Below are 137,154 nucleotides of genomic sequence, written 5' to 3'. Positions count from 1 at the left end.
ATAAAAGGGAGGTGGCCCTTCTTCTCCTCTGACCCCGTAGATTTACTCCCCCCGGTGTGCCGCTTCTCCCCTTGCACCCGCTACATGAAATCCCCAGAACTCACATATCCCGAACCCCAAAAAAACACATTTACACATAACATGGCTAACCATTTACACTACCCGTGCACACCCATCCAGTCGGCGCGTATAACACCCGCAAGGCATGCTGGTCCCAACTCATGGCTGGCCTCCGCTGCCACAGTATATTTTTAAATCCTGCTTTGCATTCTCTGCCAAGTTTCTGATTGCGGCTTGTGCCCGCATTTTAAAAATAACAAATATATCATTTTCTGTTGCTGTGTTGCTTTTCTGTTTAATTTAGTAGCAACAATTAAAAATGTATATATAATTGAATATCCTCATTTACATAAATCTCATACATACTATTCAAGTTTCACTGTGAACATTTTTTGCTCACATGCATGATACATTTTCTTTGTGCATGTGCAGGTCCATTTGCTTGACTGAAAACTAATGTGGTTTCCCTGGTAAACGCGCCACCATGATAGAAATTCTACCCTGATATTGGGCCCCTGGCTTTTAAAGGTGGACAGATTAGAACATTTTGCCAATACACACCTTCTCTGAAATTTGAGAATTAAGACAATGATCTTTCCACTTTCTGATATGCGGCATGTGCGTTTGACCATCAAAGCGTGGTTTGTTTGACTAGTGTGAGTCCCACGAACTGTGCCTGTGCTTCCCTGCTTGGAAGTGTATGCCAGAGCACAGTTCAGTTGGACTCGGGCTCAGTTCACATGTAGTGTGAGCGCTAACCTTGCTGGAGCACAGAACACGACCCGTGACATCATGTTTTTGTGATGCTCCAAAACCAACATGGTAGGGAAAGGGTCCTTTTTGGTCTACGGCAGAGGTGCAATGTTTGTTGGAAATTTGGGCAGACGAGAGCATACAAGAACAGCTGGACATAAAAACTCTTGATATATATAGCAAAATCCGGAATTATCATCATCGTGGACACCAGTCGCTCCGGATAAGGCCATCTGATAAACACCATAAATGCAAAGCTAAATGTAAGTCCAGAGTGACTTACAATCAGTATTTACAGGGACAGTTTCCCCCTGGAGACACTCAGGGTTAAGTGTCTTGCTCAGGGACAAAATGGTAGTAAGTGGGATTTGAACCTCGGTATTCTGGTTCATAGGCTATTGTCTTGTTTTTAGGCTCCTACCATACCTAACCTTTCCATATGATTTGTTGTTTGGAAAAAGTGTTTTGCGTGACTGTCACTGTGAAAATAAATGTGTCCTCTGCATTTAACCCATCAACCTTGTTGAGCAGTGGGCAGCCATGAAAGGCACCCAGGGAGGCAACCTTCTGATAATGAGTCTGTTTCCTTACCCACTTGGCTACCACTGCCCCTGTAAGGAATAACGAAAAACATATTATGATCCACTGGCTTTTGTCTGGATAAGATGTCAATTATCTACAGTGGTGGACGAAGTACACAAAACATGTACTTGAATTAGAGTTACCCAGGGTAAAATTTTACTCTGGTAAGGACTTTTAACCCTGGGTAACTCTAATTCAAGTACATGTTTTAGAGTAAAAGTACAAAAGTATTTGTCTTCAAATGTAATTAAGTATCAAAAGCAAAAGTACAGTGATTTATATTGGCTCTAATGGATACTTTAATTTACCAGTTAAAACAATTCACTTGTCATTATTAAGAACTGATGCAGTGTACATGTACAATTAACAGTTACAATGTACTTTTTAATATACTGTATTCACAATATAATTGTTTTAGGTGATCATTATATTGTATAACTGCTGGGAGCATATAATATAAGCAAAGTTTATTAGATGATATAGATCACCTCAATCATTTCAACCTAAAACCTGTTAATTCTGCACACATAAAACATGTGCCTTGTTGAAACTCTAGAATCTGTGCATTTCACAGACATCAAATATAGACATAGACGCACAGGAACAGCGGATGTGATGAAGTTCATGTAACCAGAACCAGTAGTATTGCAGGGAAGCACTGTAATTCGATTGGTGCATTTACAGACTTTTAGTTTTGATCTAAAAGGTCAAAGGTTAGATTTAAAAAAAAGGAATGACTGCCTTTGGAAAAAGTAGTGGAGTAAAATGTAAATTATTCAACATTTAAATATATTGTTAAGTTAAAGTAAAAAATCTCCACAAATATAAATACTTTAGTAAAGAACAGATAAGCAAAAAACTCCGAATTACATTTACTTCATTACTGTCCATCACTCGTGATCACTCATTCGCTGACAAAAAGTATTTCTCAAGACCCTCTTTTTTTTCCAGGGTGTCTCCGTACATTGCTTCAGTCAGCTTTCCCTCTATCTTTCCCAGAAGGTTCTCCTCTGTCTACAATTTATGAAAATTGGGTCTTTGGTCACCTTGCCGATTGCTCAGTTTAGGTGGCCGGCCAGATCTAGGATGAGTCCTGGTGTCTTTTAAATTCTTCTACTTATGGATGATGGAGGCCCCTGTGCTCATTGGGACCTTCAAAGCAGCAGAATATTTTCTCTAACCTTCCCCAGATTTTTCCCCAGACAATCCTGTCTCTAAAGTCTATAGTTAAAGTTGAAGTTGAGCTTTATTGTCATTTCAGCTATATACGTTTTAGACAATACACAGTGAAACATATTTTTTCCCCTCTGAATCTGGTACTACATGTAACAAAGATTATACAATTAGACAAAGTTTTTATACTGACATAAAGTGCACATATGCGACAAACTGGGCTATATAAAGTGCAAACAGGGGACACAGGCAGTGCAAGAATAACATTTAACAAAAAAGCATATGGACAACAATAAGGCAGACAGCATTAAACAGGTTAAATGAATAATAAATGTGTAAAATGTGTGAAATGAATAATAAATGTAAAAAATATTGCTGTGCAAAAAAGAACAGTGCATTAATAGATAGTATTACAGATAGATAAAATTACAATATACCAGAGGTAGTGCGAGTGTGTGTGTGTGTGTGTGTGTGTGTATGAGTGTGTCAGTCCAGAGGAGTGAGTCCCTGAGTGGTCAGGTGTCTGATGGCTTGTGGGATGAAGGCGTTGCAGAGTCTAGCAGTGAGGGCCAAATGCTTCACTACCTTTTGATGATAGGCAGGTGTAGGGGTGTATAGAGTCCTTCACAATGATTGAGGGTTTTCTGATGCAGCGTGTGTGGTAAATGTCCGTTATGGAGGGAAGAGAGACTCCGATGATCTTCTCAGCTGTCCTCATTATTTGCATTATCTGCTATATCTGCTTGTGGTCCGATACGGTGCAGTTCCCAAACCAGACAGTAATACAGCTGGTCAGAATGCTCTCAACGGTCCCTTTATAGAAAGTGGTGAGGATGGGTGGTGGGAGATGGGCTTTCCTCAGCCTCCACAGGAAGTAGAGACACTGCTGGACTTTCTTGGCTGTTGAGCTGGTGTTGAGGTTCCAGGAGAGGTTCTCCTCTAGATGAACACTCAGGAACTTAGTCTCCACACAAGAACCATCAATGTTCAGCGGAGAGTGGTACCCCCGTTGTCTTCTGAAGACCTTACACCAGTCTGTCAGTCATTGCACCTTCTCTCTGTACGCTGGCTCATCGTTGTTGCTGATGAGACCCACCACGGTCGTGTCATCGCCGAACTTGATGATGTGGTTGGAGATGCGCATCGATGCACAGTCGTGGATCAGCAGAGTGAACAGCATTGGACTGATCACAAAGCCCTGATGAGCTCCAGTGCTCAGTGTGATGTGGCGCTGGAGATGCTGTTCCTGATCCAGACAGACTGAGGTCTGTGCGAGGGAGTGGTAGCCTAGCAGTTAAGGAAGTATCCCCGTAATCAGGAGGTTGCCGGTTTGAATCCTGAGCTGCCAAGGTGGCGCTGATTTGCCACTGAGCAAAGCAACGTCCCCACACACTGCTCCCCGGGCGCCTGTCATGGCTGCTCACTGTTCACCAAGGGTGACTGTTAAAAGCAGAGGACACATTTCGTTGTGTCACCGTGTGCTCTGCTGCAGTGTATCGCTAATAGCTCCATACAGCACGCAGAGCACCTCATTCGCATTAGCACTGGGTGGAATGTACACTCCAATAATAAGGAATAAGGTGGATTCCCACGGTAAATAAAAAGGTATGCATCTCACAGTCCCCACCAGCAATAAACAGTAGCTAGACACTAGCACAGAGTTCTGGCACCATTCCGTGTAGATGTAATGAAACGCGGCAAGCCCATCCATTTGGATGGTGGCGTCCGGAATTTTGTCGCTGAGCCACGCCTCAGTCTCTATATTCCCGCTGCGTAGTCCGCTGTAGTTTGATGCGGTTCAGTTTATTCAAATTCTTTCATTTTGATAAAGAATTACCTTAAGTATATATAGCCAATACAGTAGTAATAAATCTAAAGAAATGGATTATGCTGAAGCTGTTTTGGGTTACCTCAAACCATATCTAATTGATGCATTCACAGAGGTGATAAAGGAAAAACCACAGGACCCCATGGCATTTCTGATTCAATGCCTTAAGATGTATGCAGACAGAGACGAACGTAATGGTAATGAGCGGGGATTCAGTAGCAAAGACGATATATGAAGAGCGATTACTGCAAACTTGGGGAAAAAACCAGGAGAACTTCTGTTTTCAAGGTTCCACTTGAAGATTTTATGAAGGTGAAGGCGTTTCTATCGAGACTCTTTTTGGAACCTTCTCTGAACCATGAGATCATCAAAGAAAAATGTCCTGAGGACCTACCAGAACATAAAGAGGATTGAAGGCAAAATATGTCTGAGGTTCCCCCTCAGACATATTCTTCACCTGTATAAAAGATGTCGGAGTTCCACATAAAGATATGAAAACTGATGATTTCATGGAGAGTAAGGCAGATATATAAGAACTACGCATACATTTCATTCTGTAAAAAATAAAAAAAATAAAAAAATAAAAAAAAGAGTAATTGTATATATGGCAAACAAAGGGGTTGAATAACACCTCTTGGACCCACTCATGAGGCGTAGTGCAATGAATACTACTTTTTTATTACCGAGAACTTACTTGAGCAACCAGTTGCAACTTTCAATTCTTTCCTCCCGTGGATGATAAATTTCTTCACAAAGCTGTGAGGTCACTGTGCTACCTGTGCCTAATAAGTTCTTGAAAGGTGCTTTTAATAAAGATTTCACTGAAGTTGTCACGTCCGCAAGCTGACGGGGGAATGAAGCAGGACATTCTGGGAAATAAGATTTATTAATAAATCTTATTTCCCAGAATGTCCCGCCTATGCGCTTTTATATATCTATATATATAGCTTTGCAATCCAGTATCTGCCAAAGCATATTTATATATATGTATATAGAAACAAGTTTGATATTAACCTAAAACATGGATTTTACTAAGTATCTTGAAAATATGATGAAACCCTTTGATCATATAATAATTGCTGCAATTATTGAGGTGGTGAATAAAAGACCACAGTACCCCCTAAGATATATGGCTGAATGCCTTAATAACATATATACATAAAAGCACAATGATGTTAAGGAGGTGAAGGTAGAACTCCTATCATGTCCTGAAAACCTACCAGAACACATAGACAGAACAGCAATGAAGGTAAATGAAGATATATAAGAACTCTTACTTTCAAACTCACCTCAGAACCATCAGGTCATATAAGAGAAAAGTCCTGAAAAACTAATAAAACACAGAGGCTAAATGTCGGCAGATCCTCTTAAAGATATACCTACAAATTAAACACAGTCCCTGCAACAGTGTTCCTACAGAAGGGGTGTGGATGTCCCTGCCCCAAAAGAAGACTCACAACCTAGCAACTCCCTAACCAGACAAAGGCAGATAGTTCCAGAAGTCGCAGCTGTCCCCAAAGAAACTTCGCAACCCAGCAACTCCCGAACCAAACCAAAACGCAAAGTTGCAGAAGTCGCAGCTGTCCCCAAAGAAACTTCGCAACCCATCCACTCCCGAACCAAACCAAAACGCAAAGTTTCAGCTGTCCCCATGGAAACTTTGCAATCCAGCCTCTGTCAAACCAGACCAAAACTCAAAGTTCCAGAAGTCGCAGCTGTCCCCATGGAAACTTTGCAATCCAGTCTCTGTCAAACCAGACCAAAACTCAAAGTTCCAGAAGTCGCAGCTGTCCCCATGGAAACTTCGCAATCCAGCCTCTGTCAAACCACACCAAGACACATATTTCCAAACCTTGTCAAAAGACTTGAGGAAACATCGCAGCCTAGCAACACATTAACCAACCCAAGAAACACAATTAGATTTACTCTCAGTACTACTGGTGACCCTCCTGAGGGATTTTATTTGACCCTGTATAACCTTGACAAGATTGACATGGCCAAGAAGGAGATAGTACGTTTAAGGCCTTGTGGATGTCCCCGAAGAAACATTAAAACCTTGCAAGTGGAAAAAAAGACCAAGGCACATAGTTCAAAGTCTCGCAAACTGCTCTGATCACACTTTCTTTCTCTTTGTCTGTGGAATTAGATTTGTGCCAAAATCTTGAAACCAAACTTTCCTAATATAAGAAAAATACGACGTTGAAAAACATTTTGCTTACATCTCGCTCTTTTACATTTTCGCTTGTGAGACTTTCAGTTACGCTGCTCGTTTCTACACTGTTAACGCTGCCTGAGATACGGTTGGACTTTTGGCAAAATTCTCTTGCGTGGGCGGGGCTTGTACTCATTGGCTAGCAGGTATATGAGTGACAGTTCTGTTCCCCGGAACCCAATCACTGCAAGATACGTGGGCTTCAAGAACACGCCAAGCAGCATCGGGAAACAGGTGGGAGCTCATGGACCATGAATGAAACACGATGTCTGAGCGAGGAGCAGGTGCCAGGACTTCCTGTTCATCTCCTGTCCTAACCAATCCTCGCTCTTCCTCGCAGTCACCTGACTCGCTCACCTGACAACATGACAATCAGTGTATTTAATTAATACTTACAATTGGTTGATCGTGTGCACCAATCTAATTCCATGTATAATTGCAAATGGCTGTTACTGCTGTGCACGCGCATCTTGCAGTGATAGGGTTTAGAGTTGTGATGGGAGGTTTGGCTCTTTTCAGAGTGCCTCATATTTTAGCCTTGCTTGGCAAATATGAATTATCAACACAGAACGCAGTCATATTTGACAAGTAAGGCTAAAATACGGTGCTATGGAGAGGTGCCATAAGGGCGGAACTTCCCATCACTAGTTCCAGGGAACGGACCTGTCACTCAAATTGATATTAGGGAAAGTTTTGTTTAAAAATTTTGACACAAATCTGTCCCCTTTATCACCACAGCGTCACAAATGCGCTTAGGTTTGTGCTCAGAACAAGTTATTAAGCAGAGAAAAGCCGGTGAAATCAGAGAAAACCCACATTGAAGAAAATTCCTGATAATTCTGTCTGCAGAAAGAACTTACGTGTTTAGAATTTCTTGTATCTTAATGGTTAAGATACAAGAAATTTAAGAGTTTGACACCCTAAATGAATAAGCAGTTTAAAAAATCTGAAGGAGCTTCTGGGCTCATATAGTGGGGCTGGTGCACCTGATTAATGGGTCCTGATCACTCCCAGCTGAAGCTTATTAGGCACGAGCGATAAGGACCCGTTGAAAGAGTGTACAATATGGATGCATTGTTACTTCAGACAAATTAAGTCACAGGTAAACTGTGGTAAACATTAGGTAAACTGCATAAATGTGATTGACTGGCCAGAGAGTTTGCATGAAAACAGATTTGATAGGCAAAAATGTTTCATTATTTAATTTTAATATTCATTATCCTACTGAAGTTTAACATTTCTCTTGTTAAGTACAGAAATTTTTTATAAGTTGCTGTTTTTTCTTGTTACGTACAGAGATTATTTATAAGTGTTGCTGAATCTACATTAAAAGCAAATGGCAGCACAGTTATTAAAAAAGAGGAAGAAGATCAGGTAAAAAGGGCTGTTTGGTGTTGGTGACACGACTGTTATCGGATTGACTTGTTAAGACACGTACAATATGTGTAGACGACAAGAGGAAGACTTGTCCCTAATGCCGACGCAACCGGTGCACCTTAGTACAAGCAGCAACACTGCAGAAGTTCAAAGCGCAGAGCCACCGGACAATGAAAATGAGGTTCAGGATGAAGAGCCTCTGACACAGACACAAAAAGTGGGGTTCAGTTCAAGCAGCAACGAGGCCCAAGATGAAGCGCTAGCATCACTACTCTCCCAGTGTGATGTTTTGCATGAAGGTGATCACAGAGCAAAAGAAGAGGCGTTCCACTTACTCCCTCGCTATAAGATAACGTATGGTGAAAACCCTGAATTCTTGTGCCGTTTGGCTCGGTCCTACATAGACATGCATGACATCACAGAGGTGCCAGACAAAAAGAAGTCCTATGCCATGGATGGCTACTATGAAGCTAAGGCCGTCCTGGTGAAGAAGAGCCTTAGCGCTGAATGTCACAAGCAATTTGCCATTCTCGCCAGTCTCAGCATTAGATATTGTGGGAGTCTTGGCAAAATCCAACGCAACTACGTCCTAAAGCAGCATTTAGACAGATTCTTTGCCCTGGGTGGTGAAGATCCTGTCTGTTCCTACTTGCTGGGGTGTTGGTGGTACAATAGGGCCAGATCTCCTGGATGGATATCAAGGATACGGCTTCCATTTTTCCCCGTTATCCACATTCGTCCTCAATACACAAAGCACTGGACAAATTTCTTCAGGCAGATAAGCTCAGGTATACATTTCCAAGTGTTACGTAGAGATAGGATTGCTTGCAGAGGCCCGTGCATGGGGGAGAAAGGCCTGCGACCTACTCAAACCTATTCAGAATGAACTGCAAGCTTCAATTGTTAATTGAAAGGGCTTAAAACATATCTGGTGGAGGGTTCACCAGCACAAATATTAATGTACAGTACAGGCCAAAAAAGTTTGGACACACGTTCTCACTCAATATATTTTCTTTATTTAATTTACATTGGTAGATTCTCACTGAAGGCATCAAAACTATGAATGAACACATGTGGAGTTATGTACTTAAAAAAAGTGGAGACCTGGCCTCCACAGTCATCGGACCTGAACCCAAACAAGATGGTTTGAGGTGAGCTGGACCGCAGAGTGAAGGCAAAGGGGCCTACAAGTGCTAAACACCTCTGGGAACTCCTTCAAGATGGTTGGAAAACCATTTCAGGTGACGACCTCTTGAAGCTCCTCGAGAGAATGCCAAGAGTGTGCAAAGCAGTAATCAGAGCAAAGAAACTAGAATATAAAACACGTTTTCAGTTATTTCAAATTTTTGTTAAGTACAGAACTCCACGTGTGTTCATTCATAGTTTTGATGCCTTCAGTGAGAATTAAGAAAACACACTGAAAGCGCTTGTTTTAATTTCATTTTTTTTTTTTATGAAACAGTTCTCAGTATTTTAGTTTTAAACATATAAAAACTAAGTTTGCTTTTGTAGGTTTCGATAAACGCTTGTTGCTTTGCTGTCTGACTGTAAATACCCTCATGCTAAAGGTCTCACTGGGACAGCAGAGACGCGAGACCTTCATTCTGAGCCATTCCAATTGTACAGCTGCTCTGCACCTTGAACCTTTGCATTGATGCTGTTTGTACTAAGCGGCATATTTTGAGTCTTTGGCAGGTGCTCTTCATTTTGGTGTCTGCACACAGGTTGTGTCAGCATCACTTCCATTGCTCGATTTGTACTAAGGGACGCTGGTTGTGTCGGTTTTTCCTCTGTTTGTCCACTCATATCCCTGTATATGTTGTAACCAGCCAATCCGGAAACAGCTGTGAAACAAACACCAATCAGCATTTTCTGCTTGATGTGTGTGATAGTCTTCATCATCATATTCCTTATCTCTGTTGCCATTTATCGATTGATCTTTAAAGTAGATTCAACAATTTCTTATATAAATATAATCTCTTCTTAACAAGCAAAAAAGTTCTTCTGTATGATGATTAATAATATTAAAAAAGAACCTTTTTTGCCTATGAAATCTGTTTCCACGCTAACTCTCTGGCCAGTCATATTTACTCAGTTTACCTCACACAAAGCCAGCCAATCAGTCCGGTTTATTCTTATAAATGCTGGCTGTGTTTTCAGGAAATAGTAATGAGAGACTGTCTGACAGGGGCAGAAAGAAAAAAAGTTGGAATTCTTAACAGCTTAAACTGTATAAGCTTTAGGTATTTTGTTCTGTCAGTGTTACTCAACATAGTATGCTAATTTAAGAAAGTATCTTTACTTTACTTTATTTAGCAGACGCTTTTATCCAAAGCGACTTACAAGAGGAAGACACCAGCAATTCTCGTTCGATTTCTATAGAATATTGAGTTTACAAACTAAGAGCCCTGATAAGGCTCAGCTTGTAAGCGAAGAGCATGCTCAGAGATTGTTAAGTGCTAGACGAAGAAAAATTATAATGTATTTATACATTTTTGTATTGTTTTGTGCAATGTTTACGCATGTGCGTGTGTAAGTGTTAGATTTGTCTGTAATATTTTTTGAATAAGAGGGTTTTCACCTGCTTCTTAAAAGTGGTGGTAGTCTCGGCTAGTCGAACGGAGGAGGGCAGGTTGTTCCACCAGCCAGGGACAACAACGGAGAACAGAGATGATTGGAATCGGAGACCCCGTGAAGAAGGAATTTTTAGTCTCATTTCATTTGCTGATCTGAGAGAGCGTGCAGGAGTGTAGCTAGCTAGTATTGTATATAGTATTGCGAGCAGCTACCGGGAGCCAGTGGAGAGAGGTAAGAAGAGGTGTAACATGGGTGTATTTTGGCAGATTGAAGATGAGACGGGCTGCCATATTTTGGATCATCTGGAGTGGTTTTATGGTGACCGCAGATGCTCCGGCCAGGAGAGAGTTACAATAGTCGAGTTTGGAGATGACCATTGCCTGGACGAGGATCTGCGTAGACTGTTGCGAGAGAAAAGGCGAGTGAACCTGCAGGATCTGGAGATCGCAGCAACGTGATGGTTCAAACTCAGTTTGTCATCTATCCAAACTCCAAGGCTTTTTGCAGATGCCGTGGGTGTTAACAGTAGCAAGCCAATTTGAATTGAAAGGTTTTGAAAGGGGAATTGTTGCCCGGAAAGATCAGAATCTCGGTTTTGGATAGGTTGAGTTGGAGGTGTCGCTCAGACATCCATGCCGATATGTCTGAGAGACAGGCTGAAATTTTTGTTGCTATAGTAGCATCTTCTGGTGGGAATGACAGATAGAGCTGGGTGTCATCAGTGATCGGAGAAGCCATGTGATTGGATGATGTGACCAAGTGAGCGAGTGTATATTGAGAATAGAAGGGGGCCAAGGACAGAGCCTTGTGTAAGTATCTGGATATTGTGAAAGAATGGCCAAAGTGCGGCACATTAATTTTGGTGTTGTTTGGAGCATGTTTAAAAATTAGTATGTTAAAACTAGCATGCTAACATCAAAAAAGCTAACAGGGTGTGGCCAAGATGCGTCACTGTAAATTGGAGCATGTTAGCATGCTAATTTTAGCATGCTAACATTAAAAATGCTAATAGGGCGTGGCCAAGATGCGTCATGTTAAATTTGGTTTGGACAATGTCGAAAAACTTTGCATGTTAGCTCAAGGCCCCATTTTATAAATGCTACCAATGCTAAAATTAGCATTCAATACATTTCAATGGGAAATTACCCTGTTTGAGCGTTAATAGCTCGGCCACGCCCAGTCCGATCGCTTATAAAAGTAATAGCAAACCTCATACAATAAAGTACTAATTTTTATATAGAGCATGGCGGTGTGCGTGATTCGGTACATTAAGTGCCTAAAAAAGGCTGAAATAAATAATAAATAATTTTTTTGTTACCAATTGACACTTTTTGGTTTTTCCAAAATTGTGCATGATCCATAAATCAAACAGAGACAAACCATATGTCAAAACGTCGGTCTTGACGAGATCTACGAGACAACATTAAACTTTTTTGTATGTCAAACCATCTGGACACAAAGTAAAAAAAAAAATCCAATTTTGGACTAGGATAATAAACGCGTTCCGAAAACGCTTTTTGGCCAAGCCATATGTCAAACCGTGCGGAACGAAAAGCCGCACGACCTGACATGAAAGTCGTGTGTGTGCTGTGAACCGTATCATCGCAAATTCTAAGAAACCAACGTTTTTCACACTTTTAATGGTTTGGTCATGATTTGTGGCCGTCCTGTAGTCCCCAGCGAAGCAACCAATATGTCATTTTGTGCGGAGAGGTCAGCCCTTTGTGCATTTCACGGTCTTAGCGTGGCAGCCACAAATGCAAGACATGGCCTTTTTTGCCTTTTTCCCTATTTCCTATGTTTTCCTGACAACTGTTGGTGGTAGCAACACATCCAATATGTCAGATTGTGTGTCTCTCGACTCCTGTGTCTTCGGCCTCGCCTCGATTTTCGGGTCACTATCTTCAGCGGTTAGCCTCAGGGAGCCAAAAACGTGTTCCCAGCACAATAGTAAATGGTCTGTCATCATGACAGACCCAAATAAAAATATGACGGTTTTAATCTTGTACAAGATGGAACAACCCCGTGGGGGAAAGGATTGTGGATTGTTCACTGACTGCTTACATCAAATATCACATAAGAAAGTTGAACAGTAATATAAAGATCATGGGCTCATGGCATGTGTTTGCCACAAGTTCTGCTGTTTTCGACCACTAACCAGGGGTTTTCACATCAGGTTTATATTGGTGTCTAAATTGCTGATAGTTATGATCAAATCTTTGGAACTATGTGTCTTGGGGTTTTTTGATAGTCGCTGAGTTGCAAGGTTTTTTTGGGGGGAACTACATTGCATCTGGAAAGTATTCATGGTGCATTATTTTTTTACATTTTGTTATGTAACAGTCTAGAATTCTCAGAATTCTACACACAACAAACACTTTATAATGACAAAGTGAAACATTTTACTTCAGGTTCTAGAAAATGTATTAAATGTATAACTAATCACAGCCTTTGCTCAAGACTTTGTTGATGCACCTTTGGCAGCAATTACAGCCTCAAATATTTTTGAATATGATGCCACAAGCTTGGCACACCGATCATTGGCCAGTTTCACCAATTCCTCTTTGCAGTACCTCTCAAGCTCCATTATTTTCTCTCCAGAAATGTTCAAACGAATTCAAGTCTGGGCTCTGGATGGGCCACTCAAGGACATTTACAGAGTTGTCCTGAAACCACTCATTTCATATCTTGGCTGTGTGTTTAGGGTTGTTGTCCTGAAAGATGAACAATCGCCCCAGTCTGAGTTCAAGGGCGCTCAGGAGCAGGTTTTCATCCAGGATGTCTCTGTATTAGGCTTGTCATGATACTTAAATTTCAAACTTGGTACCAATACTAACGATGGTACTCAATTTTATTTTCTATACTACAGAGGGAGAATAAACAAACACATGAACTTTTAAAATATTTTTTTAATAAACAAAGAAAATGTTTAGACTATTAAAAATATCAGAACACCACCTGCAAATGAGTGAATAAATATATTGATAAATAGATAACAATTAAATAAATTAATAACTAAATAAATGAAGGAAAGAAATGTAGAGAAGTTAGGCCCAACCCAACCCCGACAAATACAACTGTTTTAAAAGCCCAGCTTTCTATTCACACGCTACATGTGCTATACTCTGTTTCACCTTCTCTTGCGATAATTAAAACCAATCATTTGACGACAGTGGTCACGAATTGCCAATCAGATTAACATTTTATTAAAAAGAATTTAAACTCAATAAAACACATTTGCACTTGTGTGCAAAGGCGAAATAGATTTGTTAATGATGATAATACCTCATATCGTTCACTTAGAACAACACTACATATTTGTCTTTCCCTCCTCTGGTGCACCCTCAGGACAAGTCTCTTTCATGACCTTAAGGTCCTGAGGTGGATCGGCCTTTACCGTCATCAGTTCCGGTGGAACTGCTGATGAATTTGCCGCTACCTCCTCAAGGTGTTCACATAGACATGATGGTGGGGGTTCGGATATTTCCGCCTTCACCTTTTCCTTCTGCTGTTTTTCCATGTCTGCATACACGTTAAGGCATTTAGCGATATATTCAATGGGGTCCTCTGGACGTTTCTCCACCACCTCTACAAGAGCAGCAGTAAGATAACGTCCAAGGTGTTTCTTAGCATATTCAGCATCCATTTCCTAGATTAACTTCTTTTGTATTTTGATATATAAATACTTTAGCTAAATCTTACTAAATGCACCTTTTCAAGAACAATGTGGGTTCTTTATTACGGGTAGCACCATGACCTCATACCTCCAGGGTCATGGGCTCATGGCATGTGTTTCCCACAAGCTGCTGTTTTCGACCACTAACCAGGGGCCTGCACACTAGGTTTGCAATTGTGACTAAATTGCTGATAGTTGTGATCAAAGCTTTGGAACTACGAGTCTTGGTTTTACAAATTCTCTGCTGCAGTGGAAAATGGGCTGGCCTTGGATTTTCGAGCCAACGAACAGTCCTCTTGTCCAGTTGTCTTGCGGGGTCTGCCTGACCTGGGCTTGTCAAAAATGTCTCTTCAAATCTTTTTTCTGTTTCTGAGTGTTTGAGCAGACATGCTCATTTGTGGCCTGCTGGAGGTCATTTTGCAGGGCCCTGGCAGTGCTCCTCCTGTTCCTCCTTGCTCAAAGGCGAAGGTAGCGGTCCTGCTGCTGGGTTGTTGCCCTCCTGCAATCAGTAGGGCTCCTCCATGTCTCCTGATGTACTGGCCTTAAATGGTTTTAGAATATTACATAAGTACTTCGTTTACAGTGCTTAGACCTAGATATTAAGCCTTTCTAGTGAGGAAACGTTAGCATTTGGCTATCCTTATTAGCGCCAACTGCTTTGACCAAAACGAAAGTGAGAAGCGGTGTACATATATCTGAAGTTCGTATGTGCACTTCCAGTAAGGAGTGCAGATTTCTAACAACTTTAAGCAAAAGGCGTAACTTCCAGGCCCTTTCATTCTTATTGGTTAATTTTTACCAGTGGTGACAGGCAAGTAAAAGTCAAATAGTCTCACTCATTTCGGATTTAAAAGATTAACTTAGCAACATGCATCTTAACCTTCATCTGTTCACTTATTTTGAACATTAAAATGATTTCATGGAAAGCACATCTGGTGAGAGTCGTGCTGGTCATTTTGTAGTTCAGGTACCTGAGGGGGGTCAGTAAGATGTGTTTAATGTGCTCTGCAGTATTTTAGCCCTCTTGCACAATCAGCATTTTAGAAAAACTTCACCATATTACTGTACAGGTCAACATTTGGGAAGCAGCACTAGGGCATCCACAGAAGATTAAACAGAACACAACCTCAACCTTCATATATATTACACTTAGGGTGGTAGTAGCCTAGTGGTAACACACTCGCCTATGAACCAGAAGACCCAGGTTCAAATCCCACTTACTACCATTGTGTCCCTGAGCAAGACACTTAACCCTGAGTGTCTCCAGGGGGGGACTGTCCCTGTAACTACTGATTGTAAGTCGCTCTGAATAAATGCTCTAAATGTAAATGTAAATTTAGGAATCTTATTTCAGGAGGCAGTCATGTAACCTTACCAACTTATCGCTGTAGGGTTTTTTTAATTAATAATACTCTTAAGTAATTCAATTTATTCATTTTAAGGCTCAAATCAGACACATTTGAGAAAATAATGAAAAATTAAGAACACTTTAACAAGAGTTGTCCAGATCTACACGTGCATCTACCGTGCAGATTCAGCCTTTTTCATTGTCCTTTTCTTCCTAAAAAAGCAGAACAGAGAGCATTTCTTTCTGGAGTTATTTGACTGAAGCTTGTAATACATCTTGTAAAACAATGATTGAAAAAGAGCCGACTATCAGACTTTTATTTGTTCTCAATACACACAGCACTTTTAATTTAATCATTAAAAAACACGGGTAATCACGAAATATTGATTTCTTAAAAAAAAAGGCATGTCAAAAGAAATAACCAAATGTAACTCTGTTATCCTACAACAATCCTTAAGATATGTTTAATGTAACTATATTCAAATTTTCTTGCATATCTATAATCAATTGTGCTTCTGAAATTAAATTTAATTGTTGTTACTTTTTATAATGAATTTAAGTGTTTTTTAATGTTTCATAGACCCTTTCTGAACAATTTCATAATTACCTTTAGATAGATAGATAGATAGATAGATAGATAGATAGATAGATAGATAGATACCTTTAGAAGCAATCACAACGTTTCCACAGTACTGTAGTTACGTATTGTCTGATGTCAGCTTACGCAGTGTTTCTCAAACTATGGGCCGTGGATCAGTGCGGAACCTTCCCTCCCTCCCACACACACACGGTCGTGCAAACATGTCCTCTCTTTCACGGGCTCAAATCTGGTCATCTTAATAAAAAGACTGTACAGGTTATCATGCAGGAAATAGGAGCACAGCTTCGATGCATTTTTAACTGAACTATGTCAACTGTGTGGTGTTTAAACCATCAAGTCTAAACAACTTCTGTAGTCATAAAAAATGTGGAGAAAATGAAGCATCCCCACGTCCCTTTCCTTTCATACATTACACGCCCACCTCCACTCTGGTTACCCACCCTCTCTGAACACTCTGGGAAGTCCAAGCTTCATGAAACCACACAGATGAGTATGGATGAGTATGTTTTCAACTGAGAGTACGGCAAGTGAACTAAATCTCCGTTGTGTCCAGTGTAAACGTCACACATTTTACTCTGCAAGCATATGCCATTTAAAAAAAAAAGGCCCACGAACACGATTTTCTTTAAAATGGGATTTCGGTTTCCAAAAAACCTGCGTCCACACGGGAGCGTTATCTGAAATGTCGTCGTCCAAACAAAGACGTAGGGATCCCCCCCGAACGCAGGTTTAATCCCCCTCCACACCTGTAGGTGGTGCTGTAACCCCCACTCTCGCATCTTGTTTCGCATCTAGTTCTCTTCTGCTATGTATTAAACTGCCAGAACACATCTCCAGCCTTGTCTTTTCAGTGGGGGCGGTTCGAATCCCGATCCGCCAAGGCACTGCTCCCCGGGCGCCTGTCAATGGCTGCCCACTGCTCAATAAGGGTGATGGGTTAAATGCAGAGGACACATTTTGATGTGTCACCGTGTGCTGTGCTGCAGTGACAATCACTTCACTTTCATCTGAGAAGATTTGTTGTAGTTGCTTTATGAGTCTCTGTTCCCTTGCAGCACAACCATGAATGTGTTATCCACCATTGTTGTATGAATGACGTGTTCAGGGTTATAGGTCAGGTTGGAGGTAGAGTTAAGAAGTCTGGGACGCGTGGAAGAGCCAATGCATAAATAAAGCCACTTATTTTCGGAATGGTTTTGCAGACGTCTTGTGCGGGCACCACGTCCATTTACGACATTTAGCAGATGACCTTATCCAGAGCAACTTACAATCAGGTCCTTTTGCAACTGTTTTCACATGTTCCTGTAACGAGCACTTACATTTTACTGCATTCATCCAGAGTGACAATCAGTAGTTACAGGGACAGTCTCCCCCCGCCCCGGAGCAACTTAGGGTTAAGTGTCTTGCTCAGGGACACAATGGTAGTAAGTGGCGTTTGAACCTGGGTCTTCTGGTTCATAGGCGAGTGTGTTGCCCACTAGGCTACTACCACCCACTTAAGCAGATGTACAGTTTGTTGGGGATTAAGAGTATAAGGACCCCTTTCCCTACCACCCGCAAACCGATGGGCTGATGGAGCAATATAACCGGACTCTGAAAGGCATGCTGTGAAGGTTTGTTGCAGGTTTAAGGTAAAAAAACAGGGCAGGAAAGCAAAACCCGGTTGCGGACTTCCTGTCTCGTCACCCCAGTGACGAGTCTTCAAACGGGGGAGGAAATGTAAAAAGTGTGGGAACTTCTTAACTGTATGGTGCATGCTATAAATGTGTTATGTGCCGGTGTTTGTCTGCTGTGTTTGTTAATGTTTACGTGTTCCCTGTATGATTTGGTTATGAACTGTGAATATGTATGTGTATATATTTATACACTGAGGTCTAGATTCGACCTGATTAATGACCACCTACTCTCCCCCTCGCCATATTGAGTTCACCCAATTAGGAGATAATTGTGGGGTGTATTTAATGGGACAGAGTAGTAAGTCAGGGACCTTTGTGTGTCAAGGTCAGGTTGGTGTTTCAGTGACTGGGTAGCATTAGTGCAGCAGCTTGCTGTGAAGCTGTATCTTTTGTACATATGTATATATATATATTGAAGCCTATGATGGCAGTTTTTGTTTTTCTTCAGTATTTTGTGTGAGTTTCTGAGCACTTTCCACACTGTAAATAAACCTGCACCTTTTTTGTCACTACAGCTAGTGTTTACTTGACCTCTTTGGTGGAAGCCTCACAGCTACTTTTTGTGCATCGCGTGCAATCAGGGAAGTTAAAAAAATTCACAAATAAATGTAAGGGTATTCAGAAATATCGACAGTGGTTTGGGAATAAATGTAACTACACTGACATTTGTACATCATGTAAAGATTGTAGTCGAGAAATGCATTTGTGAATGGTGTTACATTTATTTGTAAGTCATAAATTATATTTGTGAATCTTGTTACATTTGTTGCTGAATCAAGAAATATATTTGTGAATGGTGTGTTATCTATTTGTGAATTTTGAAACTAAACAATTTCCATACTGTATGTCCCTGCAACACAGTCTAGTGTGTTAATGCCATGTTGAAACATCTAGCTAGTTAGCAACTCTTGGAGATTAAGGGTGAACTAAAAGGTTTCCACAAAATGCTGAATAACGTCTGCATGGTAGGTTTCCTTGCCTCACATTATCATTTGTCCCCATATCACTAGAACAAAAGAATGGTCTCAGTGGTGAAAGTGAAGTGATTGTGAAGCCATGAAGGGCGCCCGGGGAGCAGTGTATGGGGTCGGTACCTTGATCAGTGGTACCTTGGCGACGTGGGATTCAAACCATTCAATCAATTTACATACATGCTAGGCCAACCACTGCCCCACTGGTTGAGCAGAGAGGAGGTAGAATAGTAGAATCACCTCTTATGACCGTTGACCAGGATGTTGATTCTCCTCAGAGTCATCAAGTTCTTCAGCACTGTCCCCATGTGCTGCATCGGCCTGTGAAGTGTTGTCTGAATGATAGGTCACCTGATCCTGGGCTGAATGTGGAGCAGGAGACTCTGCTTTGATGTCTGCTGTTGGCATGATGGGTTCTTCTGGACCAGATTCACTAATTTCCTGCTTCTCCTGGTGATTCAAGATTCAAGAGATTCAAGCACCATGTCTGACAGAATTACAGATGTTGCGTTTAAGAAGTGTTGTCTGAATGATAGGTCACCTGATCCTGGGCTGAATGTGGAGCAGGAGACTCTGCTTTGATGTCTGCTGTTAGTATGATGGGTTCTTCTGGACCAGATTCACTAATTTTGTGCTTCTCCTGGTGATTCAAGATTCAAGAGATTCAAGCACCATGTCTGACAGAATTACAGATGTTGCGTTTAAGAAGTGTTGTCTGAATGATAGGTCACCTGATCCTGGGTTGAATGTGGAGCAGGAGACTCTGCTTTGATGTCTGCTGTTGGCATGATGGGTTCTTCTGGACCAGATTCACTAATTTTGTGCTTCTCCTGGTGATTCAAGATTCAAGAGATTCAAGCACCATGTCTGACAGAATTACAGATGTTGCGTTTAAGAAGTGTTGTCTGAATGATAGGTCACCTGATCCTGGGTTGAATGTGGAGCAGGAGACTCTGCTTTGATGTCTGCTGTTGGCATGATGGGTTCTTCTGGATCAGATTCACTGATTTCCTGCTTCTCCTGGTGATTCAAGATTCAAGAGATTCAAGCACCATGTCTGACAGAATTACAGATGTTGCGTTTAAGAAGTGTTGTCTGAATGATAGGTCACCTGATCCTGGGCTGAATGTGGAGCAGGAGACTCTGCTTTGATGTCTGCTGTTGGCATGATGGGTTCTTCTGGATCCGATTCACTGATTTCCTGCTCCTCCTGGTGATTCAAGATTCAAGCACCATGTCTGACAGAATTACAGATGTTGCGTTTAAGAAGTGTTGTCTGAATGATAGGTCACCTGATCCTGGGCTGAATGTGGAGCAGGAGACTCTGCTTTGATGTCTGCTGTTGGCATGATGGGTTCTTCTGGATCAGATTCACTGATTTCCTGCTTCTCCTGGTGATTCAAGATTCAAGCACCATGTCTGACAGAATTACAGATGTTGCGTTTAAGAAGTGTTGTCTGAATGATATGTCACCTGATCCTGGGGTGTACGTGGAGCAGGAGACTCTGCTTTGATGTCTGCTGTTGGCATGATGGGTTCTTCTGGACCAGATTCACTAATTTCCTGCTTTTCCTGGTGATTTCAAGATTCAAGAGATTCAAGCACCATGTCTGACAGAATTACAGATGTTGCGTTTAAGAAGTGTTGTCTGAATGATATGTCACCTGAACATGGGGTGTACGTGGAGCAGGAGACTCTGCTTTGATGTCTGCTGTTGGCATGATGGGTTCTTCTGGACCATATTCACTTATTTCCTGCTCCTCCTGGTGATTCAAGATTCAAGCACTATGTCTGACAGAATTACAGATGTTGCGTTTAAGAAGTGTTGTCTGAATGATAGGTCACCTGATCCTGTTAAACCTGGTTCTTCCTGTTAAAAAGCCCTAATCTGTCCTTGTCTGTGTGTAAACTGATCTTTCCAGGAGAGTTAAGTCACCTGCAGAGTTAGTGGTCAACCACATGACTGCTGATTACATAGAGATGTTACCATCTTATCTGTCTTTATCGGAGTTCCAGGAATCTCCTCTTTTTCTGGCTCAGATTCCAGCAGTCCTTCCTTGAAGGAGCTCTCTCCTGCTGTGGTTGGTTCTTGTATGATCTGGTGATATTTGCAAATAACATAGGCATGATATACATGAAATATGATACTGATAACATCTAGTCTGGAGTGGAGTCATCTCATATTCACTTGTCTCTTCACCCTCAAAGTTCATCACTATGCTTCACTTTCCCATTTGCCCAAACCTGATCTGATTTGGAGATGAAAAAAAAGTGTGTTTCTCTACACGCACACAATTTTTTTTCTTCCCCAGAACTCCCTCCAAACAGCGAAAAACTAATTTCGTTGCCTCTATTGCCATACTTAACCTCCAAACGTTTTTTTAAGAGATTGAACACCTTAGGCTTTGTAATTAATAGTAAATCAACCAAAGCAAATGATAATCACCTGGTGCTCTGCTGTGTCTTGTTCATCTGCAAGCCTCTTGGTGATATCTGAATCCTTGTTATCGTTGCAGACCTCCTGAGGGCCATTGTGTCCTTCGAAAGGTTCCCTGAGAACTTCAGCTGGTACCTCGGTGGTCATCAGAACACAACATGGACGGAGGGAGATTTAACTTTGCCGAACTTCACCCATTGAGCCCTATTTTCAAAGCACTTTAAAAGAAATGCCGCTTGGGGGCACACAATAGTCCAAAACTGGTTATTCTTAACATGTGAAGAGAATGAAATTGTTCAATAATAAATAAACCCTAAACTGTATTCTGTATGGTTTCATGAAGGTACCTCCTCCACCGCTGTGAGGTCTGAGGGGATGTCTTTCTCTGACTGATGTTGGGTGATTACTGGTGCAGGGGTAGGTTCCTGCTCCTCTGGGCCCTTAATAACATTTCAAAAGAAATATTTTTCTAAACGGCACTCAAAAGTCAAGACATGCATCATTCCAGCTGTACTATTTAGCAGGATATTAAGAATCCATATGTAGTAACTCATGTAAACATAATTTATTCCTGTGAGTTTTATTGAACATTTCCAGTTATCATATGCTGCTGGTGCAATGACAGTTTCCATTGACACTAGGGTTGCCAACCATCCCGAGTGGTCCTGGACATCCCGAAATATGGGTGATTGTGATTTGTCCCTTCCGGGGCAGCTCCAGTCCTGTATTCCAACCACAGCCTCGTCTGCCAATAATAGACTACTGTAGGCATGGCCGAAACTCATGCAAACATTGCTATGAATTATAGACTGATTCAGGGGTGTCATGTGCTGCGGGATCACTTTATATAGATCTCTTATCATGGCCCGGCGAAGTGAAGCGCTGATAACACAAAAATACAGATCCCATAATGCAGTGCTTCAGTTGCATTACCGAACACTAAATTTACACCGCAGCTTAACCTGTACTAAGGTTGTGCTATACCACTGCCTGCCCTTTCGATCCGATACCAAGTAAAGTGTATGTCCGGAGGTTTGGACAACTGCTCTGCACGTGCACCTGCAAGGAAGCGCCCCTCACTTGGGATTGAGAAAGTTGGCAACCCAAATTGACACATCAACATGTTGCTAAAATAATGAAACATTCACAGTTGACCTGTACACGGGCCTGTAACTCTTTCATCGTGGTCTCTTCCTCCTTCAGGTGCTCCTGTCGTATGGCCTCTTGCTTTGCCATTTCTTGTTCTTTCTTAAGTAGCTTCACATATATTTCCTTCTGTAACATAACAACATCGTTTTTGCCCTATAAAACTGTACTGCGCAGATTAAATGCATATATCACCTACTGAAAAAATTAAGTGCCCAAATGAGTAAAACTGACTTTCCCAACGTAATCCTGGTTTTCTTTGTATTTGTAGAGCCACCGCGCCAGAAAGTCGATGGGGTCTGCGGGTCTTCTTTCCACAACCTCCGCAAGTCCTTCAGCCAGGCATCGCCCCAGGTGTTTTTGGACATAGTCCGCGTCCATCTTCCAAATAGTAATGATGACAATAAGAAACGTGCATCCGCTCAAAGCAGGTAGCCGGCTGGTATCCAAGCCTGGTATCCAAGGCAACCGTAAACAGTCCTGGTATCCGTCCACTAGCAACTATGCTAGTGCACTGAAGCTGTGTAGCAAACCACCACTACATAGATCGAGCGACCACGGAACGGGAGCAGAAAGCAGCAAGTCCACACATTTTGGACGCTTGCATGTTGCAACGGACTGGATACGCGTAGTGCGAGAACATTCCCCAAACAAATTGCTACGAGTTTCTGAATGGCGGTTCTGGAGCCAGAATCGGGCCATATGCATTTGTATGCGTAATTAAAACGAGTCAAGTGATTTTTTTTTACAAAGATATAATGATTTTCAAATACAAAACCCGTGATGCAAAATGTCGAAAGTGCGAACAGGAGACCAATCGCACTTGCAAACACCAATTCAAACCTGCGCATAAAAATAATTTTGGCACTAATGTGACCAATTTGACTAGCGCCTGGCAGGAAAACAGTGGCTCGCATATCCACCAATCAGATTAATTCTCCTTCTAGCCAATCACAAAGCCGCGACCAAGGTAACGACCAATCCTGGCGAGGAAGAATAGGAAGGCGACAGAGCTGAGTTGTGGTTGTGTGAGTTGTGTTTCGAATCCCACATCGTGGGTTTGAATCCCACATCGCCAAAAAAAAAAAAGATCTCATGGGCCAGTTCTGACTGATCGCAATCTTGCCATAATGTTGTGCCCTGGCGCGCTCGCCGTCTTCAGTGCCAGGAGGAGCCATGTGATTGGCTAGAAGGTGAATTCATCTGATTGGTGGATGTTTCTCTCAGGCGCTAGTCAAATTCGTAGGATGGATTCCTGTTCGCGGCTTCAAGTTTCTCGCTATTTGAAAATATTTATCTGTATTAAAAATCCATACAAATATAGATCACTTGACGCACATAAATCTGTTAGGTTTGTACATAAAGACATTTAGATTTCTGGCCACATATACGTAGTAAGTGCGCAACCACATTTCTTAATTTCTCAACCACATTTCCTTATTTAAAGTGAAGTGATTGTCTCATGGGATACACAGCAGCACAGCACACGGTGCATACAGTGAAATTTGTCCTCTGCATTTAACCCATCACCCTGAGTGAGCACCTTGACAGATCCGGATTCGAAACGGCAACCTTCTGATTACGGGCCCGCTTCCTTAACCGCTAGGCCACCACTGCCTTGAATTGTCCATTCCACATTAAATGGTGCTCAGCGGGCTGCAATATCCGTAATGCGGAGGGGATCGTTTAGCGAAGGCTTTCATGCAAAAATCTGTTGTCTTTCCATCCGGAACTCATTAAAAATTGTAAGAATCAAGAAACATTGCCAGAAATAACAAACTATTAAAATCTGTATATGGTAATGATCTACAGGGTTTAAATGGTTTAAATGGTTTGGGTCACTGAAAACTCACTTGTTTAGGGTAGAACAGGATGTGCAGGCCCAACACTTCCCACCGGCGTGCCGCGAAGCTAGTCATGTTCAGAGGTGGTGATAGAATACATCATTGCTTTCTGATATTCAAAATTTCTTGCAGACTGACTATTTTTTCATATTAAAACCACTGGATAATTCTGGATATAGTTTTTTTTTTACTCTTTTCTTTATTAAGATTTTGTAAAAAAAAAAAAAAAGTATGTCAAGCCGACTGTACGTCCCTACGCTGCTGGCGGACCAGGTGTTGTGTGGCGTGTTGTTTGCAAGTGGGTCTCAAACCGAACACCATATTTTCCTTCTGTATACAGCTTTCCTCACAGTATCGCAATAAGATGACACAGTTTAACTAAGTAGCTATGGACACTCTGTAATCAACGTCTTCTCCATCTTGTTTCGAAGCCTTTTGGATCCAATCCTACCTGTAACACCTGCCAATGAATAAGCCTTACGCTCATGGAGGAGTCAGCGCTGAGCTTTTCCGCCCTAAGAAAGTTGTCCAGAGCTTCATGCTTTGTGGATGTATCGCAGGATGGCAACTCATCAGCCCATAATACAACCCCACACACCGCCCCCCATTATTGCAGTGATTGGTAGCCTGAAGTAGTGCAGCTTTCTGCGTCATTTTAAGCCTCTGCTCCCCTCTTTATTTGTACACCCTTCATGTTAGCTTATTATTCGCCATCTCTGTTTATTTGGGAACTTGGGAAAGGGAATAAGGCATTGAATTTTCCGATTTTATAATAATTGCACAACAAGAATACATGGTCAATTATATATACATTTTGTTTAATGTGAAAACCCAATAAAAATACATGTGGGAAAAAAAGCTTCAGATACATTTAGTTTATACATATACATTAATATTTGTGCTGGTGAACCCTCCACCAGATATGTTTTAGGCCCTTTCAATTAACAATTGAAGCTTGCAGTTCATTATGAATAGGTATGAGTAGGTCGCATGCCTTTCTCCCCCATGCACGGGCCTCTGCAAGCAATCCTATCTCTTCGTAACACTTGGAAATGTATACCTTTAAGCTAATGGAGGAGCCAGCGCTGAGCTTATCTGCTAGAAGAAATTTGTCCAGTGCTTCGTGTATTGAGGACGAATGTGGATAACGGGGAAAAAGGGAAGCCGTATCCTTGATCTCCATCCAGGTTAGTCTGGCCATATTGTAGCACCAACACCCCAGCAAGTAGGAACAGACAGGATCTTCACCACCCAGGGCGAAGAATCTGTCTAAATGCTGCTTTAGGACATAGTTGCTTTTGATTTTGCCAAGACTCCCACCATATTTAATGCTGAGACTGGCGAGAATGGCAAATTGCTTGTGACATTCAGCGTTGAGGTTCTTCCTCATCAGTACGTTCTTAGCTTCATCGTAGCCATCCGTGGCATAGGACTTCTTTTTGTCTGGCTCCTCTGTGATGCCATGGATGTCTATGTAAGCCCGAGCCAAACGCCACAAGAATTCAGGGTTTTCATCGTACGTTGTCTTATAGCGAGGGAGTAAGTGGAACGCCTCTTCTTTTGCTCTCTGATCACCTTCATGCAAAACATCACACTGGGAGAGTAGTGATGCTAGCGCTTCATCTTGGGCCTCATTGCTGCTTGAACTGAACTGCACTTTTTGTGTCTGTGCCAGAGGCTCTTCATCCTGAACCTCATTTCCATTGTCCAGCTGCTCTGCACCTTGAACTTCTGCAGTGTTGCTGCTTGTACTAAGGTGCGCCGGTTGTGTCGGAATCGCAAAAAATTCTTTATGCCGTGTACACATTTTCTTGTACATGTAATAACAAGCCAATCCTGTAACAGCACAGGCACCAACACCAATCAGCACTTTGTACCCGATTTTGTCTGTTATAGTCGTCTTCATGTTATTCAGTATTCTTTAAAGTAGATTTGGCAACTTCAGTGTTTCTTATAAATACCTTCTCTACTTCTTTAAGAAGCAAAAAAGTTCTTCAGTATGATCTTGAATATTAATAATAAAGAGTGAATAATTGTTTCCTTTCAAATCTGTTTCCATGACAACTGTCTGGCCAGTCAGTCATATTTATGCAGTTTACATCACCTCAGTAATCAGAGACTGGCTCCAGGTGACAGGGGTAGAGAGAAAAAAACTGAATTGAACCGGCAACCATCTGATTACAGGGCCGCTTCCTTAACCGCTAGGCCATCACTGTCCCCAAAGTAGCCTGAACCGACTGATATTGTGATAAATTTGTGCTAAAGTTACACTATATGAGTATGATAAGTATGATTAAACTGACTAAGGCTGGGTGATATGGCACAATATACTTTTCTATAAAGAATTTTTTTCTTTTTTTAATCACAATTTTTTCCTGATATTGCCAGACTGGAAAGAAAGACAAGAGATAATAAACTGTTTTTTAACATAAAAACATGACTATCGCTATCCTCCTCAGCTCCGATTTCAGCCATGTATTACTTGATGATCACAGTAACGTTTTTCATGTGTAAAATAATACGTAAGTAATGTTGACAAGCTGTTGAAGCGTATTGTACAGGTGGCGCGGATTTGCATCTAAACACAGAAGACACCAGTCAGGGTGATAACGATTATCAAAGAATGTCACAGCTTTAACAAACTGAATAAATGCAAATTAATCTCACTGAATTGTGCAGCATTGCAATAAGTTTTAGGTGACGAGCTGGTTTTAAAAATAGTGGTTCCAGCATTAAACAACCTAGTGAGTCAAGCAGTGAATTAATCACAATAAATGTTTTATTTAGGGCCGTGTATAAAATGTGTAAAAACCACACCCAGTCTATGTCAAATGGGCAGTTCAGACCGGCGTTCAAAAATAGACCACACGTGACGCCTGGGCCAGGCGTGGTCTGTTTTTGCAGACGCCTGGTCCAGAGCAGATATTTCCTGACGTCATGAGTGGTCTATTGAACCAGGCGTCAGACTGGTCTATTTTAGCACGTGTGAAAAAACACGTTAACTTAAGGCCTAACTGCATCAGGCAACAGCTGTTGGAAACGCCGCTCAAAATAGTGCTTTTTCGAAAAACGCGTGTTTTTAGCTCATGTTAAAATGCAGCTGAGTTATGGCAATTGTAAATTGTGGCCTTCCATAACATGAGGGCATGTTCAGCTTAAAAACAATCATGGATTCAAGTGCCTGCCACTGAAGGAGTTGCTCAGTACCATGTTCTTCCAACAAGGATGACAGCTTAGCCACTATTGTCAGGATTGCCTGCAGCTGGGCTCCACACCTGACTCCAATCCTGACGCCCCATAAATGCCGGAAGTTTCCGCCCCTTCTAGGTCTCCGGCATTTTCGTGAACTTCATTTGGTAACAGTGTATGTGATTTGAGTTCTGGCAATCGCCACTCGCCTGCGGGCAAGTTTACGTTCTTGATTATAGTTAAATTGTTTTCGGCCACCGCGCCACTGTTTATTTGTGTTTATTGTTTGTGTAGTAATAAAAACCCCTTCACAGAATGTCAGACCTCTGCGCTTCCTTCCCCCGTAAGTCCGTAGGCGTGACAGAATGCCGGAGACCTCCCCAAAAGCGCAGAGGTAAAAAACAGAGAAGAAACGCCGCGAAGGACGCAGCCCGGCGCGGCGAACGCGGACGCCAGGGGAGAGACGCGACACCCGTTCTGGTGGAGCGTTTTCTCCCCGAGAAGCCGTGGTACGCGGCGCCGCGTGATGACGTCACCCCCGGGAAACTCCGCGAAACCCGGAAGCGACAACGTCGGCGGGTGAGTGGGCGGAGCGAGGACGTTGGCGTCGGCAGCAGCGAGGAAGTGACGTGGGCAGCGAGCGCAGAAGATGCGACCCCCACGATCTTCGGCATGTCGAGCCAAGAACTCTGCGCTCTGCTGGCAAGGCTCCCCGTGGACTGGGACGACACGGACGACGACGAGAGCACGGGAGACGAGAGTTGGGCTCCGCCCATCGCACCAGTCTGCGATCGTCGCAAGGTCCGTGGGGACCCACGTCACTTCCAGGGGGGTGAGAAGCGGCAACAACGGCGGCGTTCCTCCAGCGAGGAGGTGGGCAGCCTCCAGCCCGAATGGCCAGAGTACTGCCCATGGGAGCTTATCGCGCCATGGGTCCAGGATGTCCGCAGGGTGGACGACCCTCGGAGTCACCAGTGGGAGGACACGGATGACGAAAGCGATGATGACGTGGATTTTCGGTGGGCGGTCGTTGCCGGGATGGCTCCGCCCAGCGTGCGCGTCCGAGATCATCGCGGCGTCCGTGATGACCCACGTGACTTCCGGGGGTACGAGGTTGACACGGACGACGACCAGGATGACGCCGTTTGGGCAGTCGGTGCCGGGATGGCTCCGCCCATCGCGCCCATCCAGGATCGTCACGAGGTCCGTGGAGACCCACGTCCCTCCCAGCAGTGTGAGGAAAGCTGGTGGAAGAGGGCGACGGGAGGTCGCCAGCCAGCAACTGCGCTGCCGGGACTAACTCGCAGGGAATCCTCCATTCCTGCTCCAGTCGCCGACCCGCCTTCACTCTGCCCGGACGTTCCCCAGCGAAATGGCAGCGCAGCACCAGCGCCCACACCTGCTGGAGAAGACGTCCACCCCCCTCCACACCACACACCTACCACCATCTCCACCCACGAGCCCAGCCCCGTGTGGGACAGCCCAATTGTCCCGGGACCCTTCAGTGGGGCAGCAGACACTGATAAGACCACCACCATCCTCGCGTGTCTGCTTGGGTCAGCATGGGGCTGGAGCGCAGCCTTCTGGCAGCAGGGAGAGACAGACAGGAGTTTTCGGGACTTCCAGCAGAGACTGAGGGCGGAGTTTGATCGGCTAGAGCCTGAGCCAGGGATCGAACTCTGCCCCTCCACCACATCCAGCGCCAGTCAGGATCCGGGGCAAGAAGACCCAGCACTGGTGGGCGACGAGAAGGTCGCTCCTCCCGAGATCCTGGCTGTGCCCACTGAGGAGGTCCCGGAGAGCCCAGAGAGGGAGCCAGACGACCCTCTCTTCTGTCTGTCTCTGTCTGTGTGTGTGTGTGTGCGTGGTATATGTGTCCGTATGTCGCCCCCACTTCCCCTCTTTGTGTCCACCAGATGGTGACCGGGGCCGCCACGCCTGACCACGCCGGGGAGCCAGGCCGAGGGACCGGGGCCGCCATGCTGGACCACGCCGGGGAGCCAGGTCGAGGGACCGGGTCCTCCAAGGGGAAGATACAGCAGGGCAGGAGCCCTGAGGTTGCCGCCGTCCGCCCCGCCGCCTCCACTGATTGTACTGCTGGGGCTCCGAGGACGTAGCCCTTGGAGGGGGGGCTCTGTCAGGATTGCCTGCAGCTGGGCTGACGCCCCATAAATGCTGGAAGTTTCCGCCCCTTCTAGGTCTCCGGCATTTTCGTGAACTTCATTTGGTAACAGTGTATGTGATTTGAGTTCTGGCAATCGCCACACGCCTGCGGGCAAGTTTACGTTCTTGATTATAGTTAAATTGTTTTCGGCCACCGCGTCACTGTTTATTTGTGTTTATTGTTTGTGTAGTAATAAAAACCCCTTCACAGAATGTCAGACCTCTGCGCTTCCTTCCCCCGTAAGTCCGTAGGCGTGACAACTATTCGCCTACATCTTAGCCACTATTCTCGCTGAATCCACCTGGTTCAGAGGGCATCAGCATTTAACACTATAATCCCTTCCACACTCACCACCAAGCTGGAGCACCTGGGACTCAGCTCATCTCTCTGTCAGTGGATCTCCAACTTCCTAACTGGGAGACCACAGGCAGTAGGGATGGGCGGACATGTCTCGGCCTCCATCACTCTCAGCACTGGAGCCCCCCAGGGCTGTACAGCCACTACTAACTCCACCACCACCACCATCAAGTTTGCTGACGACACCGTCGTGGTGGGCCTGATCTCTGAAAGCGATGAGACGGCCTAGCTGGAGGAGGTTGGAAATCTGGAGAACTGGTGCCAGAGAAACAATCTCCACCTGAACGTCAGCAAGACAAAAGAGTTAATAGTGGACTTCAGTACCAAGCAGGAGAGGAGAGGAACTACTGTCATCAACAGTACTGATGAACTACTGTCATCAACAGGAGCCCAGTGGAGAGAGTGGACAGCTTCCAATACCTCGGATGGGTATCCAAGCCTCTGACACAGATAGGAACAGTGCAGTTTAGTACAAGCAGCAACACTTGGGAAACCTGGGAAGCCCTCAACCCTACGGTGTGGACATGAAGAGAGCAGGCCTCCATGTCTCTAGCAACACAGTCTTACGGGACATGTAGCAGCCACAATCCTACCTGTAACACCTGCCAATGAATAAGCCTTACACTCATGGAGGAGTCAGCGCTGAGCTTTTTCGCCCTAAGAAAGTTATCCAGAGCTTCATGCTTTGTGGATGTATCGCAGGATGGCAACTCATCAGCCCATAATACAACCCCATTGGTAGCCTGAAGTAGTGCAGCTTTCTGCATCATTTTAAGCCTCTGCTCCCCTCTTTATTTGTAGACCCTTCATGTTAGGTTATTATTCGCCATCTCTGTTTATTTGGGAATTTGGGAAAGGGAATAAGACATTGAATTTTCCGATTTTATAATAATTGCACAACAAGAATACATGGTCAATTATATATACATTTTGTTTAATGTGAAAACCCAATAAAAATACATGTGGGAAAAAAAGCTTCAGATACATTTAGTTTATACATATACATAAATATTTGTGCTGGTGAACCCTCCACCAGATATGTTTTAAGCCCTTTCAATTAACAATTGAAGCTTGCAGTTCATTATGAATAGGTATGAGTAGGTCGCAGGCCTTTCTCCCCCATGCACGGGCCTCTGCAAGCAATCCTATCTCTTCGTAACACTTGGAAATGTATACCTTTAAGCTCATGGAGGAGCCAGTGCTGAGCTTATCTGCCAAAAGAAATTTGTCCAGTGCTTCGTGTATTGAGGACGAATGTGGATAACGGGGAAAAAGGGAAGCCGTATCCGTGATCTCCATCCAGGTTTGTCTGGCCATATTGTAGCACCAACACCCCAGCAAGTAGGAACAGACAGGATCTTCACCACCCAGGGCGAAGAATCTGTCTAAATGCTGCTTTAGGACGTAGTTGCTTTTGATTTTGCCAAGACTCCCACCATATTTAATGCTGAGACTGGCGAGAATGGCAAATTGCTTGTGACATTCAGCGCTGAGGTTCTTCCTCATCAGTACGGTCTTAGCTTCATCGTAGCCATCTGTGGCATAGGACTTCTTTCTGTCTAGCTCCTCTGTGATGTCATGTATGTCTATGTAAGCCCGAGCCAAACGCCACAAGAATTCAGGGTTTTCATCGTACGTTGTCTTATAGCGAGGGAGTAAGTGGAACGCCTCTTCTTTTGCTCTCTGATCACCTTCATGCAAAACATCACACTGGGAGAGTAGTGATGCTAGCGCTTCATCTTGGGCCTCGTTGCTGCTTGAACTGAACTGCACTTTTTGTGTCTGTGCCAGAGGCTCTTCATCCTGAATCTCATTTCCATTGTCCAGCTGCTCTGCACCTTGAACTTCTGCAGTGTTGCTGCTTGTACTAAGGTGTGCCGGTTGTGTCGTAATCGCAGAAAATTCTTTATGCCGTGTACACATTTTCTTGTACATGTAATAACAAGCCAATTCGGTGACAGCACAGGCACCAACACCAATCAGCACTTTGTACCCGATTGTGTCTATTATAGTCGTCTTCATGTTATTCAGTATTCTGTATATTTGCCAACTTCAGTGTTTCTTATAAATACCTTCTCTACTTCTTTAAGAAGCAAAAAAGTTCTTCAGTATGATCTTGAATATTAATAATAAAGAGTGAAATATTCTTTCCTTTCAAATCTGTTTCCATGACAACTGTCTGGCCAGTCTGTCATATTCATGCAGTTTACTTCACCTCAGGAGAGGAACTACTGTCATCAACAGGAGCCCAGTGGAGAGAGTGGACAGCTTCCGATACCTCGGATGGGTATCCAAGCCTCTGACACAGATAGGAACAGTGCAGTTTAGTACAAGCAGCAACACTTGGGAAACCTGGGAAGCCCTCAACCCTACGGTGTGGACATGAAGAGAGCAGGCCTCCATGTCTCTAGCAACACAGTCTTACGGGACATGTAGCAGCCACAATCCTACCTGTAACACCTGCCAATGAATAAGCCTTAAATTCATGGAGGAGTCAGCGCTGAGCTTTTTCGCCCTAAGAAAGTTATCCAGAGCTTCATGCTTTGTGGATGTATCGCAGGATGGCAACTCATCAGCCCATAATACAACCCCACACACCGCCCCCCATTATTGCAGTGATTGGTAGCCTGAAGTAGTGCAGCTTTCTGCATCATTTTAAGCCTCTGCTCCCCTCTTTATTTGTAGACCCTTCATGTTAGCTTATTATTCGCCATCTCTGTTTATTTGGGAACTTGGGAAAGGGAATAAGGCATTGAATTTTCCGATTTTATAATAATTGCACAACAAGAATACATGGTCAATTATATATACATTTTGTTTAATGTGAAAACCCAATAAAAATACATGTGGGAAAAAAAGCTTCAGATACATTTAGTTTATACATATACATTAATATTTGTGCTGGTGAACCCTCCACCAGATATGTTTTAGGCCCTTTCAATTAACAATTGAAGCTTGCTATTTATTCTGAATAGGTTTGAGTAGGTCGCATGCCTTTCTCCCCCATGCACGGGCCTCTGCAAGCAATCCTATCTCTTCGTAACACTTGGAAATGTATAACTTTAAGCTCATGGAGGAGCCAGTGCTGAGCTTATCTGCCTGAAGAAATTTGTCCAGTGCTTCGTGTATTGAGGACGAATGTGGATAACGGGGGAAAAAGGGAAGCCGTATCCGTGATCTCCATCCAGGTTAGTCTGGCCATATTGTAGCACCAGCACCCAAGCAAGTAGGAACAGACAGGATCTTCACCACCCAGGGCGAAGAATCTGTCTAAATGCTGCTTTAGGACGTAGTTGCTTTTGATTTTGCCAAGACTCCCACCATATTTAATGCTGAGACTGGCGAGAATGGCAAATTGCTTGTGACATTCAGCGCTGAGGTTCTTCCTCATCAGTACGGTCTTAGCTTCATCGTAGCCATCTGTGGCATAGGACTTCTTTCTGTCTAGCTCCTCTGTGATGTCATGTATGTCTATGTAAGCCCGAGCCAAACGCCACAAGAATTCAGGGTTTTCATCGTACGTTGTCTTATAGCGAGGGAGTAAGTGGAACGCCTCTTCTTTTGCTCTCTGATCACCTTCATGCAAAACATCACATTGGGAGAGTAGTGATGCTAGCGCTTCATCTTGGGCCTCGTTGCTGCTTGAACTGAACTGCACTTTTTGTGTCTGTGCCAGAGGCTCTTCATCCTGAACCTCGTTTCCATTGTCCAGCTGCTCTGCACCTTGAACTTCTGCAGTGTTGCTGCTTGTACTAAGGTGCGCCGGTTGTGTCGTAATCGCAGAAAATTCTTTATGCCGTGTACACATTTTCTTGTACATGTAATAACAAGCCAATTCGGTGACAGCACAGGCACCAACACCAATCAGCACTTTGTACCCGATTGTGTCTATTATAGTCGTCTTCATGTTATTCAGTATTCTGTAGATTTGGCAACTTCAGTGTTTCTTATAAATACCTTCTCTACTTCTTTAAGAAGCAAAAAAGTTCTTCAGTATGATCTTGAATATTAATAATAAAGAGTGAAATATTCTTTCCTTTCAAATCTGTTTCCATGACAACTGTCTGGCCAGTCTGTCATATTCATGCAGTTTACTTCACCTCAGGAGAGGAACTACTGTCATCAACAGGAGCCCAGTGGAGAGAGTGGACAGCTTCCGATACCTCGGATGGGTATCCAAGCCTCTGACACAGATAGGAACAGTGCAGTTTAGTACAAGCAGCAACACTTGGGAAACCTGGGAAGCCCTCAACCCTACGGTGTGGACATGAAGAGAGCAGGCCTCCATGTCTCTAGCAACACAGTCTTACGGGACATGTAGCAGCCACAATCCTACCTGTAACACCTGCCAATGAATAAGCCTTAAATTCATGGAGGAGTCAGCGCTGAGCTTTTTCGCCCTAAGAAAGTTATCCAGAGCTTCATGCTTTGTGGATGTATCGCAGGATGGCAACTCATCAGCCCATAATACAACCCCACACACCGCCCCCCCATTATTGCAGTGATTGGTAGCCTGAAGTAGTGCAGCTTTCTGCATCATTTTAAGCCTCTGCTCCCCTCTTTATTTGTAGACCCTTCATGTTAGCTTATTATTCGCCATCTCTGTTTATTTGGGAACTTGGGAAAGGGAATAAGGCATTGAATTTTCCGATTTTATAATAATTGCACAACAAGAATACATGGTCAATTATATATACATTTTGTTTAATGTGAAAACCCAATAAAAATACATGTGGGAAAAAAAGCTTCAGATACATTTAGTTTATACATATACATTAATATTTGTGCTGGTGAACCCTCCACCAGATATGTTTTAGGCCCTTTCAATTAACAATTGAAGCTTGCTATTTATTCTGAATAGGTTTGAGTAGGTCGCATGCCTTTCTCCCCCATGCACGGGCCTCTGCAAGCAATCCTATCTCTTCGTAACACTTGGAAATGTATAACTTTAAGCTCATGGAGGAGCCAGTGCTGAGCTTATCTGCCTGAAGAAATTTGTCCAGTGCTTCGTGTATTGAGGACGAATGTGGATAACGGGGAAAAAGGGAAGCCGTATCCGTGATCTCCATCCAGGTTAGTCTGGCCATATTGTAGCACCAGCACCCAAGCAAGTAGGAACAGACAGGATCTTCACCACCCAGGGCGAAGAATCTGTCTAAATGCTGCTTTAGGACGTAGTTGCTTTTGATTTTGCCAAGACTCCCACCATATTTAATGCTGAGACTGGCGAGAATGGCAAATTGCTTGTGACATTCAGCGCTGAGGTTCTTCCTCATCAGTACGGTCTTAGCTTCATCGTAGCCATCTGTGGCATAGGACTTCTTTCTGTCTAGCTCCTCTGTGATGTCATGTATGTCTATGTAAGCCCGAGCCAAACGCCACAAGAATTCAGGGTTTTCATCGTACGTTGTCTTATAGCGAGGGAGTAAGTGGAACGCCTCTTCTTTTGCTCTCTGATCACCTTCATGCAAAACATCACATTGGGAGAGTAGTGATGCTAGCGCTTCATCTTGGGCCTCGTTGCTGCTTGAACTGAACTGCACTTTTTGTGTCTGTGCCAGAGGCTCTTCATCCTGAACCTCGTTTCCATTGTCCAGCTGCTCTGCACCTTGAACTTCTGCAGTGTTGCTGCTTGTACTAAGGTGCGCCGGTTGTGTCGTAATCGCAGAAAATTCTTTATGCCGTGTACACATTTTCTTGTACATGTAATAACAAGCCAATTCGGTGACAGCACAGGCACCAACACCAATCAGCACTTTGTACCCGATTGTGTCTATTATAGTCGTCTTCATGTTATTCAGTATTCTGTAGATTTGGCAACTTCAGTGTTTCTTATAAATACCTTCTCTACTTCTTTAAGAAGCAAAAAAGTTCTTCAGTATGATCTTGAATATTAATAATAAAGAGTGAAATATTCTTTCCTTTCAAATCTGTTTCCATGACAACTGTCTGGCCAGTCTGTCATATTCATGCAGTTTACTTCACCTCAGGAGAGGAACTACTGTCATCAACAGGAGCCCAGTGGAGAGAGTGGACAGCTTCCGATACCTCGGATGGGTATCCAAGCCTCTGACACAGATAGGAACAGTGCAGTTTAGTACAAGCAGCAACACTTGGGAAACCTGGGAAGCCCTCAACCCTACGGTGTGGACATGAAGAGAGCAGGCCTCCATGTCTCTAGCAACACAGTCTTACGGGACATGTAGCAGCCACAATCCTACCTGTAACACCTGCCAATGAATAAGCCTTAAATTCATGGAGGAGTCAGCGCTGAGCTTTTTCGCCCTAAGAAAGTTATCCAGAGCTTCATGCTTTGTGGATGTATCGCAGGATGGCAACTCATCAGCCCATAATACAACCCCACACACCGCCCCCCATTATTGCAATGATTGGTAGCCTGAAGTAGTGCAGCTTTCTGCATCATTTTAAGCCTCTGCTCCCCTCTTTATTTGTAGACCCTTCATGTTAGCTTATTATTCGCCATCTCTGTTTATTTGGGAACTTGGGAAAGGGAATAAGGCATTGAATTTTCCGATTTTATAATAATTGCACAACAAGAATACATGGTCAATTATATATACATTTTGTTTAATGTGAAAACCCAATAAACATACATGTGGAAAAAAAAAGCTTCAGATACATTTAGTTTATACATATACAATAATATTTGTGCTGGTGAACCCTCCACCAGATATGTTTTAAGCCCTTTCAATTAACAATTGAAGCTTGCTATTTATTCTGAATAGGTTTGAGTAGGTCGCATGCCTTTCTCCCCCATGCACGGGCCTCTGCAAGCAATCCTATCTCTTCGTAACACTTGGAAATGTATAACTTTAAGCTCATGGAGGAGCCAGTGCTGAGCTTATCTGCCTGAAGAAATTTGTCCAGTGCTTCGTGTATTGAGGACGAATGTGGATAACGGGGAAAAAGGGAAGCCGTATCCGTGATCTCCATCCAGGTTAGTCTGGCCATATTGTAGCACCAGCACCCCAGCAAGTAGGAACAGACAGGATCTTCACCACCCAGGGCGAAGAATCTGTCTAAATGCTGCTTTAGGACGTAGTTGCTTTTGATTTTGCCAAGACTCCCACCATATTTAATGCTGAGACTGGCGAGAATGGCAAATTGCTTGTGACATTCAGCGCTGAGGTTCTTCCTCATCAGTACGGTCTTAGCTTCATCGTAGCCATCTGTGGCATAGGACTTCTTTCTGTCTAGCTCCTCTGTGATGTCATGTATGTCTATGTAAGCCCGAGCCAAACGCCACAAGAATTCAGGGTTTTCATCGTACGTTGTCTTATAGCGAGGGAGTAAGTGGAACGCCTCTTCTTTTGCTCTCTGATCACCTTCATGCAAAACATCACATTGGGAGAGTAGTGATGCTAGCGCTTCATCTTGGGCCTCGTTGCTGCTTGAACTGAACTGCACTTTTTGTGTCTGTGCCAGAGGCTCTTCATCCTGAACCTCGTTTCCATTGTCCAGCTGCTCTGCACCTTGAACTTCTGCAGTGTTGCTGCTTGTACTAAGGTGCGCCGGTTGTGTCGTAATCGCAGAAAATTCTTTATGCCGTGTACACATTTTCTTGTACATGTAATAACAAGCCAATTCGGTGACAGCACAGGCACCAACACCAATCAGCACTTTGTACCCGATTGTGTCTATTATAGTCGTCTTCATGTTATTCAGTATTCTGTAGATTTGGCAACTTCAGTGTTTCTTATAAATACCTTCTCTACTTCTTTAAGAAGCAAAAAAGTTCTTCAGTATGATCTTGAATATTAATAATAAAGAGTGAAATATTCTTACCTTTCAAATCTGTTTCCATGACAACTGTCTGGCCAGTCTGTCATATTCATGCAGTTTACTTCACCTCAGGAGAGGAACTACTGTCATCAACAGGAGCCCAGTGGAGAGAGTGGACAGCTTCCGATACCTCGGATGGGTATCCAAGCCTCTGACACAGATAGGAACAGTGCAGTTTAGTACAAGCAGCAACACTTGGGAAACCTGGGAAGCCCTCAACCCTACGGTGTGGACATGAAGAGAGCAGGCCTCCATGTCTCTAGCAACACAGTCTTACGGGACATGTAGCAGCCACAATCCTACCTGTAACACCTGCCAATGAATAAGCCTTAAATTCATGGAGGAGTCAGCGCTGAGCTTTTTCGCCCTAAGAAAGTTATCCAGAGCTTCATGCTTTGTGGATGTATCGCAGGATGGCAACTCATCAGCCCATAATACAACCCCACACACCGCCCCCCATTATTGCAATGATTGGTAGCCTGAAGTAGTGCAGCTTTCTGCATCATTTTAAGCCTCTGCTCCCCTCTTTATTTGTAGACCCTTCATGTTAGCTTATTATTCGCCATCTCTGTTTATTTGGGAACTTGGGAAAGGGAATAAGGCATTGAATTTTCCGATTTTATAATAATTGCACAACAAGAATACATGGTCAATTATATATACATTTTGTTTAATGTGAAAACCCAATAAACATACATGTGGAAAAAAAAAGCTTCAGATACATTTAGTTTATACATATACATTAATATTTGTGCTGGTGAACCCTCCACCAGATATGTTTTAAGCCCTTTCAATTAACAATTGAAGCTTGCTATTTATTCTGAATAGGTTTGAGTAGGTCGCATGCCTTTCTCCCCCATGCACGGGCCTCTGCAAGCAATCCTATCTCTTCGTAACACTTGGAAATGTATAACTTTAAGCTCATGGAGGAGCCAGTGCTGAGCTTATCTGCCTGAAGAAATTTGTCCAGTGCTTCGTGTATTGAGGACGAATGTGGATAACGGGGAAAAAGGGAAGCCGTATCCGTGATCTCCATCCAGGTTAGTCTGGCCATATTGTAGCACCAACACCCCAGCAAGTAGGAACAGACAGGATCTTCACCACCCAGGGCGAAGAATCTGTCTAAATGCTGCTTTAGGACGTAGTTGCTTTTGATTTTGCCAAGACTCCCACCATATTTAATGCTGAGACTGGCGAGAATGGCAAATTGCTTGTGACATTCAGCGCTGAGGTTCTTCCTCATCAGTACGGTCTTAGCTTCATCGTAGCCATCTGTGGCATAGGACTTCTTTCTGTCTAGCTCCTCTGTGATGTCATGTATGTCTATGTAAGCCCGAGCCAAACGCCACAAGAATTCAGGGTTTTCACCATACGTTATCTTATAGCGAGGGAGTAAGTGGAACGCCTCTTCTTTTGCTCTCTGATCACCTTCATGCAAAACATCACATTGGGAGAGTAGTGATGCTAGCGCTTCATCTTGGGCCTCGTTGCTGCTTGAACTGAACTGCACTTTTTGTGTCTGTGCCAGAGGCTCTTCATCCTGAACCTCGTTTCCATTGTCCAGCTGCTCTGCACCTTGAACTTCTGCAGTGTTGCTGCTTGTACTAAGGTGCGCCGGTTGTGTCGTAATCGCAGAAAATTCTTTATGCCGTGTACACATTTTCTTGTACATGTAATAACAAGCCAATTCGGTGACAGCACAGGCACCAACACCAATCAGCACTTTGTACCCGATTGTGTCTATTATAGTCGTCTTCATGTTATTCAGTATTCTGTAGATTTGGCAACTTCAGTGTTTCTTATAAATACCTTCTCTACTTCTTTAAGAAGCAAAAAAGTTCTTCAGTATGATCTTGAATATTAATAATAAAGAGTGAAATATTCTTTCCTTTCAAATCTGTTTCCATGACAACTGTCTGGCCAGTCTGTCATATTCATGCAGTTTACTTCACCTCAGGAGAGGAACTACTGTCATCAACAGGAGCCCAGTGGAGAGAGTGGACAGCTTCCGATACCTCGGATGGGTATCCAAGCCTCTGACACAGATAGGAACAGTGCAGTTTAGTACAAGCAGCAACACTTGGGAAACCTGGGAAGCCCTCAACCCTACGGTGTGGACATGAAGAGAGCAGGCCTCCATGTCTCTAGCAACACAGTCTTACGGGACATGTAGCAGCCACAATCCTACCTGTAACACCTGCCAATGAATAAGCCTTAAATTCATGGAGGAGTCAGCGCTGAGCTTTTTCGCCCTAAGAAAGTTATCCAGAGCTTCATGCTTTGTGGATGTATCGCAGGATGGCAACTCATCAGCCCATAATACAACCCCACACACCGCCCCCCATTATTGCAATGATTGGTAGCCTGAAGTAGTGCAGCTTTCTGCATCATTTTAAGCCTCTGCTCCCCTCTTTATTTGTAGACCCTTCATGTTAGCTTATTATTCGCCATCTCTGTTTATTTGGGAACTTGGGAAAGGGAATAAGGCATTGAATTTTCCGATTTTATAATAATTGCACAACAAGAATACATGGTCAATTATATATACATTTTGTTTAATGTGAAAACCCAATAAACATACATGTGGAAAAAAAAAGCTTCAGATACATTTAGTTTATACATATACATTAATATTTGTGCTGGTGAACCCTCCACCAGATATGTTTTAAGCCCTTTCAATTAACAATTGAAGCTTGCTATTTATTCTGAATAGGTTTGAGTAGGTCGCATGCCTTTCTCCCCCATGCACGGGCCTCTGCAAGCAATCCTATCTCTTCGTAACACTTGGAAATGTATAACTTTAAGCTCATGGAGGAGCCAGTGCTGAGCTTATCTGCCTGAAGAAATTTGTCCAGTGCTTCGTGTATTGAGGACGAATGTGGATAACGGGGAAAAAGGGAAGCCGTATCCGTGATCTCCATCCAGGTTAGTCTGGCCATATTGTAGCACCAACACCCCAGCAAGTAGGAACAGACAGGATCTTCACCACCCAGGGCGAAGAATCTGTCTAAATGCTGCTTTAGGACGTAGTTGCTTTTGATTTTGCCAAGACTCCCACCATATTTAATGCTGAGACTGGCGAGAATGGCAAATTGCTTGTGACATTCAGCGCTGAGGTTCTTCCTCATCAGTACGGTCTTAGCTTCATCGTAGCCATCTGTGGCATAGGACTTCTTTCTGTCTAGCTCCTCTGTGATGTCATGTATGTCTATGTAAGCCCGAGCCAAACGCCACAAGAATTCAGGGTTTTCACCATACGTTATCTTATAGTGATGGAGTAAGTGGAACGCCTCTTCTTTTGCTCTGTGATCACCTTCATGCAAAACATCACATTGGGAGAGTAGTGATGCTAGCGCTTCATCTTGGGCCTCATTGCTGCTTGAACTGAACTGGACTTTTTGTGTCTGTGCCAGAGGCTCTTCATCCTTAACCTCATTTCCATTGTCCAGCTGCTCTGCACCTTGAACTTCTGCAGTGTTGCTGCTTGTACTAAGGTGTGCCGGATGTGTCGGAATCGCAGAAAATTCTTTATGCCGTGTACACATTTTCTTGTACATGTAATAACAAGCCAATCCGGTAACAGCACAGGCACCAACACCAATCAGCCCTTTGTACCCGATTGTGTCTGTTATAGTCGTCTTCATGTTATTCAGTATTCTTTAAAGTAGATTTGGCAACTTCAGTGTTTCTTATAAATACCTTCTCTACTTCTTTAAGAAGCAAAAAAGTTCTTCAGTATGATCTTGAATATTAATATTAAAGAGTGAAATATTGTTTCCTTTCAAATCTGTTTCCATGACAACTGTCTGGCCAGTCAGTCATATTTATGCAGTTTACTTCACCTCAGTAATCAGAGACTGGCTCCAGGTGACAGGGGTAGAGAGAAAAAAACTGAATTGAACTGGCAACCATCTGATTACAGGGCCGCTTCCTTAACCGCTAGGCCATCACTGTCCCCAAAATGCTAATTTAAGAAAGTAGCCTGAACCGACTGATATTGTGATAAATTTGTGCTAAAGTTACACTATATGAGTATGATAAGTATGATAAAACTGCTAAACTGACTAAGGCTGGGTGATATGGCACAATATACTTTTTTATAAAGAATTTTTTTTCTTTTTTTAATCACAATTTTTTCTGATATTGGCAGACTGGAAAGAAAGACAAGAGATAATAAACTGTTTTTTAAAACATAAAAACATGACTATCGCTATCCTCCTCAGCTCCGATTTCAGCCATGTATTACTTGATGATCACAGTAACGGATTTGCATCTAAACACAGAAGACACCAGTCAGGGTGATAACGATTATCAAAGAATGTCACAGCTTTAACAAACAGAATAAATGCAAATTAATCTCACTGAAATGTGCAGCATTGCAATAATTTTTAGGTGATGAGCTGGTTTTAAAAATAGTGGTTCCAGCATTAAGCAACCTATTGAATCAAGCAGTGAATTAATCACAATAAATGTTTTATTTAGGACCATGTATAAAATGTGTAAAAACCACACCCAGTCTATGTCAGCTCCGCCCTCTTACAATAAAGTACAGGACACCGCAAAAGAACTTCGCCAGCTGCGAAAATCAAAATACTGGCACTTTACCCCTATACAGCAAAGCTTCACCTGTCCTCTCAAGCTCGCCGTATTGTTGTCAAGTGGGCCGACAAGCACGCTGTTTTGTTGTGGGAGAAGAAATGGGCAGTTCAGACCGGCGTTCAAAAATATACCACACGTGACGCCTGTGCCAGGCGTGGTCTGTTTTTGCAGACGCCTGGTCCAGAGCAGATATTTCCTGACGTCATGAGTGGTCTATTGAACCAGGTGTCATGAGTGGTCTATTTTAGCGCGTGTAAAAAAACACTGCATCAGGCAACAGCTGTTGGAAATGCCGCTCAAAATAGTGCTTTTTCGAAAAACGTGTGTTTTTAGCTCAAAACAACATGTTAATAATATGCATCTATCCAAACCTCTGACAGAGATAGGAACAGTGCAGTTTAGTACAAGCAGCAAAACTTGGGAAACCTGGGAAGCCCTCAGCCCTACGGCGTGGACATGAAGAGAGCAGGCCTCCATGTCTCTAGCAACACAGTCTTACGGGACATGTAGCAGCCACAATCCTACCTGTAACACCTGCCAATGAATAAGCCTTACGCTCATGGAGGAGTCAGCGCTGAGCTTTTCCGCCCTAAGAAAATTATCCAGAGCTTCATGCTTTGTGAATGTATCGCAGGATGGCAACTCATCAGCCCATAATACAACCCCACACACCGCCCCCCATTATTGCAGTGATTGGTAGCCTGAAGTAGTGCAGCTTTCTGCGTCATTTTAAGCCTGTGCTCCCCTCTTTATTTGTACACCCTTCATGTTAGCTTATTATTTGCCATCTCTGTTTATTTGGGAACTTGGGAAAGGGAATAAGGCATTGAATTTTCCGTTTTTTTATCATTGCACAACAAGAATACATGTTCAATTATATATACATTTTGTTTAATGTGAAAACCCAATAAACATACATGTGGAAAAACGAAAGCTTCAGATACATTTAGTTTATATATACATTAATATTTGTGCTGGTGAACCCTCCACCAGATGTGTTTTAAGCCCTTTCAATTAACAATTGAAGCTTGCAGTTCATTATGAATAGGTTTGAGTAGGTCGCATGCCTTTCTCCCCCATGCACGGGCCTCTGCAAGCAATCCTATCTCTTCGTAACACTTGGAAATGTATACCTTTAAGCTCATGGAGGAGCCAGTGCTGAGCTTATCTGCTTGAAGAAAATTGTCCAGTGCTTCGTATATTGAGGATGAATGTGGATAACGGGGAAAAAGGAAAGCCGTATCCTTGATCTCCATCCAGGTTAGTCTGGCCATATTGTAGCACCAACACCCCAGCAAGTAGGAACAGACAGGATCTTCACCACCCAGGGCGAAGAATCTGTCTAAATGCTGCTTTAGGATGTAGTTGCTTTTGATTTTGCCAAGACTCCCACCATGTTTAATGCTGAGACTGGCGAGAATGGCAAATTGCTTGTGACATTCAGCGTTGAGGTTCTTCCTCATCAGTACGGTCTTAGCTTCATCGTAGCCATCTGTGGCATAGGACTTCTTTCTGTCTGGCTCCTCTGTGATGTCATGTATGTCTATGTAGGCCCGAGCCAAACGGCACAAGAATTCAGGTTCTTCACCGTACGTTGTCTTATAGCGACGGAGTAAGTGGAATGCCTCTTCTTTTGCTCTCTGATCTCCTTCATGCAAAACATCAGACTGGGAGAGTAGTGATGCTAGAGCTTCATCTTGGGCCTCGTGGCTGCTTGTACAAAACTGCACTTTTTGTGTCTGTGTCAGAGGCTCTATATGCTGTGTACACATTTTCTTGTACATGTAATAACAAGCCAATCCGGTAACAGCACAGGCACCAACACCAATCAGCACTTTGTACCCGATTTTGTCTGTTATAGTCGTCTTCATGTTATTCAATATTCTTTAAAGTAGATTTGGCAACTTCAGTGTTTCTTATAAATACCTTCTCTACTTCTTTAAGAAGCAAAAAAGTTCTTCAGTATGATCTTGAATATTAATATTAAAGAGTGAAATATTGTTTCCTTTCAAATCTGTTTCCATGACAACTGTCTGGCCAGTCAGTCATATTTATGCAGTTTACATCACCTCAGTAATCAGAGACTGGCTCCAGGTGACAGGGGTAGAGAGAAAAAAACTGAATTGAACTGGCAACCATCTGATTACAGGGCCGCTTCCTTAACCACTAGGCCATCACTGTCCCCAAAATGCTAATTTAAGAAAGTAGCCTGAACCGACTGATATTGTGATAAATTTGTGCTAAAGTTACACTATATGAGTATGATAAAACTGCTAAACTGACTAAGGCTGGGTGATATGGCACAATATACTTTTCTATAAAGATTTTTTTTTCTTTTTTTAATCACATTTTTTTCTGATATTGCCAGACTGGAAAGAAAGACAAGAGATAATAAACTGTTTTTTAAAACATAAAAACATGACTATCGCTATGCTATCCTCCTCAGCTCCGATTTGTTTTAAAAATAGTGGTTCCAGCATTAAACAACCTAGTGAATCAAGCAGTGAATTAATCACAATAAATGTTTTATTTAGGACCGTGTATAAAATGTGTAAAAACCACACCCAGTCTACGTATGCTCCGCCCTCTTACAATAAAATACAGGACACCGACAATGCTGATACATTAATGTGGACTTCTTACCTTTGGTTGTTTTTAAGCCTTTTCAATGGTTAATTAAAGCTTGCAGTTCATTAATCACAGCGTTGAGGTCTTCGCTGGAATCGTTAGGCATGGTGATTGCTTTTCTGCCCCATGAGCGAGCCTCTGTACGCCATCCAATCTCTTTGAAACACTAGGCAATGTATAGGCTTATGCACATGGAGGAGCCACAGCTAAGCTTATCTGCTTTAAAGAAGATGTCCAGTGCCTCGTGTATTGAGGACGAATGCTTATAATGTGGGAAAAGGGAGGCCGTATCCTTTATCTCCATCCAGGTTAGTGTGGACATATTGTAGCACCAACGACCCAGCAGGTATAAACAGACAGGATCTTCAACACCCCGAGCGAAAAATCTATCTAAATGCTGTTTTAGCACGTAGTTGGTATTGATTTTCTGAACACTACTACCATTTTGCATACTGAGGCTGGTGAGAATGGCAAATTGCCTGTGACATTCAGCACAGAGGGTCTTCTTCATCAACACGGACTTAGCCTCATCATAGCCATTAATTGCATAATACTTCTTTTTGTTTGGATCCTCTGTAATGTCATGCATGTCTATGTAGGCCCGAGCCAAACGCCACAAGTACTCAGGGTTTTCACCATATGTTGTCTTATAGTGATGGAGTAAGTGGAACGCCTCTTCTTTTGCTCTGTGATCACCTTCATGCAAAACATCACACTGGGAAAATAGCGATGCTAGCGCTTCATCTTGGGCCTTGTTGCTACTCTGCTGCTCTTCATCTTGAACTTTTGCAGTGTTACTTCTTCTACTAAACTGCACTGTTCCTATTTGTGTCACTTCGTCTTGAACCTCATTTCCATTGTCCAGCTGTTCTGCACATTGAACTTCTGCAGTGTTGCTGCTTGTACTAAGGTGCGCCGGTCGTGTCGGCATTAGGGACTCTTCCTCTTGTTGTCTACACATATTGATGTACATGTAATAGCAAGCCAAAACGATAACAGTTGTGTCACAAACACCAAGCGGCCCTTTGCACCTGGTTTTGTCTGGGGTCGTCCTCCTCTTTTTTAATAACTTTTTTTACATTTGCTGATAACATTTTAATGTAGCAACACTTATAAATAATCTCTGTTCCTAACCAGTAAAATTAGAAACTTCAGTAGGATGATGAATATTCAAATTAAAGAATGAAATTATCTTGCTTATCAAATCTGGGTGCCTGTCTATTGTTCCTTTCTGTTTTAGTTGATTTTTCAAGGACTTTTCTCTGCGATGACCTGATGGTTCTGAGGTAAGTTTGAAAGTGAGAGTTCTGATATATCTACATCTACCTCCATTGCTGTTCTTTCCTCTATGTGTTCTGGTAGGTTTTCAGGACATGATGGTAGTTCAATGTTACCTACCTTCACCTCCTTAACATAATTGTGCTCTTGTGCATATATGTTATTAAGGCATTCAGCCAGATATGTAAGGGGCTACTCTGGGTTTTTTTTCACCACTTCAACAAGTGCAGCAGTTATTATATGTTGAAAGGGTTTCAATATATTTTCAATATTCATATTTTAGATAATTTCAAACTTGTTTCTATATATATATATATGTTTCTGTCAGGATTGGCTGCACCAGTTAGTTTTGTTTCTCCCCCATTTTCCCCTGTTTTTCGGCCCTTGCACAGGTTTGATTTATGGTGTTTAATAAATCTTGTTGTCCAGAATGTCCCGCCTCTGCGCTTCATTTCCCGTTAGCTGGCGGACGTGACAACTTCAGTGAAATCTTTATTAAAAGCACCTTTACTCAGTTTATTTTTATATTACAGAATGAAATGTATGCATTTATGGAATTTACCTAGCAGAATAGTCTCGGTGGCTCGGTGGCTGAAAACAATTTAAACAAAGGAGAGAACATAAACTCACCCGCAGGCATGTGGCGATTGCCAGAACACAAAATACCAAACCGAAACAGTTCTCTGGCTTTTATTTGCTGTCCGGATTGGGCTCAGGTGATTAGCCCAGCTGCAGTCAAACCTAACATATGTTATAATAAGGTTCGGAAGTCTTATGTCTTTGCTGTGTGTTGATTATTGAATTAATCAAATTAATTTGAATTAAATTAGTTTGAACTAAATTAAATTGAACTAAATTGAACTCATTTTTCATCAGTTTATAACAAACTGTTTACCGCTAAATACACTGAATGGTATTTTGTGTTAGCTGCCCCAAGATCAGGTGCTGTGTCCTCTTTGGTGATCTCATGGTTCAGAGATGGATCTAAAGAGAGTTTCGATATATCTGCATTCACCTTCATAAAATCATCCGTATTTATATTTTCAAGTGGTATCTCTGACAAGTTCGCAGTCATCGCTCTTCCTATATCGTCTTTGCTACTGAGTCCCTGCTCATTACCATTACCTTCGTCTCTGTCTGCATACATGTTAAAGCGTTGAATCAGAAATGCCATGGGGTCCTGTGGTCTTTCCCTTAACACCTCTGTGAATGCATCAATTAGATATGGTTTGAGGTAACTCAAAATACTTTCGGCATAAGCCATTTCTTTAGATTAATTTCTACTGTATGGATATATATACTTAAGGTAATTCTTTAATAAAACCTAATTTTTAAGAACACTGTGGGTTTTTCCATCACAGGTAGCTCTGTGTCCTCATACCTTCATGGACTTGGGTTCATTGCATGGGTTTCCCATAAATTCTGCAGCTTCCTCTCACTGGCCAGGGGCCTGCACATGAGGTTTATATTGGTGACTAAATTGCCTGTAGGTGTGAATGACAGGTGTGTGTGCCATGTGGTGGGAAGATTAAACAAATCCTATTGAGGAAAAGATTGTCCATTGTCTCACCCTCCTGCCGAATTCTTGGTATTAGCCAACCTTCTTTTAAGGGGCATCCAGCGTTTCTTGGTGGTTCTGCTGTTTTGCTCCCGAAAAATTTTCTTTGGTTATGCTTTCGTAATTATGTTTCCTTGATAGCGGCAGGAGCGCCACCTTATGAAAGTAAGATGTACAATATGATTGAGAACAAATTTTATGTGTGGTCCATATTTCATTATATTTATTAAATTAGCTCTGGGCCAATTAAAAATGGATCACAGGCTGTAGTTATACATATATAACTATACAGTACATCCAGGGGCCTCCATCATCCATAAGTAGAAGAATTTAAAAGACACCAGATCTGGCCGGCCACCTAAACAGAGCAAGCAGCAAGGTGACCAAAGACCCGATTGTCATACATTGTAGACAGAGGAGAACTGGAAGTACAAGCATGCAGCAATCCACCAATCAGGCCTGTATGGAAGAGTGGCCAGACAGAAGCCACTCCTTAGTAAAAGGCACATCAGTTTGCCAAAAAAGCACCTGAAGGACTCTAAGACCATGAGAAACAATTATCTGGTTTGATGAGACTTTGGTGTGAATTGCTGAAGTCACGTTTGGAGGAAACCGATCATCAGCAGGCCAATACGTCCCTACAGTGAAGCATGGTGGTGGCAGCATCATGCTCTGAGGATGTTTTTCAGCTGCAGGAACTGAGAGACCTGTCAGGATAGAGGGAAAGATGACTGCAGCAATGTACAGAAACACCCTGAAAACTTTATATTTCAATGTTGAATATTTTACTTTTTACTCCACTACTTTTCCAAAGGCAGTCATTCCTTTTTTAAATCTAACCTTTGACCTGTTAGATCACAGGTGCTGAAATGGGATGGACGATCGCTCTCTCTGTCTGTGACGAGTCATAGTGGTCGTCAATCATGTGGGGGTGGGGTCATGGCATAGAATTCATAACTAAATACGGCCTTGTAATGTGGACTGAACAGTAATATGTAATTTAATTTTAATTCTCAATCACCATTATCTGTGTTCCATTACATTCCTTCCCTAATGATGTTTATACTAAAGTCTGGACGTTTCCAATATTCATAGTTGAAGACACTGTCACTGTCGGCTAACACATGCACTCTTTTTTTACAGACAAACTCTGTGACCAAATCAGCGACGCTGTCCTAGATGCTCACCTGAAGCAGGATCCAGATGCCAAAGTAGCCTGCGGTAAGTTGATGAGACGGAAAAGATTAAATGTTTTGTACTTTTTTGATATTGGATCCCTAATAGAGACGGTGTGTAAGACCGGCATGGTGCTCCTCTGCGGAGAAATCACATCACGGGCCAGTGTGGATTACCAGAAGATTGTGCGGGACACTATCAAAAACATTGGCTATGATGGCTCTGACAAAGGTGTGACTTTGTATGAATATTAAGAGGTTTCTGCCCCATCCTCAGGCTTTGACTATAAGACATGTAATGTGCTAGTGGCTCTGGAGCAGCAGTCCCCCGACATTGCTCAGGGCGTCCACATCGACCAGTTGGAGGACGACATTGGAGCTGGTGACCAGGTATTCTTCCCTTTAGCATTTTATTGCAGGACATGTATCAGGTTTGTGTAAGTGAGCAGTTTGTCAATTAATAATAGATTATAATATTTAAATCAGTTTGTTTTGTATACTGTAGTCAGTAAAATGATCTTCTCTCTCCATCTCTTCCTTTCCAAATGCAGGGTCTGATGTTTGGCTATGCCACAGATGAGACAGAGGAATGCATGCCCCTTACCATTGTCCTTGCCCGTAAGCTCAATGCCAACATGGCCTAGCTGAGACACAATGGGACTGTACCCTGGCTCCGTCCAGACTCAAAGACACAGGTGTGATGTCACCAGTTGCAGTTGTGTAGAGCTACACACACCTGAGAATATTTTAAGAACCAATGTAAGGCAGAAATGCAGTTTATAGTTGTACATCAACTCATATTGCGATATTTAATGTCAATTCACAGGGATAAGCGCAGGCCTTATCCAGTAATTAAGTGCGCTGTCGCTGTGCTGACCACGGCGATGTGCTGTCCGGGACAAACTCGTCTGGGACCTGCAGTCCGTAAACGAAATCTGCCAAAGAATAGTGCAGATCTTCCTTAGGGGCCGTTCAGAGGCTCAACACGACCCAGGGAAGCATGTCAAACCAGTTACTGTTGTTGAGCGGCCGGCGTGAAGGGCTGCCTTCATAGAGCAGTGGAAAGGTTTGCACAGCTCGTTGGCCTGGGGGTGATATGCAGTAGTGTGCTGGAGCTTAACACATAAACTCTCAGAAACATTATTCCAAAGCTCAGACAGGAAAAAAGTGAGCCCCGATCAGATGAAAGGTCAGAAGGGGTGCCGAAACAGGTCACCCAAGTACTTCTGAAAGGGCGAGCACTCTCTGTGGATGTCGGGGCTATGTGTGGCCCTATCTAGCATCAAAAGTAGATAAGTGCAACCCTGGGAGGGTGGCAAAGGGCACACCAGATTCACATGCACATGATCCACAATCAAAACGTTGCTCAGGGACCTGGAAGGACGCCAGCAGGGCTTTGGGATGTCTGTGAATTGTAGCGCGCTGGCATGCTGCACAAGTAGTAGCCCAGTGTCTTTCTTGCGCCTGCGCCAGACGAACTTGGCTGCCACCATCCACTGAGAGGCTTTCATGCCAGGGTGCGAGAGACCATGTACAATGTCAAAAACAAGTGGACGAGTGGCTGAGGCTGACAGGTAGAGACATCACAAAGCAGAGTAGTACCAGTGGCAGCGAAAACCACTTTCCTCAACTGTAGGCTTGTGTCCACTGCCCGCAGAGCATGCAGCTCCATGTTACCTGGTGATACCTGGTCTGCAGCCATAGCCGCATAGTCAAGGCCCAGATGAGAAAGGCAGTCGGAAAGTATGTCATCGATAACATTAGCTTTTCCAGTCACATGTTGGATGTCAGTTGTGAACTCATGTAGGAGATGTAGGAGAGTTGTGAATGTCAGGGGCTTGTGGTCAACGAATGCAACAAACCTTCCAACAGAGAATGGAAATGTCTGATCGCCAGGTACAGACCTAACAGCTGTCAGTCAAATGTACTGTACTTCCATTTGTTGGGGCGCAACTGACGGATGAAGAAGGCTATCGGGTGGCAGGCTCTGTTCACTCACTGTTTATGGACTGCACAGACAGCCAAATTTGAAGCGTCCGTGGTGATGAAGATTGGGGTATCGGGAAGAATAAGATAGCATTGTAGCCTTGGCCAGTGCCGCCTTGGTGTCAACAAATACTCTGTCATTGTACAGGGCGTGAAGCGATGATATAAATTTACCAAAAACTCTTGCAAAGATATGACAGTTGTGGGATGTGGGAAACTGGTAACTACCTCAACTTTGGACTGCCCAGCCAAACGGGCAATGAATATTGATAATCAGCTTGTGTTAAAAGGAGCTGGAGATGGGACAGGTGTTCAGCTGGGGAGGTGCTGGTGACTAATGTCTTCCAGATAGAACGTCCATAAGCATGTGTAAGAATTCGAACAAGCCAAATGGGGTGATTACTGCCGTTTTGGGGACAGGCACCTGGTGATCACTGCAAATGAGGTTCACTTTGGAGAAGCAAATTTGTCCGGCCAGGTTGGTGGAAAAATCCTGTATGTGTGAGACAGGGTAGTGATCTGGTGTGTCATCATTCAGCAGTCTGTAGTCTCCACACAGATGCTAGCCGCCACCCGGTTTAGCTACCATGTGAAGGGGAGAGGCCCAAGGACTGTCAGAATGGCGGATAATGCCCAAATACTCCATCCTATCAAACTCCGCCTTTGTAACAGCAGCTTCGCAGGATCAAGGAATAGAGCATGTGCAAAAACTGGACGACCGTGGTAGTAATGTGGTTTCACTCCATGGGGAGAATCCGCCAAAGGAAACAAAGGCTGTGTCAGGACAGGAAACTCAGCCAGCAGTTTGAGAAAAGTGTCATCCATGGAGAGTAGGCTAGTAAGCGTGGCGCTATCTATCCACCAAGCCACGAGTACAGGCATAAGAGGTTTGTCGCGGCCTGTACAAAACGGCAGTTCTGAACGTCCACTAACAGTCCTTAGGCACAGAGGAGTGTAAAAGCTTTCGCATCAGTGATAATGCAAACCAATGCAAACCTTCTTCAGCCTGCTGCCATCAGGGAGGAGACTGCGGAGTCTCCAGGCCAGGACCAGCAGACTGAAGGACAGCTTCACCCATCAGGCTGTCAGGAAACTCAACTCCCTCCCAGCTCTGCCCCCACTCCCCTCACTCCCCTCTTCAGCTCCACAAACTTTCTGAACTCTAACTCACACAAACTGACCATGCACCAGTCACTCTGTGCAGCTCTGGTCTGCCATCTACCTCACTTTCACTTTAAACTTAAACTCTGTTGCACTATTGGTTTTTGCACTCTCCTGGTTTTGCACTCTCCACCATGTGCCCTTATTTGTATATGGTGTTTTTAAAAATTGTATATTGTGCCTTTCTTTTTAAATTGTATTTATACTCTGTATTCGTTACTGTTACTGTTTTTGTATTTAATGTTACTTGTATGGGTCAGAGAGTAACGTAATTTCAATTCTCTGCATGTCCTGTACATGTGGCAGAATTGACAATAAAGTTGACTTGACTTGACTTGACTTGACTAAAGTCCCATTCAAAATGCTAGCCCCCAAAACACAATTAAACTCACCTTGTGCCAAATGTACGGTGCCATTAGCCGCTTCCAGTGGGGGTCCGTGTATGGCTGCAGAGCCATACGCAGAGTTAGTCCCGGCAGCCTGCCAGCCCAGCCGCCGCTTATGGCCGCTGCTGAATGGCATTTCCCTGAATGTGCATTGCGATCAGTACCGTTTAGCTTTAGAAACATGTATGATAAACACACAGGCCAGAATCCACGCACCGAGTGGGTGCCGTCGCTGCCAACACTGTATCATCTACAGGTGGTGAAAGCACATGGTGACACAACGAAATGTGTTCTCTGCTTTTAACCGTCACCCTGAGTGAGCAGTGGGCAGATATGACAGGCACCCGGGGAGCTGTGTGTGGGGACGGTGCTTTGCTCAGTGGCAGCTTGGCGGCTTGGGATTCAAACCGACAACCTTCTGATTACGGGGGCCACTTCCTTAATCACTAGGCCACCACTACCCCAATACTTATATACATGTGCTTTCTCAGTTTTTTATTAATTATGAATAAAGTTGAGTGTTTTGTGAATAAATTATTTTTTCCTCAAAATTCTAATCAATTTGTAACAAAACAAATTGTGGAAAAAGTGATGTGCTGTGAATACTTTCTGGATGCACTGTATAGTTTGACATATATGTGACGCCAAACTACTGCATTTTTAATTGTCCCAGAGCTATATTAATAAATATAATGAAATATGGACCACACATAAAATTTGTTCTCAATCATATTGTACTTCTTACTTTCATAAGGTGGAGCTTTTGCCGTTATCAAGGCAACATATTCACAAAAGCATACCCAAAGAAAAATTTTGCTAAGTGTGAGCCCCTTAAAAGAAAGTTGGGTAATACCAAGAATTCGGCAGGAGGGTGAGTCATGGACAATTTTTTCCACAACAGTATATAGATTTGTTTAATCTTCCCACCACATGGCACACACACCATTCAGTCACACCTACAGGCAATTTAGTCAACAATATAAACCTCATGTGCAGGCCCCTGGCCAGTGGGAGGAAGCTGCAGAATTTTGAAATCTTCTTTGGTGAAAATTTATTTGGTGCTTGGAGAAGATGAAGAAATTTACCATCCACACGGAGGAAAGAACTGAAAGTATATATATATAAATAAATATAAAGAAGTTAACCTAAAATATGGATTTTCCTAAGGATCTTGAAAATATTATGAAACCCTTTCATCATATATTAGATGCTGCACTTGTTTAGGTGGTGATAAAAAGACCACAGTAACCCCTTGCATATCTGGCTGAATGCCTTAATAACATATATACATAAGAGCAGAATGATGTTAAGGAAGTGGAGGTGGGTAAAATAGAACTCTCACCATCATGTCCTGAAAACCTACCAGAACACAAAGAGGAAAGAACAGCAACGGTGGTAATTTTAAATATATCAAACTCACTTCAGAACCATAAGGTCATCAAAGAGAAAAGTCCTGAAAAACTACTAAAACACAGAGGCAATATGTTGACGGATCCTCTTAAAGGTATACCTACAAATTAATCACAGTCCCTGCAACAGTGTTCCGAAAGAAAAAGGGGTAGGGATGTTACAAAAAAAACTTCACAACCCCGCAACTGCCAGATCAGACCTAGACACATAGTTCCGGGAGTCACAGATGTCCCCAAAGAAACTTGCCAACCCAGCAATTGCCAAACCGGACGTAAACACATAGTTCCGGGAGGCGCCGATGTCCCCAAAGAAACTTCGCAACCCAGCAACTGCCAAATCGGACCAAAGGACACGGTTCCGGGAGTCGCAGCTGTCCCCGAAGAAATTTCGCAACCCGGCCTCTGCCAAACCGGACCAAGACACACAGTTCCAGGAGTCGCAGCTGTCCCCAAAGAAACTTCACAACCCAGCAACTGCCAAACCGGACCAAAAGACACAGTTCCAGGAGTTGAAGTTGTCCCCAAAGAAACTTTGCAAGCCAGCAATTGCCAAACCATACCAAAAGACATAGTTACGGCGGTCACAGCTGTCCCCGAGGAAACTTTGCAACCCAGTAACTGCCAAACCGGACCAAAAGACACAGTTCCGAGAGTTGCAGCTGTCCCCAAAGAAACTTCGCCACCCAGCAACTGCCAAACGGGACCAAAAGACATAGTTCCCGGAGTCGCCGCTGGCCCCACAGAAACTTCGCAACTCAGCAACTGCCAAGCCGGACCAAAAGACATAGTTCCGAATGTCCCAGCTGTCCCCAAAGAAACTTCGCAGCCCGGCCTCTGCCAAACCAGACCAAAGGACACGGTTCCGGGAGTCGCAGCTATCCCCGAAGAAACTTTGCAACCAAGCAACTGCCAAACGGGAACAAAAGACATAGTTCCGGAAGTCGCAGCTATCCCCGAAGAAATTTCGCAACCCGGCCTCTGCCAAACGGGACCAAAAGACATAGTTCCGGAAGTCGCAGCTGTCCCCAAAGAAACTTCGCAACCCAGCAACTGCCAAATGGGACCAAAAGACATAGTTCCGAATGTCCCAGCTGTCCCCAAAGAAACTTCGCAGCCCGGCCTCTGCCAAACCAGACCAAAGGACACGGTTCCGGGAGTCGCAGCTATCCCCGAAGAAACTTTGCAACCAAGCAACTGCCAAACAGGAACAAAAGACATAGTTCCGGAAGTCGCAGCTATCCCCGAAGAAATTTCGCAACCCGGCCTCTGCCAAACGGGACCAAAAGACATAGTTCCGGAAGTCGCAGCTGTCCCCAAAGAAACTTCGCAAGCCGGCCTCTGCCAAACCAGACCAGAACACACGGTTCTAGGAGTCGCAGCTGTCCCCAAAGAAACTTCGCAACCCAGCAACTGCCAAATGGGACCAAAAGACATAGTTCCGGATGTCGCAGCTGTCCCCAAAGATACTTCGCAACCCGGCCTCTGCCAAACCAGACCAAAGGACACGATTCCGGGAGTCGTAGCTATCCCCAAAGAAACTTTGCAACCAAGCAACTGCCAAACGGGACCAAAAGACATAGTTCCGGAAGTCGCAGCTGTCCCCAAAGAAACTTCGCAAGCCGGCCTCTGCCGAACCGGACCAAAACACATGGTTTCGGGAGTCACAGCTGTCCTCGGAGAATCTTTGCAACCCGGCCTCGGCAAAACCAGATCGAGACACATGGCTCCAGGAGTCGCAGCTGTCCCCAAAGAAACTTGGCAATCCGGCCTCTGCCAAACCAGTTCAAAAGACATAGTTCCAGAAGTCGCAGCTGTCCCCAAAGAAACCTCTCAACCTGGCCTCTGCCAAACCGGACCAGAAGACACAGTTCCGGAAGTCGCAGCTGTCCCCAAAGAAACTTCGCAACCCAGCAACTGCCAAACCGGACCAAAAGACACTGTTCCGAGAGTTGCAGCTGTCCACAAAGAAAATTCGCAACCCGGCCTCTGCAAAACCAGACCGAGACACATGGTTCCAGGAGTCGCTGCTGTCCCCAAAGAAACTTGGCAATCCGGCCTCTGCCAAACCAGTTCAAAATACATAGTTCCAGAAGTCGCAGCTGTCCCCAAAGAAACCTCTCAACCCGGCCTCTGCCAAACCGGACCAAAAGATACAGTTCCGGAAGTCGCAGCTGTCCCCAAAGAAACTTTGCAACCCAGCAACTGCCAAACCGGACCAAAAAACACAGTTCCGGAAGTCGCAGCTGTCCCGACAGAAACTTCGCAACCCAGCAACTGCCAAACCAGACCAAAAGACACAGTTCCGGAAGTTGCAGCTGTCCCTGAAGAAACTTCGCAACCTGGCCTTTGCCAAACCAGACAAAGACACATGGTTCCAGGAGTCGCAGCTGTCCCCAAAGTAACTTTGCAATCCGTCCTCTGCCGAACCGGACCAAACCACAAGGTTCCAGGAGTTGCAGCTGTCCCCAAAGAAACTTCGCAAACCGGCCTCTGCCGAACCAGATCAAAACACATGGTTGCAGGAGTCGCAGCTGTCCCCAAAGAGACTTCGCAATCTGGCCTCTACCAAACCGGACCAAACCACATGGTTCCAAGAGTCGCAGCTGTCCCCAAATAAACTTTGCAACCCGGCCTCTGCAGAACCGGACCACACCACATGCTTCCAGGAGTCGCAGCTGTCCCCAAAGAAACTTTGCAACTCGGTCTTTGCCAGACCAGACCGAGACACATGGTTCCAGGAGTCGCAGCTGTCCCCAAAATAACTTCACAACCAAGCAACTCTCAAACCAGACCAAGACACAACGTTCCAGGAGTCGCAGCTAATCCCAAAGAAACTTCGCAAACTGGCATCTGCCGAACCGGACCAAAACATATGCTTCCAGGAGACGCAGCTGTCCCCAAAGTAACTTCGCAACCCGGCCTCTGCCAAACCAGACCAAGACACATGGTTCGAGGAGTCGCAGCTGTCCACAAAGTAACTTCGCAACCCGTCCTCTGCCGAACCGGACCAAACCACAAGGTTCCAGGAGTTGCAGCTGTCCCCAAAGAAACTTTGCAACCCGGCCTCTGCCGAACCGGACCAAAACACATTATTCCAGGAGTCACAGCTGTCCCCAAAGAAACTTCCCAATCCGGCCTCTGCCAAACCGGACCAAAACACATAGTTCCAGGAGTCACAGCTGTCCCCAAAGAAACTTTGCAACCCGGCCTCTGCCGAACCAGACCAAATCACATGCTTCCAGGAATCGCAGCTGTCCCTAAAGAAACTTTGCAACCCGGCCTCTGCCAAACCAGACCGAGACACATGGCTCCAGGAGTCGCAGCTGCCCCCAAAGTAACTTCACAACCAAGCAACTGTCAAACCAGACCAAGACACAAGGTTCCAGGAGTCGCAGCTGTCCCCAAAGAAACTTCGCAAACCGGCCTCTGCCGAACCGGACCAAAACACATGGTTCCAGGAGTCGCAGCTGTCCCCAAAGAAACTTCGCAACCCGGCCTCTGCCAAACCAGACCAAGACACATGGTTCCAGGAGTCGCAGCTGTCTCCAAAGTAACTTCGCATCCCGACCTCTGCCGAACCGGACCAAAACACATGGTTCGAGGAGTCGCAGCTGTCCCCAAAGTAACTTCGCAACCCGGCCTCTGCCAAACCGGACCAAGACACATGGTTCCAGGAGTCGCAGCTGTCCCCAAAGTAACTTCGCAACCCGACCTCTGCCGAACCGGACCAAAACACATGGTTCGAGGAGTCGCAGCTGTCCCCAAAGAAATATCGCAACCCGGCCTCTGCCAAACCGGACCAAAACACATGGTTCCAGGAGTCGCAGCTGTCCCCAAAGAAATATCGCAACCCGGCCTCTGCCAAACCAGACCAAAACACATAGTTCCAGGAGAAACCTCGCAGCCTGAAGACACATTAACCAGACCAAGACACACAATTAGTTTTACTCTCAATACTACTGAGGAGCCTTCTGAGGGATTTTATTTGACCCTATATTGAAAAAAAATCCTTATTTAACAGTTGATAATTCTGTCTGCAGAAAACTTATGTGTTTAGAATTTCATTTATCTTAATAGTTAAAACAAAAGAAACCATCTATCTATATATTAATGTGAAACTTTCTTATCTGATGCTCAATAGAAGTCAAGCTCTCCATGTAAGTGGAAAGAACAATAGACAATGTGGCTGGCAAATCGTGATCATGATTAAACCTTGATCAATTTTGCAGCCCTAATAGCACATCCCTAGTGGAAATTGCTGCTGTACAGACATAACTGCAGTCCATAATAGTGGATCTAAAGGGATCTCACAGGATGTGGCTGGCACACTGCGAGTTTGAGACCCTAAATGAATACAAATCTGAAGGGGCCTCTGGGCTCACACAGTGGGGCCGGTGCACCTGATTAATGGGTCCTGATCACTCTCAGCTCAGCCTCCACGACCGGCGGCACCTTAGTACAAGCAACAACACTGCAAAAGTTCAAGGTACAGAGCAGCCAGACAATGGAAATGAGGTTCAGGATGAAGAGCATGTGACACAGTTACAAAAAGTGCAGTTTAGTACAAGCAGCAACACTATAGAAGTTCAAGGTACAGAGCAGCCGGACAATGGAAATGGGGTTCAGGATGAAGAGCCTCTGACACAGACACAAAACGTGCAGTTTAGTACAAGCAGCAACGAGGCCCGAGCTGAAGCGCTAGCATCACTACTCTCCCAGTGTCATGTTTTGCATGAAGTTGATCACAAAGCAAAAGAAGAGGCGTTCCACTTACTCCCTCGCTATAAGACAATGTATGGTGTCTCCACATCTGTTCATTCGTAGTTTTGATGCCTTCAGTGAAAATCTACGAATGTAAATGGTCATGAAAATAAAGAAAACACAATGAATGAGACGGTGTCTCCAAACTTTCGGCCTTTACTGTATATGTATAATCTAAATTAGGGATGCACTGATACCGGTATCTTGTATTGGCTACGATACCACATTTTCTAAAGTACTCGTACTCATTTATAGTCCCCCGATACCGGGGACCGATACCATGGTCTGAGAAATGTCTGAGTGGCGTGTAAGGGGTTAATCACAGGCGCCGAGTGATCGCCCCCAGGCCCCGCCCCCAGCTCAGAGCGGGGAGAAGGTGAGGCGGGACATATCAGCCATCTGGAACTATTTCAAAGTGAATGAAGACGACACTTTGAGTTTCACGCTGCAACGAGCCATGTTACATGCAAAACAATTTCGCGGCTTGCACACCAGCCAGGCTACAGCGCATGTCTTTCAGCAAATGCTCCAGACATGGGGTATACAACATGCTTTTCATTTCAAATAAATGTTCTTAATTCCAAACTAGTCCCTTGTTTTGTTGGTAAATTATATGACTAAAGCTCATACTCCAAAAAAGTGTTATCACTGCATCCCTAAACTAAATATATCTGAAGCTTTTGTTTTTCCACATGTATGTTTATTGGGTTATCACATAAAACAAAATTGTATATAATTCAATGCCTTATTCCCTTTCCCAAGTTCTCAAACAAACAGAGATGGTGAATAATAAGCTAGGGTCTAGGGTCAGGGAATTAACAAATGAAGAGGGGACCCATGACAGGCGCCCGGGGAGCAGTGTGTGGGGACGGCACTTTGCTCAGTGGCACCTCAGTGGCACCTTGGCGTATTGGGATTCGAACAGGCAACCTTCTGATTACGGGGTGCCCGTAATCCTTAACCACTAGGCCACCACTGCCCCAAGTGTTTCTGCTTGGCTATGCGAACTCGATTGAAGAGCACGATAAAATTCTGCTCAATCTCGGTGATCATCTTTGGACATTTATCACAGTAATGATAAAAATTTCAGGAATTAGCATATTGTGTGTGTATTTTCATTACTTTTAAATGGACAAACACTCCTGCCAGAGATCCCAAGTCTCCCGGAAGTCTTCTCTTGATATCCAACATTTCCACTCACAAGCACTCCTACATGATGTTGTCCAGTTATGTCCTGTTCAACCTGTTCATTGTACAGAAAATATCTACTTTTCTCCTGATTGCATTATGGGGGGTCTGTGTAAAACACTATTTCAATACACGGTATACTGTGTATACTGTTTTACTGGTAATAAACTAATCTTGAATCTTGATAGCGGTTCCATGATGGATGCAAATTGGATGTGTTGCCTGTTCATAACTATTATCGGTTCAGTGCAGAATCATGGCAGAGAGAAAGAGCCACAAAACGAAAATATAAAACGCATTATATTTTAGACTACAGGTTTTAAAGGTTTTTGCAGGATGGGATGTCTGGACTGCTGAGGCGCTGGAATATGGAAGCAATGCATACGGTACCAAGTGACGTGGTTCACTGCGTCAAACGAGCAAAGAGCGAAATGGCTGAAAACGGAGCTGAGGAGGATAACGATAGTCATGTTTTTATGTTATTAAGCAGTTTATTATCTCTATTGTCTTTGGTTTCAGTCTGGCAATATTAGAAAAAAAAAAGAGATTTAAAAAGAAAAAAAAATCTAATCATTCGTTATGTTGAAGTATATTGTGAGCAATATTTAGCCATTTCACCCAGCCTTAGTCTGTTCTGCAGAGTTTTACCATACTTATCATACTCATTAGTGCTGCACGATTAATCTAGTCGCAATCGTAATCGCGATGTCAGTCTGTGCGATTACATGAACGCAAAAAGATGCGATTTAAATGATTAGTACATGGATTGGATCGGATATGTTGCCGTTCCATTCTCATTCTCTCAAAGTTGGCGAGCTGACTGAAGTCTCACATCTCACGTCTCACATCTCAGTCGGATGTGATGTGTTTGGACACATGACTTTCGATTCGGAGACATATGGGTAGACGGCGCATGACGAGCTGCATCGTACGTCAACGTCGCAGCCATATTGCGATAGGCTCTGCAGTGGCGTGAAGCATATACATGTCTATGGAGAGAAATGCAAAAAATGCCTCACTCTTGTGCTGCTTGGGGCTGTACAAACCGCTGTACGCTCCAAACCAGATCCCGGGGATTACATTTCATAGGTAAAGCGGGACAACCCAGCCTCCAAACAACGTTTTGGCTAAACGTAGGCATTAACTATTTAGACTGTTCTTAGCTGTTTAGTTAACTTTTTTCAGACTTTGAAGGTTTCCTAAAGAAATTCACCTCAGTTTACAAATCTTAACCTTAGCTAAGCTAGCAAAGCTATGCATCCCTGTGTTCAAGTCAGCCTCCAAACAACGTTTTGGTTAAACGTAAGAACTATAATACGGGATACGATAATGGCCAAATATAATCAAAACAGTTGTTTAGCCTTACCAGGGTTTGTCGTTCGACAGTAATGTAAAGAGTTGTTTGTGATTATTTTATTTTTTGGGTGATTATTTTATATTTGTAGAATATTGTATTTTGAAAGCACTGGGCATTTCAGGTTGTTATAAGTAGTTTGTATGTTTCACTTTGAAATTAAACATTTCACTATTAGTTTGCGACTTTTCATTGATATACAAGCAAGTGTCCTTTATCATATCGCAATCGCATATTGCAATATTGATCTCAATAATCGCAATATGTCTTTTTCCCCAAATCGTGCAGCCCTAATACTCATCTAGTGTAACAGTAGCACAAATTTATCACAATATCAGTCAGTTCAGGCTACTTTTGTCACAATTAGGTGCAGCTGGAGACTCACCTGTCAGCAATCTGCATGACAGGCGCGTCTGAGCAGCCATTCAGGGCTGCGACATTTTTATGTGGACCGTGCAACGTATGGGAAGTGTTGTATACCGTTCTGGCAATCGCCACACGCCTGCGGGTTAGTTTCTCCTGGCCAGACAGTTGTCATGGAAACAGATTTGACTGCAAAGAATATTTTACTTTTTAATATTAATATTCAACATCATACTGAAGAACTTTTTTGCTTCTTAAAGAAGTAGAGAAGGCATTTATAACCGCCCTGCTGTCAAATCTACTTTAAAGATGCAAGAGCAAATGGCAGCACAGCTACTGAATAAGATGAAAATGACTATAACAGGCACAATCAAGGACAAAAGGCTGATTGGTGAGGTTCAGGATAAAGAGCCTCTGGCACAGACACAAAAAGTGCAGTTTAGTACAAGCAGCAACGAGGCCCAAGATGAAGCGCTAGCATCACTACTCTCCCAGTGTGATGTTTTGCATGAAGGTGATCAGAGAGCAAAAGAAGAGGCGTTCCACTTACTCTCTCGCTATAAGACAACGTATGGTGAAAACCTTGAATTCTTGTGGCGTTTGGCTCGGGCCTACATAGACATGCATGATATCACAGAAGAGCCAGACAAAAAGAAGTCCTATGCCACGGATGGCTACTATGAAGCTAAGGCCGTCCTGGTGAAGAAGAGCCTCAGCGCTGAATGTCACAAGCAATTTGCCATTCTCACCAGTCTCAGCATTAAATATGGTGGGAGTCTTGGCAAAATCCAACGCAACTACGTCGTAAAGCAGCATTTACAAAGATTCTTCGCCCTGGTTGGTGAAGATCCTGTCTGTTCCTACTTGCTGGGGTGTTGGTGCTACAATAGGGCCAGATCTTCTGGATGGAGATCAAGGATATGGTTTCCCTTTTTCCCCATTCTCCACATTCGTCTTCAATACACGAAGCACTGGGCAAATTTCTTCAGGCAGATAAGCTCAGCGCTGGCTCCCCGATGAGCTTAACGGTATACATTTTCAAGTGTTACGAAGAGATAGGATTGCTTGCAGAGGCCCATGCATGGGGGAGAAAGGCATGCGACCTATTCAAACCTACTCATAATGAACTGCAAGCTTCAATTGTTAATTGAAAGGGCTTAAAACATATCTGGTGGAGGGTTCACCAGCACAAATATTAATGTATATGTATAAACTAAATGTATCTGAAGCTTTTGTTTTTCCACATGTATGTTTATTGGGTTTTCACATTAAACAAAATGTATATAATTGAACATGTATTCTTGTTGTGCAATGATTAAAAAATCATTGAATGCCTTAATTCCCTTTCCCAAGTTCCCAAACAAACAGATATGGTGATTAATAAGCTAACATGAAGGGTCTACAAAGAAAGAGGTTGTATTATGGGCTGACGAGTTGCCATCCTGTGATACATCCACAAAGCATGAGGCTCTGGACAACTTTCTTAGGGCGGAAAAGCTCAGTTCTGACTCACTCCATGAGCGTAAGGCTTATTTATTGGCATTCATTGGTTTCATGAAGCTTGGACTTTCCAGAGTGTTCAGAGAGGGTGTATGAAAGGAAAGGGACGTGGGGATGCTTCACAGGTCTCCACATTAAGGTAATTATGAAATTGTTCAGAAAGGGTCTATGAAACATTACAGAACACTTCAATTCATTATAAAAAGTAACAATTGAATTTAATTTCAGAAGCACGGTTGATTATAGATATGCAAGAAAAAACTATATCCTTATATCTTAAGGATTGTTGTAGGATAACAGTTACGTTTATGTTAGAGTTATCTGTCTTATCCAACACTTATAAACCAGAGAGATATGACACGAAGCAGTTGAGCTCTTTTTACTTGCAAGGAGAGCAATCAGAGACGATCATGCCTCCAAAAGCTCTGCCGTCTCTTCCGCTTCCTCTCTTTTTATTTAATAAAGGGCGGTACATTCATCAGAGGATCACACCATATAAGCTTATAATTTGCATGTAGGGTTGTCTCTTGGCAAGGTCTTCTTGTTTTCTTGCTTCGCTGTGGCTGCAGGCCAAGTTGCGGTCATTCTGTTCTGCAAACAACCTTTAGCCCACCAGTTTCTCATCCAAGAGACTAATGATTAAATATAATGTGCATATTAAATCAGTAGTGACAGGGACAGTCCCCCCCAAATGCTAACGTTTCCTCTCTAGAAAGGCTTAATATCTAGGTCTAAACACTGTAAACGAAGTACTTATGTAATATTCTGAAACCATTTAAGATTTTTCCTGAATTACTTGGTCTTGTTAAACTGAGCTGTTTGTTAAAGCTAAAAGTCCCCATTTTTCTTACTTTCAAATGAACATATTTTGATATAGCTCAGGTAGTGCAGCTCATCCAGGATGGTACATCAATGCAAGCTGTGGCAAGAAGGTTTGCTGTGTCTGTCAGTGTAGTGTCCAGAGCATGGTGGCGCTACCAGGAGACAGGCCAGTACATCAGGAGACATGGAGGAGGCCGTAGGAGGGCAACAACACAGCAGCAGGACCGCTACCTTCGCCTTTGAGCAAGGAGGAACAGGAGGAGCACTGCCAGAGCCCTGCAAAATGACCTCCAGCAGGCCACAAATGTGCATGTATCTGCTCAAACACTCAGAAACAAAAACCAAGACTCATAGGTCCAAAGCTTTGATCACAACTATCAGCAATTGCAAAGCTAGTGTGCAGGCCCCTGGTTAGTGGTCGAAAACAGCAGCTTGTGGGAAACACATGCCATGAGCCCATGACCCTGGAGGTATGAGGTCACGGTGCTACCCGTAATAAAGAACCCACATTGTTCTTGAAAAGGTGCATTTAGTAAGATTTAGCTAAAGTATTTATATATCAATATACAAAAGAAGTTAATCTAGGAAATGGATGCTGAATATGTTAAGAAACACCTTGGACGTTATCTTACTGCTGCTCTTGTAGAGGTGGTGGAGAAACATCCAGAGGACCCCATTGAATATATCGCTAAATGCCTTAACGTGTATGCAGACATGGAAAAACAGCAGAAGGATTTTAAAAAGGTGAAGGCGGAAATATCCGAACACCCACCATCATGTCTATGTGAACACCTTGAGGAGGGAGTGGCAAATTCATCAACAGTTCCACCGGACGGTCCACCTCAGGACCATAAGATCATGAAAGAGACTTGTCCTGAGGGTGCACCAGAGGAGGGAAAGACAAATGTGTAGTGTTGTTCTAGGTGAACGATATGAGGAATTATCATCATTAACAAATCTATTTCGCCTTTGCACACAAGTGACCAGCACAGCCTCCCCTGTGAATACACGTCTCGCTCTTATAATCCTATATCAGAATGATCTGATGTCTTCAGATCTTCTTGTGTTATAATGGATAAAACAAAACTTTCAAGATGATATTTGATGTAAGCAGTCATTGAACAATCCACAATCCTTTCTCCCCCGGGGTTGTTCCATCTTGTACAAGATTAAAACCGTCATATTATTATTGTTATTATTAAACTCACAAGAAAAATAATTTTTACCAATAGTAAATAGATTTCTTTATTTTTCCAACCACATGGCTCATTCTTTCACAATATCCAGATACTTTCTTAAATTAGCATACTATGTTGAGTAACACTGACAGAACAAAATACCTGAAGCTTATACAGTTTACGCTGTTAAGAATTCCAACTTTTTTTCTTTCTGCCCCTGTCAGACAGTCTCTCATTACTATTTCCTGAAAACACAGCCAGCATTTATAAGAATAAACCGGACTGATTGGCTGGCTTTGTGTGAGGTAAACTGAGTAAATATGACTGGCCAGAGGTTGTTTTTTTAATATTATTAATCTGCATACAGAATAACTTTTTTGCGTGTTAAAGAAGAAGAGATTATATTTATATAAGAAATTGTTTAATCTCCTTTAAAGATTAATCGATAAATGGCAACAAAAATACTGAATATGATGATGAAGACTATGGCAGACACAATCGGACAGAAAATGCTGATGGTTGGTGTCACTGGATTGGCTGGTTACAACATATTCAAGGATATGTATGGAGACACAGAGGTACAAGTAAAGTAGCCAGGCAATGGAAGTGATGCTGACACAACCTGTGTGCAGACACCAAAATGAAGAGCACCTGCCAAAGACTCAAAATATGCCGCTTAGTACAAACAGCATCAGTGCAAAGGTTCAAGGTGCAGAGCAGCTGTACAATTGGAATGAGGCTCAGAATGAAGGTCTCGCGTCTCTGCTATCCCAGTGTGAAATTATTATTTTTTTCTTAGTGAAAAACAGCCCACTTTCTACTCAACTTAAAGTAAAAGTACCCATCTAAAAAACTACTTGAGTAAAAGTAAAAAAAGATACTTGTTTTAAAGTTTTAAAGTTTAAAGGATAGAGAGAAAGATGACTGCAGCAATGTACAGAGTAGGGTGGTCAAAACAATTGATTTTCAGATATGAATCTATCATTTCTGCATGATTCACTAGTTGTAGGTTTGTTTTGCATGTTGTAAATGTGTTTTATTGAGTTTAAATTCTTTTTAATAAAATGTTAATCTGATTGGCAATTCGTGACCACTGTCGTCAGGTGATTGGTTTTAATTATCGCAAGAGAAGGTGTAGCTTGTGAATAGAAAGCTGGGCTTTTAAAACAGTTGTATTTGTCGGGGTTGGGTTGGGCCTAACTTCTCAGGCCCGATTGCAGTATTTTTCACGTTTGGCACAAAAAGATTTATTTAATTGTTATCTATTTATCACTTTATGTATTCACTCATTTGCATGTGGTGTTCTGATATTTTTAATAGTCTAAACATTTTCTTTGTTTATTAAAAAAATATTTTAAAAGTTCATGTGTTTGTTTTTTCTCCCTCTGTAGTATAGAAAATAAAATTGAGTGCCATCGTTAGTTTGAAATTTAAGTATCATGACAAGCCTAATACAGAGACATCCTGGATGAAAACCTGCTCCTGAGCGCCCTTGAACTCAGACTGGGGCGATTGTTCATCTTTCAGGACAACAACCCTAAACACACAGCCAAGATATGAAATGAGTGGTTTCAGGACAACTCTGTAAATGTCCTTGAGTGGCCCATCCAGAGCCCAGACTTGAATTCGTTTGAACATATCTGGAGAAATCTTAAAATGGACGTACACCGACGCTTCCCATCCAACCTGATGGAGCTTGAGAGGTACTGCAAAGAGGAATTGGTGAAACTGGCCAATGATCGGTGTGCCAAGCTTGTGGCATCATATTCAAAAATATTTGAGGCTGTAATTGCTGCCAAAGGTGCATCAACAAAGTCTTGAGCAAAGGCTGTGAATAGTTATACATTTAATACATTTTCTAGAACCTGAAGTAAAATGTTTCACTTTGTCATTATAAAGTGTTTGTTGTGTGTAGAATTCTGAGAATTCTAGACTGTTACATAACAAAATGTAAAAAAATAATGCACCATGAATACTTTCCAGATGCAATGTAGTTCCCCCCAAAAAAACCTTGCAACTCAGCAACTATCAAAAAACCCCAAGACACATAGTTCCAAAGATTTGATCATAACTATCAGAAATTTAGACACCAATACAAACCTGATGTGAAAACCCCTGGTTAGTGGTCGAAAACAGCAGAACTTGTGGCAAACACATGCCATGAGCCCATGATCTGAAGTTCAGAACTTCTTGTATCTTAATGGATAAAACAAAGGAACCCGTCTATCTTTATATTACTGTTCAACTTTCTTATCTGATATTTGATGTAAGCAGTCAGTGAACAATCCGCAATCCTTTCCCCCACGGGGTTGTTCCATGTTGTACAAGATTAAAACCATCATATTGTTATTTGGGCCTGTCATAATGACAGACCATTTACTATTGTGCTGGGAACACGTTTTTGGCTCCCTGAGGCTAACCGCTGAAGATAGCGACCTAAAAATCGAGGCGAGGCCAAAGGCTCGGAAACAGCGGAGAGGTCCGCATAAGATGACATTGTTTGTTTTGGTAGGTCGTACGGCCCGCCCACAAATCGTGTTCAAAGTGTAAAAAGTAACGTTTACTATTGTGCAGAGGAAGAGGTTTTCAGCTCCCTGTGACCAACCGTAAAAGCTAGAGACACAGGAGTCGAGAGACACACAATCTGACATATTGGATGTGTTGCTACCACCAACAGTTGTCAGGAAAACATACGAAATAGGGAAAAAGGAAAAAAAAGGCCATGTCTTGCATTTGTGGCTGCCACACTAAGACCGTGAAACACAAAACTAAGAGGTCAGGTCGAAGGCCTCTCTTCAAGCGTGGAGGAATGCCTCTCCGCACAAAATGTCATATTGGTTGCTTGTTTGGGGACTACAGGACGGCCACAAATCGTGACCAAACCATTAAAAGTGTGAAAAAATTTGGTTTCTTAGAATTTGCGATGACACATTTCAGCACAAACACACAACTTTCATGTCAGGTCGTGCAGCTTTTCGTTCCGCGCGGTTTGACATATGGCTTGGCTCGGCCGGATTTACGGTCTGTGTGCAATTCCCCAAAAAGCGTTTTCGGAACGCATTTGTTATGCTAGTCCAAAATGTGACTTTTTTTAAACTTTGAACCGCCGTGCTCTATATCAAAAATTAGTACTTTATTGTGTGAGGTTTGCTATTACTTTTATAAGCGATCAGACTGGGCGTGGCCGAGCTATTAAAGCTCAAACAGGGTCATTTCCCATTGAAATGTATTGAATGCTAATTTTAGCATTGGTAGCATTTGTAAAATGGGGCTTCTTTTAACAGTACCACTTAACAGTACCAATGCTAAAGTTCCTTCGGCCAATTTATTAGGGACGCCCTGTCCTTCGGCCACTGCTCACTCAGGGTGATGGGTTAAATGCAGAGGACAAATTTCACTGTGTGCACCGTGTGCTGTGCTGCTGTGTATCACAAGTGACAATCACTTCAGTTTATCACTTATCACTTTAAAATGCTACGCCTTGAGCTAACATGCACATTTTTTCGACATTGTCCAAACATCACCGAAATTAACATGACGCATCTTGGACACGCCCTTTTAGCATTTTTGATGTTAGCATGGTAGCATTAGCATGCTAACATGCTAATTTTTAAACATGCTCCAAACGTCACTAAATTTACAGTGACGCTTCTTGGCCACACCCTGTTAGCATTTTTGATGTTAGCATGCTAGTATTAGCATGACAAACAACACCATGACAAACCACCAAAATAAATGTGCCGCACTTTGGCCACGCCCTGTTAGCATTTTTGATGTTAGCATGCTAGCATTAACATGGTAACATGCTTTCTTTTTAACATGTTCTAAACGTCAACATATTTCACATCACTGCCTGCTCTATTGGATACTTTAATAACACTTGATTTCACAGCTGAGACCAGCTCAGGAGGTTATGCCCGCGCTCCTACGAAAAACGCCTGGACAGGTCCATCAAAATTTCTCTTGGAACACTCACTGACAGAACAAAATACCTAAAGCTTATACAGTTTACGCTGTTAAGAATTCCAACTTTTTTTTCTTTCTGCCCCTGTCAGACAGTCTCTCATGAATATTTCCTGAAAACACAGCCAGCATTTATAAGAATAAACCGGACTGATTGGCTGGCTTTGTGTGAGGTAAACTGAATAAATATGACTGGCCAGAGAGTTAGCGTGGAAACAGATTTCATAGGCAAAAAAGGTTCTTTTTTAATATTATTAATCATCATACAGAAGAACTTTTTTGCTTGTTAAAGAAGAAGAGATTGTATTTATATAAGAAATTGTTGAATCTACTTTAAAGATCAATCGATAAATGGCAACAAAGATACTGACTATAATGATGAAGACTATCAAACACAAAGTCGGGCGGAAAATGCTGTTTACTGGTGCCACCGGATTGGTTGGTTACAACATGTACAAGGATATGTTTGAGCCGAGCGAAAAACAGCACAACCAGCGCCCCTTAGTACAAGTAAAGTAGCCAGGCAATGGAAGTAAGGCCGACACAACCTGTGTGCAGACACCAAAATGAAGAGCACCTGCCAAAGACTCAAAATATGCCGCTTAGTACAAACAGCATCAGTGCAAAGGTTCAAGGTGCAGAGCAGCTGTACAATTGGAATGAGGCTCAGGATGAAGATCTCGCGTCTCTGCTGTCCCAGTGAGACCTTTAGCCTTTAGAGACCTTACAGTCAGACAGCATAGCAACAGGAGTTTATCTAAACTCAACAAGTCTTGGCTCAGGCCTACAAAGACGCTTAAACTGAAAACGTAGTGATTTTTTATATGCTTAAAAACAAAAATAATAAAAGAGAACTGTTTCTCAAAAATTTAAAAATTAAATGGGGATGCTCATCATTTTTTATGTATTTCCTCCCGACATTTGTAATTGCTACCCTTGACAGTACGAACACAAACACATGAACGCTCAGGTCATCAGTTCACCAGAATTTAACCAAATTCAAAACTGAAATGATTTTTTTCTTGGTGAAAAACAGCCCACTTTCTACTCAAGTTAAAGTAAAAGTACCCATCTAAAAAACTACTTGGGTAAAAGTAAAAAAGATACTTGTTTTAAAGTTTACTTTGAGTAAAAGTTACTTAGTTTCTTTCAACAGTCATTTTTATTCAAGTTCTAGCTGGTATAATGTGCAAAGTATGTTCAGACCACCCCATAAAACATTTCTAACCACAGTTGGCCACAAAAGTACCAAATTGGAAAAACATTGATTTTACATGATTTGTCTATATAACCTTAGTCCCACAGTTTGCAGAAGAAACCAAGCAAGAACTCAAAGGAATTGTCTGTAGACCCCCGAGGCTTGAGGCACAAATCTGGGGAAGGTTACAGAAAAATGAGGGAAAGATGACCTCAGCAATGTACAGAGACACCCTGGATGAAAACCTGGTCCAGAGTGCCCTTGAACTCAGACTGGGGTGACAGTTCAACTTTCAGCAGGATAACAACCCTAAGCACACGGCCAAGATGTCCAAGGAGGGGCTTCAGGACGACTCTGTGAATGTCCTTGAGTGGCTCAGCCAGAACCCAGACTTGAGTCTAACTGAACATCACCAGGCCAATACCATCCCTATATTTTTCAGCTGTTGGAGCTGGAAGACTAGTCAGGATAGAGAGAAAGATGACTGCAGCAATGTACAGAGTAGGGTGGTCAAAACAATTGATTTTCAGATATGAATCTATCCTTTCTGCATGATTCACTAGTTGTAGGTTTGTTTCGCATGTTGCAAATGTGTTTTATTGAGTTCAAATTCTTTTAAATAAAATGTTAATCTGATTGGCAATTCGTGGCCACTGTCGTCAGATGATTGGTTTTAATTATCACAAGAGAAGGTCAAATGGAGTATAGCACATGTAGCGTGTGAATAGAAAGCTGGGCTTTTAAAACAGCTGTACTTGTCGGGGTTGGGTTGGGCCTAACTTCTCAGGCCCGATTGCAGTATTTCTCACGTTTGGCACAAAAAGACAAAGAAAAGCACAACAAATACATTTCTTTCCTTTATTTATTTAGTTATTAATTTATTGTCACTGGGTGAATTCTGTGACGCACTTTCAGACATACTGTGGGCGGGGGAACAAGCCGTCGCACCGGGAGAGGACACTGTATGAGCTGGGGAGATGGACCGGGGGCGTTTGGTCTGTGAGGGAGAGGCTGGCGGGGAATGAGGACAGGGAGGAAGAAGTGGACGCGCTGCAGCGCGGCAGGGAGTGAGTTCGGGATCTGTGGGAATTACCGGGGCAGAGGAGAATCGGAAGACGGCAGGTTTCAGTATGGTCTGGGAGCGTGGACTGTACAGGAGGATGTCTTGGGCAGCAGGAAGGTAGGGCAGCATGACTTTCGTCTTAATCAAAGGATCAGGCAGGCTCAGGGTCATTAACAGGCAGAAGTCATGGCCGCGAAGTTCAAGTCAGAGTTCCGTTATGGTTTCACAGGGATCGGGCAATTCTCGAAGTCGGGGGCAGGCGACTTTTTCATGGGTCAAGGTCTTAGGAGCGTAGGTAAGGGAGCGAGCATCTCGGATGAGCAATATCATGCAAAGAGCGTGCAGCATCTCCTCGGGGTCACCCGACTTTTATACTCGACGGTGCACACTTCCATTTCCTCTTCCGGGTCGTGGTCTCCCTGGCTGGTCTGGCGCTCTCTGATGGGTTGGAGGTGTGCTGGCCATGACATTTATTTAATTGTTATCTATTTATCAATTTATTTATTCACTCATTTGCAGGTGGTGTTCTGATATTTTTTAATAGTCTAAAATTTTCTGTTTATTAAAAAAATATTTTAAAAGTTCATGTGTTTGTTTTTCCTCCCTCTGTAGTATAGAAAATAAAATTGAGTACCATCGTTAGTTTGAAATTTAAGTATCATGACAAGCCTAATACAGAGACATCCTGGATGAAAACCTGCTCCTGAGCGCCCTTGAACTCAGACTGGGGCGATTGTTCGTCTTTCAGGACAACAACCCTAAACACACAGCCAAGATATGAAATGAGTGGTTTCAGGACAACTCTGTAAATGTCCTTGAGTGGCCCATCCAGAGCCCAGACTTGAATTCGTTTGAACATTTCTGGAGAGAAAATAATGGAGCTTGAGAGGTACTGCAAAGAGAAATTGGTGAAACTGGCCAATGATCGGTGTGCCAAGCTTGTGGCATCATATTCAAAAATATTTGAGGCTGTAATTGCTGCCAAAGGTGCATCAACAAAGTTTTGAGCAAAGGCTGTGAATAGTTATACATTTAATACATTTTCTAGAACCTGAAGTAAAATGTTTCACTTTGTCATTATAAAGTGTTTGTTGTGTGTAGAATTCTGAGAATTCTAGGCTGTTACATAATAAAATGTGAAAAAATAATGCACCATGAATACTTTCCGGATGCAATGTAGTTCCAGGGCTTGTTCCCCCCCAAAAAACCTTGCAACTCAGCAACTATCAAAAAACCCCAAGACACATAGTTCCAAAGATTTGATCATAACTATCAGAAATTTAGACACCAATACAAACCTGATGTGAAAACCCCTGGTTAGTGGTCGAAAACAGCAGAACTTGTGGCAAACACATGCCATGAGCCCATGATCTGATGTTCAGAACTTCTTGTATCTTAATGGATAAAACAAAAGAACCCGTCTATCTTTATATTACTGTTCAACTTTCTTATCTGATATTGGATGTAAGCAGTCAGTGAACAATCCGCAATCCTTTCCCCCACGGGGTTGTTCCATCTTGTACAAGATTAAAACCGTCATATTATTATTGTTATTATTAAACTCACAAGAAAAATCATTTTTACCAATAGTAAATAGATTTCTTTATTTTTCCAACCACATGGCTCACGCTCCATTCTTTCACAATATCCAGATACTTTCTTAAATTAGCCTACTATGTTGAGTAACACTGACAGAACAAAATACCTGAAGCTTATACAGTTTAAGCTGTTAAGAATTCCAACTTTTTTTCTTTCTGCCCCTGTCAGACAGTCTCTCATTACTATTTCCTGAAAACACAGCCAGCATTTATAAGAATAAACCGGACTGATTGGCTGGCTTTGTGTGAGGTAAACTGAGTAAATATGACTGGCCAGAGAGTTAGCGTGGAAGCAGATTTCGTAGGCAAAAAAGGTTCTTTTTTAATATTATTAATCATCATACAGAAGAACTTTTTTGCTTGTTAAAGAAGAAGAGATTGTATTTATATAAGAAATTGTTGAATCTACTTTAAAGATTAATTGATAAATGGCAACAAAGATACTGACTATAATGATGAAGACTATCAAACACAAAGTCGGGCGGAAAGTGCTGTTTACTGGTGCCACCGGATTGGTTGGTTACAACATGTACAAGGATATGTTTGAGCCGAGCGAAAAACAGCACAACCAGCGCCCCTTAGTACAAGTAAAGTAGCCAGGCAATGGAAGTAAGGCCGACACAACCTGTGTGCAGACACCAAAATGAAGAGCACCTGCCAAAGACTCAAAATATGCCGCTTAGTACAAACAGCATCAGTGCAAAGGTTCAAGGTGCAGAGCAGCTGTACAATTGGAATATGGCTCAGAATGAAGGTCTCGCATCTCTGCTGTCCCAGTGAGACCTTTAGCATGAGGGTATTTACAGTCAGACAGCGAAGCAACAAGCGTTTATCTAAACTCAACAAGTCTTGGGTCAGGCCTACAAAGACGCTTAAAAGGAAAACTTAGTGAGTTTTTATATGCTTAAAAACTAAAATAATAAAAGAGAAGTGTTTCTCAAAAAAAAAAAAAATTTATGGAATCAAGTGCATTCAATGTATTTTCTTTATTTTCCACCATTGGTAGATTCTCACTGAAGGCATCAAAACTATGAATGAACACACGTGGAGTTATGTACTTAACAAAAAAAGGTGAATGGAAGGTGTGTCCAAACATTTGGCCTGTACTGTATAACGTGTTATAATGTGCCAACAAGCTATCAGTAAAAATGAGTATATGTTAGATATATGTTAGATATGTATTGTGTGCAGTTTCTGTGTGTAGGTATATAGAATCTTTGTAAAAGAGGAAAGCGCTGCATGTTGTGCGTTAAGTACTGTACCGTGTTATTTGTTGCAACATGCCAGCACGGACAAAAGTAAACCATAATTTAATGCGCTTTTTCTCATTACAGTAGCTAAAAAATATTAGTGTGCTCTTTTAAACCTGATGCTTATTTATGCTTATGAGTAAATGTTTTTTGTACTATATTCTACTGACAGCAGGTTTGTTGGGTTTATTCACATTACAGCAATGCTAGAATATTAGGTGTGACAGATTGCTTCATTTTCTCAAGTTTAGCCAGTGTTCACTTTTTTCAGTGAAGAGCACATAAATCTTTGGTCAGAACAGCTCAGTCACTGAGCATTTTCAAACAGCAGCTCAAGACCTTCCTCTTTAGAGAATATTTAGATTAACTTGTAACCTTCCTATTGTCTGATTTATAAATAGAATCTATAACAGAGTGAATAAAAAGATTGTATTCATAGTTGGGGTCCTAATGAACCAGAATTGATCACTTTATTGATGGTAACATGGAAGCACGTTGTAAGTCACTCTGGATAAGGGCGTCTGCCAAATGCCTTACATTTTAAATGTAAATCTCAGATGCTGCTCCCTTCTCCCAGGCACAACATGTAAATGAAAAGTTATCCATTAGACTGAAATAAATATAGATATACATATGAAATTGCTTGAATTCATTCTCCAGTAAGCAGTAAACACTTATTTTCCTGGACAATATTATTAGTTCAAGCTCAAGACAGTACATAGTAAAATGTTTCTCCGGAACTTGGTGCTACATGTAAAATTTAAACAACGTTACATACATACATAAAATGCACGTGTGCGACAGACAAAACCGGCTACATAAAGTACATGGGACACAGGCAGTGCAAGACAAGCAGTGCAAGAATAACAGAATAAAAAGAAAATTTAATACACGTCATTTTATCATATGGATAGTGTTGAGTGTATATGTAAATAAGATTGAGCTCTAAATTTAATAATTGTAATTTAAACATTCCTTGATAAACATTTCCTTAAACTGATCAATGAATCGAATGGAAAGAGGCTGCAAGTAGAAACAACGGCCAGATGGTGGCGCCCCAGTACAGCACACGCCATCTGTCAGGCATGTGAGTGCCAAAATAAAATTAATCAATACATTTGATACATTAATTCAATATTAAATTAATTATATAACTGTGAAACCCTTATTATTGTCACATATTTCCCTATATTGCCTTCAACATGAATGACTTCTATCTGTCATTATCATTGAAGAGTTGGGTCTAAATCAATGATTTTTAAAATGACCACCAGTATGAAAGGGAAGTGATTGTAATTATGAAACACTGCAGCACAGCACACAGTGCCACAAAGTAAATGTGTCCTCTGCATTGAACCATCACCCTTAGTGAGCAGTGGGGAGCAATAACAGGCGCCCGGGGAGCAGTGTGTGGGGACGGTGCTTTGCTCAGTGGCACCTTGGGACCAGGATTTGCGGCCGCTTCCTTAACCGCTAGGCCACCACTGCTAATTTGTATAATGTCCCTCTATAATGTATATAAAGCCAAACACAATGCTGGTCATGCAGCATCATGACCAGAGGAGGACGAGCCCCCCGTCCTGGTGTTGTCAGAAATGGTATGTGCTGTCAGTATTGGAAACGGGGGAGGAGGGACATGTGTAAATGAAGTGGACAGTGTCGGTCTGTTACCTGGACATCATTTTAGGGTCTCCTTACACGACTGGCAATATAACATGCTGCAGATTGCAAACTACAGTGCAATTCAACTTTACATGAGATTAATTAACAAATGCAAAGCGAATGTCAGATCTTAGCGACTGTTACATTTACAGCATTTGGCAGGTGATCTTATCCAGAGTGACTTACGAAAGTGCTTTAAAATCCTTGAAACGGCCTGTTTGGTTCACTAGAATTCGATCTGCAAATACAAATACCTCAGAATCAAACCCTTAAATATACATAAGAGGCCTTTTTAATCAAAGTATTAAGGACCAGCGGTGCATTATTAGGAGTCGTGGCTGAGGCTGGGAATGTGTGTTAGGAGGGCGGGGTTAGAAGATAGAGGGCGGGGTTAGAAGGTAGGCTGGGAATGTGTGTTAGAAGGGCGGGGTTATCAGGTAGAGGGCGGGGTTAAAGTGAAGTGACGTGATGCACACAGTGAAATTTGTCCTCTGCATTTAACCCATCACCCTGAGTGAGCAGTGGACAGCCATGACAGGCGCCCGGGGAGCAGTGTGTGGGTGTGGTTGAGGGTGGTAGTAGCCTAGTGTGTAACACACTCGCCTAAGAACCAGAAGACCCAGGTTCAAACCCCACTTACTACCATTGTGTCCCTGAGCAAGACACTTTACCCTAAATTGCTCCAGGGGGGACTGTACTTGTAAATACTGATTGTAAGTCGCTCTGGATAAGGGTGTCTGGTAAATGCTGTAAATGTAAATGTGTGGGGACGGTGCTTTGCTGAGAAGGTAGGCTGGGAATGTGTGTTAGGAGGGCGGGGTTAGAAGGTAGGCTGGGAATATATGTTAGGAGGGTGGAGTTAGAAGGTAAAGGACGGAGTTAAAAGGTAGGCTGGGAATGTGTGTTTGTTACGTCCCTGGACGTATGCTCCCACGTGTTCTGTGTGTTTGGCTGTGTTTTTGCGTCCTGTCCCTTTTAGGTTGACTTCGTGGGAGGAGTTGAGGCCTACCAGCTCCATCTGCCATTGGTCACCTCCACCTATTTAAAGAGACTTCAGATGGTGTTCGGGAGAGGTCCCCAGGATCCACGGAGATCTGCATAGAGCTCCGTTGGGGATCTCATTCGTGTTTCTTGTTTCTTTGTGTGATAGACCCTTTGTTGTTAGCCTGTTAGCTGTTAGCTTGTCATGTGCCGTTTTTGGTAACTTGTACGTGTTTTAGTTATCCCTGCTGTTATCCCATCCCTTCCTTTAAGCTGTTTTGATGTTGGTTAGCTGTCCTGAGTCCTCTGTCTTATTGAACCTGTTAGCACACTGTAAATAAAAGCACTGTTTGTATCGTTTGTTTGGTTGCATGTGTAACAGTGGACCTCCTCCTCTCCACACCCTTGTTGCGTTTCTGAGACCCCTAGACTTAGGAACGTCTTAGGAACGTGACAGTGTTAGAATGCGCTACATAACGCTGGGGAGGTCCAGTGAAATTAAATGGACAGAGGAAACGATGCTGAAGAAAACAAAGGGTCACTTTTATTCGTAAACTGCCACAGGTTACAGTCCTTTACGACTGAACAGGAAAATAAACATCCATGCTTAAAATGATTAATTCAGCTGCCAAACATCACAAAAATCAAAAACTGCAATCTTATGATCACATCAATTTGGTACACTTAAAAAAGGTTAATATAAGACACAGCAATTTACAGATCAATTTACCGTCTAACCCAGCCCTCTCAACACACATTCCCAGCCTACCTTCTAACTCCGCCCTCCTAACACACATTCCCAGCCTACCGTCTAACCCCGCCCTCCCAACACACATTCCCAGCCTACCTTCTAACTCCGCCCTCCTAACACACATTCCCAACCTACCTTCTAACCCCGCCCTCTACCTTCTAACCACGCCCTCCTAACACACATTCCCAACCTACCTTCTAACCCCGCCCTCCTAACACACATTCCCAACCTACCTTCTAACCCCGCCCTCTACCTTCTAACCACGCCCTCCTAACACACATTCCCAACCTACCTTCTAACCCCGCCCTCTACCTTCTAACCACGCCCTTCTAACACACATTCCCAACCTACCTTCTAACCCCGCCCTCTACCTTCTAACCACGCCCTCCTAACACACATTCCCAACCTACCTTCTAACCCCGCCCTCCTAACACACATTCCCAACCTACCTTCTAACCCCGCCCTCTACCTTCTAACCACGCCCTCCTAACACACATTCCCAACCTACCTTCTAACCCCGCCCTCTACCTTCTAACCACGCCCTTCTAACACACATTCCCAACCTACCTTCTAACCCCGCCCTCTACCTTCTAACCCCGCCCTCCTAACGCACATTCCCAGCCTCGGCCACGACTCCTAATAATGCACCGCGGGTCCTCATTACCAGCCAGTGGCGGATATGGATCTTCTGCAACAGTTACAGGAAACTGACCAATCAGCGCTCAGGACGCCCGCCCTTCTCTAACCCGCCAGTAAAAATGATCAGTAAAGATAAAGAAGTGGCGTGGGCGGTCTGGAGCGGGTCTGGATCCTAAACCCGACCCACCCGACGGGGACTATAAGACGGGTTCCGTCCAGCCGCACGGAGCTGCGCGCACCATGGAGCTCCTGTTCCGGGCTGCGGGGAGCGTCGGCTCCTTCGTGGCCGAAACCCTGCGCTCCTTCACCGAGCTGTTCCTGGCGCAGCCCCTGGGGGCCAGTCCGGTTCTCCTGGAGGAGGCCGACCTGAAGACCCTGGACGGAGGTCGGGATTTCTGCCTGGTCAGGTTCTGCGCTTCAGTCCGAAAGTGACGTGGCTTGTAAAATCGCCCTTTTCCCCCCTCGGTCGCGCAGAACGGCGGGTTTTTAAGGCGAAGCGCCTGTGGACGCGATCCGGAGCGGTGATCATGGCCGTGCGCCGACCCGGATGATTCTTGTGCAGAGAGGTAGGCTGGAAAAAACTGATCCCAGATCAGCGTGGTTTCCCTCCGTAAACTGTTCCCAATCAGAATGGCGTTTATAATATAATCCAAATCTTTTTTTATACACGAAGATTACCGAAACGGCGATATACGATGTAATCCAAATATTTTATACACAAATATTACCTAAACGAAGATATACAATATAATCCAAATCTTTTATACACGAAGATTACCGAAACAAAGATGTACAATAAAATCCAATTTTTTTTTTTATACATGAAGATTACGGAAATAAGTAGCACAAGTGCACATATCGAGTGACCGTTCCGCTGTTTAGGAGGATGATGGCGACGGGATAGAAGTGCTTCCATCATCCATGTGGCCTGTAGGTGTTTCTAACTGAAAGGTGTGTGTGTGTGTGTGTGTTTTCTTGCAGGAAGCCTCTGAGCTGTCCTCTCTGTGTCCCCAGCTTGACGAGTTGGGTGTCCCCCTGTACGCCGTGGTGAAAGAGGACGTCGGCACAGAGGTCCAGAATTTCAGGCCGTATTTCAACGGGGAGGTCTATCTTGACGAGAAGGTCCGTCCTGTGTGCTGGACCTCTTGGAATCTTGGGAATGTCCTAAATAACAGTGCTTCCAAATCTCCTTCCAGACTCGTAAGCCGGTTTAGTCGGTTTGGGAATAACGGCTGTAATTATTTCTCCCGGCAGAGGTGCTTCTACGGGCCGCGCGAGCGTAAAATGGGCCTGACCGGGTTCCTCCGGGTCGGGGTGTGGAAGAGTGGCCTGCGGGCCTTCAACAACGGCTTCCTGGGAAACGTGTTCGGCGAGGGGTTTATCCTCGGAGCGGTGTACGTCATCGGACCAGGACAGGAAGTATGTCCCCCTGCTGTCTAGCTGTCTGATGGTAATTTGCGCTTTTGGTGCTGAATGGTGTTGGTTTCTCAGGGAATACTGTTCGAGCACCGGGAAATGGAGTTTGGCGACAAAGTCAACGTCCAGGATGTGCTGCACGCCGCTCGGAGGATAAACTCCCAGCTCCAGCTGGCGTCCTAAACTCCGGGGGACGGTGAAGAAACCCGGAGCCTTTACTCCACCGCTTCCGGAATGTTGTTGAGAAACTCCTGCAGTTACGAAACCAGAAATGTCCATTTTCCCCTTTATCAGGAGTGTGGTGTGGGGGGTTAATGATGGTCTGTCCCTGAACTCTGACGGAGGGGACAGTCCGGATGTTCTGCCCTCTCACCGCTCCGGTCGGCACGGACATAAAATGCATCCTTGTTCAATAAATACCACGTTAAATCGCTAAGGCTGCATTAGTCTTTTATTTATCTTTTGCTGGAGATCAATATTACGACAGCAATTCGAAGGTTGTTAATTTGGAATATTAAAGGACCGTGATTGGCTGAAAATCTCCCTTCTACCAGCCGCCAAGTGTTGATTCACAATCATCCTGTGAGCGATGCCGTAATGTACAGAACCGCCAGCGTGGCATTAATCAGAAACAGACCCACGGTTTGTTCTTTTGCCATTAATAAGATTTTTAGGCCTCATTTTGCGTGACTGAGATTATTTGCAGTCTGTGTGCCGGTTATGGGAATTATTTTCTCCAAAACCCTTCACTGTGTCTGAATCTGTTGTTGTAATGGAAGGAACACAGACCTCTGAACTACAAATCCCGAGATGGTTCCATATGTGGCGCGGACAGCCACGCCCGTCAGGCCATGACCCGTTCCCTGACAGATTTAGTAGGATTTCCAAATTCAGAAGAGTCCATTTTCGGCAAGATTCTTTTCCCACGTTGTCATCCAACGGTCCGTATCGATGAGTAAATTGTGCTTGTGAGGAGTGCATTGCAACGCTGGAGATACTTACAGCATTTACCAGAGGCCCTTACAGTAAATAGGGACTGGGACAGTCCCCCTGGAGACACTCAGGGTTCAGTGTCTCACAATTCTATAGGGTTCGCACCTGGGACTTCTGGTTCTCACGCGCTCGTCTACTCCCACCCCCTAATGTCTGTGTACACAAGAAACCGACCTTTAGTCTCGACACGAGACCAGCGCAGAGGGATATACCCTCATCAGCAAATACTTCGATTTAAAAGGCCTCTTATGTATATATGAGGGTTTGATTTTGAGGTATTTGTATTTGCAGATCGAATTCTAGTGAACCAATCGGGCCGTTTCAAGGATTTTAAAGCACTTTCGTAAGTCACTCTGGATAAAATCATCTGCCAAATGCTGTAAATGTAACAGTCACTAAGACATTCGCTTTGCATTTGTTAATTAATCTCATGTAAAGTTGAATTGCACTGTAGTTTGCAATCTGCAGCATGTTATATTGCCAGTAGGAGACTGAATGATGTCCACTTCATTTACACATGTCCCTCCTCCCCCGTTTCCAATACTGACAGCACACACCATTTCTGACAAGACCAGGACGGGAAGGTCAAGTCCCGATAATGATCTTCCAAACAGATGTCATGTGCTGTACTGGGGCGCCACCTTTTGGCCGTTGTTTCTACTTGCAGCCTCTTTCCATTCGTTTCATTGAGCAGTTTAAGGAAATATTTATCAAGGAATGTTTAAATTACAATTATTAAATTTAGAGGTCAATCTTATTTACATATACACTCAACACTATCCATATGATAAAATGAAGTGTATTCAATGTTCTTCTTATTCTGTTATTCTCTGTTCTACAACAGCCCGCAACCTTGGAGTAACAATAGACAACCAACTCTCCCAACTCACACCAGCAACTTTTCCCGCTCATGTAGATTCCTTCTCTACAATGTCAGACGGATTCATCTGGTTCAGTCCTTAGTAATCTCAAGACTGGATTATCTGGTCTACCTCTAGCTGGTCTACCTCTATGTACCATCTGACCTCTAAGACTAATACAAAATGCAGCAGCACGACTGATCTTCAACCTTCCCATGGTTGGGATCAGTCTCCCACACCACCCCTCTGCTATGCTCCCTCCACTGGCTCCCAGTAGCTGCACGCATCAGGTCCAAAATACTGATGCTGGCCTACAAAGCCAAACATGGAGTAGCACCATCCTACCTCACAGCCCTTATTACACCTCACACTGCACCTCGTATACTCCGAGCCTCCAGTACTGCTCGCCTAGTCCCTCCATCTCTGAAGGTAAAAGGAAGACGCTGTCATGATCCGGTCTGGTTGCTGTCGGGTCATTGTTTGGTGATGTTTCCCTTGTCCTGTTTATTATGTATTAAACCCCCTGTCTCGTGACGTTGTGCGTATGCGTCCTCCTTCCTCGCCATGTCCAACCATCATGACACTAACATATACACATTTTTACTGATAAGTTGTTGGCACATTATAACACGTACAGGCCAGACCAAAAATTTGGACACACCTTCTCATTCAAGGTGTTTTCATTATTTTCATGACCATTTACGTTGGTAGATTCTCACTGAAGGCATCAAAACTATGAACGAACACACACGTGGAGTTCTGTACTTAACAAAAAGTGGAGACCTGGCCTCCACAGTCACCGGACCTGAACCCATGGTTTGGGTTTGGGGTGAGCTGGACCCCAACAAGTGCTAAACACCTCTGGGAACTCCTTCAAGACTGTTGGAAAAGCATTTCAGGTGACGACCTCTTGAAGCTCATTGAGAGAATGACAAGAGTGTGCAAAGCAGTAATCAGAGCAAAGGGTGGCAATTTTAAAGAAACTAGAATATAAAACATGTTTTCAGTTCACCTTTTTTTTGTTAAGTACATAATTCCACATGTGTTCATAAATTTATATTTAGTTTAGATTAGGTCTTTTCTGACTGTCAAAAGTTTTTCTCCTTAGAGAAAATAGAACTACACAGACTAAATAGATGAAAATGTTTCATCCAAATTCAATTGTTTTAAGTAAATAACAATTTAATTTAGAGATCAATAGAGATCTATTTAAAAATCAAACAATCTTTACATTGCTACTATAATGTGGCTGTAGTTCCCCTCCACACCACCGTGAGGCGCAATCAAAAGCGCATTAAAAAAGATATAATTAATAGCATGACAAAAATGATTAATTTTACATAGACTGTAACTAAACACTACTTATAATGTAATGGTTTATTTGTGCAAAACAGGTTTAAACTACGCACAATATATTTGAACTGGAAAGAGTACACTGAAAAACGTGAACATTGAACATGTTTATTTACACCACGTCAATGCTAAAATAATATAAATGACAGATTACATCGATTTTTTTAAGTTTCGCCGCTCTGCACTTTTTACAGTGTTTGTTTAATGTGTTTTTGTTCTCCCAACAGTAGTTAAAAATATCATTTTTAAAAAAAATTCAGCTAATTTAAGCTTATGAGCAAATAGTTTTTGTACTTTGCTAGAATGCTGCCGACAGCGGGTTTGTTTGGTTTATTCACATGTAATTTTTTTTATAAAATAAACGAAAAATATAATAATAATAACAACAACAACAACAACAGTGATAACCAGAAAATAAAGGATGACCCGTTTATCTAAACTGCTGCCGGGAATTTAGCCGCAATTTAGCCGCTTCCTGTGTTCCTTCCAGACGATCTGTTCTTTCCTGTGGACGCTCCCTCCGAACACAAGATTTCGTCCCTGACAAAAAAAAAAAAGAAAAGAAGAAGAAGCAGAAAAAGTGGCGAATCTCCGGAGCTGCAGATGTTGGGTCACTTCCTGGCGGCGAGCGGGGCGCCTGTTTCTGGGGAAGGAAAGGGGGGAAGAAGAAGAAAAGCAGAGGAGAGGAGAGAAGGGAAGGGAAGCCCGAACCCGGGCCCGTCTCGGGAGGAACCGAGACAAAGACACGTAACGGGAAGTCCTCCCGGACAGATGTCGTCCGGCCGCCGCTGAGATTCCCGCAGTCCGCCGGCGCGACGCGAGGTAACTTTTTTATTTTATGTTTTTTTTTTTTTTTTTTTTATATTCGGATGTGCCGAATCGATTATCGATTGATTGGCTGTGGAATCCCGTTCCGCCCGCAGACATGGGCCCGCGATGTCCTGCGACGCCTTGGACGAGATTCCCGGGATGGGGGAGGACAGGTACCGTCCCGATTAAAACCACGTACAGTGAAGTTAACGCGACGTCGTTGTGAAAAGTGACCTGGTTTCTTCATTGAAACCAGGAATTGTCCCTGTTCCTACATCATCCGTGTGTGTGTGTGTGTGTGTGTGTGGAGTACATTTCAACTGGTTTTCCTCACGTTGAGGAGTGTGTGTGTGTGTGTGTTTGCAGCGTGCTGGAGATGCTGAGCTCCTCCAAGTTCACAGATCTTGAGAGCTGGCTGTGCATGCCCTCCGCCCCGCTGCCCCTCCGCCCGGACCCCGGCACCAGGTACAACCGTCCTCGTCCCTCGTCTCGGCGAATGTTCGTTCGTCCTGCACCGGAAAAAAAATGGCACGCCTAACATCACCGGTCGAAACCTTTAATTCCAGTGAAGCTGAAATCATTCCAGTGTGCGAGCTGCTCCGCGTTTTAAGTGACCCCAACTTACTACATTTACATTTAGCGACTTACAATCAGTAGTGACAGGGACAGTCACTGGGGGACACTCAGGGTTAAGTGTCTTGCTCAGGGACACAATGGTAGTACGTGGGGTTTGAACCTGGGACTTCTGGTTCATAGGCGAGTGTGTTACCACTAGACTACTACCACCCTAGTACCCTACTACCAGGACACTTGACCCTGAGTGTCTCCAGGCGGGACCCTGTCCCTGTCACTACTGACTGTAAGGCGCTCTGGATAAGGCCGTCCGTCTGGTAAATACCGTAAATGTAAATGTTTTCTGCCATTTTGAGTTATTACTTCACACGTTTGAACGAATGAGATTCGTTCTGTGTTAAATGTGCGATTAATTTGCTAATCAAATGAATTCGAATTAATGTTGGTGTTTTGCGATTAGATACTGAGCCTGAAACCTGCTTTAACATGTCAAACTATTGCAGAAAGAGACTGGGAAAGACACCGTGGACGACCGGGTCGCTTCACATCATTCAGGCAGGAAGTTACAAAAATGTAGAATTTTTAAAAAGTGTTTTTTAAAAATTCATTTAGCTGGCCTTCCATTTAATGGCTTCTGGAAGAAGGGCTTTTGGAGAACACAAGTACAGTACAGTGTGTTCTTTATTTTCATGACCATTTACGTTGGTAGATTCTCACTGAAGGCATCAAAACTATGAATGAACATGTGGAGTTCTGTACTTAACCCAAAAAGGTGAAATAAGTGAAAACATGTTTTATATTCTAGTTTCTTTGCTCTGGTCACTGCTTTGCACACTCTTGGCATTCTCTCGATGCGCTTCAAGAGGTTGTCACCTGAAATGCTTCTCCAACAGTCTTGAAGGAGTTCCCAGAGGTGTTTAGCACTTGTTGGGGTCCAGCTCACCCCAAACCATCTGGACTGGGTTCAGGTCCGGTGACTGTGGAGGCCAGGTCTCCACTTTTTGTTAAGTACATAACTCCACATGTGTTCATTCATAGTTTTGATGCCTTCAGTGAGAATCTACCAACGTAGATGGTCACGAAAATAAAGAAAACACGTCAAATGAGAAGGTGTCCAAACTTTTGCCCTGTACGGTATGTTTTATGAACGTCATAACCAGACAGCGCCAGCTAGTGGTGCTTCAAATAGGCCTGTTCTGACTCTGGAACCTCGAGTTTCACGATACATATTTAAAACTGAAGATGTCGATCTCGTCTTTGAGCGGTTTCTGAGCTGTTAACACCCGCGAATGTCAGGAGAGCGGTTGATTCATGAGTGCACTTGCCAATCGTTTATGAGGACGTCTGATCCAGGAATGACACTTTTTGACCCGTCTCCTGTCAAATTAAGCGAATTGCTGCTGTTTTACTGGACGTCACCTTCTGTGTGTTCTGCAGGAACAATGTTTAAGTTTTCATAGTCCATCGGCGGCCTACGAAACAGGAAGTCAACGAGAATCGATCGCTCAGCCGCCCCGACGCCGTATTCAAGACGCGGCCCGAACACGGAACAGGTGGCACGGATCATGTTCCTCGCCCAGACGTGTCTAGATGATGCAGCGGCTTTGCATGAAAGTGCCACTTCACGTCTCTGCACATGAAAGCAGCTTTGTCACGTGCCGCGGGTTCGACTGGACATACCCTGCTGGTTCGGAACGACGTAACTAAGAACAAGTTGACCGTAGCAGGACGTAGGAACGTGTGGCCGCCCGCCTCTCCTGCGCCGGCGATCGGGTGTCTCGGTGGGACTTGTTGGACATCAGATAATGAGCCGCGGTTGATCTTTTGTCGTCCGAGATTCAATATTCATGACGGCTCCAGAGCACTTGAGATGCCACCGTGATTAAGTTGCCACTTCCCTGCTCTGGGGATTGGACCGCTGTTTTACCCCCCCCCCCCGCGGAGGTGGCGAAAGATTTTCTACGCCGTAAACCGCGAGCGGTTAAATGGTCCCCCTCACGGCCGCGGCGCTCCGACGTTTGATAAGAGCCATGTTCAAATTAGAGAGGCTGGTAGAGTTTTTGTTCGGGAGAAGAAAGAGGGGATCCTACCAGAGGGCATCCAGGAAGAGCCAAAGCTACACGCTCCCAGACGTGAGGTACGGTCGCCGGGCTGAGCGGGAAAAGAAACGTTTTTTAAACGTTTGCGAGGTTCCGTGTGCCGTGTTACAGGAAGTGGAGCCGCGCTGCATAGATTCTTTTCAGATCCTGGCCTTGTGTGGACTCCTGCTTCCACCCGAGTCTCGTTCCGGCGCTTCGGCGTCCTTGGGGTGAGGGGGAATAATACCGTAATGGTTTTTCGAGTTAGTTATTCTGTCCAAAGATTGACCCTGGACCATCTTTTGTCCCCATTTCCCATCCCGCCCCCCTGTCAGAGTCTCGTTCAAGGAACAGTTATAGATGGGAAGAGAATTGGTGTCCACGGGACGATAACAAGGCATGTCATTAATGCAAGGCTTCCGCAAGATGCGTTGTCCTTGGCAACATTTAGCCGAATAGCGAACGTTTTACTGGCACACAGTCGTTCTGGCGATAACGAAATCCCATTCAAACGTCTCCGTGCGTGATAAGATCATTGTCAGCGCAACAGCTTCTCGTTGCAGGTAAACTTGTGCACCGTGTGAACTGTCTACTCGGCTATTTTTACCTGGCTGATTTCTTATGCGTTCTATAAAATCTCAGGGTCATTTTTCTTGTCACCAACGTGCCAAACAAAACAAATTGAAACCTTAAGTGACCCATAAAGTGCCCTGAGGAACATTACGCATTCAGCCATATGTAATCGTGTAAACCTTTCTGAACTCAGCACTGGTGTGATGCTTACAGATATCGCGGCTGCTTCACTTTTATTCACTTTAGTAAATGCGTGTGTAGAGATTTGGCGTTTAATAACTCCTGTTCCATGCACAATCAAGATCTTTTCTCTCATTAACGCTGCAACAAAAACCCTGGCCTGCGTTTTTAAAACCGTTCCAATTGGTACTGTTTCAGGCCGCCGGACAAGGACGCCGTACTGCTGACCCTCCCCCCGCAGAGGGATGGCCAGTTTCTGCCACCCTCGCCAGTCCTCCCCGTTCCCGCGATGCCAGTGGCCAGGGTCGTCGGTCAGGGGGGGGTGAGCGTCCGGAAGCGACGCCGCCTGGCCGCCAGCCCCGGGGGGCTACACTGGAGCTCTTCAGGTATGGTAGCACTAACCCGATGGCCTCCACTACTCCATTACGACAAATGACGACTGTACTCTGACAGTTTTGGCTATACGATAACTTTAAACCCAGTGGACGTGTTGAACGAATTAGTCCCTCCGGCGATTACAAAAGTTAACAAAAACTCAGCAACCTTTTTGCAAAAAGTTGCAAAACACCCGCAATTACGTCACCTCGTTTGTGGTTGTGAGTTTTGGACATTTGGGACATGTTGACAGACAACTTTGCTTTATTCGAATAGTTTTTTTTCGCACAAGTAAGAACAGTTAGCAATAGTTTAAACATTTAAATAGCTTGAATATTTGACAATAGCTTGACTAACGAAACCGACCTAGCTGGCCGTCCTGAGAAGGTTTTCTTTTGTGAATTTATATCCCGACTGGCGCCCGTGGGAGATGAACGGACTCGGCCGGAGCAGCGTCGGAGGTGGTTTTGGCGGTGGCGTTACCTCGCGGCTGTCGGCCGATGCTGTCACTGCCGAGGCCTTCAGGGCGGTGGTGGCTCGCCGCTCGTAAGCTCGTCATCGCAGCCTCTCGAGTCACTTAGTCATGCGCTCAGCTGTCACGTTTTTTTTTATTTTTTCCTGTGGACGATAATCTTCTTTAAGATGCCTTATGATGCATGAGTCCAGATACGGCCATTAGTAACCAAAGTGCCTCTGTAACCAGGTGAAGAATACACGATTTTTATGGCATTTGGTAATTATCGCATTCTGTTGTCAACATGTCAATTAACAAAATGCTTTATTAGCCGGGGTTGTCCAAAACGCACAAGAAAAGCCAAACTACCTGGTAATGAATTTAATAAGAATTGTGCTCCTGAACGCCTATTCGCGAGGAATACCCGTGAACCCGGCAACACGGTTTTACCTCTGGTTTCTGGACCTCGGTGACAATCACGTGGCCAACATCTGAAAAGTAGGCATGAAGGAGGCGGCGCTGGCTTGCCGGTTAGCTGCAGCCATTATACGATCTGAGTCACCCGTGGATGTGCGTGGTGCAGGAACTGACCACGGACCACAGAGGCTGAACGCTGATGAAGGGTTGCGAGAGGCAAACAGCACTCGAGCTCTGCAAATACGAATTCCGGAAAGAAAAAAAGACGGAGCCTGTGCTCAGATCGTGTAAATTGAATAACATTTCGTGGTTTTGCAATCGATTATATTATTGGGATTGTGAAACACAGCGAAATGTGTGGCGAAATCGGGCCTCGAACCGGCAACCTTGTGATTACGGGTCAAGCTTCCCTACCCGCTAGGCCACCGCTGTCCTACTATGCACTCGGTACTTGGAGCTGAAAGGTTGGTTTCAGATTGTTGTGACGCACATGCTGCGTATTTATTGCATGAGTCTGAGGCCCCGCCCACACGAGAACGTTTTTCTCTAAAACGACCTCGAGTCCTCGCTGAAACGGTGTGGCAGAGTGAAGTGTCCCAAACGCCGACCTTACTTGTAACCCCGAACACATCATACATGAAACAATGGCGGATGACCTGAGATGGACGGGACCTTCGAGGGCGTGGTGTTTACGGCTACGGATCGCATGAGGGTGCGACGTGCCCGAGGTTCCGCCCTGTTATTACTGGCTCGCAGAAATTGCCCGCAAATTGCAGCGCCTGAACCCCTCCCCCTGCCCCGCCCCCACCACCTGCAGTCATTGTTCGCGGCTCGCCCCGGGGGGCCGAGTGTCAAAATGTACGGACGGCCTAATTAGCGGGTTCGTTCGACAGCGGCGTGCGGCCGCGTCGAGCTCGAGTTGAGGGGGGGTATTTCTACTTAGCCCCCCCCCAGAGGAAAAGTCATTATCATTCTCCGCATGGGTGTTGCATGGGGTCGCAGGAAACCGCATCTAACGGCATCGTAAACAAGACTGTCTGACCAGGCTCCAGATGCCAGGGCACTTATCACCGCTTCCACTGAATACAGAGCAATTACGAAGTTATTGTAAGGGGGTGGGGGGCATTTAAGGACCCTTTGATCTACGAAAAGGTTATCAAAGGTTATTCAGTGGAAGCTCTTATATGTAGTGCTATTATTACATTCTCAGTCTCAGAACACAAGGTGTGTTGTTAATCTGGGATCAGTCTTCCTCTTCCTTATCTTGACCACTTTAGTTGTATAAACTGATCTGAAGTCAGTGATTATTTTCCATGCCTGTGTCGGACAAAAAAAAAAACGGTTCTGCGTCTGAGGCGCATTGCCGTGGCCTCGTTTTCTGTCGCCGTAATCGTGTTACAGAAACACATTGATGTCAGCATTTGTGAGAAAATTGATATCATTACGAAGTATGGCCCTTGGGCCCAGGGATTGTGGTCCCTCTCCAGTAATCGGGCCCCCGGGTAGGGGATTGTCTTACAAATGAAAGAACTTGCGGTTCCGTTTCCATCGCTGGAGCGCTCGCTGTACTCTGTGGGATTTGGACACTGTGCAATGCGATATGGTTTTGTATTGAATCTGATTTGTGCCTAAATTATTGAACAAAACCTTTTCTAATATTAAGCAAAAGTAAAACACTGAGATCTGTCTATAGTTCTAAATCTCATAAATTTTCTCCACATGTGCAATAAATGCAAATCTTTACACTTCATGCAAATATTTGCTATTGTTTTATTCATTATTAATATTAATATAGTACACACATTTAATTATTAATATAATACATGCATTTAAAAAAGATATTTAGGGCCCATTCGTCCAAATCTGTACCTGTCTCTCTAGACCAAAAGAACCCCCGTAGAGGAAACTAGTCCATCATCTATTAACATTAATCATGTATTAACATTTCATATATATTAATAATAACTAAATATCTGTTAAATGATGCACTTTGTTCTTCTTAAACTGCCATTCCCTGTCTGCCCACAGGAGGGCACTGTTCCATCAGTAAACAACAACCGGGCCTGTTGACCGTCGCGTATGTGTGTATAAATGAGGTCCACGCTAAACAGGTTAAAACCCTTAAGTACAGGCTGTTGTGGCACTTGCCACTTTTGTCTGATTTTATGACCTGTAGATTCACTCCTGATAAATTGCAAACGTCGCGGATGAAAAGTGAGGTCAAGACGTTTTCGTGTCTGATCTGTCCTTTTAGCAGGCGTCAAGAGATGAAGACGAATCACAATTACAGAACTGCTTGACCAAAAGGAGGGCTGGCAAGTGAAGCAGAGTGGTGCGTGAGATCCAGCGATATTGTCCCGTTATTATTATGAAAACGGCCTTACTCATCATATGCGCCATCTCTCATTTCCACACTATAGAAGTATGCACTATTTTATGTGCATGCCGTAAAATAAGAACTGTGATTGGCTGTTAAGTGGAAATGGAGTGTCCTCGGCGTCGGCGGAGCTGTATCGTCGTCTAGTGTCACGCTCGCAAAGTGGGCGTGATCAAGCTCTGTGCCACATGCGGCAGCGCTGCGTGTCAATTACTGTCTTGGGGGGCAATAAAACAGCTGCTTCAGCAAACCTCGCCATGGAGCCCAGGCGGTTGCCATGGAAACTGAGCACCGTGCTCGTTACGGGCGACTTATAGTCGACTGTTGGTACTTCCTGTAGCTAATTTTATTGATGCTTGGCGGGAATCAGACGCTTCTGTCTGAAGGAGGAATTCAGTTTTTCTTTTTTTTTTAAGCATGCTTTTTGCTTTAGAATTTCCTAAAATACCACATTTCTAAAAATAATTACGGTGTAGCTACAATGTTTCAATACACTAATAATGGTGCAACACAAAAATACTAAATTATAATGTAATTTAATTTAAATTCTGAACTTTCACACATGCTACATTCATGTGGCTTGTTTCTATATTTATACACATACATACAAATATGTAATATATATGTTAGTTTGTTTCTGCATATTTTCAGAAAGTTGTACAAATTATGTGTGTGTGTGTGTGTGTATGTATAGAAATTGCTGCTATGTAATTGCTTGAGGGACAAAGTTACGAAAAGTTTTAGGCTGTTCAACCAATCGCATTTTTGCAAAAACTGTGAGAGACTTTGGGGCATTTACAACCACAACAGAGAGACTGACATGTTTTCCGATCAGCACCGGGATATAGTAAATAGTCTCATACGTGACCCCATCTTTACCGGCTTCAGCCAAGGAACTCGATCCGACACGATGCAACGCGAGCCGTCCTCTCCTCTTTCGCCCCTCCATCAGTTACAGCTTAGGTCGCCATGGTAACCAGCCCCCAGGGGCATGAACTATTTCAGCAAGGGCCTTGCTCACGAGTGGGGTTATGTAACAACAAAAGAGCTTCGCAGCAGCAGGGAACGTCTGACCAAGTTTTGACACGATTGGCCGCCCGTCCGCCGCCTTTTTTTTTTTTTTTACCCAATTACAGCTCACGACTCGAGCGGCCACGGCGTGCGCTAATGGCCCTGGAGAGCCTTCTCTAAAGAACCAAATGACAGCTGGTTTTAGTCACTACTGACTCCTACCATCCTGTACAGCGTTTGACCGAGATCCCCGTGACGGGCGGCCTCATGCAGTTTTAATGGCGCCGTGAGGAAACCGTCTCCGCAGGTGCCGCAGCCTACCAGCTGACATGCTGGGAGAACGTCAGGAGAAATACGAGAACCCACACGCCCGTGGATACCCACAACTATTACATCTCTCCATGCTCACCCTCACAATGGAAGGTTCTAAACGGAACTGACCAGGGTTCTTTAGGCTGACTAGTTTTATTATACTGAGGAAACATTCTTCAAAAGCACCCAAAGGTTCAAGTCTTTTCCTGTTTCTTATTGTGCTTCATGTCAATGTAACACCGCAGTAATTTATTATAGTTAATATAACCGGGCAGACACATGCATTTTACTGGGGCAGTGGTGGCCTAACGGTCATGGCTGCCCACTGCTCACCAAGGCTGATGGGTTAAATGCAGAGGACAAATTTCACTGTGTGCACTGTGTGCTGTGCTGCCTCACTTTTTTTTTAGTTATTATATATGGATGTTTAGTGTGTAGGATGGAAGACCCGGGGTAGAACAGGGTGGGTTCTGGTATATGATTGGCAACATTCGTCAGGAGGATGAGTCTCGGCGGGATGGACTTGCTCCCGTATCCCCCGCGGTGTCGGTTGTCACTCCGGTGTCTGTTTCCCTCGCCCAGGGTCGGTGCTGCGCGACTTCGACAGAACGTCTCCCGTGTCGGAGGTGAAGCGCATCCCGCCGCCGGTCCGCAGCCCCCCCGCGCCCTCCCACCAGGCCGCCGTTTGGGCCGAGCGGGCGGCCCTCAGGAAGACCGTGTCGGTGGACGACCGGCTGCTGCAGCCGGCGCCGCAGGGGAACCACCGGCTCCTCAGCCGCCTGGAGAGGGGAAAGAAGAAGCTGCGCAACATCCACGTGAGTTGCCGCACGGCTGATCTCGATTCTGTAGTTCTGTGTCCGTTGGCTTTTTACGGTGGTTTAAGTGCGCTTTCATGCCGGAAATATTCAGAACTCCTGCACTGAAGGAGAAATACAGTCGCACAGCATCTGGTGCAACACGCAGCGCTGGGTGCAGCTATTCCCAGCATGCTCAGTGACTGCGGAGTTGACACCCTACACCTGTGACTCGCAGCAATGAGGACTTTTCAATGCACAACCTTGACAAAAAAGGGCCGAGTAGAAAAGACGAATGCAATGTTTTTTTTTTGCTGGGTTTATCTAACTAATACTGTAAAAATTCAACAATGAAATCATTTGGCTTCAAACCATTGAATATTGATTATCCGGTCAGTGTAATCATGTCACTTCGTTGACAAATATGATGAGCAAGGGAATAAGAAAGTTTTATTAAAATTTCTCAATAAAGGCAAATAATTGACTGATCTATACAAGCAATTTGTCTGGAAAGACACTGTACCTGGATGCATTCCATGAATAATGAAATATTGGAGCGATTTAAAATACGCGCTGAAAAACGGTGAAAATGGAAATATTTCACATAACTACACCTCTCTTGACAGCCGGCGCTCTATTACAGCCCACAAACGCTGTCTGCAAGTCGTATCTGATTTGAAATTTAATTCGAGTTTCCTCAGCCGTGAGGGAAAAGTACGCAGCCGGCCGGCAGAAATTGCCGCTTTTTTTTGTTTTTTTTTTTTGTTGGTTGTACAGTGGAGAAATGTGAAGTGCATGGCTGGGCTCCGCGCTTCCGAGGTGTGACGGGCCCGTCAGAGGTGAAGAGACCTTCAAACACAATGGCAGATCTTTCACGACTATCTGTCATCTCGTCCCTCCGAGGCAGCCAACCGTGTTACCATGGAGCTTCTTAGCGGTTCATCGTACTGGAAGGCGAGGGGTTAGAGTGCAGATCCGGCGGCGTTGTTCCTTCATTTAATCTTACACACCTTACAGAGACGCCATCGGACACAAAAAGGCCTCGGGCATTTCGATAATGGTTGGGTTGGGAATAAGGCGCCATCTTGGTCTTTATTTATCGGGAAGAAACCCGTTTCACTGAGCAGGTGAAGCATATTCCACCCCGAGGGACCAGCCTTCACCATAATCCCACCCCCCTTCTCCGATTCGTGAGCCAACACAAGCGCTGCATTCCTCCGAGGGCCGCTCATGTTTACCTCTAAATTGCTCTCAGACTCCGCGTCCCCCCGCTCTGCGGCCGCTGGCCGCCTGGACCAGATTCCTGCACGAGTCTATTAGTCTAATCGCCAAGGCCGACACCAACATGGATGCCAGGGGTCTGAAAATGTGGTTACCATCAAACCTGAGTCACCCCCGTCTCCGGCTGGGTTGCCTCGACACGTCTCCCCAGCTCGTCTCGGATCGTCACCGCTGGACGTAGTTCCAGCAGCCGCCATAAGGGGGCAAGCTTGTCTTCTCTTTGCTGCTCTTGCCGGGGGTGACTGGGGTTATCGATCATTGGCACCGAGGGCGGATCTGCCCCTAACTAATGTCTCTGACCAACGTTGCTGCTCGTTAATACCCACGTTTATTTCTTCAGGCTCATTTTATGTAAAATTGTGTGCTTTTTTTTCTAGCATGATGAACGAACTAGCGTGCACGTGAAACCTTTTAAAGCTGTTGCCCCATTACGCCCACGAGCAGGATTTTGATATGTCCGCTAATACGCATGCATATTAACTTGCGCGCAGGCCCCCGAATTTCAGCAGTCACTTAATATTGCGACCACAAGGGCCCGAGGTTGCCAGGGGGAGCCTGCCAGCACCGTCACATCCACACCCGCGCCCCCTCCTTCTCGCCGGGCCCGGGAGCAGCGAGCGGCGCTATGAATGCTAGCATTGCTCCGGTAATTAGGCCTGGGAGAGGTTTAACAACCATGCCACAGTTTAGCCGCGGACAAATAGAAAAATAAAAGCCTTGTTCAAATTAGCACGGCGAAGTGAGAAGCCCTAGCAGCCCCGCGCTGTCTGGGCCGCCGGACCGGCGAGGATCTGCAGCGGTGGGGGGGGAGCTGGAGCTGCTCTCAGAAACAGGCAGAGCTTATTGCCATGTTCCTTTCCTTCCAAGGCCGCTCGCGCTCAGGCAGCGGGGTCAAGCGATGGAGCGCCAGTGGAGTCTGACTGAACAGAGCTCACAGTGACGACGGAGAAGGTCTTATTACGACCAGCGTTGCCTAACGTTGAGTACAGCCCTCACATTTACATTTACAGCATTTATCAGACGCCCTTATCCAGAGCGACTTACAATCAGTAGTTACAGGGGACAGTCCCCCCCTGGAGCAACTTAGGGTTAAGTGTCTTGCTCAGGGACACAATGGCAGTAAGTGGGATTCGAACCCGGGTCTTCTGGTTCACAGGCGACTGTGTTACCCACTAGGCTACTACCACCCTCACCTTGGAGGCGTTGACTCCCCTAGACCTCTGAAGGTACGAGATCTGGAGAATTGTGTTCCTCAAGCCATTCCCGGGCCATTGTTGCAGGGTGCATTGTCCTGCTGAAAAGGGGACACGTTCATGGTCAGAGCAACATCCTCGTGAATGCAGGCCCCAAGGTTTCTCAGCGGAACGTCGGCTGACTGATCAACTTGTCTTCTTCCCACAGCGTGGCGAATGCTGCTCGCTAAAGCAGTGTAAAAAGACATTGTACACCAGACATTGTACACAATTGATGCATTGCAGACTCACATTTTTTTTTTTTTATAGTAGAACTGTATGCAAATTGTTATGATTCATACCATAAATGTGCGTATAGTGTTTTTTTCGCAGCACGTTATGCATTATGTGTTTCTCATAATCCTTATTATACAAAATATGTGTATTATTGATTAGGAAGGGATCATTGTGAGGTAAGAAACCGAGAGAATAAAAGGGCGTGCTGAGGGCTTTACTTGACAAGTTTATTTGTGGAAACGGAGGAAGCCGCCTGTCTTTAGTCCTTTTAGTCTAGGACTAAAAACTGTTCTTGCCGTTTTTTTTTTTTACTTGACTCCTTAGTCAAAGTTCTGTTTTTCGATGAATTGAAATTAAAGGTCGTGCCCTGCTTTGTGCTGACACTCCTCCAGTCCACAGCAATTACAGACCTTTCGGATGTCGAACCTCAGGCCGACCTGGGGCTGTCGCCGCAGAAGTGCTGGATTACGTGAAGATGTCCACTGACATTAAAAGCAGGCAGCGCGAGGGCAGCTGTTTGTTCTGTTCTTGATGGAACAGGCAGAGAGTGACATTTTACCAGACACAACAAAGTGATGTTCGACGGTTATGGTGTCCTTGTTTTAGTCTATGAAGAGCTATTCCTCCCATTCACTGTTTATTTCTGTGTGTTTCCATTTTATTTACACTTTGTTCAATAAAAATGTAATAAATAAAGACCAGATCATCTTCATGTCACTGTGATGCTCCCGGCACATAATGACCCCTGGCTGCTCGTTCGGTGTGGGTGACTAGAACCCTTTATATGTGAGACTCTGGGCAGCATGCAGGGTCGTGCATTGAGGAGTGTGGGCGTGGTTCTCCCTGTTATGCTGCGCGGTTTCATTTTGGTTTGTATTTTGTGTTTTGGCCACTTTTTTCTGTGTTTTGTTCTCATTAATGTAACACTTCATGTTTATGTTTTACTCGTGTACAGTACAGGCCTAAGGTTTGGACACCTTCTCATTCGACGTGTTTTCTTTATTTTCATGACCATTTACGTAGGTAGATTCTCACTGAAGGCATCAAAACTATGAATGAACACATGTGGAGTTCTGTACTTAACAAAAAGTGGAGACCTGACCTCCACAGTCACCGGACCTGAACCCAGTCCAGATGGTTTGGGGTGAGCTGGACCAACAAGTGCTAAACACCTCTGGGAACTCCTTCAAGACTGTTGGAGAAGCATTTCAGGTGACGACCTCTTGAAGCTCATCGAGAGAATGCCAAGAGTGTGCAAAGCAGTAACCAGAGCAAAGAAATTAGAATATAAAACATGTTTTCAGTTATTTCACCTTTTTTTGTTAAGTACATAACTCCACATGTGTTCATTCATAGTTTTGATGCCTTCAGTGAGAATCTACCAACGTAAATGGTCATGAAAATACAGAAAACATATTGAATGAGAAGGTGTGTCCAAACTTTTGGCTAGTACTGTACATCAGGTCTGTACATTTGGTCCCCTGATCTGGGCTGTCGTCAGTGATGGTCTATGCTGATTGTCCGGATTGTGTCCACCTCTGCCTAGCTGCATGAATACCTTCCTTTCATGCCCAGTCTTTGTTCGTGCATCCACCTAAATGATAGTGTGATTACTCAAGCTTCTGCATTTATAGCAAGATCTTGTAAAGCACTCAGTTTCCACTTAAAGCCCTTGGTAGACAAGAGCACTGATGGCTCTCAAACAACCTGGACATTTTTTTGCATGAGTAAAAACGGCTATTGGTGTGAAAAACTATTTGTTGCAAAGCCAACGTTGCTTGATATCATCCATATTTCACTGCTGCGTAAACGTTACTTTGATATCACATCAGTAATAAACTGTCTTTTCACGGTAGCTGCAGCACGACCTACATCACACACCCTATAGAGAACTCTCACAAAACAAGTACTTGACTTATAAAAGAATGCACTCAAAACTCCCCAAATGCACAACGATTTGCAAGCGCTTGCAGTTCTGCACTGGGAGCATTAATACAACACCAAGATTGACGCACATTTACGGCATTTATCAGACGCTCTTATCCAGAGCGACTTACAATCAGTATTTACAGGGACAGTCCCCCCCCCCTCAGGGACACAATGGTAGTAAGTAGGATTTGAATCTGGGTCTTCTGGTTCATAGGTGAGTGTGTTACCCACTAGGCTACTACCACCTAGTGGACATGATACACATGATGTCCAGTCTGGAAGACCTGGAAGTGCTAATTAGAATTGCATTATGGTTCTTTTCTGATTGCAGCGTGCAGCAAAATTATTAAGCAAATTAACCTATAAATTCAAATTCCAAGATTTATTCTTCCACCTCAGGGGCTATTCACTAGTCCTATACCAAATCTCAGACCAACCTTAATAAACCACAAAAACAATAAATATGCAATATGCATACAATATCCATTATAAGTATATTTCTATTGGCATTGTGGCCACTTTTGTGTCATTTTTTTTATTCTTTATGCGGTACAGAATAATACACATGCGGTATCACGTACATTTTGCTTTAAGGATGCTGTGGCAACTATAGCTCTGTTAACCTGTCACCTTCACCCTGCTACCTTCCACGCTTCATAACAAGCACCTTTCTTTTCGTTTATTAATTTTGGACATTGCACGGCCAAGTAAGTGTGGACTTTTGAGAAACACAAGCCCTTCTAAATGTTTGTAGTCACTTAGACATTCAGAAAAAAAATAGTTGAAATGTTCATTTTGGTTGGTCCACGAGTCAGAAGAAAGTAATTTTCATGCACAGAAATCTTTTACGGAATGAAAACATGATTCAACGTGCCAATTTTTACGGCTGATTGTAAATTCTGAATTATTAACGAATAATGCATTTTGCAGAATATTTAAATATCAACGAAAAAAAAACACTTTTTCAGGAGCGTAAATCGACAGGACGAGGCGTATATTTAAACGGGAGGTAATTTTCCGAACGCACTCAGATGTTGCCATGACAACAGAGACAACGTGTTCCCCGTGAGTGTTTAGGGGAAAGACTCCTTCTTGGAAACTGTTCTTATAAAATCAAGGGCTGGCAACGTAGAATTTAAAAATATATATATATAAACTGTCTACTAAACAAGATGCTTTCCAAGTTGAGACATGTCTGAATTAACTGATCACTATTATTATTATTATTATTTCTATTATTAATAGTAGTAGTAGTGGTATGTGATCAACATTATTAATTATGTTGCATAATGTGGATAAAGGTGAAAACAAATACACATTCCATATAGTAGCAGCTCTAAATGGCACCGAAAGGTCAAACCACCCCAGGAAAATGTAATTAGCAGAACACGTGGTGTGTGTTATTAACGTTTTCTCCACCTCTGCTTTCTTTTCCAGAGTCTTGGAACGACTGGGAGATATGAAACGCGCAAGAAGTAGGTGCCCTTTTTGCCCGTCAATCATGTCATCATTACACGTTTCGATTGGATGTCAAATGGAAGCATATTGTTTGGCTATTACCTGCGAATATGATGTCGTTTGAAACGTGACAGGAACGTTGTGGCTCTGTCTGACCACCGTCTGCCGTATATTGCAAAAGAGCTTTGTGCCGAGGTGATAATGACACAATCTGCTTTAATTAGAACTTAATTGCCTTTGCTCCGGCTAAAGTAATTGCAGAATTTGCAGTGGACTTGAGATGATTTTCTATAGCCTCAGCCAACAGGCCCATTTTCCGAGGACCACCCCGGCTCAATTTTCCATGGGCAGTCCTCAAAAAAAAAAAAAGCCATTCCTGCATCTGGAGGCAGAGCGAGTCTTCAGCCATAGCCGAGATCCTGCCGAAGGGAGTCTGGCAGCTTCAGCTTGCTAAGAGGCTTCCTGGAATCTGACATTGCGTCAGCCCTGTTTGGCCCTTAACGGAGCCCAAACAGGCTATTTGAGGGAGAGCGTGTGGGCTGAACATTGTGGGCAACCCTCACCCTTGTCAAGGTCTGATGTGGAAGATTTTAATATGTACTTATGAGCCGTCACTTTTTAATATGCACCTGTAGCCTGACGTTTTCCCGTCAACTTGTGCCTTTTGTTTCTAAAAAAAAAAAAAATTATAACAATGATAAAACCAGGTCTACCTTAACCCTTAAATGTACAGGGTATACGAATTGCAAGTACAATATCAAAAGAATGTGAAGGAATAACCACCCTGTCTCAAAAAAACCCACTGCTTATGTTAGGCATTATAAAGGGGCAAATCGCCTAATCTTTGTCGAATGTCCGATTGATTCTATATGTAGGTAGAATAGCCCGATGGAGCGGAGTCTGGGGTTACAAAAGTAATTGCAGTCATTTTGAATAAAATCCGATAAAAGGGTAGCCAAATCCTATACACGGCCCCTTTAAAGTCCGGAAGTCACAGAGCACACAGTGGCAGGGCCTTGATACGCCTTGAAAAATTCTAGACATTGTGAGATTTCGTAAATGGTGTCACACCGAGGTCAAAATGACAAAACTGATCTTAAAACCGAAATAAAGTTTGACGTTTGTTTCTATTTGATGGCAACATGTTAAAACTTGTAGAGCGAGAGCTTGAGTGAAAACGCCACAGGGATGCCTCAGGGCTTCAAGGGTTAAAGTAGACCCTGACTTTCCAGCATATCGTGTCTCTCTCTCTTAATCTCGTCCTTAATGAAAAACCAACACTCGTCCCGCAGTTCGCGCACAATGACCGACTGGCGGCCCCAATCACGTTCACAAGCGGCCTGTTCTTTTTCCCTCCTCAATGGGCCACTGTGAGGTTTTATCTGGGTCCGAGTCTGGCGGGGGGTCGCGATGGGACGAAGAGCCTGGCTCCTTCACCTTTAAGGCGGCCATTGTACCTCGGCCTCTGAAGGCATTCAGTGTGATATTGCCTGGCCGCTCCCCGACCCGCTCGCGTTTTAATTCCCGCTCGGTGTTGAGTAATATCACGGTGATGAACAAGAGCGCCCTTTCATGGCCATTTGTGTGGCTAAAGCAGCGAGTCTGTTTGCGCAGAGGGACTTAGCGCGAGACCGATATTTGTTCAGGTTTCGGCCCATTTGTCAAGTCAAACACTTTTATTACTGTCATCAATCTGCACAACAGATAGCTGCAACTACTCCCCGCCGCCTTTCCCTTCTGGGCCCGAGAGGGAACTGCAGGGAAGTGGAAAATCGGCCGCCGCGCTCCTGAAAAACGCTGCGGGTTTGGGGCGAGAACAAAACAGCTCGGATTGTTTTGCCTCCTTGTGTCAGATAACAGTCCCAACAGTCTTGAGTTGTACGGAACCCGCGATGGCCATTAAGAAATATGGCACCGGAGCTGTTGCCATGGCGATCGACTCTATGGAAGCAGAAGCTGAGCTTGAAGAAGACATAATTGAGTCTTTTATTCTTTTTTTTTTTTCACCCCGTTTTGTTCCCCTCATTCGCTCCACACCACGTTTTTTACAAAAAAAAAAAAACACACAAGTTCTTATTAATTTGAAGAGAGTTGCCATGCGCCAATGTGGTTGTTTTGCTGTGAGAACGCTTCGGTCGATTAATAAGTCAGCATGGAAGGAGAGCCGGTTCCTCCCGAGACAACACACATTGCACGCCTACACACGTGCACACACACACACACACACACGTTTATTTAGCACTACCAGCCTTATTCCCAATCCTGAATGGAACCCAACGCGGACCCCAAAAAAACGTATGTGTACAATAAACCTTAGTATGTGTTTGTACATTTGGGTATCTAAGCTAGAAATTGCATACGTTGTAAAATGTATATATAAAACATATTCGTGTGTGTGTGTGTGTGCACAGTATAATAAGATAAGTGTATATATGTTGCACGTATAATGCTCGTAAACACACACAGACACACACATAGCCGTGTAGAGTGAGTCCCCGGTGTCCCAGGCGCCCTGTGCTCTTGTCTGACTGCCATTGTGCTCCGCATTCCGGCGTGTACTGCTCGTCGCCCTTCCTGCCTCGGCGCGTGTGACTCAGCAGCAGGAAGCGCGGAGCGCCTCTCGGGGGCTCTCTTACGAATCGCGGCCGGATGGATGGTCAAGCTAATAGTCTCAAATGCGGGGGACATGTCTTCTCGGGTGCTCTGTGTTGTTCCTTCACACGCCGTTCCGGCTCTGCCGCTCATATTGTTCCGGCGGGTTCGTATCCCGCCGAGTTGTGACTGACTCATGACAGCCCGCGACAGGCACCGCGCACGGCGGCCCACGCACAACACTTCAGCGCCTTTATGTAAAGTTTACGTAATCTTCGGGCAACTCTTGACTTAAACAGACCTGAATTAACATTTCTACTCGGGTACATTTGTCTGCACCTTCCATCCTCGGAGTTTGCGTCAGTGCAAAGCACCGACAGATGCTGAAAGCATCTTTTTTATCATCATGGTCACACTATTTCCATCAGGGCGGGAATCTGTAACGCTGGTGTGTGGTCACATGATCCAGTTAGTAAAACATTTCTGACATCGTGGTGTGGCATCATGTTTATTCTGGAATATTGTGATAAATAATTTCATATCTTAAATAGTTAGAAAACCTGCATTTCTATAGCAGCTATTATGCACCTTTTTTTTTTTTTTTTACATAAATAGGATTTACATAAATAGATTGGTAATTATCTGCTGTTGTTAATTATTCCCACCCCCCAGAACACGATCTTATAGGGTGGTTTTATAAATGAAAGTTAAAAGTGGGAGGAGCCCACGCTTGACCGCTTTCCTTGCGCTTGTTGGCGCATGCATTTGCTTTAACCCATGCACGTGCGCCAGGACAGTTTTCTGGAGGGACGGGGACACGTTGGCGGGGCACAGAAGCAGACCTCGAGACATGTCGAAACAGTACACGCTGTTGAGGGATGATACATTGCCCTGGATAAGGGCGTCTGCTAAATGCCATAGATGTAAATGTGACCTGTAATTTATTGAAGGATATAAGGAACAGAATTTGAGAAATAAGTGAAAAAGACAAGGTTGCTATTCCCTTATATCCAGCAGGTTCTTAACCTTATTGTTAACCCAACGAGAGCTGATGTCATTTATTCAGGCAGCCAATCTCTGTTTGTTTTCATGAAGTGTCTCCTCCCAGCGAGTGTCTGTCCTCCTGCAATATCGCCGAATGGAGCAGCTTCCCGGCGGGATGGCGGCCAGCATGTTCGTACTTTAGGTGTGATATCAAGGTCTGCCGGCACTCAGGCAATACAGTTCCCTCGCCAGAAGAATCCTACAGACGTTCGAAAATGCAAGTGGCATCAACAGTATCTGGGAGGGTTTCGCTGCCGGTGCACAGATGGTGGAGCGCCGAACGTTCTATTTTTACTCCCGTCAGAACATAAGTATTGATTTTCACACCTGAGTTCTGCCACTCGTGACCCTCGCATTCTTAATCGCAGCAACCGCTGGGGAACGGCAGCACCTAGAACCAGGGTCTGAGCCACAGTGTCTTCGTACCCGTATTTGCATTATTGATGGCTCTCCTGGTCCCTTGTTGTCTTTGTTCCCCTCATTGCACCAGTCACTTGTTCCACTAGTGACACTTTTACTCGTTTCCTAGTGGTTTCAGAAATGAGGTATGTGTGTGCGTGTGTGCGTCTCTCTCTCGCTTCTGTTTGGCCCATCATGCAAATAATATACTTAGCCCTGAGCGTTCGAGAAGCACTAAACACAAAGGCCTTCCGCGGGGAGCGGAACGCGGTGGGCTTTTATTTATTTAAATGATTTTTTTCTCCTCCGTGCAGCCGTGACTGTGCTCACGGCTCTCAGGCATGCACAAGAACTCTGGGGGGATAAACATTACATTCACACGTCCGCTGCTCGCCCGCGTTCTTCCAGGCCACCGCCTAGCTGCGGTGGTCCACGCGAGACAAGCAGAGTTGAATAACGTATGCCGACCGATCGCAAGAATACACGACCTTAATTAGAAGTGCATTAAAATTGATTGCAATTGATCGGAATTTGCTGTCCCTCCACCAACCAGTCGTATTCATTTTGAGTAGAAATCCATTATTTCTCTCACGGTAGCCTCACGTTAAATCCTATTATGAGTGCTGTTGTGGTTTTTTGTTCTAATTGACTCGCCTCTCGTTCCTTTGACATTTCCTTTTTATCTCCCATTAGCCAGAACATTCCAGAACAGAACACCTGAATTTTCGCTCACGGCGTCTGCCTTTTAGGAAGCATTCCCCTGCGACCGACAGAGTGGGTTTAAACTTTGAAGCACGGCTTGATAGAAATATCACAGTTATAAATACCCAGAAAACGTGATAAATTAATGACGCAATGAAAGGCCTGAAACGCAATTACTCAATTATGTAAATCCAATTTTGATGCAATTAGGAAATATAATTACCCCCTAAAGAAAGCGTTAAATACTGTTAGGATATAATAATCTGATTGGCACCGTTTCTTTTGCATATCAAGGCAAGGGAATCAATGTATATACAATTATTTGAGAGGAACAGTATAATTAATGAGCTGCATAATTACAGTCATTTTAAAAAGTTTGCCGTATGAGCCGTGAAAGTAAACACTTGTGCGGGATCCCGTGTTTGAGTCAAATGGCTGCTAAAAAAGAGCATTAAAACACTTGAATCAGCATTCTAGTCGGGGTGAAAATGCATTAAACACAATTGGACGAAAGGACACCAGTGTCCATTTAGGACCACAGTTATCAAGTTCATTGTATCCATGCTCATGGATGCGAAGGGACGTTCTGAGGCTTCGCCCGTCGCGCTGCCTCGCACTGCGATGACATGCCTGTCGTGAGTGCCGCGGCTCTTTAGCCGCTGGCATGCTCTAAAGCTGCAGTTATGGACGCTTCCTTGTCCTCGTTTCATTTGAGTTTTAGTGGACAGTCCGGGTCGAGTTCTGACAGGATCAGTGAACTAAGTCAAATGTAAATTTTGCCCCATATTCCTGCCGTGGACCGTCAGGACTCCTCCTTTCCTCTTCCTGTTTCGATCAGTGTCACGGCTGATTAAAGGTGCCTGTTAGCGCCCCTCTTTCCCCTTCAGGCCCAGTCCAGCGCTAATTCCCTCCGCCGAGCCTTTTCATGTTATTTACGGCCCCTGCTCCCCGGGCCAGAGGGTGTCTTGAATTCATTTCGGAGGACGACTGCCGCACCTGGTCTTTGTCAAGCCTTTCTTCATGGAACGCGTACAAGGCAAGGAGTAGGCGTTTATACGTGACTCAACAGGCATGCATTAATTATGGATGTAGGGATCCGAGTGATATAATTTTTGACAGGTTTAAGGGGGAAAAAAGGCTTTATTTTCGGGATGCATAGCTGTGGTTGATTAGCACATGATAAGAAATGAGCAGATGAAGAGAGCCTTTCATCACTGCGTGTCTGGTTGGTAGAAAAGACACTTGGCCTGCATTACTTTGCAGCGTACTTGAATTAAAGTGACTCGCATAAGACATTTTTACATCACATTGTAAGATGCACTGTAACCATTAGGCTGATGAGCCCTTTCTTTTCACACTACAAATTAAAATGACAGTAAGTGGGGCACGATGGATAACTGGAGTGACTCAACACTATCACATTTTTAAACCTGTTAGTTATTTTACACGTTTGCATTTTGCAATTCTGCATGGAATGTGCATTCTGATGAAATGTGAACCTTTTGAGTCACGTGCAATTCTTTTGCAAAGCACTTTCAGCGACTTCTTTGTTTTAAGTAGCCTTTGTTGTCCATTTTGGATTTCTTTGTAGTTCAACTGGTTGCTTCAACTCTATACCATTACATTCCACTTCCACGTTACATAATCAAAAAAAAAAAGAAAAGTGTTTCCAAATGTTATTTTTTTTATTGTTGGACAACCAGCGCAAAGGGACAGATTGTCGGTCCTAATGACCAACAAGTGTGGCAGGTTTTAGGTGCTTGCGTTTTGTCTCACTCCCCTGTCCAGAATGGACGATGTTTGGTGAACCACGTTATGTTGAGCGTTTGAGGATTCCCACTGATTTGTGACAATCTTATTTCCAACTTAATCTTAAGCACTTATTGATGGAGTGGGAATTGATCCATCCTTGATGTTTTGCAGGTGCAACGATCACAAACAATTATTACAAAAAAATTGCAATGGGCGTGAGATTATTGCTGAAAGCATGACGATTGCAGAAACCTGTAATAAACCTGTTTAAAGTAATAAATATAAAGGGAACACGAGCCTGTGAACACACAACGTTGCGGCTAGGCAAAGCTAATGTCGTTTCCCGAAGCAACCTAGAGTAGATGGTGTGGCATGGCGTGCCCTAAAGTGTAGAATTACTCTCAGTGCGTCGTTATATTTCACTTTTAAGCAGACACTTCATGGTAAAAAAAGGGACTGCTGGCGGCCCAGGCTATAAACGAAAGCCATTTCACGGCCCAGGGGATCTGGAGGCTGCAGGTCATGCTAGCGGGCAGCTTTTGACCACACAGGGTCGGGGTCTGGCGAGTAGGTCTGCAGCGATAAGTCTCCCCCGGCTAATTTAGTCCTCCCCTGCTACCTGAGCCGTCATTACTTTCACGCCGCTAATCACTTTAGCCCAGCGGGGACCGCGTTGCTCGGCCTGACGCCAGGGAGGAGCACAATTCGCGACACCCCGCTATATTGCCTCGGCGTCGTTTCGTCAGAAAAACATTGGGCCAGATACGTGTGTGTGTATTTTTTGTGAAGCGGGACCGATTTCAAGCCAGCATTTATCAAACACATGTATGCTAAATGTTTCGCCATGTGCCGAATCTGAATCTCTCGGCTTTGCCAAGGCATCAGACATGGGCATGATGATATCATGAGATAGGCTGACTCAGAAGAAGGTTTGGGGCGTTTTGGTGTCTTTCCATTCTCTACCGGAGACAATAAAAAATCAGCACATGAGCAAATGGGGGGGCTGCCATGCCTGAACGGAATGATCAGACTGATTAGCCTGGTGGCTAAATCTGCCATATTTACGTGTTTTTTTTTTTTCCCCATTTTTTTAAATAATTTTTTTTTTTTACATTTGAAGACAAGCAATGTTCTCCAGGGACCCCCACATCTTTGGAGATAAATGTTTTTTGTTTTTTTTTTTGTCAAAGGGTCTCTGAGGCCCTATATGACAGCGGTGGTTAGCCGCAGCACACAGCAGCATATTGATCTGCGCATATGCTCTGATTGGAGGTGTCTGGTCCAGCAGATAAGGTGCAGCAGCTTCACTGTGATGTAGGGGAACAACAGGTTCTCCTCCCAACCCTCCCCCGATTCTCCTCTCCTCTCCGTAGACCGGCGACCAGAGCGAGCGTGCTCGTTGCAGCTTCCCTCTTTAAATAAAACACACTTGTCTGTGTGTGTGTGTGTGAGTCCTGTGTTGCTCATCCTAGCGCCTGCAGGTTGCCCCCCCCTCCTCCCAGCATCCCTCCTCCCTCCTCCTCCTCCTCCATTCCACACGCGCATCGCACACGAGCCAGAAAGTGGCGACTGTGGAGATGCGCGCACGGAGGAGAGCGCCGCGGAACCTCAGGTGCTCCCGGAGTGTCGGTTCGGAGCCGCCGCGCCGCCCTCACCTCGCCAACCCTCGCCCCGCTTGTGTTCCGTCAGATCAGAGAGCACCATCTCCCGGCTGGCTCAGAAGCTCAACCAGCGGCCGAGCGACGATGCGCTGATCAAGGACTTCCGACCGCTCTTCTTTTTCTCGGGAACTCTGGGATCCTCCCAAAGCCTGGACAGGTGAGGGATCTTCCTCGTCTCCTCCTCTACCCTCACTCTCCAAGTTGCCCTCTTCTTCCTGCTCTGCATGTTTCTGCACTTTATCTGATATAAATTCATACCCACGCCCACTGTGGCCCAGGTTCAGGATGTTCAGGAACATCTCCCCAGCCATAAAGCAGCAGGGGGATGAGCTCTTCCCTCCCCTGTTCCCTCTGAAGAGCGTTTGAATTGTTCCAGCCCTTCTTTGCATTGTCTGTTTTGTTCGGTTTTTCGCGTCTTCGCTCTCTTGTGATCTGCCATAACTCTCAGTCACCCGTCTCCACCACCCGCCCGCCCACCCATTTATATTTCGTAAAAAACTTCAGTCCTTTATTTAACTTTAATGCTAAAAAAAAAAAAACGGAAAATGAATATAAAAGAATCAGTTGTTTGGTGATCTTCCTGACACAGGCACTTACATTCCACAATGAGGAGCTGCGTTGATTTGGACGAACTCCCCGGAGACGTCCTTGGATGGGCGGCGTGTGCCTGCCATGTTGGTTTAGAGGGAAACAAACATGCCGCCGCGTTTAGTGAGACGATAATCCCAAAGTCACGCCAGCCGAAATAATCAGTCACGATTCCTGTCATTCTGGGCTGATTAAGTTGTTAGGACATGGCAGCCTCCCAGTTGCGTTTTTTTTTTTTTAACGTGCGAACGCAGCCGCCGCTCGGTAATTGCACCGATTGCCTCCTAATGATATAGTTTCTTCAAGCTGCTGGTAACTGACACAGTCATCAGCAGCAGATTAACATCTGTTATCACCGAGGCTAGAGAGACCTGCAGTGCAGCGTGGAAATGTATTAATTACGGGAGCCGCAGTTACTATTTCCCTTTGGGGTTCGGCGCAGGACGATTAGCCACAACATTGTGACCGCCGACAGGTGAGCGTTGCTTTTGTGGTAAAATGGCACCTGGCTGTGGGCGGAACATGTTAGACTGCATGCGAACATTTTGTCCTTGAAGGTCAATTTGCTGGAAGCGGAAATAACAGGCATGCGTGAGGATGCGACGGCTGGGTCATATTATCTCCTAACCTACAGCTTGTCACTCAGGGGATGTTCTTGGTCTACAGTGGTCAGGACGTACCAGGATTATGGCTCATGAAGCAAGGTTGGCCTGTGTTTTCCGATGGTATAGAGAGCCAGAAGAGGTTGTGATCATACGGATGGCCAGGTTCTTTCCTGGTGAAGCTCGTTCTACAGTGTTCTGTTGGGAAACCTTGCGTTTTCTTGCGTTCTGTGTTATTGCTGCTTTGGCACGTACCACCTACCTAAACATTGTTGACCAAGTACACCCCTTTACGGAAAAGGCATGCCCTGATGGCAATACACCCCGACACCCTGGAAAAATGGTTCAGAATCTCCAGACCTCCAGGCCGGATTAGCTCCGTGGGACGTTCTGGAAATCAAGTCCGATCAACGGAGGCACCATCTCAAAACATACAAAACCGTACAAAATCCATCAGATACCCCTCAACCGTACATGAAGGATTCCCTCTGCCGTTTGTGTCCTGTCCTGTCCTGTACGCAGGGCTGCTGATTTGCTTTGACGCGCGTCAGAGCACATTCTCCGAGACGATGCTGCGCCCCGTCTAGGAAATGAAAACTCTGTTATCTGCCATAATCCACTTTCTGATATGACATCTCTGTGGATGAAGATAACTGACCTCAACGCATTTTCTCCTATTATGTTAATTACGTTGAAACTGATATGTCATAACAGCTTAGGCAAATAAGCCACCAGCGAAGTGTCTGCATAATTATTAGAAAAACCTCAGAGGACCAGGCAGGGACTATACTGACTATAAAAAATGTTGATATGCATTGCATGAGGGGCAGTGGTGGACTAGCGGTTAAGGAAGCGGCCCCGTAATAAGAAGGTTGCCGGTTCGAATCCCAATCTGCCGAGGTGCCACTGAGGTGCCACTGAGCAAAGTACCGTCCCCACACACTGCTCCCCTGGTGCCTGTCACGGCTGCCCACTGCTCACCAAGGATGATGGGTTAAATGCAGAGGACAAATTTCACTGTGTACACCATGTGCTGTGTGTCACAAGTGACAATCACTTCACTTTTTTTTTTTTTATAACTAAATATTGTAGTATGTATGGATTATGTATGTCTTGTTTTGTAGTTAAATTGCTAATATTAGCATTTAGCGGTTTACATTCACTAAGCTAGGTGAAGTTTGCATCACAAAAAGGAATTAAATTAAGATCTACTTTTTTAAAGCAACAACAACAACAATGTTTTTCAATGTTCAACATTGCTGTGAAAAAGATCTGGATTAAATAGTGCTACATGCCCAATGAAACCTTTTCATCATGCTTTACTGCTTTTTGGGTACTACAGAGTAGGGCACCCGGTTTCTTACCGCCAGTTTTAATTGTCTCAGGAACATCTCTGGCAGCATGACTCAGCAGATGCAAAACCTCCAGCTGACCCACAACAAGAAGGGCGCCGGGCCGGCCTCCCCAAATGCCGCCAAGCGACTTTACCGTAACCTGTCCGAGAAGCTCAAGGGGAGCCACTCTTCTTTTGAGGATGCGTACTTCTTCGGCCGTTCCGACCGGGTCCGCAAGGCCTCGGTAAGTGCGCCTAATTTTTCTAATTATACCATGACTGAACTTAACATAACTGCAATTAACATAACATAAATCTCAGATTGAAGATGGAGTTGGATGGAATTAGAACACTTTAAATATTGCTATAAAAATATCTTATACGTTGCAACACCGTAGAAACTAAACTGAATCAAAAAGTCACACATGATGTCTTGGAGCAATCGGGTGATGTACAAAATTGGGCACCAAATTGGTAGGGGCCCACCCATGATTACGTTGGGAAACTGCAGCCGCGGATTTGCGATGTTGATGAATTCATGGAAATATCTTTGATGCAGTGCATGAAGTGATTCACTGCTCCTTCCCAAAATACCGCACACATAAACTCAACGATGAAGCACGTAGGAAGAGACAAAGCACATAATGCTCTTTGCACCATGGCTGTTTTATCTCTGTCTCTCACTGTTCTCAGAGGGGGTGAATTAATGAAATTTTTTTAGCTGCTTATGAGTTCACTTCTCCAAATGGTGGGATTTGGTCACCAATTCGCTTCTATGAATTTCTTGCATTCTAGTCATGGTCTGCCACCTCCTCCTTGCTTGTTCCTGCAGAACGTTCAGAGCAATGAGTCACTGTTCGAGGCGGTAGAGCAGCAGGACCTGGACGCCGTACAGATCCTGTTATTCCAATACACCGCGGACGAGCTGGACCTCAACACGCCCAACAGTGAGGGTCTGACGCCTCTGGACATTGCCATCATGACTAACAACGTTCCTGTGGCCAAGCTGCTCCTGAAAGCCGGCGCAAGGGAAAGTCCACACTGTTAGTAGCCTTCTCTCCTCTGGCCAGCTATTACAAGAAAGTCTGGGTGGCCCCTGCAGTGCACTTTTTTTGTCTACGTCCAGGGCAATTTATTAGGGCTTCAGGTGAAATCTACTGCTGCTGTAGTACATTTTTAGAAGCTGTTTGTTTTGGTTCTGTGCCCTGATACTGAACTTGAGTCTGAGTGATGTACCAGTTCAGCAGTTCAGACCACTGTTAAGCCCTGTCAGTGGTGAACGTGGGGCCACAGGTTCCCTCCACTAATATTATGGTTTAAAGATTTTTATATATTATTTTAATGAAAATTATGGCTCAAATACTCAAAGGTTTTAAACTGTTTTTTATTATTATTAGAGGCTGCTTCCACTAATATTGGATATTTTTTATATAATGTTATTTGGAATTTTGCATATTATAGATAAACTTAATGAGAAGTGTGACAAAAGTGTGTTATTTCTACCAACCTGGCAACAGTGGTGGCCAGCACAGTTAAAAATATCTTTCAGAAATATGGTATTTTGGCGCCATCTACTGGAATTCCCTTTTTGTCTAGATCCAGAATGTAAGATGAACCCATATCAGTCTGGTGAACCCATATCAGAAAAATCGTTCTAAATTGGCAGGTAAAACTGTAAGAATACTTAGAGAAAGTTTCATGTTGACTTTTTTTTTTCCTTTTACAAAAATGCCATTATTTTTTTAGTTCGAAATTTTAGTTCGAAAACGTTAAAACCCCCATAACAATACTACTACTAAAAATAATAACACTTGTCCAAACATTTCGTACCCTTGAGTTATATATGCGTAAATACAGCTGTACCTAATGGAGCAGTGTTCCAGGCGAAGCTCGCGCTGATTCAAAGGTGCGCTTGAGCCAGTGCACGGCTGGCAACAGTCGAACAGGTGTTTCTTACCTCCTACATCACCGGCCCCGAGACTGCTCACAAGACCCCAGTGTCTGGATCTGTGCACGTCTGACATGAAAAAGCGAAGCGCTGTCTGAGCCAAACAGTGGACACTCTCAAGCAGACAGGGGGAGGCGTCCGTCGCACGACACCGCTTCGGAAACCCTAACAAAGTTTGTCATTTAATGCTGTAACTTTTCCAGTGATGCATGCAACGCGCGGCAATTATACTAAGTGATTTATTGTACGCCGGGCCGCAGCGGCGTTTGAGAAACACACTACAGTCCGATCGTTGTAAACAAGCAGGAGAATAAACATTGCCGAGTTTTCCCACCGCCGAGCCTTCTGCATTATGTTTATGTCAGTCTAAAAGTGCCAAGTAAATCAATCAGCCAGACGCCTGACAGCTAGGAGGACCAGTCTCATGCTTTATGGGCTTTTCTGGAGCCACATAATGCCTATATTTAGGCCATTCCCAGCCGTCTCAACAATGCTAACTGTGTGTGTCAGGTCACTATCGACAGACCTGCCCATTAATTCATAGTTAGTTCAATTAAACACATTTAGTGGCCAGATGTCAATCTTCATAGCGCAGGAAACTGCACCTCTCAGCACCTAATATTGCTACCTTTTCCACCGTGTTGCAGACCCCCATGCAAGGCAGAGCCTTTTTTTTTTTCATTGCGTCAACAACACTTACTTTATCATTTCTGTCGAGTAGCTCTCCTCTCGGGGGGCCCGGGCCAAACAGAACAGCCCCAGTGAAAGAGGGTTTCTTTGGAGACGTATTTATTTGTTTATTTTGCTGTCACGGTTCATGACGAAGACTCTGAAAGAACATGCAGCAGCATTCACAGACGGCAAGGAGCGCTTGGCTCCGACAGCGTCCATCTCACCATGACAAATCCATAAGGCCAAACACAGTCCTGTGTGTTCCAGCCCCCCCCCGGTTTATTTCATCTGCGCCAAAATTAAGACGGGCAGCGACAAGCTGAGGCATTCTGCGGGGAATGATTGAGAAGGTGGGAAGTGTTCGGAGTCTTAACCTCAGCAATTCCACGCTAAATGGTGTCTCCTGATAGCTTCTGGCGCTGTGCTGTGTGGAACTTTGATTTATAGTACAGATTTTAGTGAGCTCTTTATTTGCATATTACAAATGAAATCCATCAAACCGTCGAGCAAATGAAAATGGCAGCAGAACCGTTTCAAATTAATAGCTAATGGTGGACTTTAAAAATGAATAAGAGCATAATATATTAAAATGAAATGTAAATGTTCTAACAGTGATTATTTAACCAGCTTTTCTGTCTCTTAGTGCTAATAAAATGTGTTTGTGACACGAATTGTCGCAGCGAGATTATGGGAAACGTATAGTTTAGCCTGATTCGGTGCACCTGCCTGACTGACAGTCCCGTCCCCCCTTTTTTTTTTGATTGTAGTCATCAGTCTGGAAAGCAGAGAAGCCCATCTCGCCACGTTAGTGCAGGAGGCGCAGAGGAGAGCGGGCGAATTGTCCACGTCAGTCGTGCGAGAGAGCCTGAGCCTGGACCCATCGGACAAGGAGAAGCAGCTGAAAGCCTGGGAGTGGCGGTGTAAGCTGTACAAGCGCATGAAGGCTGGCTTCGAGCACGCACGTGAGTCTTCATACAGGTGTTCTCTGGATCCGTCTACCTCACGCTTTAATCGCTCCTATGCAACATTGCCCTAAATTAGGACGGCGTGCCATTCTAGGGAATAAAAACCTATATATCAGCTTTATTTTTGTCCTGTACAGTAATAGAAAAGCCTTGCAGACTGAAAAATTGGTGCCATAAATTGCATAAACCCATGTGCAGACAGTTTTGCAATATGCCTGTAGTGGCTTGTAGTAAATTTTATAAGTTCCATCGTGTTTGCTTTAGTCCATATTGAGCCGATTCGTTTCCAGTTCATTTCCTGTGCTGCCCCGAAACCTGCCCACTTTGTTTGTCGCTTTTTCACTTAATCGATATAGTGGTCCTTGGGCATATGAGTTTGTTTTCGTGATCTTTTGAGACGAGGTCTGTTAAGCTCCTTGCCTCGACATTGTGCATCTAGCCTGAGCCTCTTGTCATTTACAGAAGAGAAACTTAAAAAAAAAAAAACACTACCTAGAAAGAGAATCAAAATGAAAATGGGCTTTTTGAAGATGGTTATAAGGAGTGGAAGAGTGGAAATTACGTCTCTCTGGATGGGAACTGGACAGGCTGCAAATGAAGTCCTGGTAGGGCTTAGGGCGTAGGACCCTGATGCCAGTTTCCTGTCCACACGCAGGGCCACCTGACCCACCATCAGCGGCGCGTCTCAGCGTGAGCAGCAGCACATCCCTCACTGTCACGTTCCAGGAACCGGCCAGCGTCAACTCCGCTGTCGTCACCAAGTACAGAGGTACCGACCTCCATAATACCCACAGTGACATTACCCATCATGCACGGTTCCCTGTTGCACTGTCACAGCTGTAATATTCTAGAAATCATGGCAGCATTTCTGCTTCTGTTCCCCCTCCTGCGAGAAATTGTTGTTCGTAGCGTCTGCATTTTGTGATTTTTCTTTTTTGCCTTCTCCCTCCCAGTGGAGTGGAGTTGTTTGAAGGACTTCTCCTTGTTAGCGGGTGAAATGATCCTGGAGACTCCCCCGTCCCTGACCTGTACCATTACTGGCCTGACCTTGGTAAGACCATCCAATGACACCGGCTGTCTCAGCAACACACTGTATCGTCACAGTAAATATATTACCCAAAACAATATTCTCAATTATAATAGAGTGCCGACCATTTCTCTTGGATGGAGGAATGGTCCTTTAATGGTCTGTAAATTGCAAATGATGACGTGCCAAGCGACAGCAGTTCTAACCGCAGCCCAGTTGTCCGTAGGCAGCAGCAAACTGGAAAAAAAAGATCCTGTATCCTGTATCTTGAGTGTGTCTTTGGTTACAGGGAAGGCTCTACTACATCCAGGTATCAGCGTATAACATGAAGGGCTGGGGTCCGCCTCAACCGTCACTGCCCCCTTCTGCTGCCCCGTCCAGTAAGTTCACGCTTACCAAATCTGTTTACTCTTATTTTGGTGCCCTAGAATACACTCAAGAATAGCACTGTGTAGCATAGTTTTGCAACCGTGGAATGACATTATTGTGCTTGAGAAAGCTCGTCTATTATTCACTTGCTGGCATTATGGTTTGTAAAGCTTTCGACTGAGGCCAGGCGTGGTGCACTGTATGTTTTGCCCGCATCCGCGGAGGCAGAAATACGTCCTTTATTCCCTCATCACGACTGGCTGTGAAACTCTTGCCTCAGCACTTCTATTGCTGGCCTTGGAGTGTTCGTTTTTCAAACGGGCGAGTTGAAAAACGAGGGCCCGAGCTCTTTGGTCTCTATAGAATCGGATCTCAGTGTGTCAGTGAATCAATGTGACGTCAATCGAGCTATTTTCAGATTTCACAACACTTCAGCTTTGCACGGAACATTCTGCAATGACAGTCGCTACATCCAAATACGGTCTTGCCTAAATTCATTTTTTTTCCACTTAGTTAATTACCTTATTTATACTCTTTTCTGTGTAGAATCAACACAGTATTTTTCTGTCGACTCAGTTGCTTGATGCTTCGTCGGCCAGCTTGTGGCGTAGTGGCATAGTGGTTTAAGTCAACACTTTGGGGACGCTGCTGCCCATTAGATGGGGTCTCGAATCCTGAGCGGTTACGAGACACTTCTGTTCTCTTAATTTCCAAATTACATTTAAGCCCAGTCAGGAGCTGTGCTTAACAAGTAGCGTTAATGAACACCGTTTTACTGGACGGTTAACCGTAACACTGCGATGGCACACGTTTCTCCATATGAAGTTTCACACAAACATTGTTTTACGGATGTAATAATGCTGTTTCAATTTTACTGGAATTCAGAATTCAAATGAATGCATTCAGATTCAGTTCAAACTATTCAAATTCAATTTGTGCTAGTCAGATTCAAATATATTCAATTCATCTCCATCTAGTGGTGCTTTCTTATATGGCAGGAGCTACATATACATCTTAGCAGCTTACAATTAGGGTTCATCAACTTTATATGTCACCTACTGTGTATTTCTGATTCATAAATCCTGAAACAAAAAATCAATAGTAATGGGAAGTTTTTAGCAATGCAAAAGCACACATTCAGATGTAGATTTGAATCAATTGCAAAAAAAAAAAATTTGCAACGTTTTAATCGGCTTCATGGGGGTGTTTTCAATACATTATTTGTCTTGAATAAAACAGTTCTTAGCGGGTTCAGTGCCGCTGTTCGGTTCGACTTTTTGAGTTATGGACCCCAAATAGGTTCCCCCTCGGGGGACGAATGAAGGTTTTTTTTAGAGGCTTAGAGAACCGATGGATCTTTTCCTCTCCTTCCTTTATAGACTGGAAGGAGTGTGACAGCCGTGAGCCCAGGAGGCGGGGCCACATCGAGGCGATGGAGCGCCTCCTGCAGCAAGTCCGCGTCACGCACCAGCACTACTGCTGCGGAGGTACGAGCTCGTCTTCACCCGCCCACGTGATCCGATGTTTGACCAGTCTTCGTTTTTGCTGCGCTATTTCCAGCGACTTTCCCGACTTGAGCAAACTCTGCAACGTTTCATTAGAAGAAGATAAATTCCTGTAATGTTTGCACTTGTATTAAAATCACATTAGAAACAGGCCCATGTGATCCTGGATTTAGTGCCCCCGGGAGGTTCGTTCAATTCCCTCCCCATCCCTGTAGTCACACTTCTTCCATGAGATTAATGAACTCTGTGTTGATGCAGATAAATGAAGCGTGATGAAAAATATCACCAGCAGCACCACAGAATGCAGCACCTTTTTAGTGCTACAGTTCGGATTCAGAGACTTTTACATGTTGAACATGTCGCCCGATATACTGCAGCTTTGTAAATCGTCCCGGGCTCCTCCACCCGACGCGGGCAGACAGTGGGCTTGGCGGCGTGCCCGCTGCCTAATCCACGCGCCGGCTGGCGGGGCATAGAGAGCCGCTGTGTGGAGTGCTGACAGTCGCTCCGCGGTCACAAATGCCGACTTCATTAGGCAGCCATGAGCCGGGGCAAGAAGTGTTCATCACTCGTCTGTTTATAAGGCTAATGATGTCGGGGGGGGGGGGGGGGGGCGGGGGGTGCCTGCCAGCGCTCCAAATTATATCATGTGGGATAATTGATTTTTTTTTATTATAAGAACTGGCTGTATGTGTGGAAATAGGAGATATATTTTTTTTGCCATCCAGACAGTAGAAAAAAAAAACAGAAAATCAACTCCAATTGAACATTTTTATGTATGAAGTTTGAATAAAATGATTGCCATGGGTATTTATACAAACATAACTGTATTAATAAGCTGCGGAATAATGTAAAATGCATAAATAAAACACGAGGGGGGGTGGGGGGGTCATCCTAATTTTCGACTGAGAGTCAGGCAGGCTTGAGGTCGAGTGGGGGGAGGTTGGCGGTGCGGGGCAACACACAGCGGCCAGTGTTCCCGCATGAGACACTGCGACACCCCCCCTTCCCCCCAAAACACACCTCCCAGGTCCGGTGGCGCTGCACGACTGTGTGAGCAGCTTGTGCCGCGGCCGTTCCGGGCGGCGTGTCAAGAAGGCCCCTCTGGCCCGTGCTAAATTACTAAGAAAATGCTCTTCTCCCACACACACACAAACACTCACACACACACAATGGGTTCATGGTCGGACCTAGCAGACAGTCGGGTTGCCAAGTTGTTAATAAAAAAAAAAAAACGTTCTTTTAACGTTCATAAACGAAGACGTTTTCTTTATTTATGTAGGGTGACAGTCGGTCAGCGCGGGAGGCCCGGCACTCTCCTGCCCCGTAGTCCACTTGTCAGAGCCATTTAGCCTCCCGGGTGAGAAATAAACACACATTTCTGATGTGGGTTATCTGCACCACCAACCAACAGGGTCCCATTCATCGCCACCCTTTTCACAGTAACCAATACTGTGTATAGAGCTGTAGGTAAGGGAGGTGCGGCTTAAAGATGATATCGAACAATATTTTCACAATGGACAATACCTGCTACATTATTTAGCGTAAGGAATTAAAGATGACATGTGGTATTCACCTTCTTTATGAATATACCATACTGGGCTTTTTTGTCGTCTTACAGGTTGCAAAATGCAATGCCGCTATTTATGATGTTTTGTAATTAATGTTTTAATTAGTCTTCAGAAGGAGGATATATCTTATACATTATGGTCAACACTTTTATAACAACACCAACATGTTATTTTTTATTCAAGCCAAAAATCACAAACAATATGTCTCAATATTTAATAATTATTGTAAGATTGTTTCTAACATAATAATTAGAAGAAAATCTACAAAAAAGTAAAAAATAACTATTTACTGATTGATTTTTAATGTTATTTGCTACAACAACAATAATATTTTAGTATTATAGTATGTCTAATTTGCAAATAAATGTTAAGCAGGGGGTATTTATGCTCACATTCCACACAATATTCGAACTGGTGACAATATGGTTATTCCTGCCATGGTATTGACTTTCTTTCCCACCTTCAGTAAATTGTTCAGCCGTATCTATTTTAGTTGCCAGTGGTTACCAAACATTTTTCAATACAGAGGTCAAAACGTCCCAACGTTGGGTTTCTCTTGATCAATGCACTTCCAATGCAGTGTGTTTGTCAACTCCGCACCTGAAGCCCGTGTCAATAGTGCATAAAGAGTGAATTCGCTCAAGGCTTGCAGCGATTGGTACAATGATCTCAAATTGATCGGCTTCAATATATAGAGAGGTTTTAGTACCGCAGAGGAAAGGTTTTAACGCCTCCTAATTCAATAATTGAAAATTCGCCACCATTCGGGATGTATTATGCACGCCATGTGAACGCATACGTCTTGATTTGATTGAATGAAGGGTACCACGAACACATGCATTTGCATTGAGGAAGGTCATAAACAATTGCCTCCACAGAAGAAAAGGTAGTGAAAGGGCGGTCAGATCCCCACGGGTTCCCTGTGAACGCGTCAGTGTACGGGGTGGGATTTGAATGGAAAAAAGTTTCCCCCAGAGGGAGCGTCAGTGGCCTTTTTTCTTTTAAAGCAACATAAACAGCTTCTCAGCCAAACGAATAGTTCAGTCTACCCACTGTTTACATGGGGGGCAATTACGTGACGCTTAATTTCGTGCAAAGAAAGGGGGGGGGCGTCTGAAGATTGGCATCGCTGGAGTGGCGATAGAAGCCTTTTCTTGTCGCAGGGAGATACGCGGCCGAACAACCTCGAGATAACTCGCCGGCGACCTCTGTGACCCGGCACGTTTTAAATTACCCCCCCGATCCGTCTTCACTTCCTGTGTTGCCGGGTTGTTCGCCACCCCCACCCCCCGGCGCTCTTTCCCTTCCCTCTCCAACTCGATGGGTTTTCATTTGTTTACCCCCCCCCCCCCTTTCCCCTTTACTTCCTTAAAAGGTCGATTGAGCCGATAGGTTGCAGAGCGGCTCTTTTTTTTTAATTCATCACGGGCAATTTCCTGCTCTCGTTCTCCCCTCCTCTAATTAAGTGGGATCAGAGAGGCCACTTGTAAGCCTCTCTGCAGTTGGCTGCTAGCGACGCTACGAGGAATGTCTTTCATCTCTCGTTTCCTCACGGTCCATCGCTAAACAATGCGTGTTTTCTCCCTCCGTTTCTAGACCCTTCCAAGCTGCAGAACCCGAGTCGCAAGCAATCCGTCTCCCGGAGCCTAAAGCATCTCTTCCACTCGTCCAGCAAGTTCGTAAAGTCCCTGAAAAGGTACCTATCCAAATGCCCCAATGAATTCGGTTCCCCCGTGACATTTTGCGCTAACGTCACTCGCCTTGATGGTTCGCCCCCGACGTCTTCCAGGGGGATCTACGTGGCGGCCGTGTTCTACCACAAGGACAATCTGCTGGTGACAAACGAGGACCAGATCCCCATTGTGGAGGTGGACGACTCCTACAGCAGCTCCCTCATGCAGGACTTTCTGTGGTTCACCAAGGTACGGCAGTCTTGGGGAGGCCGCGCGTCTGTCAGCACGTCTTCATTAATTTGAACCCCCCCTACCTTATTAGCTGGTACAGTGAAGACTTGGATTACCATGATACAGTAGCAAAGTTATTTTATGCCAATAGTAATAGGCTTACGTCGGGTCATACGATACGTTGCAAATATGCCGTGCCATGTTCGGCATATGGTTGGCGCTGCGAGCCACCTGCGCCGAAAGCCAGCGTGGGCGGTCTTATCCACGACGACCCGGGTGTGTGTGTCAGGGGGGCTCTAATTAAAAGCCCTGCTCGGCAGGAAGAGCCTTTTCACACCGACCCCGAATGCCCTGACCCCTCCACCCGTCACCCCTGACTTCCCCCACACACACACAGAGCGGGCCGTCATGGATAAGGGGCCGTAATCAGACGCCGCTCTGCCATCGGTGCTTTGTTTCCACGCAGCTGTCGTGCATGTGGGAGGACGTGCGGTGGCTCCGGCAGAGCATGGGCGTCTCCACCTCCTCCTCCTCCGCGCTGCAGTCGCGGCAGAAGATGCTGGCCGCCGCCGGGCAGCTGCAGGTGCCAGACTCCGTCGATTCTGATGGTTGAAAGCAAACAAACAAACACTGTCTGCATGTGTGTGTGTGTGTGTGTGTGTGTGTGTGTGAGAGAGAGATTCTGATGTTGTATAAGCCATTTTATCCTCAATTAGAGGATACCAAATCCATTTGTGTTCCGCCGCAGAGCTCACACTTCACTTCACAGACTATTATTGGCCTCTTTACTGTTTGTTTAGACACAATTATTTTTGTCATTTATTTATAAATATAAATATATTTCATATTGTTCTAACTCCCTACAGAACCTCCTGGGCACTCACAACTTGGGCCGGGTCCATTACGAGCCCATCAAGGATCGCCATGGCAACGTGCTGCTGGTTACCGTGCGGGAGACGGAGAGCCACTTCTCGTTCTTCAACGGCAAGTGGATGCAGGTGTCCAAACTGCAGAGCCAGAGGAAGTCCCTGTCCACCCCGGAAGAGCCGTATGCACTGGACATCCTGCTCATCACCATACAGGTACCTCAAGTAAATAACATCAAACACGAACAACAAAATGTATTAGATAATGATATCCCATGATGGTTCAAAATTAGGATGAAAATGGAGGGGACCCCCAGGGGACCATTACACTAATTACAATAATTTTTGTAATTGATCTGCATAAAAAAATAAAATTGGATTTTGTACTGATGTACAGAAAGCTGCACACAAACCACAGCAAAGGTACAGGTACAAAGGTGGGGGTGAGGATCTAAACACCGAAGCGAGGGGTTGTGGTGGCGGGTTTTATGGTTTCAATATGGCATATTTTGTCACATGTGAACACAAAGCATCACAATTGTTTCTCGCTTTTGGCACGGTGTCACCTGGCATGCAGCAGAGACTGCATTCACAACCCTCTGGGGGGTGTAAGCGCTCGCTAAATTGCTAACATTATTCCCCTTTTCCCATTTGTGGAAATGTGTTATGCCCAGCATGAGTGACACATAAGAGTGCATATGGGAAATAATCCTGGAATTCTTGATGGTTTACGTAGGCCTTTCATTATTTCATCGTAATATGAAATGTACCATGCTCGTCATGCTGCTGGCAACATAAAGGTGTAATCATTAAAATATTAAAAACATGCATGTTTTAAATAGTTAAAATCAACACTGAAAATCGATTAAACTATTGTTTTTTTGTGCCAGTTTCTTTTTTTTTTTTATAGCTTTAAAAAAAAACTAATCTCTAATTTGTTTGTCTCTAATTTGATTATTTGCATAGAGTTGCGTACATTCTCATGTCAGAACTTCAAAAGGAAGGCAGGATCATGAAAGGGTTCAAAATGATGCTAAATATCTGTTTGAGTTTTGGTGGGAAAGTGGGATGCGGACTTCTATCCAAACGGAATGGACTTGACTGAAAACATGGACGAAAACAAATCGATTGTCACCATATGTTTTGTGGTGTTGTAACAACATTACAACATAATGAACTGAAAAGCACATAACGGGAATTTTACGAATGGTACAACGGTCTTCTAATTAACATCTATAAATCGTCACTGTGTTGTAGGACATCCTGGCCTACCAGAGGCGCAGTCAGCACCGCCTGACTCCAGGTCTCTACCTGGGCTACCTGAAGCTCAGCAGCTCTGTGGATCAAATCAAAGTGCTCGTCCCGCAACGGATGCCCAATATGTTGTGCCACTCCAGGATCCGGGAGAATTGGAACGTCTCTAGGTACAGTAAGCGCGTGAGACATCGTGAAGCTTAACGTACTTAACGATACTTAAGCAACAGTGAAACATACAGCACTTATGTCTAAATAAAGCCAAAATAAAAATGCAATTATGAAATTGTCTACTGTTCGATTCTCCCACCAACTCAATACTTGCCCTTTGCTAAACTTAAAGGAACTGTGATTGTGATAGTTTGAGATCTTTTGTTCTGATTATACGTTAGAAATGCTGGAAAAATTGAGTTCGAAATGAGGGAAACCCGTCTGTATTTCGGGCCGTCTCCAAGGCCGAGAGCGAGTGAGGGGCCGAGGCGGTGAAAGGCACGCCTCTGAGCGTGGGGCTTCCGCGGAATGCGTCCTCACCGCAGGCCCACATAGTTTCTTGACACCGCCATTTTTTATGGGCAAAACAAAACTCCTATTTGTTTTTGTTGGGCAAGGGAGCTATTTATTTATTTTTATCTCAGGTCACCACGGTGACCCCGGTAGGTAGGTCCAGACAGGGAAGGTATTATCCTGACGCTCGGCGTGGTAGTAAAAGTGGATTTACTACGAGGCTGCACGGTGGAAGCCAGCGGGAGGTTCACGCGGGAGGATGCCCACTCACGGCTTGAGGAAAATCTCTGGAGCCAAGAAAAAAAACAACTAGAAAATAACAGAACGTATTTCGTGTTGTAAAACAATCATATCTTCATTCTCAAGTGAAGGACGGAAGAGTGTAATATAGGATTTATTTCTTAGATTAATATCTGACATTCGATCTTATTTCATTTCAACAGTACAACAGCACATTACGGTTTCTCAGTTAATGTGGAAATGTGTCACCACATTAAGAAGGCGAGCATTAGAGCATTTTACTCCCTGCCATATACAGTACAGGCCAAAGGTTTGGACACACCTTCTCATTCAATGTGTTTTCTTTATTTTCATGACCATTTACGTTCTCACTGAAGGCATCAAAACTATGAATGAACACATGTGGAGTTCTGTACTTAACAAAAAAAGGTGAAATAAGTGAAAACATGTTTTATATTCTAGTTTCTTTGCTCTGATTACTGCTTTGAACACTCTTGGCATTCTCTCGATGAGCTTCAAGAGGTCGTCACCTGAAATGCTTCTCCAACAGTCTTGAAGGAGTTCCCAGAGGTGTTTAGCACTTGTTGGTCCAGCTCACCCCAAACCATCTGGACTGGGTTCAGGTCCGGTGACTGTGGAGGCCAGGTCTCCACCTTTTGTAAAGTACAGAACTCCACATGTGTTCATTCATAGTTTTGATGCCTTCAGTGAGAATCTACCAACGTAAATGGTCATGAAAATAAAGACAAAACATTGAATGAGAAGGTGTCCAAACTTTTGGCCTGTACTGTATACAGGTGGGCTAAGAACATGCTAAGCTGGGAAATAAAATGTTGTGTTGCATTAACGAACCGTGATTCACTGTTAGGGTCGTAAGTGTCTGCAGTTACAGAGTTGGGCAAAGATCCTTTTTATTACAGTAGAGACCGTGATCAGTACATGAATGTAGAGTCCCGGCTATTCAGCCAAAAGCACATCTGTAATCTGAATCTTATCTTCGCGAGGCCCTGTACAGTTGAGGTGCAGGCGCGGAATATTAACCCCCCTCTGGCCGCAGTGATTAATGGGTTTATGGGTTTATTTTGGTTGAACTAGCCAAACACCTCTGTGCTTTTTAATTATTTTTTTTTTGCCATATGTAAAATAAAATGGACGGTTAGCCCATGTGTTCCCCTGAGGTTCTTCATTAGCAGACATTCTGCCTGGTTCTCCGATTTCAGAATTCCTTACCTACAGTAAAAGCTGTGCTAAAAAGGGAATGCTGGTACAAAAATGCCTGTTGCACATAGAATAAAAAAAATTTATAGGGCCTTTCCCCCCCATTTTTTAATATAAAAATGAAGCAAGGACTTGGCAGTTGGGGTCTTTGTGACACAAGTTCAAATCTCCACTGTGTCTTATATGGAGGCAAGTGGCTCTCTGTATTGACTGTTCCCCAGGGGGCCGGTGGGACGGGGGGGTGCTGTGGGTTTCTTTTCCCTTCACAGTGTGTCTCTCTCTCTCTCCCAGGGATGAGTGGGAATGGCTGCAGACTCTGTCTGGGCCCGAGGACGTGGAAAGAACGAATCAGGCGACAGACGGCCACACTCCCCTCCTTTACCACGAGCTCCAGGCAGCTGTCAAAAGCCTCCTCAGACAGATCAATCTACCTCTCCACCAGGTACTGGTACCAGTGGAACAAGAAATGTTCCTTTTTGTCTCTTCAATGAATACCTTTCCAGTAGTTCCATTAGCGATATTATAGCTAATAATAGCTCCAGCTTTGTATTTATTTATTGATTTGGGACCCTTAGTTTCAGACCTCATGGGCTTAATATGTGTGTGTGTGTGTTTGTGTGTGTGTGTCCCGTCCCACAGGCCAAGCACTTCCGTCTCTACACACATGAGGTTCTGGAGCTGGGTCACAATGTGTCCTTTCTTCTGTTGCTGCCAGCCTCAGACGACGTCTGCACGGCCCCGGGACAGACCAATCCCTACACGCCGCTCTCAGGGTTCCTCAACCTCCCTCTTCAAATGTTTGAGCTGGGTACACTGGCTTCTGTTTCAGCCCCCTTACAATATTAGCTCAGTTGGCCCCTTATAAAAATCCACAGATTCCTACGCGCCCCTCCACCGCCGCCACCCCCAGAGCCTCCTGCGGCAAATCTGTTCTCCCAGAGGACCACCACTAATTCACACAAACACACACTGACAGAGGGGCTGTAGTCTCGCAGACCCCCCCCCCCCCCACATACACACACCACACACACACACAGAAGAAAAAAAAAAAGTATGAGCGATGAATCAATACTTCATGTGAATCGCTTAATTTCACGAAATGAGGGTAATTAAAATTGGGGTTTTTTTTGTTTGTTATGCTTTGCAGTTCACTTCTGTTCCTACAAGGAGAAGTTCATCAGCCTGTACTGTCGCCTGTCGTCAGTGCTCGACCTGGATGCATTGATTACCCAACAGGCCTTCAGAGAGGCCATCTCGGACTCGGAGGTCGCCACAGCTAAACAGAGGCACCAGCACATACTTGACTACATACAAGTAGGTTCACCAAGTATGGCAACACTCCCATATGGGAATATAATGTGCATTTCAATCTGGAATAATGAGCTGCTACGTTCAGTATTAGCGATGAGACAAATCAATACAGCAATAAATCATGATATTGATATACAGGGCATTTTTTTCACTATTGTTTCAGAAAGTGCATTGTGCGTTTCCTTATACAATTTTACACCCATCACGACTGTATCATAGAGAACTCTCCTGTAATGTAACAAGAATCGCAAAATCATTGTAATCATCGCTTATGTATTATATTATATTATATTTCCTTCCTGGTTCAATCTTCCTTAAAAGTGCCAAGTTTCAAAATTATGCAATTTTTCAATGTCCTCATGTTTGATGTATATTTTATTATGGTCCTTTTTAACATTATGCACAATGCAGAACATACAATGAACAGGCTTTATTGAGTGGCCACAGATTCATGTTTGTGGCTCAAATGAACATATAACTCATTAAAAGTAGAAAAAGTTGCTGCCTACCATATAAAAATGCAGAGACATACTAAAAAAAATCCAACATCTGGTGCCATCTTTTTTTTTTTCCACAGTAACTTTCGAGTTACTGGTTCATACTGCTCTAAGTGGTTTACGGTCAGCTTTGTGTTATTCCAGAACAAACAGCAGCACAGGGATTCCAGAATACACTGAAGTGTAATGTTGGGTCGTTTGTTGCAGCACACAACGTAATACTCATTGGTACACTTCGACACAGGAGTATGTAAAAAACGAAAACTGCAAAAACAATTTAGCTAATAATCCAATTAGGATAGTTTATTGAAGTCATAAAGTATAACTACTAGACGTATAAATAGGGCAACGGCTTGTTTTCCTTGCGTTAAGAATTTCAATATCACTTGAGTCTCGCCGTTCGACTTGAAAGTAGAATCTGCTGCTCGCCCTGCAGTGAAATAATCCTGCCTTGCCACCCCGGTCTGGACTATTAATTGAGAAGGACCACAAAACCGCAAGTGTGTTTGTGTGATCTCGGATCCAAAGAGGCTTTTGGAAAAAAGTGGCGCGCTGACCGCAGATTACACACTCTCCCCGAGAGCGGCCGGGTAGGGGGAGAAAAAATAATACCAATCAATGAGCCTGGCAGCACGCATGCGGCTCCGTGTGTCTGCCGGCCCGGCGACTGCCGCGCAATGTGGCATCAATTAGCGTTAAAATGTTAATGTTCCAGCGAGGGAGCCACGTCTGTCAGAGCGGCCCGGGATGGAAAGTGTTTTAAACGGCAGGCCTCTCGCGCTGAAGGGGTTTTTTTCCACTGTGAGGTCCTGTCAAAGTGCCGAGACAGACATGCCGCAAAACATGCGCCTCAAAAAATGTGCCATTTGCCCTCTAGTGCGGCTAGACGCAAAGCATAAACACACACATATGAACACTGACCTTGGAATATAGCGGTGGGGCATATATAGAGCCGTATATATGATTGGTAAATGATCAAACTCTGGTTTCCAGTGTACTGGTGTGCCATGACTGTTAAAAAGTGGAGAACGCAAGTATCACAGAATTCATCTCAATATCGCGTTGTGTTGTTGGGATCTCGTATGTGTATAGATACGTTGTAAGGCCACCAAAAACGAGACTGTGATGAGGAGTAGAAGTGTGGCACAGTCGTGAATGCGAGTTGTGAAGAACCCAAATAATTTGGCACAAAAAGCACAAAAGATGCAATGTGGGGACACCGTCCTCAAGAGTGTTGTGCAAGCTATATCATAGACCATTAAAACAATGCAAGAAGGCTGGCGAGATAGACGACCAGTCTTCCAGTCCTTAAACTTGGTGGACACGTTAGATCAAGAACAACAATCTCGAAAATGTTTTTCCCTTAAAGTGTATACGTCTCAGAAAAAAGAAGAGGAAATATTGGGTGGTAGTAGCCTAGTGGGTAAGACTCTTGCCTATGAACCAGAAGATCAAACCCCACTTACTACCATTGTGTCTCCAGGAGGACTGTCTCTGTAACTACGTAAGGCATTCTGGATAAGGCCGCAAAGTAAATATGGACCACTGCAATCCTTTACTTTGTCTGAACTGGTCTTGGGTCTTTCAACTCAATGCAACACCTTTGCACCTTCGTCTTTGCAGGTATTAGGAAAGTTAAACCCTCACAGCGCCACACCCCTGACCCGTAGGCTCGTTTCTCCACGTCTTTATTGTTCCACTCGCAAGCGATTTGGTCCCGTCTTTGTCACCGGCGCCTGTGCATACTTTCCGCCGGAGTCACTCTCTGGTGTCAAGGCTCATTCCGCGAAGGGGGAATCGCGCGAGGTGTCTGCCAGAAGCGGCTTGAGTTGCAACCCGAAATTGCGCGCTGCCTCATGGTAAAGTGCCATTTCCCGGCCACTCTCGGAGATGGAAAATATGAACTTGAGCGATCTGTGTGGAAGCCGGCGGCACTTATTGAAAACACGTTCTTCGGCGCATTGAACCGCAGCGCTGTTTATTCAGAGAAAATGATATTGCTTCTCGAGCCAGATATTTGGCCAAAATTACAGATGCTGTGTAAGGTAGTCGCAGAAGTTCTTAATGAACCCAAATGTACATTCTTGAGCCGCATCTGTTCTGTGCGTCGCGTTGCAGCAAATGGACGAAACGTGGCGGGACGTCCGCTGGATCACCGATGCGCTGCAGTACGCCCGGTACAAGCAGCCGCTGGGCGGGGTGCCCATTACCTCGCTGGTGGACATCACCGTCGAGGAGGCCGCGGTGCAGAAGAACGACTCCGTCTCGTCCAACGCCGACTACCTGCCAACGCCGTCGCCTTCACCGGAGCTGAGGAGGAGAAAAGCCACAAGTGGTATGTCTGTGTAGTGAAATGCTGGGTGGAGCACCCTGTTTTCTCTGGTCCTGTTTTTGTGGTAGCACAAATAAAGCCTGTTGAAGATAAGTTAGCATCTTGCTTTGCATTGCTGTAGATCGAGAAGAACGATCATTTGGACCCCCTGGATAGTTGTATTATCGCTAGGCAGCCATTAGCAGCCCGCTGAGCTTGCCGCTTTTGTGGTGTGTTTTTAGACTCCCAGCCAGGATCAGATGAAGAAGGATGCTCGGAGGTCTTCCTCCCAACTGACAGCGACTACGACTCCAGCGAAGCTCTAAGCCCGAGAGACCTGGACCTGGTGTACTCGTCGTCGCAAGACATATCCCAGCAGGCAGTGCACGCGCTGAGCGGCAGCGCTCCGGATGTCCTTCAGATGCATGACCTCAAGTACAGTGTGTGTCCCAAGACCATCCTGGAGACGGAGTCCTGCACTAAAGACATGGAGGGCCTGTCACTGTCTGGCTTTCTGACCAAATCTTCGGACAGGGTGACCCGTGGCAAGTTCCTGGCCGATCCACCAACCAAGAGGAAGGTGTTGTCCAAAAGCCACCCCCAGCGCAGCTACTTCGGAGGACCCCGCTGGCTCCACCACCAAAGCGACAGTCAGAGCGCCCTGCTGTCTGAAGGCATCTACACCAGGCAGAGCGACATCGACCTGCCCGTGGAGCTGCCGCCGCCGAACTCGCCGTCCTCCTACCAGCTCGACGCGCGGCGGCCACCTCAGGCTGAGGGCAAGCCCAACGTGCGCCGGATCTTTGTGGAGCCCTGCACCAAGACGTCCCCCACCCACAAGGAGGGCTCCTGGACACCCGCGGGTCACGGCAAAGATGGAGGGCAGGTAGACCAAGATGTGGACTCGGATGAGCAAACTAACGAACAAGTGTCGGAAATACTCAGCAGCACGCTCTAGAACGTGCCACCATATTGCCTCAGCCCATCACATACAATAGCAGGCATGCAGACCTTGCATGTGAACAGTTAGCGCGTCTTCTGTGGTGTAACGACAAAAAAAGTTGCAGGTCAACTCGTTTTAAAAAGGACATAAACCATGGCAACGACTGTTACAATGCTGTCAAACAATGCAACACGAAACGGCACCGTTTTTAACTTGAAGGAGGACCGGCCTCTCCCGCCGGCCGCTTAGCATCCATTCGTTTCCGCGCAGTCGTTTGATGAAATAAAAAAAAAAAAAAAACACGAAAAGAAAGCTGCTACGTTTTACGTCCGTCTGTGGTGTCCGCCTTACGGTCCCGTCGGCCCGCCGCGCTGCGCTGGGTGTAGACGCAGTCACGAGTACTTGGGTTTTATTGTTTTCCATGAAAATTGTGTGACACCCGCTCTAGTCAAGCTCTGAGGTAATGCAACGCTGCTGGTTTTTCAAGTACCGCCGCGGCTGAAACCGTGGCCCTTGAAGCACGGTCAAATGGGCAAACTGAGCTAAAGAGGTAAATAAGTAAATACAAGTTTCAAGGTTTTTTCTGTGGGACGCCTGAACAAACTGGGACGATCTGGCACCAATCGGCCTTGCACGCTTCAGAAGAAATTGAAATAAAACGAACATATACAAACGTCGTAAGCTACTCACAATAGGTCACAATAAAAAGAGCCGAAGACCTTAATGTCCCTGAGTGGCATTAAATTCTCCACCGTCCCAGTTTAAAAAGGTTTATTAACGTATTAAAAAGGTTTCTTCTGTGGTTCCCAGCGACTCACATACACAACATTTAACCACTTCTACTGTGCAGGTAGACATATTTGACTTCGAGCGCACTATTAGATTGCATTTGATAAAAAAAACAGATAATTCCTGAGGCACCTTCACACCTGTAAGCAGCGAAATAGCCTGAATATGATTTTTATGAACGGATCATTTTCATCATGCACAGTGTGAATTGGGCATTCGTACACGACGAAAAACACACTGCAAGGCATCTACTAACCACTTTTATGGCCTGATGAAAAGTCCATGTTGATTGCCCTGTGTATGTAGTGCTTATGAGACCTCTATGGTGTGGTTTGTAAGGTGTCAGGAATGCTTTTATTATATTTCGGATAAAAAAAAAAACAATGGCAGCTTACGTAATTTGCCTGTTGCAGTGTTATGACTTTAGTGTTCCAGTGTACGCTTGAGAAAACAGGTCTTTGTACATATTTCTTCCACGTATATCTCTGTTTCGTTCACTTAAAAAGAAGAAGTTAAAACGCGCACTGACAGTGTCCTCACCTCAACCGTACAGGCGCCCCGACGGCACGATGCACTACTGTAATTGTCTGTTGTCGTGTCCCTCAGGGGCATTGTGTCTGCTGCCGTTCGTCTGTCATAACACAGAACGGTATGAAGGTGTAATGACAAGAAAAAAATTGTAATAGTCTCTGTAAAAAAAAAATAAAAATTAAACCTTCGTACTGTGCACAATAACAGCCAAAATGAAGAAAGGAATCTGTAAAATCATATCTGTATATTTTTGCATAATGCGTTGAATAATCCAAAAATAATATATTTCAGTATTGTATTTTTGACGGGTGTTGTCTGATGTCACTTTTTTTTTTCTCTCTCTCTCTCTCTCTCTCTCTCTCTCTCTCTCTTCTTTGCGATGCAACTTGAACCTGACCCCGTGGCAGACGTGTTTTATGAATTTCAAATAAAAGCCGTAAACTCTGAACCGTGTGCCGCCTCTCATTCACAGTGGTAACACTGGCCACGTTGCGCTTCCATGGTTACGGCGGGACATTAATAAGGAAGTACTAAAGGGTTTTTATAGCCTAGCCTCGGGTAGTGCCAGACAGTCGAGTAGGCAGCGCTTGTGTAGCTGATAATGCGAGTTATGAAAATAAGATGCGGCCCAAATGAACTCCAAATGTTAATTGATGCGGCCAACTGCACACAGAAGCGTCTGGAAGTGGTGGGCTCGATTTAATTGCCACCTTAAAGGCATTTGTGCCATAGCGTGATCGTCGGTTGTTTCCATGGCAACGCATTGTGTGTGTTTTTATCCAGCTGTTTTTTTTTCCTCAAACAAATGCAAAAAGGGAAGAAAGAACGGACGTACTAAATAAAAAGAAGTAAGGTAAGTAGTTGCATCCAACTGCAACAGATATACTCATGCTATCTTAAATGTGCATTTTTTTTTTTTTATCGGCCAGTCCTGATGTACAACTGAACAATTTCATGACAACGACAGGCCCTCCACTCGCTCCTCAAATGGATTTAATTAGAGGGATAATTGCATGACATTTGTTAAGAGTTTATTTTTTTCTGTCAACCAAGTCAGTGTTCCTGTCAGTGGTGCTAATCGTGCAGAGGGAACAATCTGTCCTTGGTCTGAAGGTATATCTATACACACACACACACACACACACACACACACACACATATAAATTATCAGGGCTTTTTAAAAAAAAGTGTAACCTTGGTCATTTAAGTTTAAGCATCTCAACAGCTCTTTTCAGCCCCATCTACGTTATTCAGATTTCACTTAGATCTGTTCTAAAGTTGTACAACCAGGTTTATCTTGGTCTCTGAAATCGAGATATGGGGCAGTGGTGGCCTAGCGGTTAAGGAAGCGGCCCCGTAATCAGAAGGTTGCCGGTTCGAATCCCGATCCGCCAAGGTGCCACTGAGGTGCCACTGAGCAAAGCACCGTCCCCACACACTGCTCCCCGGGCGCCGGTCATGGCTGCCCACTGCTCACTCAGGGTGATGGGTTAAACGCAGAGGACACATTTCACTGTGTGCACCGTGTGCTGTGCTGCTGTGTATCACGTGACAATCACTTCACTCACTTCTCTTTTCACTAAGCAGGAGCATGAACATTCTGTTTTCTTTCAACCTGTTTCATAAAGTGTGGTGTGTTTTTAATGAAACGTTTTTTGTCTATATGGGGACATTTTGCTTATAACCTGATAATCAAGAAACAAAAGACAAAACAAGTTTCTGATGTTACGCTTATGATTACAAAGTAATATCTTGTACAGCCCACTTCCTGCTGTGACAAAGTAAATTTCCCACTTGTGGGACTAATAAAGGATCATCTTATCTTAATACAACAGGTCCTCACTAACATAGAAAATGTGTGTTTGTGAGTTAGGTTTACAAATAGCATATATACACTTTATGTCATTATTACAAGTATGTTGCACATTTTTAATCTATAAGTCTATAAACAGCAATCAAATTTATGTCTGCATATGTGTGTGACACACTATGTGTGTAAGTGTGTTGCAGTTTTGTAGTCAAAACTGCTTAAACCGAGACCAAGACATTGCCAAGACTGGAGGGTACCAAGACTAAGGCAAGTCAAGACAGAGACCAAGACCGAAAACAGGCTAGAATTGACATTACTCAGATCAACTGTAGAGAAAGAAGGTGTTGTTGTAAAATGTAATTTTTCACTTGTGGGTAATCCCTGCTGCACATTTACCTGCTGGTCATAAATAATGATACTGTTCTGTGAAGATGTGCTGTTTTCTCATCACTAGTGTGTTGGTCCTCATAAAGAAAAGTTTTGTTACAAAGATGTCATTATTATTATTTATATCTAACAAATCTAACATATTAAGCTTTTTGTGTGTATGGTGTCCCTATGTGTTCAGGATTTGAAAGATCTTGTTATTTAGTGGTAATTAAAAATGTATTTTGTAAATGTTGTAAGGATTTATCACACTGGGTCATCACAAAGCTATGAGCAATACACACAACTGTGTGTGTGTCAGTATATGAGTGCCTTAGAATGTACATTTATTATAAAGATATACACATTTATCGCACTGAGTCCTCACAAAGCTATGTGTGTGTGTGTGTGTGTGTGTGTTAGGTCTGAACCAACCCTATCTTGCAGCATTGAAGCCGTAGTCTCTCAAATCGACCGTTCAAATTGCCGCCTTGTTAGATCATCAAAGCGCTTCGCAGAGAATTTAACAAAAACAAATGACATTTTTATCAAGCCGGGTCACGACAGAATCAGGAATATTTGTCTCACAGCCTGGGAGGGCTTCAGATCCATCATTAAGATTACGGTGAGCTGCGCGGTGCACACAAACTCCTGACCGTACAGCAAGGGGCTTCGTCGGCCATTTTCAGGCAAATCAAAGGCGGAGGGATGATTTAAACCACATGAATCTCGCATCGGCGCGGACACAACATCATTCCAGGAGTGCAGAAGTTCTGGAATATGACGTCATAGCTCAAAAAACTCTTCTTCCCACGCACTTCCTGCAACGGATGCTCACAAGAAGAATCATCCTCAATCACCAGTCATATATATCTGTGTGTATAAGTATACAATCAATATAAAACATTGTGTTATGTATTGTTGCAGGCTTTTTTATTGTTTGGTGCAGAGAGGTCACATGTGTCACACCGGCAGGTCGGGACCCTTATCTGGGACACATAATGTTGTCCCATTTCCTCTCTCCAACAGCGAATCGCATCCCAGTGGCGCCTGGCGCATACTGTCACAGAACCGGCCCAGAAAATTGCTCCAAGGTCAATTTGGACCTGAAAGGGAGTGAAGAAGGCGTTTTTTTTTTTTTGTTTTTTTTTTTTATATAAGCCATTTCAGCATGCATAGCGGAACCCCAAACGCCGCAAGATTTCTGTTTTTCTTTTCGTCTGACGATGACAGCCCTATGCTCTGATCCAAGGGCTGAATTCAGAGGTTCCATTTAAACAGCAGAACCAGAGGATCCCTCACAATAATATAGAGTTAAAAATGTAAAAAGCAGGTTTTGTAATTAAACAATACAACCATATAATTGAAGGGAAAAAAACGATTTTCTGTGTAGATAAAAGACAACATTCAACCCGTCTGATATCATTTGTTCAGATCAGATAAGCCAGTGCGGTTCTAAAGAAAGAGCCATGGGTGAATAACAGGAAGTTCAGATTTGAAGTGGTAATGGAGGATTAATTTTCTTCAAAAGAAGATTTGTCTCTTTAATTAATCCCTTAATTTCCGCTATAATGATTAAAAAAGTAAAACCAACTTTATATACCGATCGGCCATGACATTGTGATCATCTGCCTAATTTTGCCCATTAAAAACAGGCATGGACTCCACTAGAGCTCTGAAGCCTACTGTTGTATCTGGTGCATCAAGCTGTCGGTAAATTTAGTAAATTCTGAGACGATGGAACAGACTTGTTTTTCCACCAGGTCCCACAGCTGGACGACTGGAGACCTTGAGATCTTCAGAACCTCTCCAGATGGTCAAATACCCGCTTTAGGAGCTTTTTGGTGGTGGACATCATTTACATGTACATTTACCTCATTCACCATCTAGAGTAATGGATGAAACTATCCATCACATAACCTCTCACAGCAACTGTGCATGTAAGAAATATTTTCTAAGCAGGGAGGTTTTCATGAAGATCTTTAGTGACTCAGCTGTTCGTTTCCACCACCTTGGAGCCGAGACAGGGAAGAGTCAGTGGGGAAGGTTGAAAACAAGTCGTGCCGCAGCGTTCCCGATCAGCTGGAGAGGTTGCTAGTTTGGAGATGACCAGAGATAGGAGAAGTATCTGAGTAGCCTGTGCCGATAAAAAAGTGTTTGTAGGTAAGGAATCGACATCAGCCCCAGGACATGCAGTTTCAGCTACAGCAGCTCTTCTGTTGGATGGGATCAGCATGACCCTGGTTCACCATGACCCTGCCCCTGGTTCACCAGTTTTCCTTCCTTGGTCCTGACCACTGCAGACCAAGAACATGCCTCAGGATCTGAGGTTTTGGAGATGCTACGACTCAACTTTCTTGGTCTCACATATTTGCCAATTTGTCAAAGTCGCCTGAATCCTCACGCTCTGCTTCTGACGCACCAACTTCGAGGAGGCATAGCGGTTATGGAAGCGGCCTCGTAATCAGAAGGTTGCCGGTTCGAATCCCGATCCGCCAAGGTGCCACTGAGGTCCCCTTGATGAAGGTACCGTCCCCACACACTGCTCCCCGCTGCTCACTCAGGGTGCTGGGTTAAATTCGGAGGACAAATTTCACTGTGTGCTGTGCTGCTGTGACAATCACTTCACTTTAACTTTTTGTGTGCAAAATCCATTTTTTTTTTTTAAATCTTGTATATTTTCATTTCTTTTTTATATAAATGCACCCAATTATTTTTTTCCCCCAAGAATGGCACGTATTTCTTTGTATTTCTGATCGCCACACTGCTGTAAATCTGGAGAAGCCCCCGTGGACCGGAGCCCGCCGTGACCCGCCTGCGCCGCCAGAGGGCGCTCCGGCACCACGGACGCCAATCCCGCCCCCGGCGGGACGGCAGCCGCGCTCGGCATGGCTCTGCGGGCGGATAAATCGGACGGACCCGGGCGGGTTCGGGCCGGACGTCCAGCGACAGCCGCGGAGGAGCCATGCGGAGCCCGGGAGCTCAGGAGAGGACTTCAGGAAGCCAGGAGCCGAGTCTGGACCCGCGGGACAAAAGTCAAGAAACTGTCCGGAGGCTTTAAATGTTTTCTTTTTTTTATTAATTGTGGGGAAAATACATAAAATAATAACAGTGATCATAATAAAGCACAAATTGAGTGTTTGGAAGACTCGGACGATGAACACGCAGGGAGAACCTCTGCAACTTCTGACGTCTCAGGAGCATCTTCGCTGAAAGTTCTGCTGCGCACTTGAACTTCTGGTGGATTTTCCCCGGATTAAAATATTCACCCGCATCCGGCGCCACTCAGAGAATAAAAATATGGATAACGCGACCTGCTTCCTGGCCATGTATCTGCTCCTTCTCTCCCTGGGCTTCAGGATAGAAGAAGGCGTGTGCCAGCACTACTACCACCTGCGCCCCATCCCCAGCGACACCCTGCCCGCCGGGCCGATCCCCGAGGTCCCCGACCCCTCCCTGGACCCCCGGGAGAAGGACCTGAACGAGACCGAGCTCAGGAGCATCCTCGGCGGCCACTTCGACGCCGACTTCATGTCCGTGAGCCAGCCCGACGAGGAGCCGAGCGACCGGGAGCCTCCCAGGCGCCTCCAGGGCGCCATGCCCGAGGACCTCCTGGCGCTGGACTTCGACCTCCAGCACGCCAAGAAGCCCAAGCCCAGCAAGAAGCTGCGCCGGCGGCTGCAGCTGTGGCTGTGGTCCTACACCTTCTGCCCGGTGCTGCACGCCTGGACCGACATGGGCAGCCGCTTCTGGCCGCGCCACCTCAAGGTGGGGACCTGCTACAACAAGCGCTCCTGCTCGCTGCCCGAGGGCATGGTGTGCAAGCCCGCCAAGTCGGCGCACCTCACCCTGCTGCGCTGGCGGTGCCTGGGGCCGCGCAAGGGCGGCCTGCGGTGCGCCTGGATCCCGGTGCGCTACCCGGTCATCACGGAGTGCAAGTGCTCCTGCTCGCCATGATGCAAAGCCACGGAAAAGACGCAAAAGGTGGCCGAAATGGAAAAATGATGCATTTTTTTATACAAACATATGAAATTTGGTCATCTACCCGACACTGGTTTATATATATATATATATATATATATATATAAAACCAGATTCTACTGTACTTTGGTTGTCTATGATGTATCTTTCATATTTATATTGCGCAGCACTTCGCTTGGCGAAGAGTTACATGTTTTATTGGAGGAATAAACAGTTTTATTTTCCATTCTTCGGAAAAAAAAGAATTTTTTTTTTTTTTTTTTTAATTAAACGCGGAAAGTTGAAATTACAGCATGGTTTCCTCTGGTCTTGGTGTTTTGCTGTAAATGTTAATAAGGGGACTGGCTTAAATTAAGAGTATCGTCTATTTATTCTTGTAGCCTAATGTCATTTAAAAGAAATAAAACCACTGAAATGGCATTTTTAGGAGAAACCTGGGTTGAAAGGTTTGTCTTGTTCCTGATTTCTGCTTGCTGGAAGTAGGGGAGGGGAATCAGGATGCTGTGGTGACGCCCCCTATTGTCGATTCGGATGAAAAATCGAATAAAAACACAAAAGAAAAGATACCTAAAATAAAACGACTAAAACGGACTTAAGAATGGACTTGTTTTTTCATTTGACTGCACCAGGAAGCCAAAATCCGTGTTTCCATCTTATTTGTCACTTCTCAGCAGACAGAACGTATATCATTTTTATAGTTTTATTCTGCATGAGGTACCAATGCAGCATGCACTTGTTCCGGCAGGGGGCGCCAGCGAGGCCTGATGCAGCTTTGATAGCCTGTCAGGTGACAGAATAAGGCGTGTAATTTAATTAGAATTAAAATGATTTAGAAAAAAAGAAAAGTCGAATTAACGATGTGATGATGATGATGATGATGATGATGATGGCGTCCCCTCCCGCTCCAAGACGCCATGCGTCCTCAGACAGTCTGAAGGCTCTTTGTGGAGGGATTAAAAAG

At 44.3% G+C, this 137,154-nt stretch overlaps 4 protein-coding genes and 1 pseudogene across 7 annotated transcripts; 4 read left to right on the top strand and 1 right to left on the bottom strand.

Annotated features, from left to right (window-relative positions):
• Window positions 1-14,752: 14,752 nt before the first annotated feature.
• On the bottom strand, window positions 14,753-22,967 carry dydc2 (DPY30 domain containing 2). Of its 4 annotated transcripts, XM_028957694.1 has the most exons (14): window positions 22,652-22,966; window positions 22,427-22,546; window positions 21,619-21,711; window positions 21,281-21,406; window positions 20,822-20,932; window positions 20,499-20,597; window positions 20,308-20,406; window positions 20,127-20,225; window positions 19,946-20,044; window positions 19,756-19,854; window positions 19,566-19,664; window positions 19,376-19,474; window positions 19,075-19,284; window positions 14,753-14,779 (listed from the first exon to the last, which is right to left on the bottom strand). In XM_028957694.1, exons 1-13 carry the CDS (start codon window positions 22,796-22,798, stop codon window positions 19,078-19,080), a joined length of 1,497 nt encoding a protein of 498 aa, XP_028813527.1. In that variant the 5' UTR covers window positions 22,799-22,966; the 3' UTR covers window positions 14,753-14,779; window positions 19,075-19,077. The 4 variants fall into 4 exon arrangements, with proteins under 4 accessions (XP_028813527.1, XP_028813518.1, XP_028813536.1 ...); XM_028957685.1 differs by lacking the exon at window positions 14,753-14,779 and having other exon boundaries at window positions 15,514-19,284; XM_028957703.1 differs by lacking the exons at window positions 14,753-14,779; window positions 19,756-19,854 and having other exon boundaries at window positions 15,514-19,284; window positions 22,652-22,967.
• Window positions 22,968-48,961: 25,994 nt separating this feature from the next.
• LOC114767642 (S-adenosylmethionine synthase-like) lies at window positions 48,962-49,713 on the top strand (annotated as a pseudogene).
• Window positions 49,714-78,232: 28,519 nt separating this feature from the next.
• LOC114784363 (peroxiredoxin-like 2A) lies at window positions 78,233-80,077 on the top strand. Its single transcript, XM_074933614.1, has 5 exons — window positions 78,233-78,610; window positions 78,700-78,791; window positions 79,207-79,347; window positions 79,480-79,644; window positions 79,717-80,077. The coding sequence occupies exons 1-5, from the start codon at window positions 78,466-78,468 to the stop codon at window positions 79,822-79,824; spliced, it is 651 nt and encodes a 216-aa protein (XP_074789715.1). The 5' UTR covers window positions 78,233-78,465; the 3' UTR covers window positions 79,825-80,077.
• Window positions 80,078-83,414: 3,337 nt separating this feature from the next.
• ankfn1a (ankyrin repeat and fibronectin type III domain containing 1a) lies at window positions 83,415-130,348 on the top strand. The gene is made up of 24 exons (XM_028970630.1): window positions 83,415-83,669; window positions 83,771-83,830; window positions 84,024-84,122; window positions 87,260-87,447; window positions 92,590-92,822; window positions 98,918-98,955; window positions 107,117-107,245; window positions 109,664-109,856; window positions 110,444-110,654; window positions 112,999-113,193; window positions 113,852-113,965; window positions 114,150-114,247; window positions 114,513-114,603; window positions 115,972-116,079; window positions 119,265-119,364; window positions 119,458-119,590; window positions 120,039-120,155; window positions 120,439-120,654; window positions 121,696-121,862; window positions 123,946-124,096; window positions 124,294-124,462; window positions 124,802-124,968; window positions 127,581-127,797; window positions 128,016-130,348. The coding sequence occupies exons 2-24, from the start codon at window positions 83,784-83,786 to the stop codon at window positions 128,729-128,731; spliced, it is 3,897 nt and encodes a 1,298-aa protein (XP_028826463.1). The 5' UTR covers window positions 83,415-83,669; window positions 83,771-83,783; the 3' UTR covers window positions 128,732-130,348.
• A 4,749-nt stretch (window positions 130,349-135,097) lies between these two features.
• On the top strand, window positions 135,098-136,325 carry nog3 (noggin 3). Its single transcript, XM_028970037.1, has one exon. The coding sequence runs from the start codon at window positions 135,513-135,515 to the stop codon at window positions 136,167-136,169; it is 657 nt and encodes a 218-aa protein (XP_028825870.1). The 5' UTR covers window positions 135,098-135,512; the 3' UTR covers window positions 136,170-136,325.
• Window positions 136,326-137,154: the final 829 nt, after the last annotated feature.

The sequence above is a fragment of the Denticeps clupeoides genome, chromosome 2, assembly GCF_900700375.1.
Source record: "Denticeps clupeoides chromosome 2, fDenClu1.1, whole genome shotgun sequence".
Classification (NCBI taxonomy): Eukaryota; Metazoa; Chordata; class Actinopteri; order Clupeiformes; family Denticipitidae; genus Denticeps; species Denticeps clupeoides.
Note: the sequence above shows the minus strand (reverse complement) of the source record. Positions and strands in the feature narration are given on the sequence as shown.

What these genes read in the sequence shown, in the direction of transcription:
- ankfn1a (XM_028970630.1), top strand. Translation starts at nt 83,784, where the DNA reads ATGTCCTGCGACGCCTTGGACGAGATTCCCGGGATGGGGGAGGACAG. An exon ending in AGATATGAAACGCGCAAGAA is followed by an intron (nt 98,956 to 107,116) that starts GTAGGTGCCCTT and finishes GTGTTCCGTCAG; the next exon opens with ATCAGAGAGCACCATCTCCC. An exon ending in ACCGGGTCCGCAAGGCCTCG is followed by an intron (nt 109,857 to 110,443) that starts GTAAGTGCGCCT and finishes TTGTTCCTGCAG; the next exon opens with AACGTTCAGAGCAATGAGTC.
- nog3 (XM_028970037.1), top strand. Translation starts at nt 135,513, where the DNA reads ATGGATAACGCGACCTGCTTCCTGGCCATGTATCTGCTCCTTCTCTCC.
- dydc2 (XM_028957694.1), bottom strand. Translation starts at nt 22,798, where the DNA reads ATGGACGCGGACTATGTCCAAAAACACCTGGGGCGATGCCTGGCTGAA. An exon ending in CACGTACACCCCATGTTCAG is followed by an intron (nt 20,407 to 20,498) that starts GTGACATATCAT and finishes TGAAATCACCAG; the next exon opens with GAAAAGCAGGAAATTAGTGA. An exon ending in CACATTCAACCCAGGATCAG is followed by an intron (nt 19,475 to 19,565) that starts GTGACCTATCAT and finishes TTGAATCACCAG; the next exon opens with GAGAAGCACAAAATTAGTGA.